General features: G+C 43.6%; 1 protein-coding gene across 1 annotated transcript; it reads left to right on the top strand.

Moving 5' to 3' along the window:
- The first annotated feature begins 49,519 nt into the window (after positions 1 to 49,519).
- On the top strand, positions 49,520 to 126,416 carry LOC126284312 (uncharacterized). Its single transcript, XM_049983146.1, has 4 exons — positions 49,520 to 49,586; positions 94,466 to 94,760; positions 118,362 to 118,623; positions 122,613 to 126,416. Exons 1-4 carry the CDS (start codon positions 49,563 to 49,565, stop codon positions 124,723 to 124,725), a joined length of 2,694 nt encoding a protein of 897 aa, XP_049839103.1. The 5' UTR covers positions 49,520 to 49,562; the 3' UTR covers positions 124,726 to 126,416.
- Positions 126,417 to 144,179: the final 17,763 nt, after the last annotated feature.

Raw genomic sequence — 144,179 nt, 5'->3', positions numbered from 1 at the left:
AAACCTCAAAGACTTTATTTCTTTTCCATGGATTTTATGTCCAAATGTTTGTTTTGTTTCCTTTAGTGCTTGCTCAATATACAGATTGAATAACGTCGCGGATACGACTAGAATTCATAAATCTTAGCAGTAATCCACGAGATTTCAAATCGCAACTGAAGAGTTTCCCCATGGGTGACTCTTTCTATTCTGTTGAGGAGTTCCTTGAAAAATTAATATGATTCGAGTTGTATTGTTGATTGCGTTTAATTAAACTTATGGCTTGACTTTTTTCGGGTTCATAAACATTGTGTTTTTCTCTGTTATTACTTTTATGTTGTAATTTCGTGTACTGACACGTTCCATGACCTTGCGGATTTACTCCTCAATTTGGTCCTACGGAACATGACGTGTAAATAAAATGGTTCAAATGGCTGTGAGCACTATGGGACTTAACGTATGAGGTTATCAGTCCCCTTGAACTTAGAACTACTTAAACCTAACAAACCTAGGACATCACAAATATCCATGCCCGAGGCACGATTCGAACCTGCGACCGTAGCGGTCGCGCGGTTCCAGACTGTAGCGCCTAGAACCGCTTGGCCATTCCAGCCAGCCGTGTAAATAAATAAATAGCAGCAACATCACTGGCGAGAGGAGTTGCGACGCATCTGTGATATGGAACAGGCGTGTGTGTTATGATGCAAATGCCATACGGAAATTGAGCTGGAAATGGTGTCATAATACGTGACAAGGCAAATTATACGAAAGCGAGCACTTTCGTGGGCGCAGTACATTACAACTAATAAAGAATACTGTCTGGCTGAAATTTATTCAAGCTGCTCGCTAATTAAGAAGGGACCCCTGGCAATATTAAATTTCAGAATAACCATTATATTGCACCACATGCAAGCCATCGCAATGTAAGATCTAGCTAGTATTTTGTAGTTGTGTAAGAAGCATGACAACCTAACAGTTATTTTAGTCAAAGTACGAACTTTATGAGTGAAACTTTATCTACCCGAGTCGTTAACCATCAGTAGTGTCCTATCCTCCTCAGCATAACTTCTCAGAAAATCATGACTGAAAGGAATAGAAGAAAACAGATTAATTTAAATTTAAAGTTGATTTTGAATCAAGTAAATATTGTAATACAAAATAGTAGTAACTGAAGTTGTTCACACAGTGTTTCGCTACTACAACAGACAAGCAACGCAATCTAAAATTGATTTAAATCCAATTCCTATTTCTATTACAAAAATACGCTGACTGCCTTGTAGTGGAAGTAATTTCAATGATTTTATGATGTGTTCCGTAAATTATATTATGTGTATACGTCTACGTAATTTTATTATTGACAAATAGTTGTTGCCATGAACGAAAGTTTTACGATGTCATTCGGCAAGTAACCAGTAAAGAACGGTAGCTAACTTTGGTAATGATTATACAACTATCCAAACAGGCAGCATTACCATGAGTTACGTGATACAATAGAGAACGATATTTTTTCTCTGCAGCGGAGTGTGCATTGATATGAAACTTCCTGACAGATTAAAACCGTGTGCCGGTCCGAGACTCGAATTGAAGCCGTGAGAAAGGCAAAGCCCGAGAAAGGCCAAGGTCCGGAGTTCGAGTCTCGGTCCGGTAGACAGTTTTAACCTGTCAGGAAGTTTCATATCAGCGCATACTCTTCTGCAGAGTGAAAATCTCATTGAGTAAACATCCCCCAGGCTGTGGGTAAGCCATGTCTCCGCAATATTCTTTCTTCCAGGAGTGCTAGTTCTCCAAGGTTCGCAGAAGAGTTTGTGTGAAGTTTGGAAGGTAGGAGACGAGATACTGGCAGAACTGAAGCTGTGAGAGCGGCTCGTGAGTCGTGCTTGGGTAGCTCAGTTGGTAGAGAACTTTTCCGCGAAAGGTAAAGGTCCCGATTTCACGTCTCGGTCTGGGACACAGTTTTAATCTGTCGGGAAGTTTAATACAACACAGTTTCTATAAAGTGTTGCTAGTCATTGCATACAACTCGTCTTCATAATTATAATTAACACCATTGCATCTCAAATTAACAGCTTTAGTGTTCATGTAACACGTGTTTGCTACATTCGATCTCGCGCGACTGCATTTCAGAGTCATTACAGTCATCTACCAAATTTAACTATTGTTCGTTTTGTAACCGGCGACCGCTTTTATTCTGTAATCAGAAATCATTCAAACAATTTTGGTGTACGAATTTACGGCTACCTAGACCGAAACGTTACCTTATTATCATTTTATTTCTATTGTTTTTGTTTTTACGTTCCGATCGTCGTACCCAATGCGTACATGCGATAACGCTCAGGTTGTAACCATCTACATGCTATGAAGAAACACTGATCCTCGGATTCTATGCCTCATTTCCATTACCTACGGGACATAGGCACACGTGTCACAAAGGTATATCAAATATCGAAAAGTATAAGTATGCTATGAGCACCTGTTAATTTGCCTGGAAAAAATGGCTCTGAACACTATGGCACTTAACATCTAAGGTCATCAGTCCCCTAGAACTTGGGACTATTTATACCTAACTAACGTGAGGACATCATACACATCCAGGCCAGAGGCAGGATTCAAACCTGCGACCGTGGCGGTCACGCGGTTCCAGACTGTAGCGCCTAGAACCGCACGGCCCCATTGGCCGCTGCTGGAAAAGTTTGTGAACCAAGAGTCCGCCACCCATAATTTCTGCTATACTGTGATGAGCCAAAACATGATGAGCACCTGCTTAATAGCTTGTTTGTCCGTCTTTGGAACGAAATACATAACTGATTCTGCGTATCACGGACCCGACAGATTGTTGGTAGATTTATGGAGGTACATGTTATTAGATGTCTATGCACAGGTCATGTAATTCGAGCAAATCTGATCTGCGTACGCTGTGATGGCACCCAATTGCGACCAAGATGGGTTCCGTACGATTTATATCAGGCGAATTTGGTCGCCGACACATTAACGTGAGCTCATTATAATGCTCCTCAAATCTTTGTAGCGTGGTTCTGGCTGCGAGACGGACAATTATACTGCTGAAAGACGACATCGCTGTCGGGGGAGACATCAAACGTAGAGGTATGAAGATGGTTCGCAGCTGTCAGCGTGTCTTAGATTACTACCATGTCCCATGCAAGCTCAGGAGAATGTCTCCCGTAGCATAATACAGCTCTCACCAGCCTGCGTCCGTGGCGCGCTGCACGTTTCGAACCGCCGTTCACCCCGAAGACAGCTTGTAACACCATATCTCTAATATTCTACTGATTTATTTTGCTTTTCTTTTATTTAATGTTACATCGTTGCGCTTCTGTAAATGGTGTTTGATTGAATCGATAACACAAAATTGTATACTCCTTTCTTTATGAAAACTTTGATGTCATGGTTTGATTCTATGCAATGTAGCATATCTGTTCAAAAATGGCTCTGAGTACTATGGGACTTAACATCTGTGGTCATCAGTCCCCTAGAACTTAGAACTACTTAAACCTAACTAACCTAAGGACATCACACACATCCATGCCCGAGGCCGGATTCGAACCTGCGACCGTAGCAGTCGCGCGGTTCCGGACTGAGCGCCTAGAACCGCTAGACCACCGCGGCCGGCATAGTATATCTGTAATATAAATTCTTTGTCCTCATTGGAGGGATACAAAACGTACTGTATATATTTGGAATTTGTTTAAATAATTGTGTTTAGAACTATCTATATGTGCAAATGATATGTTTTGTTTAATATGTTTAGTTACTGTTATATAAACTGCTGACCTTCATTTAGGATTCTTAATTAGTTTGTATGTAAAAGTTGTTGTGGTTTCCCGTCGGGAACGGGACTGTGTAGCGCGCGCAAATTGTGGTTAGCTAGGTAGAAATGGTGGAACCAAGAGTCAGTGTGGATCGAGCTACAAAATTGTGCACTGCCCATGTAAAAGTTGTATATTGTGCTGATTCCGAGATAGGCTTTTCCTACCGCTTGCCAATGCCTCGGATGGATGGATAAATAGCTGGAACTATTCTGGAGTTGGTATCTATCATCGCCACCAAGAAGGGACAGAGTCCAGCAATCCTGCCTGCAAATCCACCTACCAATATGCAGCTGCCACCATATTGGGCAATCATTATAATGAAGCATTATAGTAATGTACAGTGAAGGATCAGCTCATTGGATGTTTTAGTGTGCACAAATATAAGGTATCTTATAACTGAATTCATGTACCTACCTTGATTTTTCCCTATCACAACACCTCTCAGGTACCTCTCCATTTGAACTATGATTACCGAGTGTCGTAGTTTGTGGAGAAAACGAAAGTCTCAAAGCCAAATAGTTAATTAAATAACGTAGCTTGATCTTTGGTAAGAAGGGAACATTCAGATTTACTGTGGAATTAATGAAATTGTGGTAGGTAGTAAATGTAGTTTTGTGGAGTTTCAAAGTCCCCTATTTAATCGTTTACTTGAAAGTAGAAGACTGTGGTAATAAAGACAATTTTCTGTTTCTTTTAAAGATTAAAAGTTCTTAAAACTGAGGCTTATAAAGTTTTGCTTATTTAGTGATCATAGTGCTGCCTGTAGTAAATTTGAAAAGTTGAGTCAGTTTCTTGCAAAGTTGTCAGCATTGTGTCTCACTGTAGTAAAAGTGAAAAACTGCAATAGTGGAATGTTACATACTCAGGCTTGCTAAGTACTTGTTTCTTTTGTGTAATGAAAGTGCGTATTAATGTTGTAACAGGATCGACAGTTTGTCTATTGTGCTCATACTGCATAACCATTAATACAAAGACAACTATTCATGAAAACAATAATTTCTTTATTCAAAAGACAGTGGAAAGTAACCTGTTAGTGAATTCCAATAAACTTTCATTTTAAATAGTAAAGTATTTAACTGAGAGAGACTTAACCTGGGACCAGCTCATAATTTTGCAGTGAACTACATTTATAATTTGATGTCAACTAGGAAAGTGTTTGAAAAATAATACTTAACCTATGTCCAATTTGTGATTCTGCAGTGAATATTGATAGTAATGTTATCAAACTTACTCGGTTTGAATAATCCCTGAAAGTAATAGTGTGTTTCGTCATCTGTTATTGTTATATTTATGCAAATAGTCTGTCCTCTTCTGTCAGCTTCCAATCTTAACCGTGAACATATTCAGGTGTCAGAGTTCGTTGCACTCGTGTGTGGCAAAGTATAGTTTGTATCTGTCCGTTAAAGTTACTCATACCTATTTTCTTGAACAAGAATGTCAATCATTAGTATAGTTTGTGTCTGTCCGTTAAAGTTACTCATACCTATTTTCTTGAACAAGAATGTCAATCATTACCTTGCCTAATTAGGCTGGCGACCGTTTTCTTGTTATTTGAACAGTGTTGATAAGTAAAAAATTTTTTTTACTGTTCCAATATTTACGTAATTCTGACTTTCATTTCCGAGAAGCCACCTCCGTTAGGTACAACACGGTCAACATAACAAAATTCCTCTCAGAGGGTAACACTGCTCTGTTGCTTTAACAAGATAGTTTTTATTTCACGACCTGCCTACAGCTTTAAGGTTATGGTATACCAGTAGCAGAAGGTAGCGTTATACGTGTTTTTTTTCGTGACAGGACTATTTGTTCTGCTGGGGCACTGTACGTAATAAACGAAATTTGGTATTTGATTACATAAGCTACGTAAATGCTATTGCATTGTTATAAGCTTTTGTGGAGACGAACATCGGCATAGTGTAGCAAAAATACGATTCACCCAAACAGCCTACACGTTTCCATTGATCGACAGTCGAAGCACGATGATTCCGTTTTCACTGCAATCGTAACTGATGATGTCGTTAGGTCAACGTGTAAATACGTATGCATGGTGTGCTGCGAAGCTCTATGTTCGACAATGTATGTGGAACGGTGTACTCCGAAGCACTTGGGCGTGCACGAGCCCTCTGCTCTTTCGGCAGAGATGTCATAGGCCACCATCTATCCTACTTTACAGAGCAGAGAAGTCTCCGAAGCCCACGCTCTGTGAAGAGTAGTGGACGTCCAGCCATTTAGTGTTTAGTGGTAGCGTCACTCTCCTCCTACATCTTTCTGAAGATGCTCACGACAGCAGACGTGAACTCGATCAGTTCGTCGTACTAGTTCACGGGCTCTGCTCAATAACAACCTTCTCTTCATCAAACTTTCTCATTTCAGTGGATTTCCCCACTTGCAGCCCATACTTCGGATAGGGTGATCCCCTGTCCGTGTCTCTAGGCACACATACGTTTGTTACATCATCAAGTGCCCACAACGCCACTAGGTGGCGTGCAATGTCGCTGTGGGCAGTGGTTTAATGTTTTGGTGGTGGTGGTTCGTGTTTAACGTGCCGTCGACAACGATGTCATTAGAGACGGAGCGGAAGTTGGTTAGGGTAGGATTCGGAAGGAAATCGGCCGCGCCCTATCAAAGGAACCATCCCGGCATTCGCCTGAAACGATTTAGGGAAATCACGGAAAACCTAAATCAGGATGGCTGGAGACGGGATTGAACCGTCGTCCTCCCGAATGTGAGTCCAGTGTGCTAACCACTGTGCCACCTCGCCAGGTTTTGATGTTTTGACTTCTCAGCGTACATTGATACCGAAGCGAATATGGTGCCTTGCTTCCGTGATTTATCGTGAATCGGGTTCTGAAAGCACATGGTTAGTGTGGTAATTTATTGTACCATAATGTGTAAATCGGACATTCATATCAGGCGTGCGAACTGCGCAAAGTGTAGCGAGATCCGTTGTCTTGTTGCCAACGATTCATTGTCTGTAGGTCGCTGAAACGGCTTGCTGGATATTTTGTAAGGTGTAACGTGGTGTCGAGAATGCCATGCGACGCACATAACACGAGTCTGAAGGTTAAGGGCGTTGGCTAAACCATTGTGGCACAGCTTGTCTGCCGGCCGGTGTGGCCGAACGGTTGTAGGCGCTTCAGTCTCGAACCCTGCGACCGCTACGTTCGCAGGTTGAAATCCTGCCTCGGCCATACTTGTGTGTGATGTCCTTAGGTTAGTTAGGTTTAAGTAGTTCCAAGTACTAGGGGACTGATGACCTCAGAAGTTAAGTGCCATAGTGCTCAGAGTGATTTGAACAACTTGTCTACCTTTCCCCGCGTGATATAATGAGACACTATATCACAGTTCACATTATTCAAATTGTACGAATATACTAATCTTGTTCTGGTGCTATCGCAACCGATAACGGTACGTACTGAATAGCTAGATGTAGGAGGCAATATAAGTGCTATGTCTGACAATAGGAATGCAGAAGACTTAGTTTAAAAACAAACATAATCAATAATAAATATTGAGACACCTTCACCACTTAATACTGGGCTTTCTCAGAAAATGGCCCTTTAACAGGAAGTCAAATGAAAGCGAGGCATATGGATAAAAAGTAAGTGAACTGTTTATTATTTCAAAAGGAATCGCCGCAACTGTTAATGCGTTTATCGCACTGTGAGACAATACGGCCAATTCGTTCATCGAAAAATATTTGTGGTTGTCTACTGAACCATGGTAGTATCCAAGTGTGCGTATCTTCCTCCGAAGCAAATACAGAAATATGGAAATCGCATGGATAGAGATAGAGTCTGTATGGAGATGTGTAAGGAGTTACCAGTGAAACTTACATAGGGCATTCAGAACAATATCGGGAACATGTAGGCAAGCTTTATCCTACAGCAGAATGCTGCAGTTTCCACTACGCTGCTCAAGTCTCGCACGGTAGCCCTTACACATCCTCCATGTAGTCCGGATCCCTCCTCGTGCCACTTCCATATTTTTGGAGCCCTGGAGGAAGACATTCGTGGCCGTCGACTTGCTACGGACGAAGACGTGAACGCCTGGGTACGATCGTGCTTACGTAGACAATCGCAATCGTTTTTCCAGGAAGGTAATGACTGTCTCCTCACACAGTGGGATAAACGTATTAAAAATATGGCGATAACTTTTGAAACAATAAAATCAGTTTACCTACATTTTTCCAACAGTCTCGTATTCATTTGACAGACGCCTATAAACAGTGTTTGTTTCTGGACACATTAGTTCAAAAATTATCACGTCGCGCAGTCAAAGTATGTTCTTTTTATTGCGCAACTAAGAGGTCTTTTATGTGTGAGGTATTGCTACATCAATTGATTACAGTCACTGAAGAAAATTATCAATAACATCACTCACCTTGTATTTGCAATCCAACGACGATCTCGCACTGGCTTTGGCTCGTAATTAAAAATGTTGTCTAGGTAGTATGATTATCGCTGTCTGTGCGAAAGGCACTCGGATGTTAATTACGCCGTCTTGAAGAACTTACGAAGACAATCTTTCAGGATTAATTTGATGATTTATGTTTTTCATTGCAATGCACTTCATTTTTTTTTTTAAACAATGGTCACTTGAAAATAATTCTTGACACTCACTTTTCACAAAAAATCACATTTATTGAACTTCTTGTACTTTTGCATGTTCAAAACATTACTTCATCATAGAGTTTCGCAGCCGTTACTGCTCTTAATAAAACTCACAATATTTTTCAAAAAGGGATTTGAGCACTATGCGACTTACCTTCTGACGTCATCCGTCGCCCAGAACTTAGAACTAATTAAACCTAACTAACCTAAGGACATCACACACATCCATTTCCAAGGTAGGATTCGAACCTGCGACCGTAGCGGTCGCTCGGTTCCAGACTGTAGCGCCTACAACCGCACGGCACAACACTTTTCATTGTCCACAACTCAGACTCACCTTTTCATTTCCAACACAAAGTCAAGACTGTTCATATTCAACACAAAAACTTGACTACCCTGTACGCTTCCGCGCCAAAAGTCACAAACCAGCATCAAAGATAACAATAAGTACAAAAATATTAACTCTAGATATTTTATCGATTTCAGCATCTCAAAATATCGACGTACATACATATAAAAATAAAACAAATTTTAATAGAGTGAAAAACATGAGACATTGCGTCGAAAAATATTCATTAATCTACGGTATCGAAAAATAGGGTTGGCGGGTGATAATGGGTCGCAAATAAAGAACCATTACGAGAAAGATGACGCAGTAGTTAGCGCACTAAAATGGCATTCAGGAGACGGCTCAAATCCCGATATCGATTATAGGGTTGGCGGGTGGTAATGGTTTCACAAATAAAGAACCATTACAAGTCCTATCACCGAGCAAGATGACGCAGTAGTTAGCGCACTAAAATGGAATTCAGGAGACGGTTCAAATCCCAGTCCAGCCACTCGGATTTAGGTTTTCCGTAATTTCCCTAAATCGCTTAAGGCAAATGCCGAGATGATTACTCTGACAGGGCACAGCCGAATTCCTTCCCCGTCCTTCCCTACTTCGCTCTTGTGCTCCGTCCCTAATGAACTTGTTGTCGCCGGGCCATTAAAAGCTTAATCTTCCTCCCTTCGAGTACTATTTCTTGAAAATATATTAGAGAGATTTCATTATTTTTATTTTTTATTTTATATTTTTTTGAGGACGCTGTATACAATACAGTGTTGATAATGTCTGATGAAGTGGAAACTGAGAAGACCGGAAAACTGCATGAAAACCATCTTACTGTGCGTGACTGGAACAAAGGCTCCTTGATGATTTTGGTTTTTCGTGACATATATGAGAGTTGGCGCATTATCAGCTGTAGTGAAATAGGAGGGTTGTGTCACTCGAAAGACACCAGAGACCTCAGCAATGTGATTACGCCGCCCCCCACGTGAGGAGCGCTCCTGGTGGGGACTGCACGCGACCTTGGAGTGGCTCGTCACTCGGCTGGCGCATCCATCACGGTCGCCACAAGCGACAGGGCGGGCGGCCGGCGCCGCAGGTTTCTTTGGACCTGCAGTCCCCCGTCGAAGGCGACGGCGGTATGAAACATTCATGGCGGATCAGGGCTGAGCCTTTCCTCGGAAAACCTCCCGACCCCTCTAGGCGCCAGAATCAGCGGGGAGGGCAAGGGAGGCAAAGGACAAGCGAAGACAAAGCATTCCTGTCGGGGCTGCGAGTCCCAGGACGAAGAAAGGAGGAATTCCTCCACCGGGACGTGAGCTGCCTGTCTGAACGCTGTAACGGTCGCGCTGTCCCGTTACAATGGTAGGCAAGACGGGTCTCCTTATTTAGCTACATCCTGCGCCATGGGCTAAAAATAAGTTTCCTTCCATTCCTTGGCGACCCTTATATCGAAATACATGCGATTCACTTCGTATCTGCACCAAATATATCTTTCTGCAGTATTGAGCCCATCGTTTCTGTGAAATTTTCAAACTTTACAGTTAGTCAGTGGCTATATTCCTACTTCATTCAAGTACCTAGAGAAATATTGAATCACAATTTATTTTAATAGCACTTTGGTGAAATGAAGTTTCTTAGATGGAGTCCAAAGCAATGATCAATGGCTGCTATAATATTTATTTTGTGGGGAGTTACTTAACCAGTCGTAGAACACACTACATCACCCTCATTATCTTCGTCGTCGCACCATTATTATCATCATCTTCTCATAGTTCTTATCGCACCATTACCACCAACACCACCACCACCACTACCACCACCATCTTTATCACCACTATCACTGTTATTTAGCTTGCTGGTCGTAGTAGCAATGAAAGAAAATCATTGAAGGAGAAATAAAAGTACAAAATGAACGGATACCGTTGCAGAAGTTCTCCCAAGCAACATGGCATTTAAAATCAAGACACTGAAGAAGCCGTAGCACCTCAAATATCAAAAGCTTCCCTTCCGTAAGAGCATCATTTAACTATCAACTATTAAACGAAAGTAGTCATATAATTTTAATTCAGATGCAAGAAAATTTTGTGACAAAATTTTACATCTCTGCTCACATTTGATTAAGTGAACATAGTCATAATATTGATCAACTTCATGATTGTTGTTATCTTCGTTAATACCATCTCATATTCTCATAATTATTGTTATTATAATCTTTTCATCTACCCTGCATTGTTCATAAAGACTTTGCCTACTCTGGAAAACATGAAGAAAAATGTTAAGGATAAACGAAGTACACATGATAGTGATAGAAATTTGCAGAAAGGGTACAATCGACGTATTACCCAACAAAACTGGGACGAGAGCGTAGCAAAAGAAGTAATAGATACTAGTGAGTGTCTAGAAAACAAGGTTACACATGGTATTATCAACAAAGAAGATGTTTCAAAGCATTTTAGAACTGGTAGTGTAAGTTTTCCTCTGCTAAAGGCGTCCAGTGCTATGTATTTGACATTGTACTTCGGGATAAATTCCTGAAGCCAGGCATCTACCACACACCGCTGGATACGTCTGATATGAGGAAGAGCAGTGGCATCTGAAAATCTGAAATGTTAAATTGTATAAGGACACAGAAAAACCACACTTACACAGATAGAAAGACCTGAAGAGATTCTAATAAGAAAACAGGAAGAAGGCAGTCTGTGCAGAAAAACGATATGCAAAGAGAGGTCGAGTTTGTGAGATATACGTAAGCTTTAAAATGGAATAACACGTTAGGCAGAAATTTATACAGTCTAAGACTGGCGTATACTGGATGCATAACTGAGAATGTTCTATGACGATGATACACAGGGACGTCAAAGTCAGCAAGGGGTAGCATAAAGAAGGAATGGGAATAATGTCATACCAGCTATCACCCCACAGTATCAAGCAAAACAAAACAAAAAAACTTTAAGTAGAGTAAAAGTTATACTTTCTTATTAAAAATGATGGAAATGCAGATAGCTTTTCGTCGTCAGACTGAAATTAGACAATCTTATGCGATACTTCAGCTTTTCTGGCAGTGACATCACGGATGTCCCAAACCTATAGTGCTAAAGGATCCTAAAATATCTATTATGAAACGAGGATTTAAGGGTCAGAAGTGAATATATCCGGTTTTACGATGTCTTGAATGCCCAATGTGTGCTACGCTCATTTTCTAAAATGCTTATGTTTCATCGAAAACAACTACCTGACACTTTGATGTTGCTTGTGATAGCTTAAGAAATAATACACAATAATACGTGTATCCAACATGTTCATCCTAATTTAGAGATCACCCACGAACTTGCAGATATTTATTTTATGTGTAACAGCTGATCGCTGTACACCCTTTGTCTTATTGTTCAACATGGATCGTAAGTTTCACTTGCTCTCTTAGGAGTTTTGACTGGGTCCAGACTGGAGGGATACTGAGACAGTGTGGCAATATACACAGTGGCAGTGAAGTTATTTCTTCTTGGGTGTTTCTGTACTTCCTTTTCAGCTTTGCTGCCTAATTGGCAAATCAAAGAAAAACATAACTAAAAAAATCAGAAATTACGAAATAACCCTTTAAATTGAAGAAAGATTACAGATGGTAGGACAGATTAAGCGAGAGTGGCATTCCTGCCACAAAATCTTAGCATGAAGAAATTGGCCACCTACATGGATGGTGCTTTTCATCTCGTAGGCGTAGAAGTCGTCTTTTTTATATTTCTCGTTGTATATAGTAAGGGACTGTGGAGTGCTTACAAACACGAACATAGCAACAGAGAAAATTTTTGTAACAGGCGTGATCATTAATGGAACAAATCTATTACCGTGAATAGAAATGTACGAAAATTTCGGACGTTCATGCCAGTGAATGCGGCTTGACCTCAGCGACAAAGAGTTGTTTATGCGGTTCTACTTAAGCTGTGTATTGCATTATACTCAAGAATATTATCAGTCAGTAGCTGTTAACTTGCCTGAGAAATCCACATTTCGATTTATGTTTAGCCAAGAAGTGCTTATACCCTTTCTTGATTTATGTACTTGCCAAACACAGTACTCTGAACCACATAGAACTTTCTTCGATTTCATTCCACTGATTCCCATTACCCTTCCAACGTGTCTATTTCTCTGTCAGCTATCTTTTGCTGTCAATCCATTCACTTTATTTTAAGATATATACCTATAAAGATAGTAAAGACTGAAAAACAGAGTTTTTCTGTATTTCTTTGTGATGCATTAGTAATATTATTATTGCTATTATACTAGGGTGCTTATATTTTCACATCAAAATAATTAATGTGTCTGTCATCAAAATATCCACGGGTGTACTGCCGGTCTATAGTGTCCAACGGGCGTTGGACACTATAGACCGGCAGTACACCCGTAGATATTTTGATTATCAAATACCCTGGGAGAAACTCAAGAATCACAATGTGTCTGTCATCGTATTAATTCACCTTGCAGTCGGCAATGTACTAATTTTGTTTCATTTATTTCGCACTCACACTCACGAGATGACTGAATATTTGTCAAGATTAATTTTACTGGTTTGGTTATTGTACTTTTCACTATTTATAAGAACAAAATGCTACGTTTTATCAATTATTACGATCTCACCATTCAATATACTACAAAGTGATTACTTGTGATGATATTTCTCTTGGTGATTGAAGAACACTAATATCCCAGAGTATGAATACTGTTTATCTCAGACATGACTAGGATTATGATAATAATGTACGATTTGCATTGAAGTTGTACTGAGAATTTTATCTGTTATGCATCAACAACGATTTTTTTTTTCGCTTTTAATTTTGGCTATGTGATTATTAATTATTGAAGTATATGCTTTTGAAACAGTATTAAAATATTGAAATTTTTGTCAATGCTTAGAGCTGTTTAATTTCGGGAAATCAGTAATATTACCATCGCGTAACGATATGCATTCTCTGGAAATATTCTTGTTTACAGACAATGCGTAATACACGAAACTCGATGACTAATATTTTGTGGGTAATGAACTGGGTGACTAGTATTTCGTGGATAATGAAATATGACATCTTGCGTGTTGTTCTTTTCACTCAGCACAATTTATAAACGTTTTGCATAATGTATTAGTGATCTGAATTAATCTGATGGCAAAATGGAATCTTACATTATACTATCAAAGAAATCTGGTGAATAATTTGAAATAAGGTTTGTTAATATGGCTATTTGTATGTGAATACATAAAATCAATAGAAGTGGACGATCTAGATGAGGAGGAGGAAATGCAGAACCAAAAGGAAATTTCACAGACTGGGCATACATGATAGTGATGACATTACAGTGATTACAAAACCGAGTCAAATTTAAAAGGAACTTAAAGTGTATCTACACCTGTGTGACATCCTTTGCACACTAGATGTATGCAGCCATTGGATAAAGGGGAAGGAGGTACATGCAGATGTGGAAAGTCATGCAGGCCCCTCAATTGTGTGCGTGGGCTACTGTGCACAGATGTAGGGGTCGCTCCATACCATACATAGAGACATGTGCCTCTACTTGCGAGTGGGGCGAGCACAACCGCATGGTATGAATGCACCGTTAGAATGACATTGAGCTCTCTAGATATCCATGACATACCATTGTGCTCCAGAGTTCTCTCATCAGTACCAGCAGTAATCTGGTGATAAATATGATGGCTCCATGCCCTTTCCTGCCAGTGAGTGCAAGTGCTGAGTCTCTCCAAAACGATTGAAGAATGATACCTCTTCCCAGGGTGCTGGCATACTTGCTGACAATTATCTTCTGGGTTTGTTAATAATAACGTTTCACTGCCGAATGCAATGACATTCATCATGTCACCCAGTTACAGCGTAAGTCCAAATTCAGCCATTTTCATTGTGGTGTTCATGGGAACCTACGCATGGAACGATAATTCCCTAGTACAGCTGCTTCCAATCACTTACTGGTGGCGCTGGATGGCATAAAATGTAGCAGGACTCTATTATTACCTCTGAAATTGCAGGCATAGATGTGACAGTGTTATGTTGTGGTCGATGCACAATATGGCAAAACTCCCTCGTGTTTATCTGGCCAGAACGTTGAGAACGAGCATCCCTGCCCTCATTTTCTAATGAATTTCAACATCAGACCACTGCCACATCGAAATGCCTCACAAATCTGGATACTGCACGGTTCGACCTACCTGAGTTGGTCCTTCCCTCCGGCCCACATTGAGGATGGATAACATGAAACTCCCACAACAGGCTGTGCTCTCAAACTGTAAGGTCCAAATGGTTCAAATGGCTCTGAGCACTACAGAACTCAACATCTGAAGTCATCAGTCCCCTAGAACTTAGAACTAATTAAACCTAACTAACCTAAGGACATCACACACGTCCATGCCTGACGCAGGATTCGAACCTGCGACCGTAGCGGTCTCACGGTTCCAGACTGAAGCGCCTAGAACCACTCGGTCACACCGGCCGGCTGTGTAAGGCCCAAAGAGAAGTTTTGGAGGTGGCGCCTTCGAGACAAATAGATTCTACCTGACTGTGGACACCTGCTGACTAAAAGCACCTCTTACAGTGAGAGCTGTGTTCAGACACGGCGTTATCGAGGATCTACATAAGGCTAACAAAAATGTGTCTGATGTAGTCCATTTTTTATCCAAGACAATGTCATACAAAACAATTTCCCCTTAAGCGATGAAATGAAATCAATTTTCATGGCATATTTTTCTTTCTCTTCTGAAAAACCTCTCATGTAGTCACTGTATTTCTTCTGCTTGTCTTCTGCTCCTTTATTTTCAGTTTTCTTCTCTTATATATATATATATATATGATGATATGGGCTTCAGTCCAAAGACTGATTTGATGCAGCTCTCCGTGCTACTCTATCCTGTGCAAGCTTCTTCATCCCCCAGTACCTACTGCACCCTAAATCCTTCAGAATCTGCTTACTGTATTCATCTCATGGTCTCCCTCTACGATTTTTACCCTCCACGCTGCCCTCCAATACTAAATTCGTGATCCCTTGATGCCTCAGAACATGTCCTACCACCGGATCCCTTCTTCTACTCAAGTTGTGCCACAAACTCCTCTTCTCCCCAATTCTATTCAATACCTCCTCATTAGTTATGTAATCTACCCATCTAATCCTCAGCATTCTTTTGTAGCACCACATTTCGCAAGTTTCTATTCTGATCTAGTCCAAACTATTTATCGTCCATGTTTCACATAAATACAAAGCTACACTCCATACAAATAATTTCAGAAACGACTTCCTGACACTTAAATATATACTCGATGTTAACAAATTTATCGTCTTCAGAAACGCTTTCCTTGCCATTGCCAGTCTACATTTTATATCATCATCAGTTATTTTGCTCCCAAAATAGCGCAACTCATCTACTACTTTTAGTGTCTCATTTCCTTATCTAATTCTCTCAGCATCACCTCATTTCATTCGACTGCATTCCATTGTCCTCTTTTTGCTTTTGTTGATGTTCATCTTATATCCTACTTTCAATACACTGTCCATCCGTTAAACTGCTCTTCGAGGTTCTTTGCTGTTTCTGACAAAATTACAGTTTTATCGGCAAATCTCCAAGTTTTTATTCCTTCACCACGGATTTTAATTCCTACCATAAATGTGGTTTTTGAGGTCTGAGGCCATTTCGTCTGTCTCATATATGTTGCTCACCAGATGGTAGAGTTTTGTCAGGACTGGCTCTCCTAAGGCTATCAGCAGTTCTAATGGAATGTTGTCTACTCCCAGGGCTTTGTTTCGACTCAGATCTTTGAGTGTTCTGTCAAACACGTCGCGCATTTCATCTTCATCTACATCCTCTTCCATTCCCATAATATTTACCTCCAGTACATCGCCCTTGTATAGACCCTCTATGTACTCTTTCCACCATTCTGCTTTCCCTATTTTGCTTAGAACTGAATGTCCATCGGAGCTCTTGATATTCAAAGAAGTAGTTCTCTTTTCTCCAAAGGTCTCTTTAATTTTCCTGTAGGCAGTATCTATCTTAACCCCAGTGATATATGCCTCTACATCCTTACATTTGCCCTCTAGCCATCCCTGCTTACCCATTTTGCACTTCCTTTCAGTCTCATTTTTGAGACGTCTGTATTCCTTTTTGCCTGTTTCATTTACTGCATTTTTATATTTTCTCTTTTCATCAATTAAATTCAATATCTCTTGTGTTACCTAAGGATGTCTACTAGCACTCGTCTTTTTACCTACTTGATTCTCTGCTGCCTTCACTATTTCATATCTCAAAACTACCTATGCTTCTTCAACTGTATTGCTTCCCCACGTTCTTGTCAATTGTCTCCCTAATGCTCAATCTGAATCTCTTCAAATCCTATGGTTCTTTCCATTTAACAGGGTCCCATATCCTTAAATTCCTACCTTTTTGCTGTTTCTTCAGTTTTAGTCTACAGTTTATAACCAATAAATTGTGGTCAGAGTGCATATCTGCCCTTGGAAATGTCTTACAATATAAAATCTGGTTTCTAAATCTCTGTCTTAGCATTATATAATCTATCTGAAAACCTCACAGTGTCTCCAGGCCTCTTACACGTATACAACCTTCTTTCATGATTCTTAAACCAAGTGTAAGCTATAATTAACTTGAGCTCCGTGCAAAATTCTACTGGGCGGCTTTCTCTTTCATTCCTTCCCCCCCCCCCCCCCCCCCCCCACTCCATATCCACCTACTACATTTCTTTATCTTCCTTTTCCTACTATCGAATACCGGTCTCCCACAACTATTACATTTTCGTCTCCACTCAATATCTGAATGATTTCTTTTATCTCATCATACATTTCTTCAATCTCTTCGTTATCTGCGGAGGTAGTCGGCATATAAACTTCTACTACTGTGATAGGCGTCGACCTGGTATCTATCTTGGCTACAATAATGCGTTCACTATGCCGTTCGTAGTAGCTTAACGGCGATCCTGTTTTTATTCATTATTAAACCTACTCCTGCATTAGTGCTATTTGATTTTGTATTTATAACCCTATATTGACTTGCCCAAAAGTCTTTTTCCTCCTGCCACCGAAATTCACTAATTCCCACTATATCTAACTTCAACCTATTAATTACCCTTTTCAAATTTTCTAACATTCTCACCCCTCAATAAGAAGAACACAAATTTTGTTTCTCCTGACAACGATGTCCTCCTGAGTAGTCCCCGCCCGGAGATCCGAATGGGCGAATGTTTTACCTCTGGAGTGGGAATATTTTACCCAAGAGGATGCCATCATCATTTAACCGTCCAGTAAAGCTGCATGCGCTAGGGAAAAATTACCGCTGTAGTTTCCCCTTGCTTTCAGCCGTTTGCAGTGCCAGGACAGCAAGCCTGTTTTAGTTAATGTTATATGGCCAAATCAGCGAATCATACAGATTTGCCCCTGCAACTACTGAAATGGCTGCTGCCCCTCTTCAGGAACCACACGTTTGTCTGGCCTCTCAACAGATACCCCTCCCTTGTGGTTGCACCTAATGTACGGCTGCCTGTGTCACTGAGGCACTCAAGCCCATCCACCAACAACAAGGTCCATGGTATTATTTATTTATTTATTTATTTATTTTATCTATGCATTTATTTTACCTGGCAAGATTAGGGCCTTCAGATCGTCTCTTACACCTAACCAGGCAGACTCAGATTGAGGGAATTTCAGTCTGTACAGAACATTATGGACATACCACGTGTAATACAGTACTAATGTTAAAGAAAAAATAGAGATTATAACAGCAGTACAAGGATAATTATAATAAAAGAAAAATAATTACAACAATCAAGAATAATAATAATAATAGTAATGACTATGTACATGAAAGTAAACATAGTTTTCGTTTATGAATGTCAGTCCTATTGTTAGTTGGGAATTTACACGTTATGTTCTTGCAGCTTGTGAGCTATTCACATCGAGCAGATGTGTGTGTGTGTGTGTGTCTGAGAAAGAGAAGAAAAGGACCCAGAAGACATGGTCTGACGTCATTGGAACTTCGTACACATTCACGCCATCAGTGAGTATAGAAATGTTTAAGAGTTTCAATTCTATGTGAAAAGTAGAATGGCTATGAGAACGCAATATTTGTAGATTCGTGGATAGTGAACGTGAGTTTAATGTAGTCTGTACATGTAGAAGCTACTGAAGATGTGAGAAAAGAAGTTGATAAATCCGTTTGTACTCTTTTTGTGTTTATGGTGTAAGGTACACCCATAGGTGTATTTTTTAACGTTAATATTCGTACACTGTAATGGCTAGACGACCCCAGTGTGGTAACATACGAAAGTAATTATTTCCTGGTAGTACAACAACAAACACTTTACTTCCAACACAGAAAAATGTGAATCGTAAGGAAGTATCCATGGGAATGAAAATTCCAAGAATCTTGAGGAATTCTGAAATGTAACTCCCGAATAAGGATTCGTAAAAGGAATTAGATGTCACTGACATTACTAGGATGTACAGTGTGATGAGTAATGCTTGAACTGTAGGAAGTCTGTTCACGCACCTGTCACTAAAGGCAACTGCTTGACACAATCACAAAGTCTAAGTTCTGACAGCGTGTACCATCTAACGAGCACAATGTCCGTTTAGGCCTTGGTCACTATGGGTAGTGACTCTAGTAGTGACTGCTGACCGTCCGTTGCAGTGCTGCTGACGGTAGTCCATGGTTTTTACTACAGGTGCTGTGAGGAGCAGATCCTGTTGTGGGTCCACGAGCAGAAATGCTTTGATAGCGGCCGGGCAGGGTGTTTAGTACATGTTGTGTAGTCAGCGCGTACACAACTTTCCTACTAGAGCGCGCCCCGCTAAGCACAACAGCGCAGGCGCAGCGCTCGTCCGTCTCCGCACTACGAGATGGCTCTGCCATAGAGACGAACCAAATTCTGCTGCCGCCGATCCGCGTATTAATATGTAACGCAGCCAATGAGATTGCTGCTAACGTAGAACCCTTTCTCCTCGCGGATCACACTCGCGTAGTGATACATGAACGCGCGAGGTATTATAACGAGTGTACAGACCTCCGATTAGTGAGTCTGCGTTAGTCTGTACCAGTCTGTACCAGTCTGCATTTGTCTGCACAAGTCTATAGTCAAGTTTCAGTCTACGCCTATTAAGATTACCATATTCCTGTACAAAGCCATGAAGATAAATGTATAGACACCTTTGTCAAGTATCAGAGATATATGCGAGAATAAGATTAACGTACCGATACCAAAGGAACTTCAGATTGTCAGTTGTAAATAGCATCCAGAACCAAGTTAAGTAATTTTTATGCTTGTCATTATTTTAGTAAATGTGCGTGAAAATTAATCAAGTTCTATTTTAAGTTGGTCACCATCAATCTGCTACTCTAAGTGTGCAAGTGGCAATTCTATCGTCTGACCTAATGGCAGAAGATATACACGCCACAATATGACCACGAGACATAAGGCTGACACTCGCCTACTTCATTAGAGCGATAAGTCAAATAATCTGATGGTGTGTATACCGAAGGTCTTACAGTACGCACACCACAGTTCACTCCTGGCAGATGGATATCTTTTCTGCATGTAGTAAGCACAAGATCTGCATCGATAGGGGAGTATGTTGACACAGACTTTGCTCGTTTTTTTGAACTCAGTTGTAGGCTAACACTTTGACTTGGGGGGAGGGATGAACGGTGATTGCGTATTTACTTACATTTAGCGCATGATGGCCAGTGTTGTGATTGATAAGGTGTGCCTTCCAGCCCGTGTTGATCTGTAGCACGGCAACCCGAAATATCGGCTACGGTGCCGAGTACTTACAGTCGCAGGCGATCCCCTGGGGTTGCACCATGCTTCCTGTCTATGGGCAAGATGGTAGAGCCATCTCGATGTCGGATGAAGGTACAGAGTTCCTTCTGTCGTCCCCCAAACGTAGAGATTAAGGGGCCATCTTTACGACGTAGATCCAGGTGTCGATAAGGGCGTTCTAATGGATGAGTCACTCTGAGGTCTTTGTAGATGATGTCCACGGGTGTATGTACATTTTACAGCTGCATTACGATTTCAGGAGTAGTGGCTGTGATTTCTTGAAGAGACTGCTGGTGATGACGTGGTCAGCCAGGATCTGGCTATGAAGCTATGGCTGGCTTGGACTGAAATCGTTCACAGCGAATTTGGAAAGAGAAAAAGAGTAGAATAGTGGCCAGGAAGACCAAACCTCGTCTTGAAAAATGGTTACGAGTCTTTCAAATGGTTCAGATGGCTCTAAGCAGTATGGGACTTAACATTTGAGGTCATCAGTCCACTAGACATACAGCTACTTAAACCTAACTAATCTAAGTACACCACACAGATCCATGCCAGAGGAAGGAGTCGAACCTGCCACTGTACCAGCAGCGCGGTTCCGGACTGAAGCGCCTAGAACCACACGGTCACAGATCCGGCTACGAGTCTTTCCTGAGATGGGCAAGCATTTGTGATGAAATTTCCTATGAGGGAGCAGCTGAAGCGCCAGGAAGTCCTGCTAGTGACCCTTGTATGTTGTCCCGCGAGTAGCAGTAGCAACCATGCACATGAAGTGAGACATTCCCATTGTCGACCACGTATCCATCACAGTGAGCTGTAAGGGTGAGCAGACCGTGCAGGTGTGTCCCACGAAGTGGACCATTGTGTAGCATGCTTCACCTTGTTGATTATTCTCCCTGAAAATAGTGTATATACACGGGACACATTCACTAGTAAAATATTGCGTAATCTGGGATAATGTGCTCTGGAGCCTCAGGAAGAAGATCGAGGGACATTCCGCGGATTTTTGTTTTGGAATGTCTGTAATACGGTCATGCAGCTGATAGGACAGGTGCTTCAATATGTGTGCCTGAAATGTTCTGATTCGAACGCAATGCCCACGGTATCTGTGGTGGGCTGAAGGAACAAGGGTAAGCAGAGCTGCGGAAGTAGCAGAATGGTTCAGCACCACTATTGAAGGTTCTTCCTCCTCATCCTCATTACCGTGAATCGCTATCATCAACATCAGTATGAGGTTTGACCTACATGGGATCAAATAGACTCTTGCGATTCATTGTAGTGTGGGGACAAGACTTCCATATGCCACCTTTAGCATGTCTGGGTATACCCACTTCATGGTAGTTGATTGGAAGCGCATATGAAAGTGTACTTCTGACACTCATATAGCAGACATACTCTATGGGTGACAAAATCAGCAGACAGGGCAGGCCACTGTAGGATCTGTACATTAGTCAAGACGTTTGTTAAGAAAAGTTGTTAGATAAAAGTCGGAAGTCCTCACCTAGGATTTGTATGGGACAGCACTATTCTCTGAATCTGCATGGTTTCAAGCGTCTAGTCCAGGTGTATGAGTGACAAACTGCCAAAATTTAAACACAACAGCATTTAAAACTAACTTAAGGGATACAGCTAAAAAGACTTGAAATAATAAACAAAATTCGATGTGTCAGATGCAGATGAGAGATGTTTGCCTCGTTCTGACGAATCACCGTGAGCAAAAGCCTCATGCTGAGAAGTCAGATTTAAATGACTCTCCAACAATTATAGAAAGACAATTATAGACAATTGTAGTAAGACCAATTACCGCGGACACTAGTCTAACGTGTGGTGCTCCAAACTGTTATGAGTATCAGTTGTTTATCGCCAGAAATGTCTAGATAAATGAGATGTGGTTTTGGTTTTGAGTGTGGACTGATGTATTTACGGAAAACGTAGAAAACATTTTTTTCCCCGTAAACCAGAGTTTCGTTCTCAATCCAGTCTCCAAAGAGTTTCACACGTTTGGTGCATTGTTGGAGTAGGTTGGCTGGGATAAGTTAGAGAAATATTATTACGGTGAGGATTAGCAGATTGGGACATTGTTTCAGCAGATGATTTGATTAGCTCTGACAGTGGCTGGAGTGGTCGTTACATTCTTGGGTTAGGTAACTGATGAAATATGAGGTATTTTGGCCAACTTCACACTTGGGGTTGGTATCTAGAAAGCTCTACAAGATATCTGCGGTAGTAAATGACAACACAGTGGGTAATGATGTTATCAGTAGTTGATGGGGATCCTGAAAATGTACGAACAAGGAATGTATACTGAAAGTATCATTGATGAGATTGTTCTAAATTAATTATTCAGCAAACCTTCATCTGACTGTGTCTGTGAACTTGTTCCTTGCACTCCTCCATTTTACCAGAAATGCAACATGTATTTGACCCAGCAACAAAATTTAAGAGAATAATGCCGGTTTGTGCAATGGCATTAAGAAGGTACTGGAAAATTAACTTTTTGCCGTGATGTTCACTTGGTTCTTTCGTTGGTGGGTAACTTTACTACTCATTTTCATATTCAGTACAAGCGAAGGATGTGCATTATGATTCAGGCTGCTAGATTTAAACACAACGTTGACCTCAATATATGTATTGTTAAAATTTTAAGTCATACACAAAACCTACATTTCCAAAATTTTTGTAGCACGAAACAATCTTAGAAAAATTTTTACCAAACGCTTACTGTGTCAAACCTTGCACATACAAATCCTAACTCTGAATATTATCTAACAAAACCAATTTGAAATTATTATATACCTTCTCTCATTTATGTGCTAAGCTTTGGCCTGGGGCAGCGAGCGCGACCTACCTTACAGCTGTCACCACACGTCTGCTTCCTCTGGGCACCTATCTGAGTCCCCTCGGTTTTTTACTGCACGCGCCCGGCTCTCTTAACCATCAAAGAGCCTGCTACTCAAAGATATTACACTCGTTCCACCTTGCAGTTGGCAGCTACCGACTATTTTCTGGAGCTACCCTGATCAGACCTTAGCACATACCTTTCAAAAGCGAGAGTTATTGCACGTCGGATTTGGGATTCAAGAGTGGAGTTCCAATTCAAAGTCCTCAGCTATATTGTTAGGGACTACCGTCTAGTTCCTAGCAGGAGGTGGGGTCTGCATTTGTCGGTTGTTTTGGGGTTGTATATGAGGCGAGGGAACAAAGCGGAACAGATATGTATTTCGATCATAGATTACGTAACGGAGTTGCATGACACTGTACAGTGGGAATCAGGAAATCAAGAATTGATCATTACAATTGATGTTGTATGAGTTAGGTAGTTTTGACATCAGGCTTATACTTTTTAGTGCAAACGATAGGGCCTTAAATTTGAGAAATATTTGATCTGCTCCAGTCAGGAAAAGAAATATATTGGTTAGAAGTTTGACGTTTAGTCACAGTGATACCGTATATATCTACATCTGCATCAATACTCCTCAAGCCACCGTACAGTGCGTGGCGGCGGGTTCCCTGTACCACTACCAGTCATTTCCTTTCCTGTTCCACTCGCAAAGAGAGTGAGCGAAAAACAACTGTCTATATACCTCCGAAAGAGCCGTAAATTCTCGTATCTCATCTTCGCGGTCCATACGCGAAATGTTGTTGACGGCAGTAGAATCGTTCGGCAGTCAGCTTCAAACGTTGGTTCTCTAAATTTTCTCAATAGTGTTTCTCAAAAAGAACTTCGCCTTCCCTCCAGGGATCCCCAACTGAGTTCCCGAAACATGTCTATAACACTTACTTGTAGTTCGAGCCTACCGGTAACAAATCTAGAAGCCCGTCTCTAAAAGGGTTCTGAGCACTATGGGACTTAACATCTATGCTCATCAGTCCCCTAGAACTAAGAAATACTTAAACCTAACTAACCTAACGACATCACACAACACCCAGTCATCACGAAGCAAAGAAAATCCCTGACCCCGGCGGGAATCGAACCCGGGAACCCGGAAGCCCGCCTCTGAATCGCTTCGATGTCTCCCTTCAGTCAGACATCGTACGGCTCGAAAACACTAGAGCAGTACCCACGAATAGGTCATACCAGTGCCCTACATGCGATTTCCTTTAAAAGTGAACCAGTCTTTCTAAAATTTTCCCAAAAAAGCCAAGTCGACCATTCGCCTTCTCACACGCTCGTTCGATCTCATATCGCATTGCTAAGTTAAGCCCAGATATTTGAACGACACCACTGTGTCAAGCAGGGCACTAGCAATACTGTATCCGAACACTACAGGTTTGATCTTCCTACTCATCCGCATTAACTTACATTTTTTTCACATTTAGAGCTAGCTCCCATTTTGTCTAGCTCGTCTTGTATCTTCCTAAAGTTACTCAACTTGGAAATCTTAACGTACACCATAACATCATCAGCAGGTAAACAACCACCGATTGCTGCTAATTCTGTCCGCCAAATCATTTGTGTAAATAGAGAACAACAGCGGTCCTATCACACTTCCCTGAAGCACTCCTGATGATACCCTTGCCTCTGATAAACACTCGCCGTCGAGGACCACACATTGGGTTCGGTTATTTCAGAAGTCTTCGAGCCACTGACATATCTGTGTACTTATTCCATATGGTCGTACCTTCGTTAACAATCTGCAGTGGGTCACCGTGTCAAATGTTTTCCGAAAATCTAGAAATATGCAAACTGTCTATTGCCCTTCATCCATAGTTCACAGGGTATCACGTGAGAAAGGGCAAACTGAGTTTGAGCGATGCTTTCTAAAACCTTGCTGATTCCTACACATAATATTCTCAGTGTCAAGTAAGTTCATTATATTCGAAATGAGAATATTTTCAAGGATTCTGCAGCAAATCGAAATTAGGGATATTGGGCAGTAGCTTTGTGGGTCTTTTCTTTTACCCTTCGTATGTACTGAAGTCACCTGCACCTTCTTCCAGTCGCTTGGGACTTTGAGGTGGACGGGACATTCACGGCAAATTCAAGCTAGGTAAGGAGCCATTGGTGTAGAGTACTCTTTGTAAAATAGGACTGGGATTCCATCCGGGCCTGCTGGTTTATTTACTTTCAAATCTTTCAGTTGTTGTTTCTCTAAGCCAAGGATACTTATTACTGTGATGTCCATACGGGAGTCCGTCCAGTAGTTAAATGACAGTATGTTCTTACGATTCTTCTGTGTGAACGATTTCTGTAACGTGAAATTTAAAGCTTCGGTTTTCGTTTAGTTATCTTCAACTGCCGCACCACATTGGTCCACAAGGGACTGAATGGAAGTCTTATTCCCGCTTCGCAATTTTACATAATACCAGGATTTCCTCTGGTTCTCTTCCACGTCTTTTGCTAGAGTGTGATGGTGGTAGTTGTACGCTTAGCGCATAGATCTTTTCACAGACTCCCGAATCTCTACCAACTTTCTCTTGTTGCCATTTGTGCGTTCCATTTTGAACAGAGAGTGCGACATCCTCTGATTACTCAGTATCCTCCGAATTTCGTCCCTGAACCATGGTGGGTCTTTTCCATCCTTTATCCACTTACTAGGCACATAGCCCTCCAGCTGCGATTTACACTCTGTTTAAACTTTGCCCATAATTTCTGTATGTCTATCTTACTGGAATTAAGTGATGCCAGTTCACTGTCTACGTGACATTCTGGTAACTGCTTATTTTATCTGCTCTATCTAGCAGCAAAACTCTCCTAGTCTTCTTGACTCATTTATTAACTTTCGTAATCAGATTTTCTATAATGACATCATGTTTGCTAATCCCCGTTTCTATACTGACATTGTCGATATGGTCCGTCCCGTTTGTAACTACTGGGTCTAAGATATTTCCATTGCGTTGTGGGCTGCCGAGCTAGCTTCTCAAGGTAGTTCTCAGAAAACGTGATGAAAAGTATGTCGCATGACTGTCCGTCTGAACCCCTGCAGTGAATACTCGGTAGGTTAATGTAGCCCTCAACTAGTGTTGCATGATCTGAGAATTTAAGCGCTATTGCGCCTAGACTTTTTCTTAGTGACTCAAGAACTGTGACAGCAGAATCGGGTGACCGGTGAAAGCATCCAACAATTAAATTGGTTTCACATACATTTGTTGCATGCGGCCAGATAACTTCACTGTCACATTCACCTTCGACCTCTCTGGAGACGTTATTTTTGTCACCTGCAATGAAAACTCCCACTCCTATGGTCCCTAATCTGTCTTTCCGATAAACATTCCACGAGTCGCTAAATATCTCAAAGCTTTCCATTTCAGGTTTCAGCCAGCTCTCGGTCCCAAAAATAATTCGAGCACGAGAGCTTCCTTGTAGGCCAGTAAATTCGGGAACTTTATCACGAATACTTCGACAGTTTATTGATAAGCAGTCGAAGTGTCTTTATTCTGGACCGTGTTTGAATTCCCTTGCTGCAGTCAGAGGTGGCTGTCGGTACTCTGCTTCGTGCGACTATTTTTTAGAAGAGATTCTTGAAGTATTTCAGCTATCGTTGAACTGAGATTTCCTATGACTAGGTATCTTATCTGTAATGTGGCTGAACTGATGAGATGAAATCGATAGTTTCGTTGAGGTTTAGATGAGGCTGATGTGATTATGATATGTGCAGACGAGATTAGAGCGGTGATGTCAGGTGAATGCAAAATCACCGCTGCTGTGACAAATATTGATTTTGTATGATGCTGCTGTTTGTATGATGCTGCTGAATGCTAAAGTGATATTTGCAGTGATAATCGAGCCATCACATATAGTAGTTTATGGAATGCAGAAAAGCCGGCCGAAGTGGACGAGCGTTTCTAGGCGCTTCAGTCTGGAACCGCGCGACCACTACTGACGCAGGTTCGAATCCTGCCTTGGGCATGGATGTGTGTGATGTCCGTAGGTTAGTTAGGTTTAAGTAGTTCTAAGTTCTAGGGGACTGATGACCTAAGATCTTAAGTTCCATAGTGCTCAAAGCCATTTGGACCATTTTTGAATGTAGAAAAATAAGAGAGATCAGTTTTGTGGTTGTGGACTAAAGACTGGATAGCTCACTTTAATGGTGGAATATGTGGTAATGGTGGGGAGATCGATTGGGAATAAGGTATACAGGGTGAATGTGTATGTGAGGAAGAAGTAAGGAGATTTAAATCAGTATGAGTGATGCCATGGTAGAAAGGTCCATGGCTACTTCGGTGACCTGTGGTCAGTAGGCGACCGAAGAGGCATAACAAGTGAAACGGAAAAAGGTAAGTTGACGAGGACAACTAATGGCTGCTCAGACGAGTTGGTAACGCCAAACAGTAATAGGAAAGGCAGCCCACGCAATGACAGACGGCAGTCACTTCAAGCGATTACGATAACAGCTGTCAGCAAAAAAGATAAACTACGCCATGATGACGACGGTGATGGGCGATCGCATGTAATTCTCTCATGACAGGTGAAACATGGATCATCGACAAACGGGAAAACCTCATCTCCTCGGGACCAGTGATCCAAAAAGTGATCTCGGCTCACTATTCGCAAGTGTTGATGAGCGGTTCCAGTCCTTGGATGATCACATCTAGAGCAAGCGATATCTGAAGGGGCGAGGAAGGATGACTGGAGGAAAACAATATAAACTTGGCGTCTATCAGTTTTTAATTACAGCTCTCAATGTGTGTTATATTACAAAGATAATAAAAGACATCGACGTAATGTCTTTTAAAACACTTTGGACGATCTATACATTCAGTGGAATAACGTTATTCGCGTGCTACAATAATTCGTCCTCCAATACTTGGTTCTGTAGTTTCACCAGTATGTCAAAAGAGTGTAGGACTGTCAATATATTCTTGGGAGAGATCCCTACCGTTCTGAGTTTGTCCATACCGTACGCCTATTCAGGTGTACGTAGTAAGCGTTCCGTCAAGTTTGACCACTGCTGTTAACAGATACCTCAGACAAGAATAGCTTCAGCCGCACACGGCGTTTCAGGCAAGTTACATGCACGTCACGGCGGGAAGGACGCAGGACCCCTGCTCAGAGGCGTTCGGCGTACCTAACGCATGTCAACTTGCGCTGGTCCAAGGCCTTCTGCTGCAGGTGTATCAGCCGCGAACATGAGCCGCGTGGCCGAGAAGGTTGCCCAAAAGCCAGTCTACGTCTCTGCCCGTAGCACAAGTAGGAGCAACCGATCTCCAAATATAGGACCAGTTGCGGGGCGTGCCCCCGAGAACAATGAAACGGTCTGTTGCGTGAGAGGTAACTGAACAACGTAACCGTTACAAAAAAACATATTTGAAATTCAACAGATTTGTATGTAGTTCAGTGTATGCAAAACAATGCAACGCTTACGATTCGAAGAGTACTCGTATGTAACTGCAGCAGTCACGCAATTATTCTGATAGTGATGTCTGAGGTGTTGTTGCTATTGTTGTCCTCAGGCTGAGAAACTGAATGGAGTTCTTCACGCTACTCTTTTTCAAGTCTCTGCATATCTGCACACTACTTACTACGGAGAATGCTTCGTGTCCCTCTACAATTTTTCCTCGCACACAGATCCTTCGTTTCCAAATAAACCATTCCTCCATGTTTCACGATGCGTTCTCCGAGTCTGTTCCCCCTTTTGCTAAATTTCGTATCTCCTCGATTGGATTAAGTACTTCTTCATTAGATATTCGATTTACCCATACAATTTTCTGGCTTCACCTACAGCATCACATTTCAATAGTTCCTAGCACTTCAATTTGTACACCTAGGTACTGTGTCTCAACCAAATGAAGTAAAGGGAGATATGTTGCTAACTGCATTGTGTATGTTGAGAACTACATTTTCGATGAACTTTCCTTCCTCTGAGTTGCTAAAACACTGCGAATCTGGGAACCTCCTTCCCATGTACAGCTGATGCTACAAAATCTCTTCTTCACTAGCTCTCGCACGGTAGACAATCTATAACTGAGTTCCAATGTTTCGAAATTTTCGTTGTCTGCTGCGATAACGCCCACGGTAAATAAACCATTGTGGCACACAGTGTAATCCAACGAAAACAAATTCTCCATTATACATAAAATATCGTTCTCACGTGGATCATCAAGGACTGAGATACATTTAAGAATGGTGACGTAAATAGAACTGTACCCACCAAATATTCCTACACAAAAAATACGTGGCTTGCGAAAACAGACAAAGCCCTGATACTTGTCAGCCACGAAATAAATATCAGCTTTGATATTAAATATAAAAAAGTTGTTCTTCATTATTTGAGAGCCGCGAGACGCGACTCAATGAAAACATTTATATGCAAACGAGTGTGTTCGAATTTGTAGTTCCTTCTTTTGTTCTACTTCATTTGAAAACCGGAGAAATTTTAATACGAAGGCAGTATTCTAGAACCCAATAACGTACTGCCAGGTCAGTCCTTTTGGTATTATAAAAGTCGCTACATTTCAAAACTGCCTACTCAGCATCTCTGTAGCGAATGGCCAGTCATATACGTTTTCCTCTCTAACGGGAGATTCTGGCCCTGCTAAACGACATTTTCTTTCAATGTTACTTTAAATGACGAACCTACATTCATCTGTGACTGAAAATACTATTTGTAGTGCTATTCTGATCAGTAGTTTTAAAATTATAAATTGCCTTGGCACTTTTGATTGATATGATTCCCTTCTTGACCTATTTATAATGTCTAACATTTTCACTCAATAGCTATTTTACATTTTCTAAGTTTTTATCTGTCACAACATTTTCCACGCAACTACTTCAAATGCGCAGTTATTTATTCTCACTGCAAGGTGGCAGGTGCCTCGTTAACCTGTCTCCTGTAAAGTTACTTCCCTACGATGTCGGACTACGCTTTCTCATGCTGATGCAGGATGTCAGTGGATCAAAGTCATCCAAGAAAACTTTATTCGCCAATGAGCTGATATCATTAAATTTAATTAAGTGAAACGGATTTTTGGCGTTAAATAACCAACAGTGACCTATACGAGTTCATTAATGCTTGGCTGTATATGGTGCGCCACGTAAATTTCGTATTTGGAAATAATATTTGCACAACTGAAGAAAATGTGATTCTCTATAGGTGACATACTGTTCTGTAGTTTATACCACATTAAAATCTTTATTTTCGTTCAGCCAATTATCTATCACAACTCCACTGACACCAAAACACTTCTTTGAACTGAATGCATAACAGAGGCAAAATTACAGAGTTTAGCAAAAAATTGTTCGTTCTTGCCACTTCGAGTGTCAGGATTTCTAGGAGATATTCCCTTTCATATAGAACTCACGAGATCTTTTCATCATTATGAACCTTGTTTCTTAATAATAACCTATTCTCTCAATAGCGAACTCCGTAATCGGCGGAATAGATGAGATGGTTGCATGATACCCTGAGCACCAATGTCCCATAGCCACAATCCGTTAGAAAGTTAATTATGTAGACGAATGAATGCTTACGGCTACGACTTTGTGGATATATTTGGCTCAGCAAAGAAATTTTGTGAGGCTTTTAGGTGATAAACACCTCTCCAGAGAGAAAAGTTTGTTGAAGCAAGTCGAGTTAGTTTTAAAGGGACATTAATATCAACATCGTTTGTAAATGATGCTGTGTATAACGTCTGGAGTCCCACGAGACTGTTCGTGGATAATACTGTCGTATACCGGGAACTTCTCTGTCAGAACATTTCCGAACTGCAAAGGATGGAAATGTGGCGCAGTGACAGGCCATTGCCCCGCAACGTACCTCAATGTACCTCTTTCCCAGAGTATCACTCACAAAGACAGCATATCTCGCTCAAAGAGTTCTATAAGTATCGGCTTACTTCTTAATCTGAGGAAGGAATATTTGAGAAAGTCCTTGCTCTGCACTGAATTATAGCGAAGTGAATAATAGACTCACATAACACAGGGAAAGAAGACAGTGGAAGAGCTTGAAATGTTGTGTTATAAAACTATGTTGAAATTAAGTGGGCGTTTAAGGTGAGAGGAATTAATCGGAAGGAATTATGAGGAGGGCGATTTGTGTAAAAGACTGACAAGATGAAGGGATATGACGGTAAATGGTGTGTTAAGTTATTAGGGAATAATTTCCGTAATAATAGTGTGAACAGTGGAGGACTAAAACTGTAGAAGAAGACAGAGATTGGACTATATGCAACAACGCAGGATGTTAAATCTACTCTGAGAGGAAAAAGTTGGCCCTGGAGAGTAGATTATGGTGGCCGTATCAAAGTTGTCACAAGACTGATGTTCCAAATAATTAAATAAATCTATAATAACAATAATAATAATAAAGTTCTGAAAACTCCACCACTGTCGGTCCCAAGCTCGTGGCCTCATCTCGCAAGCGATGAGGAAGGAGGAGGGGGAGACTAACACCAAGTAAAAAGACCTGGGTCCATGTGGCTCCCGATGGTAGCCTAGCGTTACAGGTGAAGCCCGGTCAATCGTCTCAAAGGCGGAAGAGGAATCCTAACTCACAACGGCAGAGAGAGCGGAAGAACCTAACGGAGAAAACCATGATAAATAATCGTTTCGGACAAACAATCCCACCTTACCTTGGAATTTATTTTCTACCACATACAATATACAATTTCACTTGCAGAATGGAAAGTCTGCTAGAAGAAAGCACTACCCCAAGTGGTAACTCGAAAGAGGAATCCACCATTGCTTTAAGCATTAAGAATGAGTCGGAGCATCCTTGGTATCCTTCCAAACTCAAGTTCAAAAGGAAATTCCTTGCAGGCACCATCAACGTAAACTCATTACTAAAAATTGGTAAACAAAAATAACTTGAAATTCTCTTAGATAAGAATGAAATGGATATTTTAGCAGTTCAAGAAACAATATTTTTGGATGAAAATGTTACAGAAACCAAAAACCATAGAATTTTAAGAGTAAACCAGGAATAAAAATCTTGAAAGATATGCCAATACTTGGTTCCACTTTCTATGTTCATAAAAATTTAGTAGATAACATTACAGAATTCAAATCTAGTTCAGAAAGACTATCTCTTCTCACAGTTAAATGCTAAAATAAACAGTATACCTTTGTTAATAGCCATGCTCCAATCAATGATGACAATAAGAAAAATCCAAGTAAAGTAGAAGCATTCTGGGAACTTCCAGAAGACGAAATATCAAAAACTCCAAAATCAAATGTTGTTATACTAATGGGAGATTTTAATGCACAAATACGGAGGGAAAAATAAATCGAAAAATAGTAGGATATTATCCAGCTCATAAAAGAACAAACAAAAATAGCACAAGACTAATCAGTCTTTGTAGAACATTTCACTTGAAGGTGATGTCAACATTCTTCAGAAAATTACCAAAAAATGCAAAATCATCGATCTCTCCATATCCAATGCTGGGGAGTTCCAATCAGATCACGTGGCTATTTCTAAATGCAATATTAAAGAAATCATGAATGTAAAAGTAACAAGAAACAGGGAATTTGATTATGATCATTACCTGACTAGGATTAAACTGAAACTTCTCCCCAATAAAAATCTAAAGAGAAAGCAAAAATTAATTAAATACAATACAGACACGCTCAAAATTACCAAATAGTTAATAAAAAATTTCAGGAAAAAATTAAAGGAACTAAATAAGAGAAATGGGAAGAAATATCGAAAGAAATCAACAGGACGGCGCAAAATGTATTTGGGACAACAAAAATTAAGAAGAAAATCTGGTGGAATGAAATCTGTTTAGAAGCAGTTACAGAAAGAACAAAGTAGTGGAAGAAATGGAAATGCTCTGGGAAGCCTGAATACGTTGATGCATTTCGAATGAAAAGGAATGAAACAGCAAGAATAATAAAGAGTGCTCATTCTGCCAACGGCCTTGTCAAAGAAGGCGGAAGAGCGGATAGAGGTTCAGGGCACTCTCTTGGCCTAGGGGTGGGAAATCGCCCCTAAAGGCGGAAGAATCAGCAATGATCAACGACATGAGGATGCAGAAGGCAATGGAAACCACTGCATTAAAGACACGTAACGTGTATCCACAGGACATGTGGCCTGTAGTTGAAGAAGTGTCATGATGATCTCTCCATTGGCAAAAGATTCCGGAATAGTCCCCCATTCGGATCTCCGGGAGGGGACTGCCAAGGAGGAGGTTACCATGAGAAAGAGATTGAATAATCAACGAATGTCAGAAGCTTGAACGTGATAGGGAAACTAGAAAATCTGAAAAGAGAAATGCAAAGGCTCAATCTAGATATAGTAGGGGTCAGTGAAATGAAGTGGAAGGAAGAAAAGGATTTTTGGTCAGATGAGTATCGGGTAATATCAACAGCAGCAGAAAATGGTATAACAGGTGTAGGATTCGTTATGAATAGGAAGGTAGGGCAGAGGGTGTGTTACTGAGAACAGTTCAGTGACCGAGTTGTTCTAATCAGAATCGGCAGCAGACCAACACAGACAACGATAGTTCAGGTATACATGCCGACGTCGCAAGCTGAAGATGAACAGATAGAACAAGTGTATGAGAATATTGAAAGGGTAATGCAGTATGTGAAGGGGGACGAAAATCTCATAGTCATGGGCAACTGGAATGCAGTTGTAGGGGAAGGAGTAGAAGAAAAGGTTACAGGAGAATATGGGCTTGGGACAAGGAATGAAAGAGGAGAAAGTCTAATTGAGTTCTGTAACAAGTTTCAGCTAGTAATAGCGAATACCCTGTACAAGAATCACAAGAGGAGGAGGTATACTTGGAAAAGGCCGGGAGATACAGGAAGATTTCAATTAGATTACATCATGGTCAGACAGAGATTCCGAAATCAGATACTGGATTGTAAGGCGTACCCAGGAGCAGATGTAGACTCAATTCACAATATAGTAGTGATGAAGAGTAGACTGACGTTCAAGACATTAGTCAGGAAGAATCAATACGCTAAGAAGTGGGATACGGAAGTTCTAAGGAATGACGAGATACGTTTGAAGTTTTCTAACGCTGTAGATACAGCAATAACGAATAGCGCAGTAGGCAACACAGTTGAAGAGGAATGGACGTCTCTAAAAAGGGCCATCACAGAAGTTGGGAAGAAAAACATAGGTATAAAGAAGGTAGCTGCGAAGAAACCATGGGTAACAGACGAAATACTTCTGTTGATTGATGAAAGGAGGAAGTACAAACATGTTCCGGGAAAATCAGGAATACAGAAATACAAGTCGCTGAGGAATGAAATAAATAGGAAGTGCAGGGAAGCTAAGACGAAATGGCTGCAGGAAATATGTAAAGACATCGAAAAAGATATGATTGTCGGAAGGACAGACTCAGCACACAGGAAAGTCAAAACAACCTTTGGTGACATTAAAAGCAACGGTGGTAACATTAAGAGTGCAACGAGAATTCCACTCTTAAATACAGAGGAGAGAGCAGATAGGTGGAAAGAATACATTGAAAGCCTCTATGAGGGTGAAGATTTGTCTGATGTGATAGAAGAAGAAACAGGAGTCGGTTTAGAAGAGATAGGGGATCCAGTATTAGAATCGGAATTTAAAAGAGCATTGGAGGACTCACGGTCAAATAAGGCAGAAGGGATAGATAACATTCCATCATGCATCGAAGCTGCTTACAAGAATAATATACAGAAGAATGGAAAAGAAAATTGAGAATGCGCTAGGTGACGATCAGTTTGGCTTTAGGAAAAGTAAAGGCACGAGAGAGGCAATTCTGACGTTACGTCTAATAATGGAAGCAAGGCTAAAGAAAAATCAAGACACGTCATAGGATTTGTCGACCTGGAAAAAGCGTTCGACAATATAAAATGGTGCAAGCTGTTCAAGCTTCTGAAAAAAGTAGGGGTAAGCTATAGGGTGAGACGGGTGATATACAATACACACAACAACCAAGAAGGAATAATAAGAATGGACGATCAAGAACGAAGTGCTCGTATTAAGAAGAGAGTAAGACAAGGCTGTAGCCTTTCGCCCCTACTCTTAAATCTGTACATCGAGGAAGCAATGATGGAAATAAAAGAAAGGGTCAGGAGTGGAATTGAAATACAAGGTGAAAGGATATCAATGATACGATTCGCTGATGACATTGCTATCCTGAGTGAAAGTGAAGAAGAATTAAATGATCTGCTGAACGGAATGAACAGTCTAATGAGTACACAGTATGGTTTGAGAGTAAATCGGAGAAAGACGAAGGTAATGAGAAGTAGTAGAAATGAGAATAGCGAGAAACTTAACATCAGGATTGATGGTCACGAAGTCAAAGAACTTAAGGAATTCTGCTGCCTAGGCAGTAAAATAACCAATGACGGACGGAGCAAGGAGGACATCAAAAGCAGACTCACTATGGCAAAAAAGGCATTTCTGGCCAAGAGAAGTCTACTGATATCAAATACCAGCCTTAATTTGAGGAAGAAATTTCTGAGGATGTACGTCTGGAGTACAGTATTGTACGGTAGTCGAAACATTGACTGTGGGAAAACCGGAACAGAAGAGAATCGAAGCATTTGAGATGTGGTGCTATAGACGAATGTTGAAAATTAGGTGGACTGATAAGGTAAGGAAAGAGGAGGTTCTACGCAGAATCGGAGAGGAAAGGAATATATGGAAAACACTGATAAGGAGAAGGAACAGGATGATAGGACATCTGCTAAGACATGAGGGAATGACTTCCATGGTACTAGAGGGAGCTGTAGAGGGCAAAAACTGTAGAGGAAGACAGAGACTGCAATACGTCAAGCAAATAATTGAGGAAGTAGGTTGCAAGTGCTACTCTGAGATGAAGAGGTTAGCACAGGAAAGGAATTCGTGGCGGGTTGCATCAACCAAGTCAGTAGATGTACAAGACAACTTTCTAGAAAATAACTCCCGGAATTTCTATCCGATGTTTAAAACTCAGCTGACGGGCTATCTAGCTCCAAGTATTTGCTTCACAGATGAAAATTTTAAAGTTGGCCTAAACAACATGCAGAATTATGAAATACTACGAAAGTACTTTCAAAAATTATTGAACTGTGAAGAACCAAACTGTAAGCTAAAATTCCCAGATCTCCATGAAAATACAGAAGCAGATCCACCACCTACAGATGAAGAAATTAAGAAAGCAATAAGTTCCCTGAAAAACAAGAAAGCTAGTGAAGAAGACTCTTTTACAGCTGAACTTATTAAATATTCTCAACCAAAAATTATAATTAACCTTCAGCTCATGTTTGAAGAAATATGGAAAACTGAAAAATTACTAGAAGATTGGAAAGTGGCTCTCATCCATCACTTACACAATAAATGTAAATTACTACTGAGGTGTATCTTTGTTGCCAGTGGGTTATAAAATATTTTCAACTAAACAAGGTAGAAGCAAAACTTGACAGCCAATTGGGAGAGTATCAGAATGGATTTAGGAAGGGCAGATCTTGCTCAAAACAGATTTTCAACCTAATGTCCATAATTCGTCACATACTTACAAACTACAAACTCCAAAGATAAAGTTGTGACATTTATAGATTTTAAAAAGGCATTTGACTCAGTTGATAGGGAAACACTAGATAAAGCGATAAGAGAATTTGGCATCAAATCTAAATTAGCAAACCTTATCCTTGAAGCGCTCACAAACACCAAATCAAAAGTAAAGTTTCAGGGTGAAATATCGAAGGCATTCAACACAAATAAAGGTGTAAGGCAAGGTGACGGCCTGCCTCCACTCCTATTTAACTGCGTACTAGAGAAATTAGGAAGAGAATGGAAACAAAAACTAAAAGAAGAGACACTATTACCAATCAGACTGCAAACTAAAAACAAAGATATTGAAATTCACTGTTTAGCATTTGCGGATGATTTTGCCAGTCTTTCTGAAAACGTAACAAATACTCGAATACAAATCAATCTCTTAGAAGAAATAGCCAACAAAGCAGGTTTAAGAATATCTATAGAAAAAACAATTTATGAGAAATATAAAAAATCTTCCGGAATTCCTAGCAACAGATATTGACCAGATAAAGAAGGTAAATAAATTAAATAGCTGAGAGAAATTATCCAAGGAAAAAGAGCACATAAAATGGAGAGAGCTTATGGAATAACTAGACATGTCTACAACGAAAGATGTCTGTCTAAAAATTTGAAGATACAGCACTACAACACAGTAGTAAAACCAGAATGTCTTTATGCAAGTGAATGTTTAGCACTGAACTACAAATTACACAAATTTGAAGTCCTAGAAAGACCAATCATTCGAAAAATACTTGGACCACAAAAAAATATAGAGGTATGGATATTAAGAAGCAATGAAGAAGTTTATCGGAATATAGAAAACGTAAAAGAAACACTACGAAAGAGGCGACTGCTATTCATTGGACACTTATACAGTATGAACAGCAACATGTTAACCACACAGATTTTTAAATATCTTTCGGACAAGAAGTCAAAAATAGCCTGGATACAAGAAGTTAGGAAAGGTTTGGAAGAAACAACATAAGTGAAAAAGATGCGACAGGAAGAGAAAGTTTCAAGAGGAAAGGAGGATTCCAAGGCAAGAGGGAGAAGAAGATAGAGTCAAAATGGTCCGAGGAGAGAAAAAGGATACATCGTGAAAAGATGAAAGAATACTGGAGGAAAAAGAAAAAACAACAAAGAAGGAAGCATTGAAATTGGTGCGTGGTCCTTAGATGAGCCAAACGAAGAAGGAAAGAAGAAAGTTCTTAAATAGGCAGAACGATCCATCACTGTTCGAGTTCTATGTTGGCGGTAACTACACTCTTGGAAATTGAAATAAGAACACCGTGAATTCATTGTCCCAGGAAGGGGAAACTTTATTGACACATTCCTGGGGTCAGATACATCACATGATCACACTGACAGAACCACAGGCACATAGACACAGGCAACAGAGCATGCACAATGTCGGCACTAGTACAGTGTATATCCACCTTTCGCAGCAGTGCAGGCTGCTATTCTCCCATGGAGACGATCGTAGAGATGCTGGATGTAGTCCTGTGGAACGGCTTGCCATGCCATTTCCACCTGGCGCCTCAGCTGGACCAGCGTTCGTGCTGGACGTGCAGACCGCGTGAGACGACGCTTCATCCAGTCCCACACATGGTCAATGGGGGACAGATCCGGAGATCTTGCTGGCCAGGGTAGTTGATTTACACCTTCTAGAGCACGTTGGGTGGCACGGGATACATGCGGACGTGCATTGTCCTGTTGGAACAGCAAGTTCCCTTGTCGGTCTAGGAATGGTAGAACGATGGGTTCGATGACGGTTTGGATGTACCGTGCACTGTTCAGTGTCCCCTCGACGATCACCAGAGGTGTACAGCCAGTGTAGGAGATCGCTCCCCACACCATGATGCCGGGTGTTGGCCCTGTGTGCCTCGGTCGTATGCAGTCCTGATTGTGGCGCTCACCTGCACGGCGCCAAACACGCATACGACCATCATTGGCACCAAGGCAGAAGCGACTCTCATCGCTGAAGACGACACGTCTCTATTCGGCCCTCCATTCACGCCTGTCGCGACACCACTGGAGGCGGGCTGCACGATGTTGGGGCGTGAGCGGAAGACGGCCTAACGGTGTGCGGGACCGTAGCCCAGCTTCATGGAGACGGTTGCGAATGGTCCTCGCCGATACCCCAGGAGCAACAGTGTCCCTAATTTGCTGGGAAGTGGCGGTGCGGTCCCATACGGCACTGCATAGGATCCTACGGTCTCGGCGTGCATCCGTGCGTCGCTGCGGTCCGGTCCGGTCCCAGGTCGACGGGCACGTGCACCTTCCGCCGACCACTGGCGACAACATTTCTTAAGAACGAAATTCGATGTGATGCCAATCAGGCCATTACTCCGGCAAGTTCAAGCGGCCCGCTAGGCACGGTGTCACCAAAGATGTCCTTCGAACAAGACAGCGAAACAAAAATTGGACATGAGACAGTAGCAAGGATCTAACCCGAGCCAAAAGCTGAACAGTCTCGTGTGCTATGATCCACGCTAATCGTATCTGGCTGCACGCTTAAATTTGTGCGCGCAACTGCCTGATTTGCTGACTTCAATGATAATTAATTCGGAAACGGCGCAATGTATAGAATTTTTTCTTAACAATTACTTCTCAGTACAGTCTGCCCTGGATCAGCCTTACAAACTTTTCGGACTGTTTCTGACCACCCTGTGGATATCAGTCTGATACTCATAGGAAGTAGCGTAAGAAAATCTAATTCATCAATGAAAAGATTGATTTTCCAATCACTCATTCACTGAGTGTTGTGTACTGCCCATCAATATGGGACCCTTACGAGATAGGGTTAATCGAAGAGAAATATTTAAAAAAACATCCTGGCAGATTAAAACTGTGTGCCGGAGCGAGACTCGAAGTCGCGACCTTTGCCTTTCTGGAAACATCCCCCAGGCTGTGGTTAAGCCATGTCTTCGCAATATCCTTTCTTTCAGGAGTGCTAGTTCTGCAAGGTTCGCAGCAAAGCTTCTGTAAAGTTTGGAAGGTAGGAGACGAGATACTGGCAGAAGTAAAGCTGTGAGGACGGGTCGTGAGTCGTGCTTGGATAGTTCATTTGGTAGAACACTTGCCCGCGAAAGGCAAAGGTCCCGAGTTAGAGTCTCGGTCCGGCACACAGTCTTAATCTGCCAGGAACTTTCATATCAGCGCACACTCCGCTGCAGAGGGAAAATCTCATTGTAGAACGATTTAGCTCGAGAAAGAGAGTGGCACATATTGTTAAGGGTTCAATTAGTTACAGAGTTTCTGATCAGTCTCCAATGACAGACGCTACAAGACAGGCATTGTGCACGACGGAGATATACTATTGAAACTGTATAGCGTACGTTCCGAGGAATGTCGGGCAACAAATTAAATCCCTCCAGACCTAAGTCGCGACATTGCCACGACTGAAAAGTAAGAGGAAACGGAGTTCAAACGACCGATAAATTTTCATCCGAGCACCATTCGTGCAGTGAACGGACAGGGGAGCATGATAATGTTACAGGTACCTTCCAGCACACACTACTGGGTGACTTGTTTGGTGTAGATGTTGGTATAGTACTGAGAACCTTTTTAATACGTATTAAAATCCCGCAGTTTTTTCAGCGGAAGTGTGATAATCTAAGAGGGAAAACAGCTGCGCTCTCATTAAAACATATATTTCTCAATCACTCTCCATGAAAGAGTGTAAACAATAAATACAGTTATTCTTGAACATTCCGTGTATTTCAATGTTTATTTTTGCAGGTCCTCGTTCGGAGTTGGCGCTCTGGCGGCAGCTACAGCAGTTGCGGTTGAACGCAGTGTAGCAGGGGTAACGCCTGTGTGATTCCAGGGGACACGCCGGCGCATTATATAGGCTGCCGTGACGCGTCCGCCATTATAAGCAACGACGCAATCTGTTTTGCAAAACGGGTAATTACCACCGGAGATGGCTCTCCGTAGCGCCAGATACACTTTAAATAAGCGGATGACCTCGGTATAAAAATGGAGTGACCAAATGGTGGGAGAAGAAGACCTTTCTCATTTTATTCTTCCCCCACCAACTGTCCAGTATTCGTTCACGGCCTCACGCTCCATATCCTGCCACAGTTAGATTTTTGTTGCTCCTACGGCCTACGGCTCATCAAATTTTTGCTCTGGTTCTTTTTCAGTATTGTCTCGTGTTATTCTTTGTTCGTCTTCTTAACTGGTAAAAATTCTTTCGTCGAAATACGTAATGCGTACTTCATTCGACTCGTTGATGTGAATGAAAATGGGTATCCCCCACGTCTGAGGTGGGCAACTTTTTTACTCAATCTCATTAAATCCGAGCTTCGACTTCCTCATTTTCGTCCATTTCTCGACTGCTCGTTGTAATCCCAAAATCACACGGTGTGATGAAGCACTTTTCCCAACTGCTCCTCCGACTACGTAATTTTTTTCAGATTCTGTCAGCGTCCTCAGATCAGAGGTAACGTTTTTCAGGTGTTTCATTGTTGTACCGAAGTACTTATAATCATATATTTACCATAACTACGTTTTACTCCTGGAATGACATTAAACGTATTTATTTATTTATATATCATCACGATTTCGACTATTTTGTCATTTTCTATAAACAGCTGTAGCAACAAAAACTGCTAAAAGCACCCAATACAAATTTAAACAATGTTCCTCGCCTGGAAGGAAACCCAAGAACTTTATACACTTCTGGACATTAAAATTGCTACACCACGAATATGGTGTGCTACAGACGCGAAAGTTAACCGACAGGAAGAACATGCTGTGATACGCAAATGATTAGCCTTTCAGATCATTCACACAAGGTTGGCGCCGGTGGCGACACCTGCAACGTGCTGACATGGGCAAAGTTTCCAACCGATTTCTCATACACAAACGGCAGTTGACCGGCGTTACTGGCGAAACGTTGTTGTGATGCCTCGTGTAAGGAGGAGAAATGCGTACCATCACGTTTCCGACTTTGATAAAGGTCGGATTGTAGCCTATCGTAATTACGGTTTATCATTTCGCAACATTTCTGCTCGCGTTGTTCGAGATCCAATGATTGTTATCAGAATATGGAATCTGTGGGTTCAGGAGGGTAATATGGAACGCTGTGCAGGATCCCAACGGCATCGTATCACTAGCAGTCGAGATGACAGGCATCTTATCCGCATGGCTATAACGGATCGTGCAGCCATGTCTCGATCCCTGAGTCAACAGGGAGGACGATTGCAAGACAACAACCACCTGCACGAACAGTTCGACGACGTTTGCAGCAACATGGATTATCAGCCCGGAGATCATGGCTGCGGTTACCCTTGACGCTGAATCGCAGACAGGAACGCCTGCGATGGTGTACTGAACGACTAACCTGGGTGCACGAATGACAAAACGTCTTTTTTTTTCGGATGAATCCAGTTTCTGTTTACAGCATCATGAAGGTCGCATCCGTGTTTGGCGACATCGCGGTGAACGCACATTGGAAGCGTGTATTCGTCATCGCCATACTGGCGTATCACCTGGCGTGATGGTATGGGGTGAAATTGGTTACATGTCTCGGTCACCTCTTGTTCGCATTGACGGCACTTTGAGCTGTGGACGTTACATTTCAGATGTGTTACGACCCGTGGCTCTACCCTTCATTCGATCCCTGTGAAACCATACATTTCAGCAGGATAATGCACGGCGTATGATGCAGGTCCTGTACGGGCCTTCCTGGATACAGAAAATGTTCGACTGATGCCCTGGCCAGCACATTCTCCAGATCTCTCACTAATTGAAAGCGCCTGGTCAATGGCTCGTCGCAATACGCCAGTCACTACTCTTGATGAACTGTGGTATCGTGTTGAAGCTGCATGGGCACCTGTACCTATACGCGCCATCCAAGCTCTGTTTGACTCAATGCCCAGGCGTATACCAGAGGTGGTTGTTCCGGGTACTGATTTCTCAGGGTCTATGCACCCAAACTGCGTGAAAATGTAATCACATGTCAGTTCTAGTGTAATATATTTGTCCATTGAATATCCGTTTATCATCTGCATTTCTTCTTGGTGTAGCATTTTTAATGGCCAGCAGTGTATTAATTTAATATGCCTGGAAAGATCACGACTTCATTTCATGGAAGTTCTGATGCATACCTTGCTGGACAAGCAGTGCTAGAAGGAATACATTGACGATTACTGGGTTAGCTACAGCGTGTGGGATTGCTTACAGAACGGATATTCAGAAATTATATGAATTGCGAATGGAAGAAATGCAGACCTTTTTGAAATAAAATGGAGCTTACATGGAAGGCTACTTACAGTAATTGAAAATTTTTCAACATCTGTGTCATTCCTTGTTGTACCGTCTCGTGTTCCAGATTTTCTGGACGAACCAAGAACACAACGCAGTCAACTGCTCTCACACTCTCACTGTGTTATCTGATTTTGATGAAACTCATTCTGGCTCTAGAACACAGTTGTCCACAAATAGGACGCGACTGCTGGTAATTTATAACTGTGTGCAGACTCGTGTTCTTTTTATCGGACCTTGTATGATACGAAACTGTAAGCATATGGTGTAATAATTTGCTTCTAGAATGGTTGCCGATTAGATTTTATGCATAATATGTAGCGGACACTTGTATTCATCTTCTTGGAGTACTCTGAATGGCTATCATACACGGATGAGGTAAAACACGAAGGGCGTTCAGTAAACAATGCAACAAAACAAGTTGGTTTTATTCGGGAGTCCAATAACCATAGTGTTCTTCACTCTATGAATTTTATCCATAGTTGATGCTGTTGAACTCGGTGACTGTCCCTTTATAGTGTGTATAAAAATAACCGTTACCAGTCACAAAGTTTTCTACACCCTATTCCTCACTCTTTTGCCTACAAAAGTCTGTCTTTCAATGTAATACTACGCCATCTAACTAGGAGGTCCTGAGTGCCCGAATGGTACCATTCTACCAATCGATGTCGGGGCCAGCGTCTTGCTTCGTCAATAATCTCCCCGTCTCCTTGTACTGCTTCCCGTGGTGTGCGTCCTTTATTGAGTCAAGCAGATGGAAGTCGTAAGGTGAGAATCCGGGATGTAGGGTAAATGAGGAAGAACGGCCCAACGACGTTTTGTGAACACTACCGACAAAGATGTTTAGTTGTGCATCGAGGTATTTGGCTTTCATCCGTCGAATTCCTCCAGTGAGAGTGTCCGCACGTTCGAACATTGCAAGAGTCGCAGCTGTTTGCTGCCAGCCGGCAGCGGGAAATCGAACAGACTGGGTCGATCTTCTTGCTATGAATGACAGATGCCTCGACCAACGACTTACCCTTCTCTACGAGGTCTTCGTAGACATTCTGTAGGCGCCTATGAATATCTGAGATGCTCTGATTTTCTTCGAAAAGAAACTCATTGACAGCTCTCTTGCTGTAACTCACGTCGGTTATAGACGCCATTTTAAAGGCTAAGTATAGCGCCTCCAACTACTGGAATTTCATGAAGCTATAGTGGCTGTAGTGGGAGTTATTTGACAATCTCTCACAACAAATTCCGCATTTTTTTAAACCGAAAATGGCCGAGAAAAAAAAAAGGTTGCTCTACTTATTGAACGGCCTTCGTATTATAACCAACTTCTTAATAACAACTGACCCTTGACATAGACAAATGTAATGTATTGCGAATACATAGAAAGAAGGATCCTTTGTTGTATGATAATATGATAGCGCAACAAACACTGGTAGCAGTTACTTCTGTAAAATATCTGGGAGTATGCGTGCAGAACGATTTGAAGTGGAATGATCATGTAAAATTAATAGTTGGTAAGGCAGGTGCCAGGTTGAGATTCATTGGGAGAGTCCTTAGAAAATGCTGTCATTCAACGAAGGGGGTGGCTTACAAAACACTCATTGGACCTATACTTGAGTATTGCTCATCAGTGTGGGATCCGTGCCAGATCGGGTTGTCGGAGGAGGTAGAGAAGATCCAAAGAAGAGTGGCGCGTTTCGTTACACGGTTATTTGGTAAGTGTCATGCGTTACGGAGATGTTTAGCAAACTCAAGTGGCAGACTCTGCAAGACAGGCGCTCTGCATCACGGTGTAGCTTGCTGTCCAGGTTTCGAGAGGGCGCGTTTCTGGATGAGGTATCGAATATATTGCTTCCCCCTAATTATACCTCCCAAGGAGTTGTGGAATGTATAATTAGAGAGACTCGAGAGCGCACGGAGGCTTTCCGGCAGTCGTTCTTCCCGCGAACCATACGCGACTGGAACAGGAAAGGGAGGTAATGATAGTGGCACGTAAAGTGCCCTCCGCCACACACAGTTCGGTGGCTTGCGGAGTATAAATGTGGATGTAGATGTATCTGCTTAAAACTGTGTTGATTAACCTTTGGAATGGCATACAGCTGTGATGCTGTATGGTATGGATTCAACACCTTGGTAGGTTTCTTGACGTATGTGGCACCGGATGTCTACGCCTGTCCGCAGCTCTCAACCGATAGTGCCCCAGATGTGACTAAGTTCAGATCAGACAAATTTCGTGACCAAGACGTCAACGTCAGTTCTATGTGCTCTTCAGACCACTTTACCACGATTCCTTCATTGTGATAAGGAGAGTTACTCTGGTGGAAGATACCATCGCTGTCTGGGATGTCATCAAGTATGAAATGGTCCACAATAACGTTAACGTCTTTGATTACTACCGTACGTTCCGCGGAAACCCAGGTGAACGTTTTCCGTAGCGTAATACAGCCCCACCTACCAGCTTCCGTCACGCGCTGCACATTTCCAGCAATCGATAGCATGGATGACAGAGCACTGGGACATGGCCGTCGGCCTTGTGTAACACGAAACATGATTCACCCGAAGAGGCATCACATTTCCACGGAAAAACTGTCCAATATCCATTATTCCTTGTCCAATGCAATCGTAATTGACGGTGTCACTGGATCAACATAGAAACAAATAGGGATTAACAATGTACGCTGAACCACTTGCGGCCAGTACCGTCGATAGAATGATTCCTCACTCGTCTCCACTCCACCTATACACTTTCCTTACCGCATCACTGGCCGCAGCTCCATCAGAGACCGTACAATCTCGCGGTCAGCGGTGACCACAGTATTTTGGCTCATAATTGTAGGCTATGTGATCGACGCAACGATGCAGCACGTCTTACTGAGCGATGTGACACAGTGATAAGGCTCTGGACTCGATTTTTCGAGAACCAGGGTGGTATTTTCGTCTAACCATCCTCCGCTAGATTCCACTTGCTTTGTCTAATTCGCTTAAGGCAAATGGTGGGGTAGTTCCTATGAAAAGCACACGGATGATTTCCTTTTCCAGCGTTTCTCTGCCTGTATTGAAATCATAAGCAATATATTTCCTCCTCCTCCTGAAGTTTTGGATACCGACAGGACGATTCAGCTAAGCAGAGTGTAAGAAGTGTGTGCGCGAGGGCGTGTGCATGCGCTCCAGTATATCCCAGACGCGTGCATCAATTTCATCCGAACTTAGAAGATATATCACTCAACTTAAGAAAAATATACTTTTGGGTTAACATACTTCTTGTATCTTGAGCAGTTGGATGTTGGTGACACGGAGTGATCTGCCAAGTAATGGAAAACAATCTTGTCAACGCCGGCCGGAGTGGCCGAGCGGTTCTATGTGCTGCAGTCTGGAACCGCGCGACCGCTACGGTCGCAGGTTCGAATCCTGCCTCTGGCATGGCTGTGTGTGATGTCCTTAGGTTAGTTAGGTTTAATTAGTTCTACGTTCTAGGGGACTGATGACCTTAGAAGTTAATTCCCATAGTACTCAGAGCCAATCTTGTCAAATCCACAGTTGTAGTGGTAGCCATTATTCAGGAACGGTTGGAGGAATTTCTCCGAATCGTTGGGTATGTATGACTTGGTACAAGCAGACGACTGCCACGGCTCACGACACCTTTAGCGTAGCTACTTGCTTGAAAGGGAGGAGGAGGAGGAGGAGGAGGAGGAGGAGCAGGAAGAGGAGGGGAGGAGAAGGAGGAAAAGGAGGAGGATGAGGGGAGGAGAAGGAAGAGAATGGGGGAGGATAGTGGTGTGAAACCACAATGCTTAAAAACTCGTATTAATTTCAATCAAGGTAGGTGCAAAAATTATGTTTTTGTAAGAAAATACTATGGAGTTAGGGCATCCCTATCACACTTAGATATGAGGGTTGAGGTTGGGGTTGGAGGTGGGTGAGATGCAAGTATAGCTCTGGAGCATACATTTCCACCTAACTTGCTACGCATACGGCTTGCTAGACGGGAAAAAGTCGATGTGGGTGTAAGGCACTCCAAGTAAGGCTAGACTTGAGGTGAGACTATTCAGAGCGACCTTAAGTAGAATGACCATATGAAACAGATAGTGGGAAAAGCAGACACCAGACTCAGATTCATCGGAAGAGTCTTATGGAAACGTAACTCATCCACGAAAGAAGTGGCTTATAAGGCGCTTGTTCGCCCGATTCTTGAGTATTGTTCATCTGTCTGGGATCCCTATCAGGTAGGACTGACAGAGGAAATATAGAAGATCCAACGAAGAGCGGCGCGTTCCGTCACGGCATCGCTTAGCTGGCGAGAGAGCGCTACGGAGATACTAAACAAATCTGAGTCTGACTCTGTTATTACAAGAGAGGTGTGGTGCATCACGGAGAGATATAGTACTGAAATTTCACGACATCACTTCTCATGAGACGTCGGACAAGATATTACTTCCCCCCCACATACACCTCGCACAGTGACGACGAGGAGAAAATTCGAGATATTAGAGCTGGTACAGAGGCTAACTGACAATCATTCTTCACACGCACTATTCGCGAGTAGTACAGGGTTGCAGGAATCAAAAATGGTTCAAAGGGCTCTGAGCACTATGGGACTCAACTGCTGTGGTCATTAGTCCCCTAGAACTTAGAACTACTTAAACGTAACTAACCTAAGGACATCACACACATCCATGCTCGAGGCAGGATTCGAACCTGCGACCGTAGCAGTCGGACTGTTCCGGACTGTGCGCCTAGAACCGCGAGACCACCGCGGCCGGCTGCGTTTCAGTCGTCCAGTGCCTTTTTTGTATGATAGCTATATGAGAAATAATAATTTTAAAATGGGAAACAGTACTAAAATGCTTTGAGTGTCTATAGACACACTATGAGTTAATACTGACTATGAAATACTGAAGATAATACTCGCAGTACTTCTACTACTACTTCTGCCACTAATAATGGTAATGATTTTAATAACAATAATGATAATAACTGTAGCGGATACGAAATGAAATAATGGTTGTAGAGAACAGATGTTTTCTGATATAGCGAGTTATGGAGGAAGGAAATTTGAAGAAACTCTACCCGCTAAGAGCACTGGAAAATGAGGAACATCCGTCTGGAAAGAAATACGTACAGGGGTAAAAGGTGGGTACTGGGAAAATGATAAAAATTAATTTTGCTTCAGTAGACATGTAATCAACTGTCGCCTGAAGCTGGAGAAGTTATTCAGTCGTCTAATGCGGGAGGTGATTTCAGCGCCGGGTTTCTGCCATGTTGCTCAGATTGATGTAAGTTGATCACTGGGCGAAGTGAGGTAATCAGCCAGTTATTAACAGTAGCAATGTCAAAAAATGGTTCAAATGGTTCTGAGCACTGTGGGACTTAACTTCTATGGTCATGAGTCCCATAGAACTTAGCACTACTTAAACCTAACTACCCTAAGGACATCACACACATCCGTGTCCGAGGCAGGATTCGAACCTGCGAAGCGCCTAGACTGAAGCGCCTAGAACCGCTCGGCTACTCCGGCCGGCTAGTAGCAATAACAACAAGAGTTTGTTTCTTGAACTATGACACTTAATTATGGTGTGCATTAAAAGTTTAATGGACACAGGAAACGTGAAGTTAAGACACTAATGAAAGTGATAATGAATGGAGTCTGCGAGAAATTGTTTCCAGAGAAAGGGAACGTTCGACGGAGATGACTTAATACATCCGGGACCAGCTAAACTGGCCATGGGTAGAGAAGTAAGGAGTAACAGAGTCGTAGGAATTTGGGGAAAAGGTAACTGAGTAGCCGGCTTTAATTGGTATGCCGGGATGATCAGAGTGGTCCAGAGTGGAAAGAGATGGGAGTTAGCGTCAGAAGAGTGGAATGTGTAGCAGTATTTGTAAAAGTAAAATTTCGTAGTCGGGTGCACCACACACGATGCTGCGATGGGGTCGTGAATCTCTTCAGACATATCGAACGGGCCGTGTCGGAAAGTCAAAGGGCAGCCCCAGCGCCCAGGAAGTTCATCCGGAGCACTTAACGGTGCACAGTTTGCCACCGCCTCATTCCGAAGTGAAGAGTTACGCTGCCGGCCGGGGAATGCGATCCGGCGCTTACGCAAGGTGAGGCCGGACCGGGGTCCCCGCGCTGCCAGCTGCCCCCAGAGGTCGCGCGGGCTGCGCCGCCGCGGCCAGCGTCCTTGGCAGTGAATCCGCCGACCGCGGCACCCCGCGCGAGCCGGCCCCTCTCCCTGTGGGAAGCATCCCCCACCACGCACCGCGGCGCGCATATATATGTCGACGGCGGCCGGCGCCGGACACTCGGTTACTCGGCGGAAGCCCCTCAGGACCGGCCGGCGCCTACCATGACAGCCGCCCTCGTAACTCTCGTGAGTACCCAGCGTCTACAAACAAATACAAGGCTTTCTTTTTTCCTTAGCGGATAGGACTGGAAAAGCGCACGTCATCAGTACACTGTCAGATTTGAAGCAGGCCATCACAGCCTCTTCATCTGTGCAAAATACATATCAATCTCTCTCTTATCCTACATTTTTTACCCGCTCTGGCTCACTATACAACTGTGAGGGTTTTTTCGATGTCTTGAAACAAGTCATATCATCCAGTCCCGCACTTTACTTAGTGTTTTGTAAATGTTTCTTGACTGGTTTTATCTGACCACTATATTTTCCATATCAACATCACATTTCAAATGCTCCGAATGCCTTCCTTTCTACATCTCCTATAGACCGTGGTTCACTTCTGGACAGTGCAATGCCACAATAAAATATTCTTAGAAACTCCTTGTTAAATTAAGGTCGATATTTAATACTATATACTAGACCAATACAGCTCTCATAACTGACAAGTACCAATGAAGCTTTTATCAGCACAATCAATATTTGCCTCAGCATATCGTACTCAGGAGCTAGTGGAGCTGACCGTGTTGATTGTGATGATGTGGTTCTAATTCATACTCACATCTTCTACAAATTTATAGTTTTGCCGATACTCTATTGCAGCCAAAACACGAATACTAATACTATTACTCATCAGTTATTGCCTAATGGTATTTAATGGGATTTTCAAAAGTATTTGCTCGTGCAGTTTACAACATTCTCCTAAACATTACCAATTATCAAGCGGTAAGATATCATTTTGCTAAACAGTTTCCATCCTGACTAACTAAAAGAATGCTGAGTGTCAAAATAGGAAAACAATGGAATACATTAGTGGAAACGGAATTTTCAGTGTTTGAAATAATTACTATAGGCGCAGCACAAGGATCACTATTCGGTCCACTCTTTTTCTTGGTATATAAAAATGATCTCCCATTGTATGCCAAAGGAGTTGAAACAGTTCACTTTGATGATCTTGCAGCTACTTTAACCAACCCTAACTGGAATGTGTCAATACTTGAAAACAGAATCAAAATTTTATGAGCACTTTTAACTCATTCTGTGCAAGTGTCCCTGAAATTTGATAAAACACAATAGATGAAATTACGTTTTACACTACTCTTGATCATTCCGTTAGAATTAAAGCTCGAAGTCAAATCAACAAATGAAACAGGATAACGCAAATTCTTGATGTGTCATAAGAACTTGAACTAGATCATAATTTGAAATGTTTAAGTTCTATGACTTTAATAGTAGTAGCATACTTTCTGGATTAATATTTCATAAAGTTCTCTAACGTATCCCATTTTCACTTCCTAATATCTCGTGGTATTCTATTCCTGGGCAACACTCCATTAAGAAAGATACAAGAAAGGTTCGCAGGAGAGCTTCTGTAAAGTTTGGAAGGTAGGTGACGAGGTACTGGCAGAAGTAAAGCTGTGAGTACCGGGCGGGAGTCGTGCTTCGGTAACTCAGATGGTAGAGCACTTGCCAGCGAAAGGCAGAGGTCCCGAGTTCGAGTCTCGGTCGGGCACACAGTTTTAATCTGCCAGGAAGTTTAATATCAGCGCACACTCCGCTGCAGAGTGAAAATCTCATTCAAGAAAGAAACAGTTTGCTACAAAGAAGCGTGTAGTAAGGATGCTATGTAGTGTTCATTCTAGGGCTTGTAGACAACGCTTCAAATAGTTGGACGTATGGCCAACAGCTTCACTTTACACTTACTTCCTACAGAGTTTGTTATCGACAATCAGTCACATTTCGCAAAACACCAGTGATAGTCATAAACGTAACACTAGAGGGAGAAATGAGTTACATTATCGTTCAACCGTCTTCATGTATTCACCAACAAAAATTTTGAACTATAGATTCAGACCCATACTGGAATGGTATCTGCTGAACAACTTCTTCTAGACTTTACAATTTCTGAGTATGTAATACTTATGTGTGTGTGTGTGTGTGTGTGTGTGTGTGTGTGTGTGTGTGTGTATGTGTATGTGTGTGTGTGTGTGTGTGTGTGTGTGTGTAAATCTCAGAGCACCCTAACAGGCGTAAACCTGTATTTTCCTGGTGCTTCTGTATTTGATACTTTTTCATACGATACTGTTCACCGGAACGCCTAACAACACGTTGTGATTTGTTCATGCCAAAAACTTATTCCCATTTCTGTCCCGTGATTATCATTAATTATACGTCGCTTCAGATTTGAAGAAAATGTTCAAATGTGTGTGAAATCTTATGGGACTTAACTGCTAAGGTCATCAGTCCCTAAGCTTACACACTACTTTAAATTATCCTAAGAACAAACATACACATCCATGCCCGAGGGAGGACCCGAACCTCCGCCGGGACCAGCCGCACAGTCCATGACTGCAGCGCTTCAGATTTGACTGAAGGCGCTTCCCTGGTGACATTGTGCTGTGAATCTCTTTCTGTACTGTAGAAGAATAAAGGAAGATTCGGGATTAACGTCTCTTCGGTGACGAAATCATTAGAATTTGACGTAAGGTCGGAATGTATTGGATACAGGAAGAAATGGGCCGTGTAATTTGTAAAAGGAAGCATCTGGAAATCCCCTTGATGTGGTACACCAGGTGATGTCCAAGAAACTTAGCAATGCATTTGCCTTTGTGATGCCTTACAGATTAGTTCAAAGTCTCTTCTTACAATAATGAGCCAAACTAGACCACCTGTTTAATAGCATGTTTGTCCACCTATGGAACGAAATACACGTCAGGTATACGACAGTTTGTTGGTAGGTTTGTGGAAGTATATGACATAACATGTCTACGCACAGGACATGCATTTCGAGTAAATAATAGGCCACTGACTTGCGTACGCGGTGATGGTGTCCGATTGCGACCAAAAGATGGGTTCCATAGACGAATTTAGTCGCCGATACATCAATGTGAGATCACTACGATGTTCTTAAAACCACTGCAGTACGGTTCTGACTACGAGACATGATGAATTGAAGTGGTGAATAGTGACAACGCCATCGGGGAAGACATGAAGCATGATGGGATGCAGGTGGTTTTTAGCAGTCAGCATGTCTTCGTTTTCGATCACAATTCCCATCCAAGTGCAGGAGAACGTCTCCCCTAACATAATACAGCTCCCACCAGCCTGCGTCCGCGGCGCGCTGCACGTTCGGAGCCACCGCTACCCTCGATGACGGCCTTTGTAGAGACGACCACCGACCTAGTGTAGCAAAAATGTTATTCACCCAAAGCGCCGACCCGTTTCCATTGATCAACGGTCGAATCCGATAGTCCCGTGCCCGCTGCAATCGTACTTCACTATGACATTGGGTCATTGTGTGAACATATCGGGGTGATGTGCTGCGAAACTCCATGTTCAACAGTGTGCGATGATCGGTCTGTCCAAAACACTCGTGCGTGCACCAACATAGAGCTCTTTAGGCAGAGAGCCACAGATCACAAACTATCCCACTTTACAGAGCAGACAAGCCTCCGAACCCCACGTTGTGTGAAGTATCGTGGACGTCCAACCATTTAGCCCCTAGTGGTAGTTTCACGGTCCTTCAACCTCTTTCCGAGATGCTCACGGCAGTTGCACGTTAACATTCAACCAGCTTCGCCGTTTTCGAAACAGTCGTTATAGGCTCTGCATAATATTAATCTGCCCTTTGTCAAAGTCGCTTAGCTCAATGGATTTCCTCACTTCGCTAGGGTGATTCACGATCCATGTCTGCGCGTCTTAGATTACTAATCACAACGTCATCAGTCGGTATCCAAAGTCGCGGTGGGCAGTGGTCATAAGGTTTTGGGTGATCAGAGTATTAGTACTTGGAATTGTCGTTAGCAATTTTTTAAAAGCATATATTTCCGTGATTTTCGATCGCATATTGTTCTGACCTGGTGCATGAATGCTATTTGTGCAACCAGAGACTGTTTACATGAAGCTTTAGAAGGGAAGGACGATACTGAAAGTATGTTCCAAACCGGGAGTCAAACCTGTATTTTCGATTTAATGCAAGCGGTCACCTTAACCGCGTTGCCTATCCTTGCCCGACTCACAGCCAGATCCAAACTTCCATCTGTCGTTGTTCCTGTGTCACAACCCGTATTCGTACGTATATTATTAATTGTCACCGGCCGAAGTGGCCGAGCGGTTATAGGCTCTACAGTCTGGAACCACGCGACCACAACGGTCGCAGGTTCGAATCGTGCCTCGGGCATGGACGTGTGTGATGTCCTTAGGTTAGTTAGGTTCAAGTAGTTCTACGTTCTAGGGGACTGAAGACCTCAGAAGTTAAGTCCCATAGTGCTCAGCGGCATTTGAACCATTGTTAATTGTCGTGTAGCGGAGGACATTTTAATTGAGAGTCTTTGCCTGGTAACGGGGGATAAACACAATACCGCAGTGCCTGTGTTGTTAAGCAAAACGACGCACTGTTCCTTCGGACATACATACACAGGGTGTAAGTAGGCTGTTTAGGTTTTCTTATTGGTAACGCCGCCGCCACGTAGCGCTCTGTATAAAAATCACTGGCTGTGCCGGGTGCAGTCTGTGGCTGGTTTGAATTGTTGTCTGCCATTGTAGTGTTGGGCAGCGGCAGATGAATGCTAACAGCGCGTAGCGTTGCGCAGTTGGAGGTGAGCCGCCAGCAGTGGTGGACGTAGGGAGAGAGATGGCGGAGTTTTGAAATTTGTAAGAATTGGTGTCATGAACTGATATATATATTATGACTATTAAGGTAAATACATTGTTTGTTCTCTATTAAAAACTTTCATTTGCTAACTGTGCCTATCAGTAGTTAGTGACTTCCGTAGTTTGAATCTTTTAGTTAGCTGGCAGTAGTGGCCCTCGCGGTATTGCAGTAGCTTGAGTAACGAAGATTTTTGTGAGGTAAGTGATTTGTGAAACGTATAGGTTAATGTTAGTCAGGGCCATTCTTTTGTAGGGATTATTGAAAGTCAGATTGCGTTGCGCTAAAAAAATATTGTGTGTCAGTTTAAGCACAGTCTTGTATAAATTTTTATAAGGGGACGTTTCAAGGGACAGGAATGTTGTCTCAGAGAGAAATTTTTGCACCGGAAAGGAAGCTACAATGCTTTCAAAAAATGGCTCCAATCACTATGAGACTTAACATCTGAGGTCATCACTCCCCTAGAACTTAGAACTACTTAAACCTAACTAACCTAAGGACATCACACACATCCATGCCCGAGGCAGGATTCGAACCTGCGACCTGCGATCGTATCATTGAAAGAGCAAAGGAATCTGTTGTTCAAGGAGGAAATTTTTTTCTCTTTTTTTCGTGTCCCATGCAAGTAAATTTAATTTCGGTACCATTTTATCTCTTTCATTTCAATCTCGATGTATTTATGATGATTTACGTGATATTAACCAGCAGCTGTTGATAGTTCACGCCTTGTTTTTAAATTCTGTGACTGTTACATACGTTTCTGTTCGCCCCGATAGCTGAGTGGTCAGCACGGCGGTCTGTCACGCCAAAGGCCCCGGGTACGATTCCCGGCTGGGTCGGAGATTTCCTCCACTCTTGGACTGGGTGTTGTGTCGTCCTCATTATCATTTCATCATCATCAGTGGACGACCACAGGGAACCACCACTGGAATCACTTCCCTAGACGCTCATCCGGTAAATCTCTCTGACGAGGCTTCCCCCATGACAAGATCTGCCGTCAGGCAGAACAAGTTAAAACATACATTTCTCTGGTACTCACTGATCTGTGTTCAAAATGGTGATTATTACAGGTACACTATATAATTAAAAGAACCCTATGTCAATGCGGAAGCAGTAAAGGAAACATTAAAAAGGAAGTCACTGTACTGATGAACGCAATGTGCACCGTGCAGCAGGACAAGGAAAGGCTAATACTGCAAACTGTGTGGTAAGCATGTGACGCTCTTCCCTGAAGATTCTAGCGAGGAAGCAAACTGTAACAGTTTGCGATTTGCTGTCTACTGTCTCTATACGTAAGGCGTTCTCCGCCAAACGAAATTTTTCCTGTGGTTTGCATAAGTGACACGTCGTGTCACTTAGCACGAACAACATTAAGCCATCGTGAAATACTCTCAGCGGAACGACCGCTGTTAAGGGCGACAATTATTGAAGAAAGTAGGCAGCAAATGACCACTTTCAGACACTTAACTACATTACAGGGATGCGAATGACGGGTGAAAGGGCGCAAGAAGCCATTCGCGATATATATGTTCGACACGAAAAACAGTGCGGTTGCGAAAAAGCGTCGAAACCAATGCAGACCTAAAGAATATACTATGTTCAGTCAGCTATGATGTTCTTTCCTCTAATTTGGTAAGATAACAAGGCTACTATTGTGTTGCTGAGGTGCATAAGTCAAGAAACGACTATGGAATTACTTAAACGCTCAAAATTTGCGTAAACTAACTGGTTGCAATTCCTTTAAGGTAGTAGCGTATCTTACATTGGCTTAGTTCTAGATTTCATTCATATGTAGAGAATGGCGGAAGGACGTAAAAGTGAAATTGGATAGCTGGTGTATATTTTCGTTACTCTGTATCTGGCTTATTACGAGATCATGATGGAAGAACTAGAGTTATCGGCCGGAGTGGCCGAGCGGTTCTAGGCGCTAAAGTCTACTACTTAAACCTAACTAACCTAAGGACTTCACACACATCCATTCCCGAGGCAGGACCGTAGCGGTCGCGCAGTTCCAGACTGTAGCGCCTAGAACCGCTCGGCCACTCTGGCCGGCACTGCAGTGAGACGCACCATAATAAGTTGACTGGAGAATAAAAGTTTTCAGTGGTTTGGACATGTTAAAAGAATGAGCAATGACAAGTGGCGCAAGAAAGTGTTAATGAGGGCCTCAAGAAGAACTAGCAGGGAAAGGTCAATTTTGTTATGGAAATTATATATTAATCGAGCAATGGATAAGAAATGTTTAACAGCTTGCAATATCTCCATCTATATCTACATCGATATTTCGCAAGCCATCTGACGGTGTGTGGCGGGAGGTACTTCTGGTAGCAGTAACTGATCCCTCCTTGGAATTGGAATAAATGAGATTACTGGAAGGAGAAACCGACTAATCTCTAATGGGAAACGTCTATCCAGTTGCCTACCCACAAGTTCCGCCGATCCCTGTTTTACTTTCCTTATAGTCTACAGGCTAGGTAGGTGAAGTGAGAAAACGTGTAGGAGCAATAGGAATGGGTTTACCTGAAGGTCGTAGTGGACGATAAAATCTCTGGAAGGGTGATTGTCCAAAACTGGTTGCCAAATGGTTGATGATGGCGATTGAGGGGGTGGTGGTGGTGGTGGTAATGATAACCTAACAGTTTTAACGACTTCGTAGCTTTTTTTAAAATTTCATCTTTAAATACCATCCGTTCAGCCATCCTTCAACAACAATAGCTCGAGTATTATGTGGATTATTTCTCAATATAATTAAGAGTTACGCATAGTACCGGCACGTTTACAAGCCACGCTAATGCTCGATGTGGTACTGGAACAAAATGGTTCAAATGGCTCTGAACACTACGGGACTTAGCATCTGTGGTCATCAGTCCACTAGAAGTTAGAACTACTTAAACCTAACTAACCTAAGGACACCACACACATCCATGCCCGAGGCAGGATTCGAATATACGACCGTAGCGGTCGCGCTGTTCCACACTGAAGCGCCTAGAACTGCTCGGGCACAGCGGCCGGCGGTACTGGAATCTGTGACATCACCTTTACTGAGCAACAATACTACGTCTGAATCAAGGTGGTCGATCGTCGAGTCAGTATTCTTAGTGATCTTTTATAGAACAGTAACGTGACCATAAACTGTCCTCAATTAGACATTAAGAAGCTTCTAAGAGACAGTAACGTAACCAGAAAAGGAACTCATTTAGACGTCACACACACTAGTTACCAGTACTGCTGTTATTACGAAATACTAGCACCAGCGACGTCTCCAGCTCATATCTGGGTGAGCGTCTATTACACGTTACACAACTGCCCTCACTGCAGGAAGCATACACGTAGAAAGCGCTGAGCAGGTCCTTGCCTCAGTCAGGAATGAGGAAGTGGAGCGAGCGTTTTTGTTATTTTCATTACCCGGAGGAGGCAGCTTCTTCATCTTGAAGGACAGTTCGCGCACAGCGCCACGTGTTGCACATCGGTTCACAAATGTAAAGCAACACGGTCGTTTGCCCGGAGGTTTGTTTCCACTGGGCATAGCTTTACCAGGCTTGGTCACATTTCGGAAGAGACAAGATTAGAGCGTACTTTGCTAAACTCTAAACCTGCTTTGAATACTATGGTAAACTTATTTTTTTTTTTTTTGACAATGAGAGAAGGCACTCCTCAGAATTTAGTGAAGACGTTGTACATTGCTTTGATGAATCTCACGGATTCCAACGTGCAAAGTATTCGAACTACCGTGGAAGACGTCCTTTCTTATTTGATATGGGATTTGAGAAAGCATCTTAATGCACTTGCAAATCACATATTCTGCAGCCCCGGATTAATCTGGAGAAGAGCTCAAGTGTGCAATGGTTCACATTTATTTTGCGGTCTACACCAGCCGAAACTCCTTCTGGCGTCGTTTTAAAATGAATTCAGTTTACACAAACGAGACGTACTGAATCGCACTGTCTTCTTAGGCAATTACAAGGTGTGGTTATAAAGTAATGATAACGGGACTTAAGCTGTGACAGAGTAAGTACGCTTGCGCCAAAGATGAACGACCAATAGATGAGAAGCATGAAGCCTCGAACTCTGCGTCCTGGCGTCTGCAGACAAATGAGTGCGGTCGTGGCCTTCGGGTTGTGAGAGAACTATTATTTTCTTGTACCGAAAAAAAATCTTAAACTTAATTACAGAGAAGCGAATTGTCATGAAGTTTCACATGACGTTGAAGACGATTCATGCCCGGCACGCACTTCTACATCAAAGACCCACGAAAATATCTAAAAAGTAAGTATTCTGATTCGATCTGACGGTCTGTTGAATATTCGATAGATTATTAAGAGTGTAGGAATTGACAAGGAACGCGTAAGGTAAATTTAACATAATGAATTTAAGATGCCAAATGTGTGCGTGGAACAAGTGCCGAAAATTCTCACGATCTTAGAAAAAGAAGGACGTATAATGTTATTACTGACACTATGAACGCCGGCCGCAGTGACCGTGCGGTTCTAGGCGCTGCAGTCTGGAACAGCGCGACGGGTACGGTCGCAGGTTCGAATCCTGCTCGTGCATGGATGTGTGCGATGTCCTTAGGTTAGTTAGGTTTAACTATTTCTACGTTCTAGGGGACTGCTGTACTCAGAAGTTAAGTCCCACATTGCTCAGAGCGATTTGAACCATTTGACACTATGAATACCAGTGAAAATGATCTTCATTTCTTGGAGGCAGTGATGACACATGATAAATCTTCGTTTTTCACTTACGATCCAGAAACGAAGCTCCAATCTACGCATTAGAAAAGCCCATCTTCAGTAAAAGTGGGAAAAGCTCCAATGAGCTAACCTAGATTAAAAGCAATGATGATTTTTTTCGATTTTCATGGAATTGTGTACCTTCACTGGGTTCCTGAAGATGACGCTATTATTATTTGGAGGTTCTTGTTCAAAATAAAAAAAGTACCGAAAAGTCTAAGAATAAGTCATGGGTTCTGCATCAAGACAGCCCACCGGCTAATTTCACACTGTCTGTTAAGATGTTTCTAGCAAATAGAGCTTCCCAGTACTAAACCTCGCACCTTATTCGTCTGACCTAGCACCATATGACTTATCTGTTCCCCAAAATCAAATCTGCACTAAAAGGAACAAAATTTACATCCGTTGAAGGAGCGAAAGAAAAGGTGGCAAACGTCGTCAAGGATCTCACATAGGAAGACTAATGTGTGTGAAATCTTATTGGATTTAACTGCTAAGGTCATCAGTCCCTAAGCATACACACTACTTAACTTAAATTATCCTAAGGACAAACACACACACCCACGCCCGAGGGAGGGCACGAACCTCCGCCGCACAGTCCATGACTGCAGCGCCCTAAGCCGCTCGGCTAATCCCGCGCGGCATAGGAAGACTACCGGCACTATTTTCATCAATGAAAAACTCTTATGGGGCTTTGTAAGGATAGATGAGGGTTAGTGTATTGAGGGTGACTGTAAGTAAATAAGTATGTTTTTGAAATGAAAATGTTTAACACCAGCAGGCAGGTGGTTCGAAATCTGGTGAAGGAAGGGGCTTAGTCAGCATTTTCGCCGGCAAGGGGAGTATTGGTGAAGAAGTACAGCTATTGAACTCTGAACTATGCTCCAGTACCGTGGTTTAAATTACGAACCAGCCCACGGTAGCCAACGAAGTGATAGAACATGTCACGGCGGGTAGTGATCCGTCCATCGGATGGAGGCTTTAAGCTCAGCGGCGCAGTTCCTTTTGTTCCCTTACGTCAAACAAGAAATGCATGGACAGTGATATTGGTCATCCCTGTAGACCAAGTTTTGAGGTATAAACATCAGAATAGAAAGAAGTGTTACGCGAACTGGTTGGAAAGCACAAATGTATAAATTGAAAAGCTGTGTAGGTCGGGAAAAAATAAGAATAATTGTACAGTTTTCTGTGGTAAAAAACTAGAAAAACGGCGCTGGTAAGTGTTTCCGCTGAAGGATCCTGGACAGTGTACGCCTGGACGCAGAGCGCCGCTGTGACGGAGAGCGGCTGTCAGCTTTCGCTAGGCGCGCGCCAGCGCCCCAGCGTCAGGCACGGGCCACTTTCCGCTTAATCGGCCGGAGGCAGTCGCTGCTGCATCTGAGGCTGTGTGCGTGGCCACTTTCACGCGGCGGCATCTCCGTTCCGGGCCGGCGCAGCAACGCTGCACCCGCTCTGAGGCTGGCCATGACATACTGCTCACCAGCGCGAGGCGAAGCGCCACTCAGAAATCGATTCTAAAGTCTGATGACCGACAGACCACTGTAAAGGGGTACGATGTGAGTCTGGTGAAGATGGACAAAGTAATGGCTCTGAGCACTATGGGACTTAACTTCTGGGATCATCAGTCCTCTAGAACATAGAACTGCTAAGGACATCACACACACCCATGCCCTATGCAGGATTCGAACCTGCGATCGTAGCGGTCGCGTGGTTCCGGACTGTAGCGCCTAGAACCGCTCGGCCACCCAGGTCGGCTTCTCGATTTCATTTTACATATGCACGCTCAAGTAAAGTACCGTATGAAAGAGCTCACATCACCAGCAAAGCAGCGGTCTACAAGAGCTGCTAAACGCATCGTAGTTCATGGTGGACTTCCTGAACATCTATTGTGAAGAAAGGAAAACAGTTAAACAATTCATTAGATCACTGTGTTCCATTTACAGTCACTTGCATTTGTCCTGCTCCACACTGTCTTCATTAGTTTTCTTGGAAACTATTAGAAACAGGACATAAGTTTGCATGACGAGCTTTTTCATTATCACTAATAATATCAATCCCTCAAAGATGTACCTTTTCTCCTGAGTCATGACAAGGAACCCTGTCATAAAACTGCATCGGTGAGGTAATGGTTTGCGGGCAGGTAACCTTTGGAATGCGTTATAATATCAGTTTCGGATCACGAGGAAGAATGGTTTGCCATTCCTCCACAGACATTCAGGCACCTAGTGAAAGTGTCCCCGGCAATATTCAAGCACTCATAAAGGTGAAGGATGGGCACACCCCCTCTTAATGTCCACTAATACAGTGACAGTATGCTTTTATCAGTTGCGTATCTCTGGAACTTAATATCAAGCCCTCAACTGCAGAATCCTAATATTCAGTTCCAGAGATCCTGTGTGCGATCATCAATTAACAATACTGAAACAATAACTTGATGTCCGCGCTCATTTGTCTATAGGCCCAAATCACAATGCCAGTACGAATTCGGCAGCAGAAGAAGATATTATATTCCGCAGATATTTATTACCCATGCTGTCTCTCGTGTTTTCGTCGGGTGAATGATTAATGGTGTACTTGCTGGTAGTCATCCGACTTGTTTTTTTTTCCATCTGAACTCAGATGAACAGCCGCAAGTATACCGTAATTCATTCCCTATGTCGCTTATGGGGAGTGCAGTGGTTGCCAGTCACCTGCAGTAATTTACTTAGCAAGCTGCCATCTTCGGTAAAAAGTTCTGTAGGATACTCTAGAGAGGGCCATAGTTTTATCAGTTGTGGCGCACACTCGCCGTGAAAGGAAAGTGGCAGGTGCGCAACACTTCACGTTAAACGCAGCATCGGCTACGAATTTGGCTCTTGTCTACCGCCTCCGACACCCAACGCAGAACAGGCTCGGCGGAATGCAGCACAGCAAGAAAAAGTCGCTCCCAACAGAGTCACATTAAATTAAGAGCTCCTCTGGAGAGTTTCACTTCCCTTTGAGGGAACCATCAGTTTTGCATACAACTGTTCTTCTAAATTTGTTGGTTTTTGGTTTGACTGGTTTGGATGAGCTTTAGGCCCAGCTGCCCGTATGTCAACTGTGAGACGTTTTTCCAACTTCCTTTTGTCCTCGGGTAGTGAAGGCGAATGTCAAGGTGGAATGTCATGTACGGGAGTGTGTTGGGGAAGGGGGAAGACTAACTGTTCATTGTCGTCTATCTAATAAATGCACGTACTTCATAGGATGACACGTTGTTACAGCTTTGTCGTGCAGAAATTATGAATTCTAACAATTGTCATGAAGTTTTATACAGAATGGGGCAAATAAAAGTAGCCCAGACATTTTGAAACAATTTTTAGCGGCATTAGCGAAGAAGTAGGAGGCCTACAGTTTGTTCGAACATGATGGAACAACTGCCCATACAGTCGGCTGAACCTGGGAAAACACTTACACAATCTTCAAGCCTAAGAGAGTTGATAGAGGTCAGTCTGATCGCGGCCCTACCTAGCCGCTCAGGTCATCTGATCCGTCAGCGTACGATTAGTTTGCTTGGGGAGCCCCCAACTCTAAGGTGTATCGTAACAGCACTCATAATTTTTAAGAATTGCACCACAACATTTCGGATGGGACTACAGCAATTCCAGCCAGCCGCTGTGGCTGAGCGGTTCTAGGCGCTTCAGTCTGGAACCGCGTGACTGCTACGGTCGATTGTTCAAATCCTGCCTCGGTCATGGATGTGTGTGATGTCCTTAGGTTAGTTAGGTTTAAGTAGTTCTAAGCTCTAGGGGACTGATGACCTCAGATCTTAAGTCCCATAGTGCTCAGAGCCATTTGAACTATTTTGCAGCAATTCCAGCAGCCCAGCTTCGATTCACCTCCAGTAACTTGCTAATCAGGTCCCAAAAGTGCCGAGAGATGAATGGTGGTCACTTTCAACAGCTGCTAGTCAGGTCTCTTTCCTATTCTCTGTGTGTTTCTTTGTACTCTGGGACTCTGTTCTCCGGGTCACTTAAATTTGCCCACAATGCAGTAACGCTGGAGAGTTCAGAATTTCTTATTTTCCGGTCAAAGAGCGTTCGAGTCCTGCCGACATATCTTGCAAATGATGTGTAGCCGTAGAGGCAGTGTCGATTTTAGACGTAGCAGTATCTCCTACCGGTTTCGATAATCTGCTTCCCGCTCAGTTATCACTCCCCTCCATTTACTCCTTTTAATTTCATGTCTTCGTCTTTCCTCACTGTTCCTTTTTTCAAAAAGAGATTTTAGTAGTAATCAACCAATTGCTTGAAACTTCCTGGCATATTAAAACTGTATGCCGGACCGAGACTCGAACTCGGGACCTTTGCCTTTCGCGGTCAAGTGCTTGATATTTTGAGCAGACTGTGAAACACGCTAGGATAATCGAAACAGTTAATGCGACCGCTCGCTTTAAGCGGGAATTGCGCGTTCGAGTCCTGCTACGGCTTAGTTTTCACTTGTCGCCACTCAGTTATTTCAATGGTATCATGCGGCCGACGCCGGTATTTCTCTTCCATCACGTACATATACGGCCTCGGAGTCATCAATGTGTGGTGACTGTTCTTCTAGTCACGCCTTAAAGAGCAGATTGCATACATGTAATTGCTGAGAGGCGTGAGTCGTACACAGTTCAGTGTTGACGCATTCTTTTCCAGCCTGAAATGAGAAACTGTTAGCTGTTAAAATAAAATCCTTTATGTAGTAAAAACAGTTTTGAGTAGTCGGATAAGTGCAAAGGTACCAAAGTGACGGAAGTGTGAAAATTTAAATTGCACCGAAGTTACGCTGATCGGTTAAGTAATAAAATTTAATTGCAATTCTGTTACCCCTAAAAAGCAATTGTACCACCTATGTTGTTCCTCGATACGTCAGAAGTCCCGTGAATGATTTGTAACACGGAAACTGCACATCTGCCGTGTGCTACGAACTGTGGCCCGCGTAAGAGGCTCACCGCAGTCCAGCGCCCAAACCGAATTACCTTGGACAACGCAGGCCATTGTGCGGGATCCTGAGTGCGCTGACAGCTCAGCGCCAAACGCCAGAGGAGCGGCTATCCCGAGAACGTCGACCCACTCTGTGGTTGCCGAGCGACCTTGCTTTCTCCGCGACATGCGGAAATCAACGTGATACGCCGCTCCCAAAGAGTCGACACCAGCGACTCCCAAACCGCAATTGAGAGAGTGGCCTCTCAAAGCTCAGAACAGCAATCTTTTGTTCCCCTTCTGATTGCAACGCGTGCCTTGTGTACCGTATACATGCAGGGTGGTTGTAATTAAAGTACAGCTACTCACAGATGTCCGGTATGAGCCGCCACCACCGTACGGCAGTCAAACTAGGAAGATATTTTAATGCGTTAATGCAGCAAAAAAAAAAAGTTTCAATTTATGTCACTAGCTGCAAGTATGTCGCTGTGAGAGTAAGAAAGACGCATAGAGGTGTTTCCACGTGTAGTGGATTAGGAAATCGATAAGGGCAGAATAGGTCAAACAAGAGAGAAAGGGATAATGTTGATTTATTATTAATTTTTACTTATTTTGTTCGATACAGTGCCCCACGGCCGTTTGATGAACAAAGTAAGAGTATATGGACTATCAGACTAATTGCGTGATTGGATTCAAGAATCCCTAGATAACAGAACGCAGCATGTCATTCTCAATGGACAGAAGTCTTCCGAAGTAAGAGTGATTTCAGGTGTACCGCAGGAGAGTGTCGTAGGTCCGTTGCTATTCACAATAGACATAAATAACCTTGTGGATAACATCGGAAGTTCACTGAGGCTTTCTGTGGATGATGCTGTGGTATATCGAGAGGTTGTAACAATGGGAAATCGTACTGAAATACAGGAGGATGTGCAACGAATTGACGCATGGTGCAGGGAATGGCAATGGAGTCTCAATGCAGACACGTGTAATGTGCTCCTAATACACAGAAAGAAAGATCCTCTATCATTTAGCTACAATATAGCAGGTCAGCAACTGGAAGCAGTTAATTCCATAAATTATCTGGGAGTACGCATTAGGAGTGATTTAAAATGGAATTATCATATAAAGTTGATCGTCGGTAAAGCTGATGCCTGACTGAGAATATTTGGAAGAATCCTAAGGAAATGCAATCCGAAAACATAGGAAGTGGGTTACAGTGCACTTGTTCGCCCACTGCTTGAATATTGCTCACCAGTGTCGGATCCGTACCAGATAGGGTTGATAGAAGAGATAGAGAAGATCCAACGGAGAGCAGCGCGCTTTGTTACAGGGTCATTTAGTAATCGCGGAAGCGTTACGGAGATGATAGATAAACTCCAGTGGAAGACTCTGCAGGAGAGACGCTCAGTAGCTCGGTACGGGCTTTTGTAGAATTTTCGAGAACATACCTTCACCGAGGAGTCAAGCAGTATATTGCTCCCTCCCACGTATACCTCGCTAAGAGACCATGAGGATAAGGTCAGAGAGATTAGAGCCCACACAGAAGCATACCGACAATCTTTCTTTTCACGAACAGTACGAGACTGGAATAGAAGGCAGAACCGATAGAGCTACTCAAAGTACCTTCCGCCACACCGTCAGGTGGCTTGCGGAGTATGGATGTAGATGTATAATCGCCCCTTACACAATTTATTCGTGTATAAGATACTGTACAGTGTCAGATTTGCACCACGTGCCCAAGATTAGATTTATTTACTTATTAATTGCAGAAAAAGAGTGGGCGCGCCCACGTGTTGTGAAGGTTGTTTCGACTGCACTACAGAAGTTTCGCTGGGTAGCCTTTTACACTTCCTCTACTCCTCTACACAGTTCGTACCTCTTCCCATGTGATCTCCATATTTTTGGAACACTAAAGAAGTACATTCGTGGTGGTCGATTTGCTTCGGACAAAGAAGTGCACGCTTGGGTACAATCACGGTTCTGTAGGCAACAGTACTTTCGCAGGAACGCATTGAACGCCTTGACTGACAGTGAGATAAATACATTTACAGTTTTGCGATCACTTTTGAACTACTGAGCAGTTTACTCACTTTTTTTCCTTGTCTCTCGTTTTAATTTCGGTGCCCCTATTGTATGAGGCATCTCACCAGTGTCCTGTTACAGGTTCAGTTTATCAGACAGGATCAACGACACTACATAGTTGTTCACTGACGATACTGTCGTACAGAGGAAATGTAAGAAAACTTGCAGAAAATATTCACTTGTAATAAACGACAGTTCCGTTCAAAAGTGCATAAACTGAAGATAATGCATATAGCAAAGGGAAAAGAACCTATAGTATTCGATTACAGGATTAGTGGCGATTATGCACTTAAAAACGCATAAGTTGTGTTAATATTAAGAAGAGATACGAAGCGGAATGCTCGCGTAATTAGAGAATGTGAATGGAAGACTCAGACATATTGGAAGGCTTCTGAGGAAGTGCACTGCTTCTGTAAAGGAAATAGTTTGCAAGACGCTTGTGCGACCAGTTGTAGAGTATTTATTCGTCGTTCATAATTATTATCAGGAAGGAAGGCAACAGACATCTAATGTTGTGAGTAGGCTGTTTAGGTTTTTTTATTTGTAACACCACCTCTGTATGAAAATCACTGGCTGTGCCGTGTGCAGTCTGTGGCTGGTTTGAACTGTTGTCTGCCATTGTAGTGTTGGGCAGCGGCAGCTGGATGCTAACAGCGCGTAGCGTTGCGCAGTTGGAGGTGAGCCGCCAGCGGTGGTAGACGTGGGGAGAGAGATGGCGGAGTTTTGAGATTTGTAAGAATTGGTGTCATGAACTTACTATTAAGGTAAATACATTGTTTGTTCTCTATTAAAATCTTTCATTTGCTAACTGTGCCTATCAGTAGTTAGTGACTTTCGTAGTTTGAATCTTTTAGTTAGCTGGTAGTAGTGGCGCTCGCTGTATTGCAGTAGTTCTAGTAACGAAGATTTTTGTGAGGTAAGTGATTTGTGAAACATATAGGTTAATGTTAGTCAGGGCCATTCTCTTGTAGGGATTACTGAAAGTCAGATTGCGTTGCCCTAAAAACTATTGTGTGTCAGTTTAAGCACAGTCGTGTATAATTTTTCTAAGGGGACGTTTCAATGTGAGTATTCAGACACGTGTTCTGCGGTCATATCAGATGTTTATAGACGATGCAAAGCTGTAACAGAAATTTTGGGGCACTTTCATGAGAATCCTTGGAGGAATCGTTATGTCCATACCTGCAACACTACAATAAGAAATTACCTCTGTTACGCATAATTAACACTGTTTCTGTCACAGAAAAGGTTTCAATAAGCATCAGAAAATTTTTTAGTCCTTTGTCCAGTAACATAAAGTGCCTAACAGATAGCAGAGTTTTTGATCTGCCATTCCGGGATTCGGGAGGCGCGCCGGTCGTGGGTCAAATAAGCCAGAGGATTGACGACGAGGACCCGTGTGGCTGGCCGACTGGGCGTGGTTTTCAGGTGAATATCGGGCTGGTATACACGGTCCACCTCAATTATTCGCAAAAAATTCGAAAACGTTCTCGCACTTCCACGTGGGATAAAACAAGACACAGACAGATGCAGTTCACAAATTGAAAGCGGAAGGAGGAGACAGGAGGATGGCAACAGGAAAGGTGTGAGGCCACCCTCCGCTACTAACATTGTCAAATTCAGAATAATATGCCAGTCCCGTGAATACATAGGGTGAGGCCACAAAAAAAAAGAACAACTTTTATCTCCAAATCGCTAGCCCGTAAAAAAAAAGTAATTTTAAAGCTGGTTGTAACACATTCGTCAAAGTTAAAACTAATCATGTGTACATATAGGGCACATTGACTCATTCTAAATAATTTCGATAAAAATAAATCATCCAGATCTTCTATGTAACATGCAACTAACTACGTTGGAAAAAAGACAGCATAGTTCTTAGGAAACACAGTTGGGTGAATTTAGAGAACCACTATTTAAAGTAAAACTGTGTAATTATTATGTTGAGATCACAGTGTTTTTTACGTTCCGCCAGGAGAATAGGACAATAGAGATTGGAGTGCGTAGGACAGCAATAAACAGTTATTTTCTCTCGATGAATACACAAACTGAATAGCACAGAAAATCAGCAAATATTGCTACGTAGTGGCTGTATTAGCTATTCATATTTGCTCTTAGATCTATTTTAAGTACAGTAAACAATAGCTAAACTGCTCAGAGCTAAAGATGTCGTATTAGTTGTGACAACTACAAAAGCTACTGCAGCCTCTAAGGTAATGAACATAAACGGTACTTGGTTTGCACCGCAATATCGACCTCTGTTGCATTATATTAACCCATTGTAACTATGTAAATCCAAACAAAGCCAAAAGACAAAGTGCTCTCAACAGTGTCATTAATTTGATAGTAAAAATGTACAGCTCCAGCACATTGCTAACCTGTTACGACGCAGGTCACAGGGGCCAGTAAAGCATTAGGTACGTGAACTGTTTCAGAACCGTAATATTTCAGATATCCACGTTTTTCCTTTTGTAATACATTTGGTACGTGAAAAGCTAGCTTTTAACGGTTCTGCGTTCTCTGTACTTCCCCAGCAGGAAGCCCCCATTGGAGAGAACTTGACTTTCTCTCTGGACGCGGTATCTGCAGTGCTGATACATCTCCGGATGGAGGAATTCAGGACCGTGGAAGCCAATCTTAATTGCAAAGGATACTTACTGGCGATAAAACAACACTGCTCTCTCCTGCGGAACGGAAGTATTTCCTGCACGGTCTGTAATTGTCCTCCAATTCTATGCACGTGGAACGTACGCACGCATTTCACAAAAGTTTCGACTCAGACATGAGTATAAAATTTATCAACAACTATACGACGGGAAAGGAAAGTGCTACACAGTGAAGCACTGGTCCAGTATTTCGCAAACTTCTTTGACGTGTTCAATACATAACAATTATTAAATGATTAAACTTTCATTTCAGTCAGAACTAATAATCATCATCAGCATCTGTATGACACGTGACCGCCACGGGCACGTATACATTCCTGTATTGTTGCATCGCGGAAGCAAACAGCATCGACTTCCATTTTGAGGTCCTCAGCTCGTGGTCTTGCGGTCACGTTTTCGCTTGCCGAGCACAAGGTCCCGAGTTAGATTCGCGGCGGGATCAAGGATTTTCACCTGCCTTGAGATGAATGTGTGTTTGTGTTGCCCTCATAATTCATCATCATTTATGGAAGTGACGATATTAGACTGAGCAAAGTTTGGGAATTTCTAGGGGCGCTGATAACCCCACAGTGTGCGCCCCAAAAACCAACCATCATCATCCATTTTGAGGAATTTCTTGCGATGTCTGGAACACATGCGGTGTAAGACAATGAATATTGCTGACAGGATTCCGATATGACAGTCTGGTGTTTCAGTCACATTCCAGAGATGCTGTATCAGAGACATATTAGGTGACCTGACAGGTTAGACAAGGACCTGTACTTTCTTTATGCCTCTTGTGGATTGAGGTATTGCAGTATTCTGCTGGAATTTGCAATGCAAAGTGTTGAGAAAAGTCATGATATAGTGATATGTGTATAAACAGATGGCGGTAGTACCGTGTACATAAGATATTAAAGTGTATTGCGTTGGTGCAGCTGTCATTTTTATTCATATGATTCGTGTGAAAAGGTTTCCGATATGTTAATGGCCGAACGATGGGAATCAACGGGAATTGGTGGTTAGAGCTAGAGGTCAGGAACGTTGCGTTTCGGAAATTGTTAGAGAATTGAATATTCTGAGGTCCACAGTGTTAAGACTGTGCCGAGAATCCAAAATTTCAGGCATTACCACTCACCACAGACAACGCAGCAGCTGACGGCTTTCACTTAATGACCGAGAGTGGCGGCGTTTGCCTATATGTCAGTGTTAAAAGACAAGCAACACTGTTTGAAACAACCACAGAAATCAATGTGGTATTGTATTGTATTGTATTGTATGTTAACCGGGGACCTAGAAACGACGGAGAGGTTCCGTCCCCGCCGTAGTCGCAGAGATGCACAACCCCACGACGACTAACGCAGTCCACCTCACCCCTCCACCGTCCCACAGGGTTATTGTGTGATTCGGCCCCCGGTGCACTCCGCAGGAAACGTCTCACACCAGACGAGTGTAACCCCTATGTTTGTGTGGTAGAGTAATGGTGGGGTACGCGTACGTGGAGAACTTGTTTGCGCAGCAATCGCCGACATAGTGTGACTGAGGCGGAATAAGGGGAACCAGCCCGCATTCACCGAGGCAGATGGAAAACCGCCTAAAAACCATCCTCAGACTGGCCGGTTGACCGGACGGATTCGTGCCGAGGACCAGGCGCTCCTTCCCGCCCGGTAAGGCGTGCGTTAGACCGCACGGCCAACCGGGCGGGCCGAAACCAATGTTAGTCTTACAACGAACGTTTCTGCTTGGACAGTACGACGGAATTTGGCGTTAATGGGCTGTGGCGGCAGACGACCGACGCGAATGCCTTTGCTAACAGCACGTCATAGAGTGAAGCACCCCTGCTGGGCTCGTGATCATATAGGACCCTGGACGGCTGAAAAAGTGTGGTCTAGGTGAGTCCCAATTTCAGCTGGTAAGGGCTGATGGTAGGGTTCGAGTGTGGCGCAGAGCCCATGAAGTCATGGATTTAAATGGTCAACAAAGCACCGTGTAAGCTGCTGGTGACCCCATAATGATGTGTGCTGCGTTTACAGGGAATGGACTGCGCCCTCTGGTCCAATTGAACCGATCATTAACTGGACCGTGTTCCCAAACAACGATGGAATTTTTTTGGATGACAATGCACAGTGTCACCGGGCCACAATTGTTTGCGATTAGTATGACGAACATTCTGGGCATCTAGATTGAATGATTTGCCCAACCAGACAAGAATTCCATAGAACATTTACGGGACATAATCGAGAGATCAGTTCGAGGACGAAATACTGTAGCGGCAACACATTCGCAGCTGTGGACGGGTATAGAGGCTGTATGGATCAATTTCCGCAGGGGACTTCCGACGATTTGTTCAGTCCATGACACGTGCAGTTGCTGCGCTACGGCGACCAAAGGACATCAGACAAGATATTAGGAAGTATCGATGGATTTTGTCACCTCACAGTATGGTACCCCGGTCTTGAGGGTGCGACTTTATGGTTCACATATTTACCACGTAAGGGCGAACATTTAACCTGCTTTCAGTAATTACCAAAACAGTACCGCTGTCACGTCCAATAGCTGCCCACTTGTTTTTCTTAGGTGTTGGAGAGGTATGGCTCTCGAAAATCACGTCCTGCTGTGACCTTTCGCAGACACATTGGCGTGGCTCATTGCGGGGTATAAAGAGTGGCATCAGTGTTCCAGTTAACTTTGATTTTACAACGTACGAGTATCAGTTGTCGGTGGTGTGATGTCCGTGCGGTAAACGACGCGTAGCAACCTGAAAGCCTGCCTGGCTTCTATAAATACTTTCCCCATGGTTCATGGTGGCACAAACCCGCCCGGACAGCCGAGACCGCTATGACACACTCTTGCTGGTCACCAGAAGTCGAGCCAGCCCGGGATGGAACACAGCTCGCTGTTTAAAGACAACGACTGGTATGACTGCCGGTATGGGTGTGGTTTCTAGGCTGTCGTCCACATGTCTCGCCTCACATGCACCCCAGAACACGAGACCTACACTAGATAAACACAGATGGCACACAAATTCCTCCGAGGTTAGAGTTACGGCGTCAGGAAGGGCTTCCGGCCACCTAAAGCCTATAGCAGTGCCAAAACCGGTGTATGACAATGCAAACCGAGTGTAAAAACGGGCAAACGCAAAAAGGGAAATAAGACAGTTCATGTTGACACCCTGCGTGTAATCAGCGCCTAGATTTCAATTATTGACATATACTTGTATGTAATAACCAATACAACAATTCTACGCTCTCGCGGTGTAGTTCTTCTAAAAGGACCGTGCCTACTCTTCTGGCCACACTGTTGTCTTGTTTGTGACTGCACGTACCAAAACGCAAAGCGACTTACAAATCCTGGCAACTTTTGCCCTTAGTCGGAGCTTCCATAGTCCGCTGCATACATATTAATTTCTGCGCACTTTGAGACTAGTAGAGTACTGTTCTGTCTTCCTTAATCCTCAGAAGACCGTAATGTGCTACACAGCTGTCTGCCTTTTGCTGTCCAGTTGGAATCTGACGTCGTGTTGGACGACTACTCCCTATCGAAATCCTCAGTGCTCATCATCTACATCAATAATTTTTGAAAACATTATTGGAATGTGATTAAATAATTTGAAGTAATAGTCAGTCTTGATCGAAACTGTAATTCAAAAATTCAAAATCACTTGCCAATGGTAACCTGTTTCGATGAAATCTAGATCATTGTAAGACCGTGTATCGTTAGGTGGTGAGCAGTAACGACTAGCGTAGTACTGAGAACTGTTGGACGACACCTGCGGAACATTTACGGAGCACTGACATTTGGAACAGTGACTGACAGTTGACAGTCGACGTGTGACATACCAATAGGTGCGAAGGCCCTTTGGTGTTCGATTACACAATGGGCGACAAATCACTAGTAACAGTAACAATACCAAAATAATTTTCTGGAGAGACCTGTGCTGCTACTTATAGGAAAACAGATGCCATGGTGATATTCGTAAACGTGAACATCAGTCAGGGGTTAGGCGTTAACCAGCCGGAGTGACCGTGCGGTTGTAGTCTGGAGCCGAGCGACCGCTACGGCCGCAGGTTCGAATCCTGCCTCGGGCATAGATGTGTGTGATCTTCTTAGGTTAGTTAGGTTTAATTATTTCTAAGTTCTAGGCGACTGATTACCTCAGAAGTTAAGTCTTATAGTGCTCAGAGCCATTTGATTAGGCGTTAGGCGTGTTCCGACTTACCTAGTACTGCCTACAAGGTAGTACGAGGAACGGTCTACGATCGTGTAACATGTGATCGGTATCTCGACAATCCTTCCAGGCATAAGCGTCAGTATATGAGTCCAGGGTGATATTTAGTAGACGAATTGTCAGGAACTGTAATTCGCCTACACCAAAAAGAGGGTTAAGAAAGAACTGTTTGCAGTTTCTTGAGTAGTTATCGATAATCTGGAAGCCATTACCACGTTGGGTTAATGGAGATGGAGAAACTACAAAGAAGAACGGCTAATTAGTTACATATCTGATTTAGCAGCACCTGTGTTGTTCGGAAGTATGATACAATGTTTCTACAGACACGCATACATGCATTGATGGCATATTTGTTTGTTAAGGCAGGCAGCGTTACGGAGACGCTCATGGAAACCCAGCGCCACATGCTACAACAGAGGCGAGAGTAAAAGTAGAAGTATGGGAACAGAGTCTCGGTCGATGGGATGTCGTAAGTTTGTGCTCCGCTCGAGCCATGTTCGTTAATAGGCCAATACGTATAATTGTTCTGGGTTTTTCAATATGAGCTTAACTGTGAATAATAAATGAGTCTCCATCACATACCCTTATTCGTTGCTTTCCGAATGGTTCCGCGCCATTGGTATCGTACAGTTCTTCTAAATCCTTCATTTTCCGGTAACAGTTACCTTTTACATTTTTGTCTGCGGACACTAACAGATGTTGTAGTTCAACGAGAGGGTTACTGCTGAAATTTCGACAGCACACGTACCGTTACGTAGGAGGCAACGAGTTACTTCAAGCATCATTCGCCAACTGAAGATGAAAAGGGGATGATACCATAATTTGTCCGAACCACACATCGAGCTTCCGGAGAGTAGATGTAGTGGCGCACGTAGACTACGGTTTTTGATGGCTACCGGTCTACGGACTGACATTTTCCAAATGCTCGTTCAATAGTACACCGAAATTTACGATGGACTGACGTCACAAGTCACCACTTATATCACAGAAATATTCCAGAACAGATCAGAAATTAAGCTGCACAATTTCTATTAGTAAACAACTGGGCTTTCGAATCACTGTGCAGTGAAATTTTTGTCCTCCATTCGACGTGTCCTTTTCATACCTAAGCGCAGCAAATGTTTTCTCAGACAGAAAACAGCAATTGTATGGATAGGTGTTGCTCGTGGTGTTTCATTGAGACTTGGTACTAGAGAGTGTTGTAGAGGAGCGTATGAGGTTCGACCTACCTGCATCCTACCGATATCACACTGGTGTTCTGCCTGGGAGTGGATGCGGCTAACCGGTAATCGAGCCAGCGAACACAGAGTGCGGAGAAACCGTTCGGTGGAGGAAAGCGTCGCTCGGTAGTGACCCGTGGGGAGGATAGCTCTCGCCACATTAATTGCCGACGCCGGCGGACAGACGGTCTCGCCGGCACGCGGCGGACATCCAGGACGAAAGCAGCTCTGGCGCTGTCGCAGGCGCAGGCGTTGTCTCGTCTGGCCTGGACGCAGGTGAGGTCAGCGGCTCACGGTCGGCGCAGCAGGGGGAATCAGGACGCGACGAGAGGACCCCGTCTGTAATGGGGGCAGCAAGCAACCCGAGCCGGGGGACACGGGATGGTGGACGCGCGGGGGGGGGGGGGGGTCCCCTTCTGGGGAGAGACTTCCATTTTCTTCCGCCCGTCGCGGCTTCGCTTTCATCGCTGCTCCAGCTGCAGCCCAAATACAGACACACACACACACACATGGGAACTCGGGTATACGCTCTGGGTGAAAAGAAAGAGAGAGATGAGTACAGGGGGGAGAAATACACACGACAGGCACGGGGACGACAGGTTCTCCTGCTTATTAGAAAGTGAGCGTTCGGAGTTTCACTGGGGAATATCGTACTCCCTTCGGGTAGGTCACAGCTGCTTAGACCATCGTGCTGATTGGGGCTATAAACGTAGATGGCACTGGGAAGAGAAGTCTCGTGTCTTATTACATACTTTTTTTTCATCTGGTTGGCTCCTGTAAACAACAACTGTCAGGACAAAATAAGGACGGCAAACAATATAATTACATTAATATATTATCACCAGGAGTGTTAGCTCTACAACAAACCAAGTGAACACATACACTGAAGTGTACTACATGTTCTTTACTGACCCTATTCCAAACAGTCAGTTTAACACTGTTCTAGAGACAATATACACAAACATAGCGCTACTGTAGGAGAAATATGAGCATGGTGAAGTAACATACCCACTTCGTCTTCAACTCTCCAAGCCTACATGAGAAATGAATATCACCAAGTCTCAGCCAGAAGAGCACTTTAGGAAGTCTGCCTGGGAACTGACCTTTATCAAACACATAGGTAGGCTTACCGGATGTCAGGTATAGTTACGAGCAGACGGTACATTCTGCTAGGCTCGCTTCCCCCTCCCCCCTCCCCTCCTCCTACCGCAACTGCCTAGCTTTGCTGTTACGTTTTGGTATTTACTAGTGTTAAATTCTTGTTTCGTTGTCTCAGTCAGTTCTGTGTCAGTCTCAACTAACAATTTATCTAGAATAAGCGTGCAAAATGGCTAAGCATGGATGGATAGAGGACAAATGTAAGGATGTAGAGGATTATCTCACTAGGGGTAAGATAGATACGCCTACAGGAAAATTACAGAGACCTTTGGAGGAAGGATAACCACTTGTATGAATATCGAGAACTCAGATGGAAACCCAGTTCATAGCAAAGAAAAGAAAGGAGAAAAGTGGATTGTGTATACAGAGGGTCTGTACAAGGGCGATGAACTAGAGCACAATATTATGGAAATGCAAGAGGATGTAAATGAAGAAGAATTGGGAGATACGATACTGCGTAACGAGTTTGACAGAGCACTGAAAGACCTGAGTCGAAACAAGGCCACCAGAGTAGACAACATTCCATTCGAACTACTGACAGCCTTGGGAGAGCCAGTCCTGATGAAACTCTACCATCTGGTAAGCAAGATGTATGAGACAGGCGAAATACGCTCAGACTTCAAGAAGAATATAATATTTCCAATCCCAAAGAAAGAAGGTGTTGACAGATGTGAAAATTACCGGACTATCAGTTTAATAAGTCACAGCTGCAAAATATAAACGCGAATTATTTACAGACGAATGGAAAAACTGGTAGAAGCCGATCTCGGGGAAGATCATTTTGGATTCTGTAAAAATATTGCAACACGTGTGACAATACTAACCTTACGACTTATCTTAGAAGAAAGATTTAGGAATGGTAAACCTACGTTCCTGGCATTTGTAGACTTAGAGAAAGCTTTTGACAATGTTGACTGGAATACTCTCTTTCAAATTCTGAAGATAGCAGAGGTAAAACACAGGGAGTGAAAGGCTATTTACAATTTGTACAGAAACCAGATGTCAGTTATAAGAGCCGAGGGTCATGAAAGGGAAGAAGTGGTTGGGAAGGGAGTGAGACAGGGTTGTAGTCTCTCCCCGACGTTATTCAATCTGTATATTGAGCAAGCAGTGAAGGAAACGAAAGAAAAATTCGGAGTAGGTATTAAAATGCATGCAGAAGAAATAAAAACTCTGATGTTGGCTGATGACATTGTAATTCTGTCGGAGACAGGTGCTGGGAGATGAAGCTTGCACAGGATAGAGTAGCCTGGTGAGCTGCATCAAATCAGTCTCAGTACTGAAGACCACGACAGCAACAAGCGTTCATTTTAATTTTTGTTGTACAACCCTAATTTCCTCCAGGAGGATAGTTTGCTGTTTCTGCACCAATGTGTAGCAGTAGCTTGAACTGCCTGTCACCCGTCCCGCTCGTCACAGAAAACTCAAAGCAATGTATCAAAGTGCTCAACATATTTTATTTACTTTTTAATACCTGTGGAGAGCGACTGTATCGTTACAGGGTGCTGAGTTATTTTTGTAAAGTCTGTGAGTAATGCAGACTGGTCCCTCGTTAAGCTGCTTGATACAGATAATTTCGCAAAAGGAGAAAGGCTGTTCTGTGAACATACTTGCTACCTCAGTACAAACAGGAACATGAAGTCAATAATTACAAATGAAGCATGTATGGTGATCATTAACTTTTACAAATAGGCACTATACTGGAGTTTATTTCGTACCAGCTAGGTTATTGCAAAAGTAAATTGCAGTCGAGGAACACAAAATTTGATGTGTTAAACATTGATCCCCTCCTATAGTAATTGTCATTCTAAAACACACTTAAATGAACCACGAGGCTGATTTCTCACGTTGTGGTTGGAATGAGAGTCACCGACAATGAACAGCAGACAATACGCGATTTATAAAGTGCTGAGATCTCGAGAGAGTGAGCTAGCATCTGTGTGAGGGGGGAGAAGAAAGACGGGATCCTTGGTAGTTACCTGATGTAGCGGTGAACGTAAGCTGCTCCAACAAACGGCAGGAGGCTTCACTGCAAGCAACGTCACGGTGAACGGTGACTTAGCAAAGCTTCAGGGGCTATTACGTATGTATAATATGAATATGGACAGCCACTAAATCTCTACCAGATTACAGGCCACATGGTGGTTTAAGACGAAGCCGCATTCGCATAATATATTTCGAAACTCAATTACATGTGAGACACTAAATACCCGGATAAGATTGAGTTCGAAAATGAGAATTATGCACCGTCAGACGCTGCGGTAGACTGAGCTCTTACAGCTCGCCGAAGTGGGACTAATTTATGGTGAAAACCTTTTTGGTAGGTCCTAGAAAGCAACCTGCTTGAGTAGTCAGTGGAACAACAGCAGAAGAGTTTTTCATTTTTTCCCCCAACGTCTGATTCCCAATTACATTAAGTAAGATCTTTACATGCTTGAAAACCACTACACCTATGGCACACGATGATAGCACCGGTTTTCTATTCTTAGCTTTTATAAATACGATCAACGAAAATTAATGTTTTGTCCGAATCTCTTCACAAATTTGGACTTCCGACGCTAGCCTACCGTATGAAGCTGAGTAGGAACGCACCATGTCTCGAAGGAAGCGCAACACATCAGTACACAGGCCAGCATCTACAGCCTTAAGGTTAAGGCGAGAGCGTGAAATGTGTAGGCACGCCGGGATCTAACCTCCAGGTCGGTCCTGCTGGATGAAACAGCGCCTTTCTCCACAAGACACGGCTCACGCGGCGGAAGGCACATGCTCCGCTGTTTCCGTCTTTCACTCCCATACAGTAGTTAAGTGCAACGTGATGATCGTGAATGTTCCTTTGGATATGGCAACATTTTTGCTTCTGTGGGAACCTTTGATGGAAAGCCGACGTTATTCGTGCGAAATCTCTTCGAATAAATTCAGATAACCGATGTTCATAGTATGCTGTTCGATAATTCTGCTGTCATCGTCCTGTAACTCGCTTTCGGGTTACGAGAGTAAGGCAAGACAGGTTAGGACTCTGACAGAGGCATATAGACAGTCAACTTGGCCTCGCCCAATGCGCAAATGCAATAGGACATAAAATTGCTAATATTATAAGTACAAAGTACTTTCCGCTGTACACTGTGCTGTTCGTGACCATCGGTCGCGGCAGTCGCTCTTTTCAATTCTGAGCATACAGTGATGAAAACGAGCGTTTGGCGTTATTGGCCGGGAGGCCCCTTGCGGGCCACCTTGGTGCAGGTCTTATTACATTCGACGCCACATCGGGCGACCTGCGCGCCGTATGGGTAAGAAATGATGATGAAGACAACCAACACAACATCCAGTCCCTGAGCAGAGAAAATCTCCTACCCAGCCGGGAATCGAACCCGGGCCCGTAGGACGGCAATCCGTCACGCTGACCAGGCAGCTATCGGGGCGGACGGCGTACAGTGAGCACATAAAGATGCCTACAAGAAGATAACGGCTCCCGTTAAGCATGAGGGTCCGGTGAGAGATTTCGCCTAATGTGGTGCAGCCCGTAACACAATCGTCGTGCGTTTCGCTCTTCACATTCTCGGCCGCACTCTGCAGGGGCAATGAAGACGCTCCTGCTGCGTTTTCGATGGGAAGTGTTTGCTCACCAACAATTTTCTCGTCCTGAGTTTCATCTCTGCTCACATGAAACACTGGCTATGAAGATAACCTTTCTGGCAGAGACAACGAACTGTGAGCGAGCGTAAGGAATTGACGGAAAACATTGACGGCTGCGTTCGATGACGAGCGTATTGGAAAGTTACCACAACGCTACGACAAAAGTCTAAATCGAAGCGGGAAGGTGTAGCTAACTACCGCAGATAAAACAGTTTTGATTTTCATTGCGATTTCCATTTCACGACCGATCGGAACTTACCTTCCATATACGTCTCGAATATACACTGAAGAGCCAAAGAAATTAGTACACCAGCATAATATGTTGTAGGTCCCTTGCGAGCACACAGAATTGCCACAACGCGTCGACGAATGTTCCAAGTCGTGTTGGAGGGAGCTGACACCATAAATCCTGCATGGCTGTCGATAAATCCCGAAGAGTAAGGGGGGAGGGGGTGGAGATCTCTTCTGAGTAGCACACTGAAGGCATCCCAGAAATCCTGAATAATGTTCATGTCTGAGGAGTTTGGTAGCCTGCGAAATTGTTTACACTCAGAAGAGCCACTCTGTAGCTATTCTGGACGTGTGCGGTATCGCATTGTCCTGCTGCACTGCTGAAGTCCGTCGGAATACACAATGGACATGAATGGATGCAAGTGATCACACAGGATGCTTACGTACGTGTCACATGTCGGAGTCATATGTAGATGTATCTGGGGTCCTACAACACTCCAAATGCAAACGCCCCACACCATTAAAGAGTCTCTACCAGCTTTAACAGTCGCCTGCTGACATGGAGGGTCCATCGATTCATGAGGTTGTCTCCATACCCGTACACGTCCTTCCGCTCGATACAATTTCAAACGAGACTCGTCCGACCAGGCAACGTCTTTCCAGTCATCAACAGTCCAATGTCGGAGTTGACAGGATCAGGGGTGGTGTAAAGCTTTGTGTCGTGCAATCATCAAAGGCACACGAGAGAGCCTTCGGCTCCGAAAGTTCGTATCGGCGGTTTTCGTTCATTGGTTCGCACGCTGACACTTGTCGATGGCCCAGCACTGAAATCTGCAGCTTTTTGCGGAAAGGTTGCATTTCTGTCACGTTTAACAATGCTCTTCAGTCGTCGTTGGTCCCGTTCTTGCAGGATCTTTTCCGGGCCATAGTGATGCCGGAGTTTTGACGTTTTACCGGATTCCTGATATTCACGGTACACTCGTGAAATGGTCGAATGGGGAACTCCCCATTTCATCACCACCTCGGAGATGCTGTGTGCCGCCGCTCATGCGCAGACAGTAACACCATGTCCACACTCACTTAAATCTTGAGAACCTGCCATCCTATCTTGATAACATGGCATTGTAGCAGCAGGAACCGAACTAAAATCTGCGGTAGGCGTTGCCGACCGCAGCGCTGTATTCTGCCTGCTTACATATCTCCGCGATTGAATACACATGCCTATACCAGTTTCGTTTCTTTGGGGCTTCAGTATATATATATATATATATATATATATATATATATATATATATATATATATATATAAAAGTGCTGATATTGTGATCATTCGTACGTTAGAATGATGTACCCACTTCAGTGTGGTAGTTGTTTTTCCTCTGCCTCTAAACGTCTTCCCGCAGGTGCGTCACATATTTTACAGCCTGTTTTTTTTTTTAATCGTCTTAATTGTTGCTCCACCAAGAGGACAGCGCCTGTCAGGTCGTAACCGCATCACTGAGTGGACAACGCCTGACAGCCTGTCAGCAGAAACTAATCGTTTTGCATCAAAGCGTCCACACATCGAACTCTGATCTACTGATAGGAGAACATAAGCATTAAGTACTGCTCGTGTAGTTACTATTCTGCAAATGAAATACATATTGATGAAGTTTTGTTTAGTACACCACCCTCAACCACCAATAAAGATATCTGCACTTATATCCCTAACACCCTACATGTATGTGTATGGGCGTGGTTGTCTATCAGGTACAGCAGCAGACTTCTGCCTTGGCAGTTCCAGGTTCAATCTTGGGTAGGGGCAGGAACCTCTCCTCGTTCCTGTCTTTGCAGAAGGGTTCCAGGTCCATTCATACAAGTCTAAAACTGGTATCGGGGGTGTCTCTCGGGAACGAAAGGCTGTCGGAGCGATGGGCGCGTTGCCCTCCCCCTCCTAGTGCCACGTGGATAAAGGCTAAACTGTAAGTTCTGTCAAGCCTATACTCCGTCACGGGCTTGTGCTGTGCTATACTATACACATACAGGGGCCACGATTTCCGTCCCTCGAAGCAGTGAAAGAAATAGCGGCAGGTGCCGTCAAGGAGCTCTCAGCGGAAGAATTCTAGCCCTTTTTCCATCAATGGAAAATTCACATAAGATTTTGTAGGGATAGACATCGGGAGTACCTTGACTCTGACAGTGATTTAGAGCAATAGGCATGTAGTTCTATGGGCACACCTCGTCTAGTTAAAAGTAAAAAATACACTCCTGGAAATGGAAAAAAGAACACATTGACACCGGTGTGTCAGACCCACCATACTTGCTCCGGACACTGCGAGAGGGCTGTACAAGCAATGATCACACGCACGGCACAGGGGACACACCAGGAACCGCGGTGTTGGCCGTCGAATAGCGCTAGCTGCGCAGCATTTGTGCACCGCCGCCGTCAGTGTCAGCCAGTTTGCCGTGGCATCCGGAGCTCCATCGCAGTCTTTGACACTGGTAGCATGCCGCGACAGCGTGGACGCGAACCGTATGTGCAGTTGACGGACTTTGAGCGAGGGCGTATAGTGGGCATGCGGGAGGCCGGGTGGACGTACCGCCGAATTGCTCAACACGTTAGGCGTGAGGTCTCCACAGTACATCGATGTTGTCGCCAGTGGTCGGCGGAAGGTGCACGTGCCCGTCGACCTGGGACCGGACCGGACCGCAGCGACGCACGGATGCACGCCGAGACCGTAGGATCCTACGCAGTGCCGTAGGGGACCGCACCGCCACTTCCCAGCAAATTAGGGACACTGTTGCTCCTGGGGTATCGGCGAGGACCATTCGCAACCGTCTCCATGAAGCTGGGCTACGGTCCCGCACACCGTTACGCCGGCTTCCGCTCACGCCCCAACATCATGCAGCCCGTCTCCAGTGGTGTCGCGACAGGCGTGAATGGAGGGACGAATGGAGACGTGTCGTCTTCAGCGATGAGAGTCGCTTCTGCCTTGGTGCCAATGATGGTCGTATGGTTGTTTGCGCCGTGCAGTTGAGCGCCACAATCAGGACTGCATACGACCGAGGCACACAGGGCCAACACCCGGCATCATGGTGTGGGGAGCGATCTCCTACACTGGACGTACACCTCTGGTGATCGTCGAGGGGACACTGAACAGTGCACGGTACATCCAAACCGTCATCAAACCCATCGTTCTACCATTCCTAGACCGGCAAGGGAACTTGCTGTTCCAACAGGACAATGCACGTCCGCATGTATCCCGTGCCGCCCAACGTGCTCTAGAAGGTGTAAGTCAACTACCCTGGCCTGCAAGATCTCCGGATCTGTCCCCCATTGAGCATGTTTGGGACTGGATGAAGCGTCGTCTCACGCGGTCTGCACGTCCAGCACGAACGCTGGTCCAACTGAGGCGCCACGGGAAATGGCATGGCAAGCCGTTCCACAAGACTACATCCAGCATCTCTACGATCGTCTCCATGGGAGAATAGCAGCCTGCATTGCTGTGAAAGGTGGATATACACTGTACTAGTGCCGACATTGTGCATGCTCTGTTGCCTGTGTCTATGTGCCTGTGGTTCTGTCAGTGTGATCATGTGATGTATCTGACCCCAGGAATGTGTCAATAAAGTTTCCCCTTCCTGGGACAATGAATTCACGGTGTTCTTATTTCAATTTCCAGGAGTGTATATAAATAGTGATAAAATGAAATATCTCAATCCGGTTAACATAATTCGTGAACATTTACACTTTTCAGGTACTTAAGAGTGAAAGAAACAAACTGAAATTCCGTAAGTATGCAGGCTCTAGTAATAAGAAAGTCAAATAGCAAACTTATGGCTTAGGTGGAACAACAGTGGAATGGGAACTCCTAACAGCTGCTTGGGGATGTTTTTAGTCACGCCGCAGAGCCTCGACCCAGGCGCTCTTCTTGCAGCTTTTCTTTGTCAGCAGTGACAGTGGCAGTGAAATAGCCACTGCGAGCTGCTGCTAAACGAGCTTCTTTGCTAACACCTGCCTTCCCTTCTAAGCCTCCTCAGCCGAGACGAACGCCAAGGAGCATGTTGTGCTTCCGGCTTTCGGTTTACTTATAGATAATTTGAGCCAGCATGAATCGTTGGATGTTCTCATGTCGTTATAAACTGTGCTTACTTTAATGATAGAAACATTATCTGAGGAGCGTTTGTTAATCCGAATAATTTACTTTTGGACGCAGCACACAGGCACTCGACGTAAGGCACTCGCTTCTGTAAACTTTCCTTTCGAATCAAAAACCAAGTCTCGTCGTACTGGAAATTTATAAACAGTTTTATTTCTTAAGAAAGATTGGCAGTATCATTCTGCTCTACATGTAACTTCATGCCCGACGTAACTAAAACGCTCAGCGATAGTAGGTCAACTCTACAATGGACATCTGTCAAAAAATGGTTCAAATGGCTCGCAGCACTATGGGACTTAACACCTGAGGTCATCAGTCCTCTAGACTTAGAACTACTTAAACCTAACTAACTTAAGGACATCACTCACATCCATGCCCGAGGCAGGATTCGAATCTGCGATCGCAGCAGCAGCGCGGTTCCGGACTGAACCGCTGGGCCACAGCGGCATGCTGGACATCTGTCTACGCTTGATTTTTCTTGATTCAGTTGATGTATTACATTTAGCAAAAACTTTTTCTGGTTACTACACAGCGGGGTCGATTCTGAAAAGAGAACTATGTTCTCTTCAGAAAACCTCATACGATTAGGATAAAAATCATATGAACAAAAAATATCGTAAACTGGGTTTTTCGAACTCACGAAGTGGGAAATTAGAATTTCAAGTGGAACATCGACTTGAATAAGGGATGGGTCTGAGGAAGGAGTTTATAAACCTTTTTCGTAATAAATATTCGTATGCTGCATTGACGTCGGTGATGACACCTTGAACGGCAATACATCATTATCTGTGATGTTTTCATAGTGTTGGTTTTCCTATGAGGTTACGTGATGTCGTCGATGTATGAACAGCCAGTAAAAACTAAAGAGAAACTTATTGTTAGGCTCTTAACAACCTGTCCCTTGTGCAAAAAAAAAAAAAAAAAAAAAAAAAAAAAAAAAAAAAAAAAAAAAAAAACACCTGGGCCCGTGGGAGAGGTGTGAGAAACAATACGCGCCAATGTAATGCATATACTTCGACTGATTATCATTACTTTGAACACTTGCTACGATATTAGGATGGTTCCTTATCTCGGGGCATTAATTTCACTATATTTTGTACAACTTTAATTCCACGTGGTGAGACAGTTCGCCATATTCTGAGGTAGTGAACCTGAGCTCCGAACTGTCAGTCGGATGTTACTGTCAAACTGAGTGTATGCGCAGTACAATGGTGGCTGTGTATTCTGTGAGGATCAGAATTCTCACAGTTAATATTTGGACACAACGAACAATCGTAATTAATTCATTCATTTATTTTTCACGTTTCGTGGATTAGGTGGATAAGGAAAAACATCGGAGGTATGGAACGAGTTTATTTATCCGTTAACAAAAGGTAAGAAAATTATAAAAATTTCTTATATACACTGTAATATCCGTAGGGTGTCAGTTTACTGTCTAATACTGTTTGCACTAACACTTTCTAAATTTTACTTGATAAATTACAAGGACAACACGCTCGTCGTAAAAAATTGTTGACTGGTTAGTTAAATTAAATAGTTGTTGTTTATACGGTAATGGAAGCTTAATATTATCTAACAGCATTTATATATAAACTTTCCTGCTACCAGTCACGATTTTCTTTTTTTCATAGTTTACACGACGCGTTTCGGGAAATGATTCCCATTTTCAAGTGTGTTTTCTCTGTGTACTACGCCACTTTTACGTATTGTCTTAGATGTGTTAAGTTTTGCTTTGTTTTGTTGACCTTATTGAAATACATAAAAACGCGCAATTTAGTTAACTATCGATTTTTATATGTAGCTAGTGGTGAAATTGGAAGAACTTGTACATTCGGCTGACTTTCAAGAAACAATTTATAATGGACAAAATCTAACTGAATTGATCTTCTTAAAGAAAATTGCTGCTTTCTACATCAGCAAGAACAAACACATACCTGTCTGGTGGACACGTAGCTTCAGAATTAACACTAATACCTGTCATGTAGCTAATAGGAAAGTCTAGTGCTTTAATCTAGATTATCAGATAATGCACAGAAGATATGGCTGATGGGACACATTTCTAATTTTGTTTTGACTTGGTTGTGGTACCCAACTTGTTACACTCTGTCACGAACAGACGAATATGCTTCAGGCGTTTCAGCTACGGCGCATGGTTACAGTTCTTTTGCCATCCAAAGTAAACAGCGCACTGTCTTAAGTAACGTACGTAAATCCAACGTACAGGTCTATTTTTTCCTGTAGAAAGATTACACTTGCAACCAATAGCATCTTAAAATTGATAATATTTGCCAAGGTGGCAGGGAGTAACAGCAAGTGGTAAGAATTTATTGTGCAGTATACAACTCTTTTGAATATTACAATTTACTGACGACAGGTTTCAGATGACAAGGAAAGATTACCAAGTTCCAAACAGTGACGACAGCTTTATCACTATTTGCAACTAGAAAATGGATGCTTGCCATGGTCGAATATAAATGCTAGTATTCAAATGTGACTCAATATTACGTACAATGAAACATTAGTTCGTGACTTACATCTACCATTGTACGTCTTGCTACATTAACCTGATTTGAATTTATAGCCGAATAAACCATTTCGTCTTACTTATGAAAGTGTGAAAAGGCGGTTCTTTGGAGTAGGTACTGGTATTCATTCTTCCAGAAGAGCATCGATGTATTCATTTCACCTTTATGATCGTCGTGAAATCTTCTAAATAATCAGAAAATAATTTGAAAATTATTGATTTATCAATACAAGGATGAGGGCAGTGTTTTACGGTTTAGTTTTCTCTTTATATTTTGTAAAACGCTATTTTATTGTGACCAGTCACTCGCGTTGTTAGTGAGTGACACGTGACTGACTCAGTGTTCATGTGCAAATTAAAAAACAAAAAATCTGGGGTTCGATACCCCGCATGTCCTAAGGTTTTATCCTTTCACTTACTGCTTCTTTCAAATCTATCACTGATTCATGTGTGTGAACAGTTTCGAATTGCAGCGTGCTTTCGAATCAACATGAAAGTGCAGCTTCCCAAACAGCTGGCTGGGTACGTCTGTTGCAAAGTCGGAGGAAGGCAAAGTTGTACCCTTGCCGAAGCACAGTGCCAGTAAAGCCTTCGGTGTTCAAACTAACCGTCGGGCTTATATTAACATTTTAGTACGAGCTACGAAACGGGATGAGTATTTCCTCACGCTACGCTGGAATTGAAGGTGGAATCAGCCATGGCTCGTGAAGAAGCCCACAGAGAAAGAGTGGGTAGTTGGGTCAGGACGGCCGATCCGTAGTGAAAGCTAAATGAGAGTCGGGAACGGTACTGTCAGCCGCCAAGCTGGCAGCCAGGCAGGTGGTAGCGCTGTAGAGAGACGTCCCAGCCGCAGCCGCAACCGGTCGCGCAACAATGCCCTGTGACGCCACAGTGTGCGGAGGGCAGTGGGGCAAGGTCAGGCGGGCTACGGGCTGATACGAGTAGCTGGGACTGTGACGCGACCTCCAGGTCGTTTGTTAGTCGCGGACAACTGCAGGCTCCACTAGCGGCTGTGACAACACTATGTGCATTCTGCAAGTTCACTCTAAATCCTAGACGACCCACAACCGTACTGCACACCTGGCACGTGGGTCTCGACTCTGAGGTAAGCCGGTTCGAATTCTGGTGGTGCAAAATTTTCACTGTTTGTGACGTGTCGTGCATTAAATTCGAAACCATTTTGCAGTTTCTCGTGAGGTGAGGGCCTGTGACACTGTTAATAGTGAACTGTCGGATGGGGACAGGGAGCCTCTTGGTGCAGTTCGCGACGCGTATGCTATGTGCCGGTATCGGGGTTTCATGCTCACCTTTCCCTTCATCCATAACAATACGAATCCAACACTAGATTGTATCAGCACTCATCAGTGTTACCTATACGACACAGACACACGTTTGACACTTTATAACTTGCTAGAGAAGCCAATGGAAGATCATGTACATCACTACATTGCCTAGAACGGCGATGCAGCTACATTTTCTCACGTATGCTCTTTCCCTTAGTATGTGACTACTCTGACTTAGTTATGTTAGACAGTGAAGCAAAATCTATATGCAAAAGACCTTCCGGTATTGTTTTGTGACAGAGAAAAAACCTGTTCAGTTAAAACAATTTTGTATCATCATCAACAAATGCCTTTGTGGGATAAATGTACTGGGAGACAAGTGTAGGGATTCAGGCATCTTACTGCTCCTTTCTGTTGAACGAACATCTTATTTACTTCTGATGCAAATATAATATCTTAAGAAAACGGGGACTGAATAAATGCAAGTAAACGAGCAGGTCAACATATTGAGAAATATTAATGTGCGCTAAACAGGGTGAAATGAGCTTCTTGATTAGTTTATTTATGCAGTGACTCTTAACTTGAATCCAGTTTCATCAGAAGTTATCTTACGACCATTAACGTCTCGTTCTGGCACCAGCAGGTGATTATTTGGTCGTATGAAATTTCATAATATAAGACCAAATCCACATTTACAGCTGTACTCTGAAGGTAACCGTTCGGTGTTCGACGAAATGAACAAAATGTACCAGTTATAAAACCCCTATCACCAACCCTGATGAAGTCTCCTCTTCGTATTTCATTTGTGAATGGTACCCGGGAAGTAAAGTAGTCCGTATTCCGCAGCATGAACCAGAGTCTAATTTTAGAGTCGTGGGTACTAAGTGAAATGAAGGGAGAAGCAGACTGTATGTAGCTTAATTTTGGAACGCGATCTCTCGGAATTCTGTGAGAATGGTTTTCTGTGATAACAGCGCTTTTCATAGTGTTTCACAAAGCGCTGTGGAAATCGGTGGGGAATTGTACTGCTATATTTCTCTTTTCTAAGTTCTAGGGGACTGATTACCTCAGATATTAAGTCCCATAGTGCTCAGAGCCATTTGAACCATTTGAACCTACTGCAGAATCGTGCGCGATCACAAGAGATTTGCCAGAAGTATTCGTGATATTAGTTCTTTACATGAGTGACGAGAATCCTGCCAATACAATACTCTCTGAACTAGAAGCTGGGTTCAAATCGCTTGTTCTTACGGCGAGATACCCACATGTTTCCCAGTCCTCTCCCAGTACGGTGTACTTACACTGAAATCTGTGCCCCCACAGAATGTGTGATGGACGCTATTTAGGGTATACCATTACTGTTATGTAGAAGAAGTGACGAGGAACTGAAATTAACTCACTGTTCTAAAAGGTTGGGGCCGATCGCCTGGAACATAGTGTCCGCCGCGATTGCAGCCTAGTGCGAAGCGTGTAGACACTGTTTAGATGCTGGAGTTCGGGGCGACGTCAGCTCGATGCAACGTACAGTGCTGAGCGTTAAAGTTACACCATGAAAACTGTTTGTAGCAAAGGTCAGACTGGCCGAAGTATACTAAATATTGGGATATACGAATTATTAACGTCTCAACACAACCGCATAAACCAAGTAAGAGTAACACCATCTACATTGCGTATACAGGGTGTCTCGGACTATGGCCAATATTCTGGGATATGACAGGAATTATCTTTCGTGAAGTAAGCATAGGCTCTAAAATGTATACCTTAAGATACATGAGAACTTATTCAGTTCAAGAGATTTGTTTCACAGTATCGAAGATGTAGAAGTGTTGATAGCTGTTAAGGTATGCAGTTTAGAGTTCATTTTTACTAGACTTTTTATCTAAGAATCGTCGTTCTCACCATATCAATGAATACTGACCATTCCTCCAGGAACACAATGATGCGGGTTTCTCATTGAGAAATCGCGTCCGATTGATGGATGTTTTGGGAAGAGCGTGTTGTGCCTCGTGTAAGATGTACGAAAGAGTATATTAGCACTTCTCGGAATTCGACAGCAGCAGGATCGTGGGCTATAGTGAGTGCAGTGCATTGCTTAGCAATAATGGTTTTTGTGTTTAACGGGATCCCCCGAGTTCCATTTGAGTATGGAATCGACGGGTTCGGGAAGGCCATTAACGTCAAGTAGGACACAGCACCCCTTGGGGTAGAGCACCGCTGATAGCCTCGGCCTTAAGCGCCCGTGTAAGTTGCTCCTCCTGCTATTAGCGCACTAGATGGCAGACATATTGTCTGCTAACCCGTGCATGATCGTACAGCAAACCACGTAACTCGAGTTCGAATTCAACAACATATCACAAGTCTAGCTATTGCTTGTGCTCACCCGGCCTGCCTCTACGCAGAGGATGTGTGTTTTCAGCTCGTTTTCCACATCTCTCACCCACTGAGAACGTGTGGTGATGTTCAGGCGCGAGTCTGGCAAACCACCAGTCGCCAGGCGCTGCGACTGATGGCCACTGATTTAGAATCAAAGCAGCATGAAGTGATGTACCGGTATCGGTCATCCAAGGTCATATCCTCCCAATGCGGGTAAGACGTTGTTGCAGTTGTGGGTACTGAATTTCGCATCCTTTACCTCAAAAATACACGCAAATTTATCATATATTTCTCCTACTATAGGGCAAAAGTAGGTTAAAACCGTGTACCTTAATGTTTAATTCTGATGAATTATTTTCAGTGATTAGTGAGTGTCCCAAATACGGTTAATCACACGTCTTATATATTGAATAACATTATACTAGTCCGGTTGCAGCTTGTAATAAACCACCTCAACACAAAAATAAAATACCCAGTGTCGCACCACCCATGTGGAAAATAGGTTAACCATTTATATGACTGAAAAAACTAGAACACAAGAAAAATATTTTGTTCTCATGCAAAAAATATATTAAAACATATAAATCATTGAAAATACCACCACGGGATACCATAAATATGTTTTTAATACCAAAACTGGTTTTTGGTAAAGAACAAATTTTCAAAATTTGATAGCAATGTAGACAAAGTTCGCAGTAACTGGTCCTCGTAAAAAAAATAAAAAATAAAGAAAAACGTTATTAAGAGTCCAGACGCGACAAGGTACAATCTGGCTCTATCCCTCCTCCGACAATGAAATTGAATACAGATTTTTCAAAACATGATTGCTCCATCTCTGCCCTCCTCAGATGATGAAGTCGAAAAATCTTGTTTTTCTTCTATTTGTGTAAGCCCGTCTAGTCTTTCGAACTGATTTTTTTCTGCTTCTGTGTCTTCTTTACTGCTTGGCCCTTTGGTTCTTCCCCCTAAAAAGTTTTCGTTCTTTACTTTTATTTTCTTCATTATCTTTCCTGCTTTTTCTTCAGGTACGAAATAACGTTTCATTGGAGTGGAGGTCAGTATTACCGTTTTTCGTGGTTGCTTGTATTGTCCATCAAGCCAGCCTTTGGAGAAGGCACTGGAAGCTTTGGTGACACAGAATGACAGAGGCGTACCGTAAGTTCCAGCAGCCGCAGTTAGTTCGCCGGATGCCATTTCCGTAGTCCCAGAAACAGCTACCAACTCATCCTGTGGTTCTCGAAATTTTTCGGTAGTACAAATTGAGAAAGTTCCGTAGTCCCAGAAACAGCTACCAACTCATCCTGTGGTTCTCGAAATTTTTCGGTAGTACAAATTGAAAAGATTGCCTTGGCCTACCTTAACTTAAGGGACATACTCTGGAAATGTCTCACTAACCTCTAGTGAGGCTTTGCCTTGTGGTTTTAATTATTTAATTTTTCCTCTCTGTCTGCTCTACCCATTTTGGTCCCAGAGTGCAAAACTGAACAAAACGTGGCGTCGGAAAATTAGTATTCACATCACGTTCATCCCATGAACATTGAATCACACTGAAAAATGTGCTTCATCGAATTAACTACTTACCTGTTCCGTAGCAGATAATGTTTCACTTCAAAACTCTGCTCCCAGAACGTCATCATCGGAGAAGCTTTCAGCGTTAACATTAAAAAGTCTGCCGGCCGGTGTGGCTGTGCGCTTCAGTCTGGAACCGCGTGACCGCTACGGTCGCAGGTTTGAATCCTGCCTCGGGCATGGATGTGTGTGATGACCTTAGGTTAGATAGATTTAAGTAGTTCTAAGTTCTAGGGGACTGATGACCACAGATGTTAAGTGCCATAGTGCTCAGAGCCATTTGAACCATTAAAAAGTCTACAAGGAAAAAAAAAACAGGCATTTAGTAGTGAAGATTACGTACAACTTCCCGAAAAGGCCGCTGCTACAGTCCGATTAGAATGACTTGACAGCTGACGTCCGTCACTTGCCGCCACATTGTCGTCACATCCGCTCCCGGCTACAGCTGGTTGTAGGCGACATACAAACACGGCGGATCTGTTCACAAATGCTGCTCACGTGTAACGCGGAGCAATGTTGGAAGCGGCTAACGCGACGTATGACAGAATCGGAAGATGCTCAGTCGATAGGAGATTTTAAATGACCAATGAGTGAACTGCAGCAGACGGCGGATTTCGTAGCCGTTAATTTAAACACGTGTTCTAACCTTACCACAGCCTCGTGATGCGCAAGGTCACCGAGAAAACTGTGATCAACAATCTGCGGCAGACCTAAACTCACAATTGTTTGGTTCAAGCATTTATGGCTAATCTTTACGAGCAAACCCAAGATAGAAAAATTTCACCATGTGTTTGTTTGCATAGCCATCTTCCACAGCAGCATTTCATTTTTAGCGGCAAAAGAAAACTGTAATTATCCCTGTCAATGGTTTCCTGAAACTACCCTCACAATGGTGACGTGGGATGCCGCGTTAAAAGCTGATGAGCAGTTCCGGTTTGCAATTTGTTGCATATTATACGCGACACAAGCAGTTTCCAAACGAAAAAAAAGATTGGAAAGTAAGAGCAAAGAGAAACGTCTATACGTTTATGAAAATGACGCAGCGAAGTATTAGAAATAAAGAAATCGTATTTAAGTAAGTTAACTTAAGAGAAATTATAATCAAAGTTTTCTTACAAGATTTAGAAAAATATAAAATTTAGCTGCGTTGGACGAGATTCTAACTTTGGACCTACTCAAGTCACGTTCGTACAGAGATCACTACGCTACTCCATTTCAGTGCAAATGCTCTTGTATTTATGAGAGTGGTGCCTGCGTCGCCACGACTAATTGACAGCCTTCAAAAATTCGGCTTCATGCTATGTCGTGTGAAGCTTCTCTAATATAAGCCGATCTCTTTGATTATAATAGCTGTATAAACGACGCTGAATAGCGTCTTGCGTGGAAGGATCTAGTAGTGGTGTGTATTTTGTTAGCATCGCTGTGCGTACTTACACACACACACACACACACACACACACACACACACACACACACACACACACACAATATATATATATATGTGTGTGTGTGTGTGTGTGTTTGATGTGGTTTCAATGTGTGATGAAATAGGAAATGAAACGGACAGACCTAGGTTCCGGGAGCCAAACACATCAAGAAAGAAAGAAAGAATAAGGAATTGGAAGTGAAGTAATTGTTGTGGTAGTTTGGCAACAGTGAACGGTTCCGCGTGAAGTTGAGCAACCTGATTGGAGGGAACCAGCTACAAATCGCGAAATGTCAACTTTATCACACCAATACCAGCAATAATCACAGATGTGGTTCTACTCAGTTGTCCACTACTGTATACGCACAATGCTATTTTAATGACTAGTGGTGCAGAACCCAATTGTTTTTCTCAATACATCGGCGGTAAAGACGACATTTCTGTTTCTTTTTTCGATTATCGTAATGGGTCTGCTTGGACTCTTATCGCTAGCTCTGGAACTCTTTGGTTGTTCTCGTTCTTGATCGTAGTGTGAGATTCCAATTTTGGTACACCTCCCACTTTCATTGAAACATCCCCCCTATCATCTCTGCTCCTCGCCTCCCCCTCCCTACCTCTGTCCTTTTCCTGGGCTCCTTCTTCTCTTCCCCCCCCCTTCCATCCTCTTTTTCTCTATTCCCCACCTACCCTCTCTCTGACTCCCCTGTCCCCCATGAGTCCATTTGCAATCTCGTTCTCTGCCTTGCCCCCTCCCCCCCCCCCCCCTTATGAGTCCTCTCACTCCTTCGGCTCCTTCCTCCACCCCCTTTTGCTTTTTCCTCTCCTCCCTCCCTCCCTCCCCCCATCAGCCCTAGGTGGTGATGTGTCATCTCCTTACTAACATTTAGTGCAGTGTTTTAAATGAGCTGTAAGTGTTGTGCGTCTTTTCAGAAGTGCAGCAAATAAAAACCATACTGTCGCTGGGGGCGATTTTTTTTTAATCTCTTGCGAAGAGAAGCCAGTCTGTCGCCGTGCATTTTCTTTATTGTCTGACTACTATTGTACCTGTCTGCTTACCCTGTTTTTAATTAGCATGACCAACTCTTATTTTACATTTTAACTACCACAATTTTGCACCATTTCACATTTTAAAAGTCACTATTTTTATCGCCTGCATTTATTATTTATTATCTTATTATTATGTTTTTAACACTTCTGTAGGCTGAAGAGCGGCGTACTAAGCTGCTGTCAGCCTTCCCCCCCGCCCCCCCTCCCCCAGAAGGTATGAAATTCGGACTGAGAGGGAGCTCTGCTGCAGTGTAGTGCATCCTCAGGGACGGAAATTGATTTTGTATCTGCGAACCACACACCCCTCTCCATGAACCATGGACATTGCCGTTGGTGGGGTGGCTTGCGTGCCTAAACGATACAGATAGCCGTACCGTAGGTGCAACCACAACGGAGGGGTATGTGTTGAGAGGCCAGACAAAGGTGTGGTTCCTGTAGGCGGGCAGTAGCTTTTTCAGTATTTGTGGGGCAACAGGCTGGATGATTGACTGATCTGGCCTTGTAACACTAACCAAAATGGCCTTACTGTTCTGGTACTGCGAACTGCTGAAAGCAAGAGGAAACTACGGCCGTAATTTTTCCCGAGGGCATGCAGCTTTACTGTATGAAGATTAGATGGGTAGATCACATAACTAATGAGGAAGTATTGAATAAAGTTGTGGAGGAGCTTGCTGGACAACTTGACTAGAAGAAGGGATCGGGTGGTAGGACATGTTCTGAGACGTCGAGGGATCACCAATTTAGTATTAGAGGGCAGCGTGGAGGGTTAAAATCGTAGAGGGAGACCAAGAGGTGAATAAACTCAGCAGATTCAGAAGGATGTAGGCTGCAGTAGGTACTGGGAGATGAAGAAGCTTGCACAGGATAGAGTAGCATGGAGAGCTGCATCAAACCAGTCTCAGGACTGAAGACCACAACAACAGGTACTAAAACTACCGTCATCATTTGCCACGCGCACTGAGGCAGCTGTTAACGGCTTGCGGTCTCGCTGCAGGTGCCGGCGTTGGCGCTGATGGCCGTAGCGGCGGCGTCCCCCGGCTACCACCACGTGCCGGGCATCCCGGCGAGCCGGCGCGCCGAGTACTACCTGCAGAAGGCGGCCGGCGGCTACCTGTTCGGCTACGACACGGGCGACGCGGCGGCGCACAGCCACGCCGTCGAGGCGGACGCCGGCAACGAGGTGCGCGGCCGCTACCAGTACACCGACGCCGCCTCCGGCCGCCGACTCGGCGTCTCCTACACTGCCGGCCGGCGCGGGTTCCGCCCCACCAGCGTAGACCTCGCCGCAGGTCAGTAGCTTGCGCCGTGCAGTCGCAGCACATGGCGCAACACTATTAAATGGTCACTTTTTCGATACCCCGCAATTACCCCCACTGCGTGGCCGAGCGGTTCTAGGCGCTACAGTCTGGAGATTCGCGACCGCTACGGTCGCAGGTTAAAATACTACCTCGGGCATGGATGTGTGTGAAGTCCTTAGGTTAGTTAGGTTTAAGTAGTTCTATGTTCTAGGGGACTGATGACCTCAGCAGTTAAGTCCCATAGTGCTCAGAGCCATTTGAACCATTTTTCTCCATTGCAACGTGGAAGTTTGAAATTTTTCCTCAAAGGTGCCTAGAGACGTCTTCTATAACGAAACTTTCCTGCAGATTAAAACTGTGTGCCGGACCGAGACTCGAACTCGGGACCTTTGCCTTTCGCGGGCAAGTGCTCTACCAACTGAGCTACCCAAGCACTACTCACTCCCCGTCCCCACAGCTTTAATTATACCAGTACCTCGTCTCCTGCCAACCTTGTAGAACCAGCACTCCTGAAAGAAAGGATATTGCGGAGACATGGCTTAGCCACAGCTTGGGGGACGTGTCCAGAATGAGATTTTCACTCTGCAGCGCAGTGTGTGCTTATGTGATATGAAAGTAGGAGCCGAGGTACTGGTAGAAGTAAAGCTCTGGCGACGGGGCCTGAGCCATGCTTGGGTTGCTCAGATGGTAGCCGGCACGGTAACTCAGCGTGTTCGGTCAGAGGGTTACGTGCCCTCTGTAATAAAGAAACTGAGTTATTCGATCATCAACGAACTTTAACGGATGTCTTACGAAGTCCACCCCGAACAGACTCAACGAACAAATCCGAACAAAATGAGATTTAAAAAAAAAGAGAGAGAGAGAGAGAGAGAGAGAGAGAGAGAGAGAGAGAGAGAGAGAGAGAGAGAGAGATGTGGGAGAGCGATTGCCCGCGAAACGCAAAGTTCCCGAGTTCGAGTCTCGGTCCGGCACACAGTTTCAACCTGCCAGGAAGCTTCATATCAACGCACACTCCGCTACAGAGTGAAAATCTCATTCTGGAAACATTTTCTATAACACTGATCAAGGGTATGCCACGTCACATCGCCCTCGGTGAAGCTTCAAACAAGTTGTCGACACATGTGAGAAATGAATAAAAACACTAGAGCTCTCAGGTTCATGTGAGTTGTAAGGTACGTTAATGATGTCACATTAGCAACAAATGTCTCCAAAATTATGCTTAACATCTCCGTGGACATGTCAGATTATCGGAAGGTCTCATGTTATGAAGGTTTCCTTGAGACATTTGAATCTCAACTCTATATACCAAAAAGACGGAGAAGAAATGAATTAAAATTTGAGTAACAGCCGTGACTTACTTCCAGGGCTCCTTTCTTACTAGGCAGGTGTGCTAACCATTACACCACCACAGCAGAATAGGTGACACAGATGCATGGACTACCCTAGGCCACTGCCCTCCCCTACACCAATTCATGTTAGGGTTGACACAGGACTAGGGCAGGCCAGGCAGCTGTAATAGGTACACTGCTGGGTTGATATGGCCTAGTAAGCAAGAAGACCTGGGTGCAAATCCAGAACCTGGCACAAATTTTAAATCGTTTATTCAGCTTACAAATCGTGGACCTGCCACAAAATTTAAATCGTTTCTTCAGCGTTTAACGTAGATGGGAACGTCGCCATACTCCCTCTTACCCATGTTCCATACATTCGTATGACGCGCCCTGCTATGAAATCACGACGCTTTCATGAGAGATCGAGGAAAATATTTCAGACAAACCTGTTGGAATTGCGACCGGAACGGTCGCGGGGTTGAAGTTATTGAAGCTACGGAAAGAGCGGCGGGACCCGCGGAGCGGGGTTGCAAACAACAACACAACGGGAGAGGACGGACACGACCAACGACGGACAGAACGAACAGCAAGATCCACACAACGGAGTAACAAGGAAACCTACAACCACTGAACAAGAAACAAAGTAAGCTGTCTAACGCGAGGCGATGGGTCCAAAGACGTACGCAAGATAACACTGACCAGCTGAGTGAGAGGCAGTCGCTTAAGTACGCTATCGGGGACGGCGCTATTGGCCGCTGCAACCACGTGCTCCGCTGTGGCGCCCTCACTCTTAAAACCGGGCTAGGAGGCGCGCGCCGCCACAGCTTACGGCGCGATGGTGGAGAGATCTCTAGGGATCCTCGATGTCCATGACCTCTGGCGGGGATTCACATTCCGCGGCGCATGGTACCAGAAAACCGGTGCTCAGAATCGACACGCAAAGGCCTCAGAAGTTGTCAATGAATTTACGCTCTCCCTTTGGCCGTTGATTCCCACACATTTCGCTGTCTAAAACAACCATTCATAGTGCGATGAGAAATTTTGAAACGTCCCCTTAGAACAATTTATACACGACTGTGCTTAAGCTGACACACAATATTTTTAGCGCAACGCAATCTGACTTCCAAAAATCCCTACGAAAGAATGGCCCTGACTAACATTAACCTATACGTTTCACAAATCACTTACCTCACAAAAATCTTCGTTACTCAAGCTACTGCGATACAGCGAGCGCCACTACTGCCAGCTAAATAAAAGATTCAAACTACTGAAGGCACTAACTACTGATAGGCATAGTTAGCAAATGAAAGATTTTAATACAGAACAAACAATGTATTTACCTTAATAGTCATAATATATATATATCATTTCGTGACACCAATTCTTACAAATTTCAAAACTCCGCCATCTCTCTCCCCACGTCCACCACTGCTGACGGCTCACCTCCAACTGCGCAACGCTACGCGCTGTTAGCATGCAGCTGCCCAGCACTACAATGGCGAGTATTACAACAATGCCAACCAGCCACTGACTGCACACAGCACAGCCAGTGTTTTTTTTTATACAGAGCGCTACGTGGCGTTACCAATAAGAAAACCTAAACAGCCTACTTACAATTTGATGACGTTCTTGCCAATCTTTGACATTACCGGCACCCCACAGATGATTCAATACTTCTAGGGACATCGTGAGCCTTCATCCACACAGAACATGATGTCATCGCTTCGCAGCGTAGGGCGACCGCAACTTATACTCTGGTGTTTAGATTGGAATCACTAGAGACCGTTCGAAACCCACTGGACGAAATTTGAACGTACTCAGAAGCAGCAAAGAATGTTTATCCTTCTTCAGCCTGAAGGCGACGTCGCAGGATGCCCCACCTCTGCACCGTTTCAGAGGCAGCTTTGAGACAAATTTCAGACTTTTGTGCCGCATTTGGAGACGAGTAAGGGGGTTCGAAAAACTGAAATATTAATTGTGCTGCCCAGTGTATATACAGGTGCGGGCTCATTCCATCGCAGTCCTCTGTATAGGCTGCATACACAAGAGTGTCAGTGTCATTTTCTCGCCACTTGAGAGCCACGCATATTACGGCGGTGAAGCTGCGAACTGTGCTCGCAGCGATCTCACATCGCCGCCAAGCAGTTGACTTTGTGGGAGAATAGGGCTGTGAGCAGGCGTTCACAACCCTAGAAACAGTTGCTATCATGCCTCCACAGTTGCATAGGTTTGGATGGGAAATTCTTTGTTGAAGAGGTGAGGAAATACCTTGAAATATATGACACGTCTTCCAATGAGTACGTCGATAATATTAAGAATAGACCGGCATGGTTTCAAGTTCGTGAAAAAATTTGTAAGGATTTTACAGCGAATACAGTGAGTCACAGAAAACCGCGTAAGTCAGGAGAGAAAAGGAAATGACCCAACAGTAATGGGTCAGAAGCCTAAAAAATAGCTTCCCGAAACGTCCGAAACAGACAGAATATCCATTACATGCTCGTACAAGCATGGGTTACTAAAAGTTTTTCCAATACTTGATAGTTGTGAATGCCCACTTTGTTTTATGTTGGGTAAATTTTGACGTTATCAAAGTTGTGAGAGTTCCTTGTTGTTGTAAACCTTAAATTACTTGTGTGACGCAAGTACTTCTTCAATGTAAAGACACATAATTTTAATGGGTGACATTTTTCTATATTACATCAATACATTATTCAGAGATATAAAACAAATCTAATTATGACATTGCATATTTCATGTTAATTAAACGACTTATCAATATTACCCCAACGTGTATTATATATTTTATACTAACTGCTATTGAAATCGTACAAACCTCAAACCTGACGCACATCAACAGTGGAGCTGATGAGCTGATAATGGTGGTGGTGGTGGTGGGGGGGGGGGGGGGGGAGAGTAACTGGAAGACCGGTAAGAGAAAGACACAGTAACACACAACGACCCCCAGAACCGAATTCTGGATGCTCGCCTGTCTCTTATCGCCCAGTCGCTAACTGTTGAAGTGACTGCTTGGAAGAGTAGTAATTCTATGTATCTTTTCCCGTTACGGAACAAATTTTCATTGCTCTTGAGATGTAACATTTCAAATTTACCATACCTGACCAGTTTCCACTGATGTAATTTCATGTCACTGCATGTTTGTAGATACTGTCCCTACAGATTTATTAATTTTATTTCATTGAATCTAATTAATTTTAATTTGACACTGACGTGATCATTTGTTAAGAACCAGCCGGACAATTATGTACCTTCGAATACTGTGTTGACCACCATCAACAGAAGCAACATCCATTGCTAGCATGGAATACGGTCCCATTCTGCGACTACACAACTTATTCACCCAGTCGATGGTCAGTCTTTCCTAAATCTCTTTCTTTTGGATAGTTACTGGTGTATTTGATGGGCCAAACCAGTCTCTGGCATTGCAAAAACGTGACGATGCCGTTTCGATTTGTTCTCGTCGCGCGGTGTAGCAGCACAGTCTTGGGCGCCTTGTCACGGTTCGCGCTGCAGTCGCGTGCCCATACCTGTCATAGATAACGCTTGAGCCTATGGGGAGCTGTGGGAGTGACAGAGCAGGCAGCATCTCAGAAAATTCCTGGATCTGATGATCAAATAATGTGTTCCGCTGCCTTTGGTGTGCCTGAAGTAATTTATGGGCTCTCCAAAGCGCCGGATGTCGGCTATTATAAAGAACATAGGCAACATTAAACGATGTTAACATAACTTCTCCTGCGGATGTCCGTCGCTGTAATAGGTAACTGTAGAATTCGCAGACGGAATACACGACTACAAATAGGCGTAGGTTTATGAACCAATAGCGAGTAGCACAGGTAAAAGAAGAGACTGACAGGCAGTACGTTTACACACGACACATCTCAATGCACCCCTATACATATCTGGGCAATCATCTGGAAGTTACGATATCATACACGTGATTTTTACGTAAGGAACTACTTCCGATTAAGACGAAAGAGAACCGAATTTCGGAAATCATTTTTCGATTATGTGTTTAAAAGTTAAGGTCTGAAGCGGATTTGCTAGGCAGTTTAAGTATGGCGTCTCGAAAACATCTCTTCCTGATTTAGTTAGCACAATTGGCATTTCTCTTCACTTAAATATCAGCGACAGGCATCATCGTGCTTAGTCCAATATTTCTCCTTCTCTTTCACTGTTCGACAGGTCACTCTGCCAATATTAGCCGAATATTTTGTAAATCGAGTGTGGAAGTGGAAAACCGGCAGCTAGAAACGGGTTCCCAGAACCGATTTTGGAGTGTTTACATGACCATTATTGTGAAATCGTCTAACGAAATCCGGTTTTGGGAGCCCCATGTAAACGTAGTGAGTGTTTCAGTGCGGAGCGCCTGTTGTGAGCGCCGTAGCGGAACTGCAATCCGGAAGCAGCCCGGCGCCGAGGAGTGGACTAGAAAGCGAGCACCGCTCTCCGGACGTTCAAAAAGGAAGAGTGCGGAGTGGGGGGCCGAAGGAGGGGGAGGAAAACCGAGGCAGGTGGATAACCCGCCAGCGGCGACGCCCACATACTGTGTTCGCTGGCGCCTCCTAACAACACTGACGCAGCACTTCTTTAGACACCTGCAGTCCAAGCGAGCGCTCGTTTCGCGGCTCAACACGCTACTCATTAGGAGCGACATCGTAATAATTAACCGGTAGAAAAAGACAAGGTAGAAGGGTTTTATTACGTATGCTGCCTGAGTACTGGGACATATAAACGATCTGACCAACAGTGTGAGCAGCAAAATGCCATTGTCTGCTGGTGGCGTTCTAATGTACGCCATTGAAATTGCTACACGAAGAAGAAATTCAGATGATAAATGAGTATTCATTGCACAAATATATTGTACTAGAACTAACATGTGATTACATTTTCACGCAATTTGGGTGCATAGATAGTGAGAAATCAGTACCCAGAACAACCACCTCTGGCAGTAATAACGACCCTTGATACGTCTGGGCATTGAGTCAAACAGAGCTTGGATGGCGTGTACAGGTGCAGCTGCCCATGCAGCTTCAACACCATACCACAGTTCATCAAGAGTAGTGACTGGCGTATTGTGACGAGCCAGTTGCTCGGCCACCATTGACCAGACGTTTTCAGTTGGTGAGGGATCTGGAGAATGTGCTGGCCAGGGCATCAGTCGAACATTTTCTGTATCCAGAAACGCCCGTACAGGACCTGCAACATGCGGTCGTGCATTATCCTGCTGAAATGTGATCTTTCGCAGGGATCGAATGAAGGGTAGAGCCACGGGTCGTAACACATGTGAAATGTAACGTCCACTGTTCGAAGTGCTGTCAATGCGAAAAAGAGGTGACGAGACGTATAACCAATGGCACCCCATACCATCACACCGGCGATGACGAATACATGCTTCCAACGTGCGTTCACCGCGATGTCGCCAAACACGGATGCGACCATCAAGATGCTGTAAACAGAACCTGGATTCATCCGAAAAAATTGCCATTTGTGGACCCAGGTTCGTCGCTGAGTATAACCATCGCAGGCATTCCTGTCTCTGATGCAGCGTCAAGGGTAACCGCAGCCATGGTCTCCGAGCTGATAGCCCATGCTGCTGCAATCGTCGTCGAACTGTTCGTGCAGATGGTTGTTGTCTTGCAAAGGTCCCCATCTGCTGACTCAGGGATCGAAACGTGGTTGCACGATCCGACTGCTAGTAATACGAGGCCGTTGAGATTCAGCATGGCGTTCCGTATTACCCTCCTGCACTCACCGATTTTATTTTCTGCTAACAGTCTTTGTATCTCGACCAACGGGAGGAGCAATTTCGCGATACGGTAAACCGCAATCGCGATAGGGTACAATCCGACCTTTATCCAAGTCGGAAACGTGATGGTACGCATTTCTCCTCCTTACAGAGGCTTCACAACAACGTTTCACAAGGTAACGCCGGTCAACTGCTGTTTGTGTAAGAGAAGTCGGATGGAAACTTTCGTCATGTCAGTGCATTGTAGGTGTCGCCACCGGTGCCAACCTTGTGCGAATGCTCTGAAAATCTAATCGTTTGCATATCACAGCATCTTCTTCCTGCCCGTTAAATTTCGCGTCTGTATCACGTCATCTTCGTAGTGTAGCAATTTTATTGGCCAGTAGTGTATAAAGCAGACAGCGGTTGGCGAACCGCCACATTTGCAACGATGCTCAGTGTTTGGGATTCCTGCTAACTCGAGTTAAACGAAGACACACACGCAATACATAGGAGTGCTGCTATATTTGATACCGGTATTTTCAGTCAACACGCGAGCAGCACGGAAGTGCTCTGTGAACTCAAGTGGAAATCCCTGGAGGAACAAGTCATTCTTCTGCCAAACACAATGGAACAAGTTTAAAGAACCGGCATTTGCGAAAGAATGTAAAACTATCCTACTAACACTAACAAACACCTCACGTGACGACTGCGAAGAGAAGATAAGAGAAACCAGGGATTGTGAGGAAGCATGAAGATGTTTCCTTCTCCCTCTATTAGCGAATGAGTAGCAGTGGCACAAGAAACCTTCCGCTACGCACTATATGGTCGCTTGCAGGGTATGTATCTACGTGTAGATGTGTATGTACTTCATGAACGTTCTGGATATCGCGGCCACCAGCGTTGCCTCAGTGGTGACGCCGGTCCCTGTCGGATCATTCAAGTTGAGCGCTGTTGGGGTGGGATAGCACTTAGATGGGTCAGTGTCCGGGTCTGCCGAGTGCTGTCGGTAGGCGAGGTGCACTCAGCCCTTGGGAGGCCGGTCGAGGAGCCACTTGGGTGAGAAGTAGCGGCATCGGTGACGAAGACTGCCAACTGCTGGCAGAGCGATGTGCTGATCACGTGCCCCTCCATATGCGCATCCGGTGACGCCTAAGGTCTGACGATGACAAGGAGGCCGGTCGGTACCATTAGGCCGCAGGGTCTGTTCGGTTGGAGTTTTTTCTTTTCAAGACATCGCAGTAAGGAACTTGACAAACATTGCGGAAGGGTTTCTACTTAAAACTGCACAATCAACTGAGGCATTGAAACAAGTATTATTTTAAGGAACGGGGTATTTTTAATGACATTCGAAAGCCCTTCAAAAGTCTGTTACAGTGATATAATGCTTGTCAATATATGTGTTGAAATAGTCTGAAAAATGTGTCGATATTGAGCTGCCGGAACTCTATATTATAGTTTAAACTTCTCTGATCTTCATGCTGCATGTAATAATGGAGACAGATCGCTTGGGCCGCGCGGAGTAGACGCGAGGTCTGAGCCGTCATGTCACGGTCAGCGCAGCCCCTCCTGCCGTAGGTTCGAGCCCTCCCTCGTGCATGGGTGTGTGTGTGTTGTTCTTAGCGCTAGTTAGTTTAAGTTAGATTAAGTAGTGTGTAAGTCTATGGACCGATGACCTAGCCAGTTTTGTCCCGTAGAAATTCACACACATTTGAACGTTTAGACCGCTTGACACCATACTTTTTCCGTTACTCGGTTGGTAAGTTAATGGTATTAAGCATGGAACGAAATTACGCGCACTCTCCGTTGTATCATTAACCATAAACTTCATTACATCTTAAACCGTTTACCGGTTAAAAGGGGTACCCTCTGAATATATTGTCATTTCCTATAACCTATCTGATGTCTACCCATAACCTCTTACAGATCTTTCCACCCCATTATGAGCTCTAGAATGGAATACTTCGTCTATATGGAAATTAGTTTTATTTTTAGTTCTCTGGTTGTGATCTTTAAGATCTTAGTATAACCTTATTATTAGCTACAAATAGCTTTAGGAAAAAAGTTTTGCAGTAAGTGTAAGAATTTCAAGTTCTACATCTACATCTACACCCATATTCCGCAAGCCACCTGTCGGTGTGTGGCGGAGAGTACTTTGAATACCTCTATCGGTTCTCCCTTCTATTCCAGTCTCGTATTGTTCGTGGAGAGAAAGATTGTCTGTATGCCTCTGTGTGGGCTCTAATCTCTCTGATTTTATCCTCATGGTCTCTTCGCGAGATATTCGTAGGAGGGAGTAATATACTGCTTGACTCCTCGGTGAAGGTATGTTCACGAAACTTCAACAAAAGCCCGTACCGAACAACTGAGCGTCTCTCCTACAGTCTTCCACTGATCTATCATATCCGTAACTCTTTCACGATTACCAAATTATCCTGTAACGAAGTGCGCTGCTCTCGTTGGATCTTCTCTATCTCCTCTATCAACCATATCTGGTACGGATCCGACACTGGTGAGCATTATTCAAGCAGTGGGTGAACTCTTCTAATTAATCTCAGTCTGGCATCTGCTTTAACGACGACTAATTTTATATGGTCATTCCATTTTAAATCACTCCTAATGCCTACTCCCTGATAGTTTATAGAATTAACTGCTTACAGTTGCTGAGCTGCTATATTGTAGCTAAATGATAAAGGATCTTTGTTTCTATGTATTCGCAGCACATTACACTTGTCTACATTGAGATTCAATTGCCATTACCTGCACCATGCGTCAATTCGCTGCAGATCCTCCTGTATTTCAGTGCAAGTTTCAATTGTTACAACCTCTCGATATACCACAGCATCATCCGCAAAAAGCCTCAGTGAACTTCCGATGTTATCCACAAGGTCATTTATGTATATTGTGAATAGCAACGGTCCCACGACACTCTCCTGCTGCACACCTGAAATCACTCTTACTTCGGAAGACTTCTCTCCGTTGAGAATGACATGCTGCGTTCTGTTATCTAGGAACTCTTCAATTAAAACCCACAATTGGTCTGATAGTCCATATGCTCTTACTTTGTTCATTAAACGATTCTGGGGAAGTGTATCGAACGCGTTGCGGAAGTGAAGAAAAACTGCATCTACTTCGGAAGCCGTGTCCACGTCTGTTAATCACTTACCAGAAACTCGTTCAAATTATCTCTCGCTATGCGGTGCTTAGGCTTAGTTAAAAATAACTGGCTCTGAGCACTATGGGACTTAACATCTATGGTCATCAGTCCCCTAGAACTTAGACCTACTTAAACCTAACTAACCTAAGGACATCACACACAGCCATGCCCGAGGCAGGATTCGAACCTGCGACCGTAGCAGTCGCGCGGCTCCGGACTGAAGCACCTAGAATCGCTAGACCACCGCGGCCGGCTTAAAAATAACTCCAGTCACTTCATAAGAGTAGATGAAACAAGGAACCATTATTACAGTGCACCGACGAAGGAAAAGTGTAAACAGTGGATGACAATACTGAAAGAGCAGCAATGAGCACATAACCGCTTTGTCGATAGGGAAATTTATAGCCAATGTACGCTCTTTCTGTACGTTAAAATAAGTTAGTTCTATAACCTGCAAAGGTCACCACACAAATATTGACTATATAGGGAACCATTTCCGAAAACAGGAAAAAAAAAGAAAACTATGGATAAACGAGGCGTTCTTGGTACTTACCTCTGCGTGAAAGAGGAATAGTAATTTATTATGATTCTAGTGAAGACTACTTTTTCATTCAATAAATAACGCGATAACAATACCCATATGTAATAATCACATGAGGCGTGCAGTATTCACTTGTAATATTAGACTATCCGTACAATATTCGGTTAGCATCCTCTTACTACTACTTAAGGTCTGCCGCCACGTTAGTCAGTCGGACACAATAAATTACCATTGTTTATTCATCCAGAACATACGCGAAACGAGAACACAATGTTTTACGTAATGGATCTTGCAGCACCGGAATGAAAAGACTCATTACTTGGGTTTTATTTCGAGGCGGTATGTGCTGGGCGTTTTCTAAAAAAATGGTTCAAATGGCTCTGAGCATTATGGGACTCAACTGTTGTGGTCATTAGTCCCCTAGAACTTAGAACTACTTAAACCTAACTAACCTAGGGACATCACACACATCCATGCCCGAGGCAGGATTCGAACCTGCGAGCGTAGCAGTCGCACGGTTCCGGACTGCGCGCCTAGAACCGCGAGACCACCGCGGCCGGCGGCGTTGTCTACATTCTGTGTGAAGTTGTAAATGAATTTTAGAAAGAACCAATTTTCACACTATGTATCAAAATGCTTCGTAGCATAGGTAGTTCTGTAAGACATAACATAGTCACTTAAGGAGACACGTGATCCGAAACTGTTGGCAGGAAAATTATTTGTCTTCATCATTTCACAAGTAAGTAGTCATACAGGGTGAGGCTAGTAAAAGTGTCGGAGAAGTAGATACGATTGGTCGTGAATAGCACTACTAACGGAAAACGAAAACACCTATAGTTACTTCCAACTGGATGGCGCGACTGCCCATACAACTGGCCGAAACTTGGAGCACAAAGTCTGCCCGCCTGACAGAGTTTTTCAGCAGAGGTCAGTACTTTCGCGGGACTAGCTGGCCACCCAGGCCATGTAATCTGTCAGTGTGCGATTGCTTTTGTGGAGAGTCCTCAGATTTAAGGTGTATCGCAGCAACCAGTCTTCAGGAACTGTGCTGAACATTTAGGAAGAGACTGGAGCCATTCCAGCAGTCCAGCTTTCCTCCGCCTTCAGCAACTTGCTAATCAGGGCCCTAATGTGCAAAGAGATGAACGTCGGTCACGTTCAACATCTGCTGTAGTTAGGTTAGTACTGTACTTCCTTCTCTCTGCTGTGTTTCTTTGTACTCTGGAACGCAGTACCCCAGGCCACTTTTACATGCCCCACCCTTATAAACGGTTTCAGTTGTTGAACAGCCATCTTCAGGTCTACGAAAAGTAGAGAGAAACTGTTACCACTAAGCGAAATGCCACTGGTGCAAACTGAAGGTATAACAAATTAATTTTCTTAAACAGGATAATGTACCTTAGCTAGTAATGCAACTGGTATCGTAAAACAGTGATACTGAAACAGATAAAACAGAAAAACATCAACGGGAACGGTGATATCTAAGGACATGTAGTACAATTATTGCGTCTGACTAAGTTCCAAATATCCCTTGTATTGGCGTTGGGTTGTTGTGGGTGAGGAGACCAGAAAGCGAAGCCATCGGTCTCATCGAATTAGGGAAGGACGGGGAAGGAAGTCATCCGTGCCCTTTCAAAGGAACCATCCCGGCATTTGCCTGGCGCGATTTAGGGAAATCACGGAAAACCTAAATCAGGATGGCCGGACGCGGGATTGAACCGTCGTCCTCCCGAATAATATATCCCTTGTATTAATGGAAAAGATGACAGAGTGCAACCTGTCACTACCTGTCAGCAGGTAATGGTCTTTTCTATGAGTCTTGTTTCCCATATTATGGCAATTTGTATGGACCGTGTCCGAAGTTGTTTGAAATTATTAAATTATATCGTTAACCAACAGGATATCAATGCTGCCTCTCTGTTCAGTTTTTGTACTGTGAAACTGACTTGTTGGAATTAAATGCAGAGGCTCTGTAGTGGAACTGTCAGCGTGTCTGAACACCTGTGGTTGATCTCTAGTACTGTCCGTAATGTCGCGCTGAGTGGCCGCGCGGTTAGAGGCGCCGTGTGACGAATTGCGCGGCCCTCCCGCTGGAGGTTCGAGTCCTCCCTCGGGCGTGTGTGTGTGTGTGTGTGTTGTCCTTATCGTAAGTTAGTTTAAGCAGTGTGGAAGTCTAGGGACCGATGACGTCAGCAGTTTGGTCATTTAGGAATTCACACACATTTCAATCATCCATGATTTTTATCTGGTGGAAAGACTGGAACAGAAATTAACGAGCCTGGTGAGGCCATTAGAGGAGCTACTTGGATGAGAAGTAGCTGACGGCAGGCATAGGACGACAGGGTGGTTGGTCAGCATCGCGTGGTTCTCTCAGCTTGATGGTGGAGTTATGTTTTCCTTACTTCAGAACAGTTCCTAAGCAATTCCCAGCTTACCCTATGGTGAGGTTCAGCTGAAGTGGTGGCTTTCGACCCACAGAAATTGGGCTCGTTTCTCTGCTTCCAACGGATGGAAACAAGACAGTAAGGTCTATCACACAAGATTTCACAGTCGTGACGAGGTTTGTCGTGAATTCGTGCTGCGGAATCTGTTTAAGAGGAGAGCAATTTCACGCTACTGATTGCCTTGGGGAGGACCGGGCGGTGACAGCGAAAGTGGACAGGTTCACGCACGAATGGTCCGCATACCGCCGCCGCGCTGGACGTAATCTGCCGGTGGCTTTCACTGCCGGCGGACCTCACTCGGTCCGTGCGCCGTGTGTGTCCGCGGGCACTCTGCGACCGCTTCGCGCCTCTAAACTGGTCTTGGGTCGCTTTCCTCGTAGCGGCGAGCATCTCCAGCCAGCTCGTCACCGGCAGCGGCGGCGTCAGCGTACGGTACCTGGCGCCGGCCACACGTAACGCGCCCAACTGGTTCTGCTGACCAGTCCGCCAGCAGTAGGTCCTGCTCCGGAAGTTACGCGAGGAACAGCCAACTGGTAAACAGGTGCCCAAGGCAAGACACTCGCCTCTCTCATTTCATTCACCGTGTTTATCTCGAAAGTAACGACCCATTGCCCTCATGCTTCTCCCACAGACTGATGTAAGACTTCTGTCCGAGATCGAATGCTTTAGTCGACGTTTTGTCAAAGTGTTGTGTGAGTGCTATTTAAGGTGGGGTAGGGCGTCAAACGGGCCTACTTAGAGCAGGAGAGTCACCACAGGACATTTAGATTTCTACTGCCTATACTTTTACAAATAAATTCATAAAACTTTGTCACCATAACCAGGAAGGATTGAGGACTCACACTCATCGCGGTGGACGTTCAAAAACGTAGCAAAATACCTTTTTTTGAGTGTGAAATTTAATCATCTTTTTCACTTATTACTGGTTGCATTTGTTGGTGTAGGTACACTTTGCTTCCTAAGTAAGAGAGATTCTTCGATGATTTTTCCAAAGCATACAAACAGTAGTTACAGGTATATGAAACTAAAGTTTTCCAAATGTATTAAAAACTGTGGAAGAAATTGAGGTAATTAACTGAAAAACTTGAATTTTTTTCTAAACATGAAGTTTAAAATGTAACAGTCCATTCATTTCTTCATACATTAGATAACTTCTAGAGTTTCATACACCTGTAACTATGGTTTGTATGCTGTGCAAAAGTCATCGAAGAATCTCTCTTGCTTAGGAAGAAAAGTGTACCTATAGCAACAAATGCAGCCAGTAGTATGTGAAAAAATGAAATTTCACATGTCAAAAAAGTGTTATGTTACGTTTTTGAGCTTCCACTGCTATGAGTATCGATCCTGAATCCTTCCTGGTGCAGGCTTGAGTGGCCGAGAGGTTCTAGGCGCTTCAGTTTGGAACCGCGCGACCTCTGCGGTCGCAGGTTCGAATCCTGCGTCGGGCATGGATCTGTGTGCTGTCCTTAGGTTAGTTACTTTTAAGTAGTTCTGAGTTCTAGGGGACTGATGACCTCTGATGTTAAGTCCCATAGTGCTAAGAGCCATTTGAGCCATTTGTCCTTCCTGGTCATGCTGTTAAAGTTTTATGAATTTATTTGTAAAAGTATAGACAGTGGAAATTAAAATGTCCTGTGGTGCATCTCCTGCTCCAAGTCGGCCCGTTTGACGTCCTACCACCCTTAACATAAGGGGACATAGACAACCAACACGTTTTCACAATCGAATAAAACTGGACCTGATAAAGGAAAGAAATTGCATTCATAGTAATTGAAATCCTACAGCTTTGTCACATAAGAAACATTCATCGAATAAAAAAAAAATCCTTTAGTTGGTGTGGTTCTTTACGAATGCTGCGGGGATAGACGCGCGGTCTTCGACGCAGTGTCACAGAACGCGTGGCTAATCCCGGAGGAGGTTCGAGTCCTCCCTTGGGCATGGGTGTCTGTGTTGTCCTTAGTGTAAGTTAGTTAAATTATGTTAACTAGTGTGTATGCTTAGGAACCGATGACCTCAGCAGTTTGATCCCATAAGATCTTACCACAAATTTCAATTTTTTTAAGTTCCTGTAAGAATACTGTGGGTGAAATCTGCTGTTGAGATTCTTCATTGACCGCTGCAGCATCTCAGCTGGGATACTGTGAATTGCATCCAGAATTCTCTGTTTTAACTCATCCAGGGTTCTTGGTCGAGTCGTGTAGACTTTGCTCTTGATGTAGCCCCACAAGAAAAAAATCACAAACGGATAAATCTGGCTATATAGGGGGCCGAATCATGAGATCACACGGTTGTAAAACAATTCTCGCACATATGCCACTGATTGCCGTGCAGTGTGTGATTTCGCTCCGCCCTGTTCAAACCAGACTTCTTGAACGTTTGGAATGGTGTAAGGAAAGTTCATAACATCTCCACGTAACGATCGTCATTGACCGTTATTGTGTTTCCCTGTTCATTTGCGAAAAGATACGGTGCGGTAATCCCAAGTGATGAAACACCACAGCATCGTGTCACTTTACTAGCGTGTAAAGGACGCAAAAAAATGGTTCAAATGACTCTGAGCACTATGGTACTTAACTTTTGAGGTCATCAGTCCCCTATAACTTAGAACTACTTAAACCTAACTAACCTAAGAACATCACACACAACCATGCCCGAGGCAGGTTTCGAACCTGCGACCGTAGCGGTCGCGCGGTTCCAGACTGTAGCGCCTAGAACCGCTCGGCCACTCCGGCAGGACGTAAAGGACTCACATGAACGTCATTAGGATTTGCGCTTGCCCAGTAACGGTAGTTCTGTTCATTCACATAACTTGTGAGATGAAAATATGCCTCATCTGACATCCATAACCTGTTTAGAAATTCATCTTTATTGTTTATTTCTGTTATCATTTGTTGACAGAATCCTAATCGCAACCGGTAATCGTTCCCCTTCAACTGTTGCACCATCTGCAGTTTGCACGGATGAAATTTTAAATCAAGATGAAGAATTCTGCGAACACTTACCCGGGACATTCGTATCGCTTACGAATTGAACGCCGTGGGCTCCATACGACAGACTCGCGTACAATATCAATGTTCGCTGGAGAACGCACACTTCTTTGGCGTCCTGTTCAAAGTTATTAATCCAACACTTCATCGCGTGTTTGGACGGAACGGCATCATGACGCCCTAAATTATACAAACGTCTAAAATCTTTCTACGCCGCTACCAAACTATCATTGTTTTATAAAACATTTTTATGGCTACCGCACGCTGTTGTCCGTTCCACTGATCAGTGTTTACTGAAATGGACCTCCCGTCGGAGGTTTGAGTCCTCTCTGTGGCATGGGTGGTGCCGGCCGCGGTGGTCTCGCGGTTCTAGGCGCGCAGTCCGGAACCGTGCGACTGCTACCGTCGCAGGTTCGAATCCTGCCTCGGGCATGGATGTGTGTGATGTCCTTAGGCTAGTTAGGTGTAAGTAGTTCTAAGTTCTAGGGGACTAATGACAACAGCAGTTGAGTCTCATAGTGCTCAGAGCCATTTGAACCATCTGGCATGGGAGTGTGTGTTGTTCTTAGCATAAGTTAGTTTCAGTAGTGTGTAAATCAGGGGACCGATGACCTCGGCAGTTTGGACCCTTAGGAATTCACACATATTTGTAACGAATGAATGAGAGAAATTAGCTATATATGAAACCGAAACCTTCCAAAATGCTGGTGTTCTTTGTATATTTGGTACATCGGTAGAGACGTCAGTCTTATGTTTAGCAACTTTCACAGCTATTTTTTCCGGAAAAAATCGCTGCTAAAGTTGACGTATCTTCCCTTCAAGGAGCAACTTAATGCAAATGTTCAGCAATCACATAAAATTTAACACATATGTTCTAAGATCTTGGTAGTTAAAATATACAGTTGTCGTGTATAAATTGAAATGTACATCGCTTTGTAGTAACGTGGTCGAAACAATTCTTCATTAAGTTTCTGAAATAGTATGTCCGTGTATATTACCAAAGATAACTTTTTTTTCAGCCACTTTAAGTGTTAATACCAAAGTATCCATAAGAATCGAGTCGAGATCGTAGTAGGAGCACATAACATTTTTTCTTTCACCGTACTATCATCAACGCAAAATTTATGCTGAAAGACTGGTACCAGATTCTCGTTTCACACTGCGAGCGCGCCTTCCGGCACATTCCGGTTGCAGCTGGCTCCTGATCCGTAGGTGTGTACTAAGCACGCGAGAGAGCTTCTCTGCTTTCGTAGAGGACCGGTTCCTTTACTGCTTCTGAGATCGTCGAGGAATGAGATTCGCCACTCCTAAGCTGACAGATCGTGATAGTAAATTATTTTCATGCACCCGTTTCATCTAATGCATTCGGGGTGTACGACACCGTTGATCACGAATTCAGCCGGTTTCTGACATCGTCACCTGCTCCCAGTATGAGACTTTCGTATTGGGTTAGTTTCTTCTCAGATGGAGTCTTACTGGCGGTCGAAAGCGTAAAGTAAATGTAATCCGTCTGGCAGTCTGTCGTGCAAGGAGTAAACCTGTCGAGCGAGAATATTAATGGGATTACATTTCATTAACTGCTGGCATCGATATACAACTGAAAGACATTGCTTCATGTTACTTCAGAAGTGACCAGTTCTGCGTGCAGAAACACGATGTGCGCGAACGTGTGTGGAGGCTCTGGGTGGAACAAAAGTCGTCAGATCGCACTCGCCTACGACATGCTATAATTTTGACAGCAGATATTAAATTTCTGACGTTTCTAGGCACGTGACTTGACCGCATCTTCGAGGTCTACGTGACGCTATGTTTCAACAAGATAACGCCACATCGTATGTTTAATCCGTCTGGTAGTCTATCGTGCAAGGTGTAAACCTGTTGAGCGAGAATATTAATGGGATTACATTTCATTAACTGGCATCCATATACAACTGAAAGACATCACTTTTACGTTATTTCAGAATTGCCCGGTTCTGAGTGCAGAAACACGATGTGCGCGAACGTGTGTCAAGGCTCTGGATGGAACAAAAGTCGTCAGATCACACTCGCCTACGACATACGTATAATTTTGACAGCAGACATTACATTTCTGACGTTCCTCGTCACATGGCCTGACCGCATCTTCGAGGTCTACGTGACGCTATCTTTCAACAAGACAACGCCACATCGTATGTTACCAGTACGGTGGACGATCTCGGTACAGAGGCTGTTTGAGTTCTGGCCTAGCCAGTACGTTCTCCAAAGCTTTTATCCATTGAAAACATTTTGTCATCATTTGCCAAGAGGTTGGCACTCCACCACACGTAGTTCATGAACTCTGGCATACGGATGATACAACATGAAACAATGTACACCGTCCTGTCTTTAAAGCTCGTTCCTACTTTATTTTATCTAGAACATTTAAAGCAGCTTGTAAATAATCCGTAATGGAAACAATAGTTACGTAGTAGTGCAGATTTTTGCTTTATAACTATTTATTAATTTCACTCTCTCGTTCTACTTAGCTTCGATAGTTACTCATTTGGGTGTTACCACCGATTTGCCCATTCCCAGGGACGTGGGCACGGGGAGACGAATCTTAATTCTCCTCTACGAAACATTCAATCTAAACTCTTCATTTACGTATGTCATTACTGGAGAATCCTAACTCAAAAACTGAAAAAAAAGAAATATAACATGGTAACTAATTATGATAATAGAAGTATGTACATATTGTGCACAACCGTCTCGAAAGTACCTTAAGTGTTTCTCTACCATAAATGCAACTACATTTAACTATCTGCAGTGATGGTGTGACATGGAAGTACTCGAGTCAACACAACTCCAGATTTATCTATTGTACTTAAAGAACCTCAATTTGTTTCTATTACTGCAGCGTGAGACACACAGTAACTTACCTGAAAATACAAGGTTGCTCTAAAACGATACCGAATTTGTGTGACTAGGGAAGGCTCCAGTCCACACAAAATCTTTTCCGCTCTATTCTAAAAGTCTGATTCATAATAATGACTAAACAAACTACATATTTCCGTACAGTGAAAAATCAGACTATGTATTCCCAAACTGAGGCACACTTAAATCTGGTAGATATATCTGTAAGTTTAAACTGCGCAGATCACGATATTCCCCTTCAGACTCTTTAAATAAGTCTTCTTCACATATGATCCATCAACAGTGGAGTCCGCGTCCTCAACAGTGCCAGGCGGAGTAAACGCGCACGCTTTCTAAGCGAAACTCGTAAGAATCCTTTCAGGCACAGCAGCACCTGTGGTTGCTTTTGCGGCTACCACCTGCACTTCTTTCGTTTGGCTCCATTTATGTGTGATTCTTTCTTGATGAGACTACTGTACCCACTAACCCACCAAGTCTTTCATCTCCTAAGTTTTGTGTGCCATGATTCTGATACCATTTGAAGTGTTGTTATTCTGTTTGCTACGTTATGTACTATACTGCACAAATTTATGTCTTTGTTATATCCTCTACTCTTCTATCAGTGTTGTTGTTTGTTCTGTCTGTGTGATAACTGTGTCATAATTGTGCTTCGGGCTGTCTACATTGCCACAGGGGCATAAGTCTGTGGTTCGCCTCTCATTTCAGTTTGACTCGTTGCGCAGCCGGTGTAGAACCATTGTTGCTGCCAGAGGTGGCAACACTGTATACTAAATTTCGCATCCTGTACACCCTAAACAGTGTACAGATTTTCTCACGTGTTCTTCCCACTACGCTGTATATGGGTAACAAGAAACATTTGATGATTAGGGTTTCATGCTTTAATCTGCAAAAACGGAACCGTTACAGAATTGATTTGTTGTCCGTCTGTATTTCTGTCTGTCTGTCTGCCTTACCGACTGGTAAGAACGCTTTTTATCAGGAACGGGTAGACACACGAAGATCAAATTCACGACACATTCTAAGACCTCTGGTCTCTTGGAATTGTAAGAATTTTAAGTTGCTACGTCAGTGCAGTCAAAGAATATGGATATTCAAGTAACATGTTTTAATATTCGAAACTCACTCATCAAAACCTATAGGGTGCCTCCCGTTAATACATAATCACGAAATTTAGTAATAAACGGGGTTTCACAGTGTAAGTAAACTAAAATATCCGAAATACGTTAATTAGTAACCATATAACACGAAAAAGAACTTCTTGGTAATTTTTTGACAGTCTGTCTATCTGTTCGTTTGTGAAGACATTTCCTTTCTCTCGAATCGATTGGCTTATCAAGTTAAAATTAATTTCACGTAATAAGGTCTATGGTCCCTTGGTTATATAAAACATTTAAGGTTTTAAGTGTATGCCATGAACAGATTCGTCCAATTGTGTCACACATTCTTAAACTGGCAAAATCACTCATCCAAATCAATAGGGTGTTTTTCCTTGACCTAGAATCATGAATTCGGCAAGAAGTAAGGTTTCACAGTACAAGTAAAGTAAGAAATATGAAACTTGTCAAACTAACCACGTCACAAAAAAAAAAATATATTTTGCCCTCTGAACGTACTCTCCATTCATAATAGGTCAAAAACTAACATTATGGCAAGCAAACATAAAAAGTAAGTTTTAGCCCTATTTCACTAAGTAAATAAAAATGTTTTATGAAATCGTCTCAAATCAAAAATGTTCAAATGTGTGTGAAATCTTATGGGACTTAACTGCTAAGATCATTAGTCCCTAAGCTTACCCACTACGTAACCTAAATTACTCTAATTACAAACACATACACCCATGCCCGAGAGAGGATTCGAACCTCCGCCGGGATCAGTCGCTCAGTCCATGATTGCAGCGCCTTAGACCGCTTTTTCTTTAATCTGATTTTGTTAGGTTTAGTTTGTTGCATCTTCTCGGGGCGGACGTCGCAAGACACCCGTTTCAGATCGTCGTTTATCCATGAACATAGTTTTTTAATTACAGAGGGCTCCTAACCTTCTGACCGAACAAGCTGAGCTACCGTGCCTGCAGACCACTCGGCTAATCCCACGCGGCGAAATCGTCTCTCTCTACATTATATATACTCAGATCCCCTGCCTTCATCTTTTACTATGTCCGGGATAGTCTCAAGATCTGCCTTAGCGATTTTGATACAGTCGTGGAATTCCTGGAAAAAGTATCATGTCAGTATTGGTATCGGTAGCAGGCAAAATGCTTGAGATTCTCGATTCCCTGGATGAATAGAATTAAGTTCGTTCGGAAAGCTCAATTTGGGAGCCCTACTTGGACTCGGACAGTTTTATCCGTCGTTTCGGGTGTTGTAATAAAAGTGTTGTAATAACAGTAAGCAGTGCATTTTTTTCCTTTGCAAGCGCGCTGTTCGAAATACCCTTCGTACATCAGGTTAGCTTCGATTAGGAGCGTGGGTGCAATCAGCAACTGTGATATGACTTTGAAATGATAGAGCACAGCAGTCAGTCGTCTTTTTCTTGCACTTTTCATTCGGCAAAACTAGATTTCGGCTAGTGCCTAGCTATTATACCATTTTATGGTATCAATGCATGTCCTATACTTCAGTCCCTTGTTGCTCGGGCTTCTGTGACAGAAGCCCGAACAATGACATATTAGAATATGCATTGGTTCTATTAAATGGTACACTGATAATGGCTAGGCACCAGCCGAAATCTAGATTTGCCGAATAAAACCTGGAAGAAAAGGACGACAGATTGCTGTGCTCTATCATTTGAAAGCCTTACGTGCTTTTTAAAAAAAAATCTTTATAGAAAGCCATAATAATTATACAGTATTAACCCAATTCCTTATCTCATTAGTGGGTCATAATAATTATACAACTGGTACTTGTATTACAACTAGTTACAATTTTCAGGTGAGCTACAGTTAGTGTTACATACAATGGGCATTTAATGTCTAGTACCTAGGGCTTATATCTATTTCTTATAACTAATTCCTATCGCCTGCAGCGTCGCATGTGTGCCAGTGAAAGATATAAACCTACTTCGATAGCCTTCCTCATCGAGCTAAACCCGAAGAGCGTGCCCCTGGCGCTGGGCAGGCCACAACGTTTATTCGCTGCAGTTACCTAGCTTAATTTTCCTAAAACTAAGTCCTACAAACTAACTTATCCTTCGTCATTTCCGGTGCATGTCCTTATCGGTAGCACTGACCCCCACTCCACCTAATCCTCCACGTGGCGGATTCCAACTCTGATGGAAAGTCGGCCAGTCCACGCACAGGCGGAATGGGAATAGGGCTCTGGACGCAATCAGTGCTGGTTGTCTTAGTTATTCAGTTCATGTCCCTCAAGTATTCTGTTAAAACTTTTAGTGATACCTCCTTGGACAATGTATTAAGTATTTGGAAAGTGTCCTCACGTCTAAGCAGTTGATATGTGTCGTGGTTTGGAAGTCTGTCTCGAAATGTAGTCACAACATCATTGAAGAGGGGGCACTCGTGAACTACATGGTCGGGAGTACCCTGGGACACGCCACAGTCACACGCGGGTGTAGCCCTCTCCCCAAATCGACATAAGTATGTCGGGTAGGGTCCATCGCTAGTGAGAAAATGGATCAGTCCTCGCGTTGGCTCAAAATATTTCATGTCCAAGCGCTCCCTCACAACTGGTATGAACTGGAAAGTTCTACGTGCAGTTTCTTCTACCTCCCAAGACTCCTGCCAAAGTTTCCTCCCCTCTTTTCCTGTCCTCCACCCTTACACCCATGATGTCTACAATTTTCTCATAATTTCCCTTTTTTGCCCAGTACCAAGCAGCTTGTTCCCTTATTTTGATGTCCAGAGGGCAGAGCCCCATTATGACTAATAGCCCGCCCCCCCCCTGGAGATGTTCTGTAGGCCCCCACAGATCTCAATGTCATACTTTTCTGGACCCTTCTCACTGTCATGGCGGGCGCAACCCTCGTGAGCCCGTGCGCCCAGACTCCCGACCCCTAACCCACTATTGAGGTTAGGATACTATTATGGGAAAGTTTAATAAGGTGTGGTGGGAGATGGAATCTTTTGTTACCTATCGAAATGAGGTTGTTTAATATCTGGAGAGCTCTCTAGATTACGGTGTCAATGTGTTTCCCGAAGTTCCACCTCTCATCAAAGATGACTCCTAGGTAGCGTGTGTCACGTCGCCGGAGAACTGGTGAGCCGTTAATTCTGACAGTGGGATTTCTAATTAGATACTCTTTTAACAGCAGGTACGTGGATTTGCTGGGTAAGATTGTCATTTCGGTCATGTGGCACCAATGTTGGAGTTTCTCTATGGCTGTCCCAATTTTCGGTTCTACGTCCTCCTGGCTACGACCGCCGACCAACAGGAGCCCTACGTGCTTGTATTTAATAGGTGTTTTTTATCCAGTACATTTGGACTGCTTTCGAAGTGTGTGAGACGCCTTGTATACCACGCAAGCGAATGCGGCTGTGTTTTTCAGGCAATGCAGTGTCGGGAGCGGCCACGGGCGGCGCCGCAGTCGCCACGCCGCGGCTGGACACGGCCGGCCCAGGCGACGCCGCCCACGTGGACGCCGACTACGACGCCAACGCGGACGCCTCGTACAGCTTCTCCATCGACACGGACTCGTACAAGCGCACCGAGGCGGCCGACCGGCGAGGCAACGTGCGTGGCCACTACTCCTACTCCAGCCCCAGGGGCGGCAGCCACGGCCTCAGCTACGTCGCGGGGGAGGGCACCGGGTGAGCGACCCGTCTTCTCTCTCTGTTGATCCACTGAGACAGCGGCTGGTCAAATATTTACCTGGGAAACTCGCCGGACAGACATACGTTTTGGGAAGTTATTTTATTTTAGTTTGACAACCTGTTTCCGCGTCTCAATAATGCCACCTTCAGGCCCTATAAGCATTTCATGTATAGACAATTAGATGTATCGATACTAGTTGTCAGGTGTTGGAAGGAAACACTCGACTAACGAATTCACGGTATTCAGTTACTGTTGGTACCAGTATGCTAGTTTCGTTACATCCGGTTGTCTATACAAGACGTGCATATGGGGCCTGAAGATAGCATTATTGAGATGACGAAACCGGTTGTCAAAGTAAAATGAAATCACTTCTCGAAACGTACTGTTGTTTGGCGATATTCCTTGGTAAACGTCTCCTCTCTGTCTCACTATACAACACTTTCTTTCACTTCTTTGGATCAAATGTCTGAGCACAACGAAAAGAACACTCCCTAGAAATTACACAGTGGATCGCTGTCAGAATTTTCATAGTCAAGCTCAGAGTCGGAAATTGTCAAATGCGCTGCTAAATTGTCTAGCATGAGGTGTAGTTTTGCAGCAAAAAAAATTGAAGCACTTTAAAGTAATCAGCGCAATTAATCAAAACTTAATGATCCGAGGAAAAATTGAAATATTTCACGAACAGATCCTGCTGGTTATGCAAATGAAGTGTGATAAAGTTCCTCTCTTCAAGACCTAACTATTTTGCGCGTAAACAGGCCCATATTAAAATCTGTTCCACTTGTAATTCAGGCTGTCTTAACAAAACTTGGTCAAAGTTGAAAAAAAGGGGCATATGTTTGATTTCTCTAAAAGCAAGAAATAAAAATCAGAAAGGAATGAGCTTTTTGATGTAACACGTTTTCAAAACGGACTAAAGATATAAAATAATGTCCCCTAGCCCCATAGAGATTCCTAATCCCATACAGAAACGGGAGAAATCGCAGTATCGAGAGCGAGTTGTGCGATTTGAACGAAAGTTGGTACGCGTGTTTATCTGGAAGATGATGTCTATTCAGATTTCGCGCCAGTCCTGGAAGAGTGGCGCTTATGGCGCCACTATGAGAATTCATAACAAGTTTGCCTTTGCCGGCCGCGGTGGTCTCGCGGTTTTAGGCGCGCAGTCCGGAACCGTGCGACTGCTACGGTCGCAGGTTCGAATCCTGCCTCGGGCATGGATGTGTGTGATGTCCTTAGGTTAGTTAGGTTTAATTAGTTCTAAGTTCTAGGCGACTGATGACCTTAGAAGTTGAGTCGCATAGTGCTCAGAGCCAGCCAAGTTTGCCTTAAATACTCGTCGTAATGGTCTTGAGAATTACTTGCCGTTGAGATTGGAGGAGGTGAGCTGATGTTGGTCAACAATGCCTTTAAGGCGACAAAAATGCCGTCATTAACATCTCACTACAGATTTTGAACAAGCGCTCGTAGTACGGTTACGAGAAGCTGTGTGTTCCTTTTGCGATTCTGCAGACAGACTTGGTAGGATGTAGCCACTGTGCATGATTACTGACAGCAGTGGACACGAGAATGCACGTTCGCCAGAAGACTGTGTTCCGGACGGCCACGTGGCACTGCCGAGAGGGAAGACGATCTTGTTCGGCCTGGGATTGGGGCACATCGAACGGCATCTGCAGCAAAAATATGAGTAGCAGTTGGCACCACGTGGCACAAGGAACGGTTACAAATCGGTTACTGCAAGAACAGCTGCGGCCAGACGCCCCGTGGCATGCATTCCACTGACCCCAACCCACCGCCATTTGCAACTATAGTGGTGCCAAGCGAGAAGTCATTGGAGGGCAGGGAGGAGTTCTGTTCTATTTTCAGATGAAAGCAGGTATTGCTTCGATGCCAAAGTGTTGGTTGGAAGGAGACCGGTTACGGCTTGCAACCAACCTGTCTGTGTGCTACCCACACTGGACGTACAACTGGAGTCATGGTCTTGGAGTTATGGCCTGAGATGCGATTTCGTATGACAGCAGGAGTACTCTAGTGATTATCCTGCTAACCCTGACTATAATTTGTAAGTCAGTTTGGTGATTCGACCTGTTGTGCTGCCATTCATGAACAGTATTCCAGAGGATGTTTTCAGCAGGTTAAAGCTCGCTGTTGTAACCAAACTTGCTCTAAAGAGTGCCGACATGTTGCCATTGCCTGCTCAATCAACAGCTCTGTCTCTGATCGAACACGCTTCGGACTTCATCGGGCGACAACTCCAGCGTCAGCCACGTACACTACTGACGGTCTCTGTACTGTCCGGCCAAGTGTAACCGGCATGAAACTCGGTCCAACGAACTGACGACCGGCACCTGTATAACTCAATGAAACACGTTTGCATGCTTGCATACAAGCTTCTGGTGGCTACACAAGTTATTAATGTGTCAGCGTTTCACATTTGGAATCGCTTATTTCGCGCTTACATTAACCTGTGATATTGCACGTTTATCTCTCAAATATATTACCTATACAAATATATTTCTAAAATTTCATTACTCTACATTACTTATTTTTTCATGTTGCGATTTTTTCCGTGAATGTAGTTCTGAAAATTGGTGCCTGTAAATTGTTAAGGACTACGACAGTCAAAAATCAGACTATGTGTTCCCAAACTAATGCAACATTTAAATCTGCTAGAAATATATGTAAGTTTAAACTGCGCAGATCACGATATTCCCCTTCAGACTCTTTAGATAAGTCTTCTTCACATCTGAGTCCATCAACAGTGGAGTCCGCGTCCTCAACAGTACCAGGCGGAGTAAACGCGCACGCTTTCTAAGCGAATCTCGTAAGAATCCATTCAGGCACAGCAGCACCTGTGGTTGCTTTTGCGGCTACCACCTGCACTTCTTTCGTTTGGCTCCATTTATGTGTGATTCTTTCTTGATGAGACTACTCTACCCACTAACCCACCTAGTCTTTTATCTCCTAAGTTTTGTGTGCGATAATTCTGATACCATTTGAAGTGTTGTTATTTTGTTTGCTACGTTATGTACTATACTGCACAAATTTATGTCTTTATTATATCCTCTACTCTTCTATCAGTGCTGTTGTTTGTTCTGCCTGTGTGATAACTGTGTCATAAATGGCCTTCGTGCTGTCTACATTGCCACAGGGGCATAAGTCTGTGGTTCGCCTCTCATTTCAGTTCGAGTAGTTGCGGAGCCGGTGCAGTACCATTGTTGCTGCCAGAGGTGGCGACACTGTATAGTAAATTTCGCATCCTGTATATCCCAAAGAGTCTAACAATTTTCTCACTTGTTCTTCCCACTATACAATAGACGGATAACAAGTAAAATTTGGTTATTAGAGTTTCATGTCTTAATCTGTAAAAACGGTCCACTTACAGAATTTCTTTGTTGTCCGTGTGTCTGTGTGTCTTTCTGTCTGTCTGTCTCTCCGACTAGTAAGAACGCTTTTTCTCAAGAACGGGCAGATGTGTTGTTGTTGTTGTTGTGGTCTTCAGTCCTGGGACTGGTTTGATGCAGCTCTCCACGCTACTCTAACCTGTGCAAGCTTCTTCATCTCCCAGTACCTACTGCAGCCTACTAGAATGTTAATTGAATTAAAATTCGCTTCAGCTGTAGATGAGGTGTCTTTTAAGGTACGACCAGTTTAGGAGGCTTAAAGCTTCATCAGGAGCCATTAAATTATTTGTTAAGTCATAAGTTTATGACAAGTGGGACGGACAGTCACAAGGAATCAAACATACGCATTACTTAATAAATTATTGGGTGGTACCTGGTGATCGAGCTACAAGCTTCTGATATTAGTTGTGCGGTAAAGGATACAGTGTTTACAACTGAAGCTGAATTCAATTAGTATGATCCTCAGTTGCGCATGTTCTCCAAATCAATTTTTGAGTACAACTGAGAATAAAAAAGTGGTAATTTCCGAAACTTGTTCCGTGCTCCAATTTGCCTACGTTAAATTTCGCTGTTTTCTGGCTTAGATTCGTGGTGACGTCGGGAGCGGCCAAGTCGGATGAGGCGGAGAGCGGCAGCCCAGCAGCCTCCGGCGTCGTCGGCTCGCCAGCAGGTACCGGCGGCTACAGCTTCAGCTACAGCGCAGCCGACCACAGCCGGCAAGAAGCGGCCGACGCCGCCAACAAGGTGCGCGGCAGCTACGCGTTCCGCGCCAAGGGGGAAGCCGCCACGCGCAGGGTCGACTACGAGGCGGGCGCCGAGACGGGCTTCGTAGCCCGGGGCAGCCACCTGCCCGTGGCGCCCACGCTGGCCACCATAGCGGGCTACCCCGTCCCGCTGGTCGCCGCGGCGCCCGCCGTCCCAGTGGTCGCTTACTCGGCTCCAGTAGCGCCGGCCCCGTACAGCGGGCCGCCGGCAGACGTGAAGAGCGCAGTCCATCCCGACGGCTCCTACTCGTTCTCCTTCAGCACCGACGAGCAGAGCAGGCAGGAGGCGGCCGACGCCGAGAACAACGTCCGCGGCAGCTATTCCTTCAGGAGCAAGGACGACGGCGTCACCAGGAAGGTGGAATACAGCGCCGGCGCCGCCACAGGTTTCGTGGCGTCCGGCGATCACCTGCCAGTAGCTCCGCCGCTGCCTTCCGCTGCGGCTCCTGCTGTCGTTTCCGCGTACTCTGGCAACGGAGCAGAGGTTGCTGAAGTGGAGGAGCCGGGCGACGCCTCGTACGAGTTCTCCTACGACGCCGGCACGCACTCGAGGCAGGAGTCCTCCGACACAGCGGGCAACGTACGCGGTCGCTTCTCTTTCGTGGCTAGTGACGGTGTCTCGCGGCAAGTGGACTACGAAGCTGGTGCCGAGAAGGGTTTCATCGCCAAGGGAGCGCACCTTCCGGTGCCACCGCCTGTCGGCGACGCCGCGACGACGTACTGCGCCAGCTGCTCGCCGGCGGCACCTTCCGGCTACTCGTTCAGCTACTCTACTGACGACCAGAGCAGGGACGAGCAGGGTGACGCGGCTGGGAACGTCGTGGGAAGCTACGCGTTTACGGCGAAGGACGACGGAAAGGCCCGCGACTACAGCGCTGGGTTCGTGGCACATGGGGCTCACCTACAGCCAGTCGCCAACGTCTCACCTGCGTCGTCGCCAGGTAGCGAAGCGTACTCCGCTCACGGTGGTGGCGGCACCGCTTCTGACGGGTCGTACTCGTTCTCGTACAGCACGGGTGACCACAGCAGGCAGGAGTCGGCAGACGCCCGCAACAACGTCCGCGGGAGCTACTCCTTTGTCGCCAAGGACGACAGCAAGAGCCGGACAGTGGAATACGAGGCCGGGGCGACGACGGGCTTCGTCGCGAGGGGTTCGCACCTCCCGGGAAGTGGAGGCTCGCTGGCGTATTCTGGATCCGGCGTCCCGTCGGCCGAAGAGGCGGCAGCACCGGCGGCGGCGGCGCCGTATTCGTCGCAGAGCGGCGCCGGCGCAGGAGGCTACAGCTTCTCGTACAGCACCCCGGACCAGAGCAGGGAGGAGACGGGCGACGCCCACAACAACGTGAGGGGCAGGTTCTCGTTCGTGGCCAAGGACGACGGCCAGCGGCGCAGCGTCGAGTACGAGGCGGGCGCCGGGAAGGGCTTCGTCGCCAAAGGCGCGCACCTGCCGCAGCCTCTGGCGCCGGTGCCGGGGGCCGGTCTGCCGGTCGAAACCGCTCCGGAGGCGGCCGACGCTCGCGCGTCTGCTTCTGGAGAGGCCGGGGGCGACGCCAGCTACTCGTACAGCTACGAGACGGACAGCAGCAGCAAGACGGAGAGCGCCGACGCCAGGGGCAACGTCCGCGGCAGCTACTCGTACAGGACGCCCGGCGGCGCGAAGCGCACCTTCCGGTACAAGTCGCACGGCGCCGAGGGCTTCGTCGTGACCGGCGTCGAAGACAGCGGCGCCGCCGACGTCACTGCTGCGCACGCGCAGGCCGCTGCTGCCACTGTGCAACCGCAGACGTCTGCCGCGGTGGCGCTGGCCCAGTCGCCCGTGTCCAGGATAGTCGCCGACGCCGGCTCGGGTCCGAGGTTGGTGGTGCGCAAGTACCTACCGCCAGAGAACTCGCACAAGTTCGGCTACATTATAGACACGCAGAAGCGCCGGTGAAAGGTCAACAGTCTCACTAAATTAAGGCACTAACTAACTCTGTTCTGCAATTACGCAAGTTTTCAGGCTATTGCGGTGTGATCGAATGAAATTTCTTCTGAAACCAAATCTTTCGTTCCAGTTTGGGTTGGACAGTCTTAACAGTAAATGCAGAGAGAGACTGCATGTCTACCGTTCTTTGCAGCAATGTACTGCCGTACGGTGAATCGAACCGAAAACCCGCTGCTACCCCATACTCAGCTCCGCTCAAGATGACCTGTGCATATAGGTATGAAATTTACGATTGTGTCAGGGAAATTCGTTCGACCACTTCATACTAACCTGGAATACTTAAATAATTGTAACACTACAATTTATAACCCTATTCTTTCATTTACTTCCACCTGATCACCTCAGGGACCAATGTGAGATCAAGTTTGTGTCAGTGGACGTTTGATAACACTAACAAACGAGATAAAGTGGCATGAAGTGTTGTTCTTTTGTCGCTGTCTTTATTTTCTTCTGGGTTCTGCAAAAAATACTCATCACTTCGCTCGTATCAATTACGCATGCGCTGGCTGTGTCGTAATTACTGTGTATATTTGTCCAGGTGCTCTCTACTGTTTCTTCTCCTACACTTCCCATTCTGTACAGCTCGGGCTCTCGAGAAAGAGACTGGAAAAGTAACTCGCTCACTTAATCCTTTTGTTACTTTTTTGCCAGATCTTTTTATTTTCCCCTTATAAAAGCTACATATCTTTCTAAGAAATAGACCTTTGATTCTAAACTATGTAACGCTAACATTAACAATGCGGTATCTCCGAAATATAGTGAAATTATCTTACGGTCCTTTCGTAGACTTGGTGGATACTGTGTGGTCACAGGGCCTGATGTAACATAATGCCTGTACAGCCTATGGACGTTTATCAGGTAAAGTGTTTTTATTGAAGAAGGATCAGTGTGCCGTAAATTCTTGTGGATAATCTCTCGAGATCACCATTATTTACTTACAGCAGCTAGGCTATAGTAACACTGAGTTTGAATGGTTTTACATTGAAACTTAGGTGTTTGAATTAGTGTTTTGTAGATGTCCGTTTCGAAGGAGTTGCATAGTCATTTATTTTTACAGAACCTTAGATTAGAGACTTAGTTCTTTGCACAGCATTTAAGATTTACGAGATCCATAATGTGTAACAGAAAGTTTTGAAGTGGTAATGTGTGACGGATTGTGTGAATCTTGTTTTTCTATTGAGACTGATTCTGTTGTAGTATGACGACCTAGCAATGTTTTTCGGACTACCGTCTGACTACGAGAAACACTTACTGACGACACTAGCAAAGTACACGGACTTGTGACGACATTTATGTCTTAATAATGTGTTCATGTAACAACAAAACGGCGCGTCGGATCAAACACGATTCGGTCGCCGAAAAAATATAGAAGAAACAAAGAGTGAAGTTCTTTTATAAATATAGCTGTGAATTTTTGTTACATTTTATTAAAAAAACTTGGAGCAAATGCACAAAAATATAAAAAAGTAAGACGTTCCCCTCATGTAAAGTATCGATTGTACAAGGCGTTACATTCTCATGAAATATGTTGTGTGTTATGTACAAATCTGTGATAATGCAGCAATACTCATTAGATTAGGAATATTTCATGGTGTTATTTGTAACGCAAATGTTCAATAAAACATTAACATAAAACTGTATTTGTGTTTTCTGTCTCCATCACCAACCTTCCACAACGTTTCCTCATAAAGCTTCATTTAATGTGTACCGTACGCCTTATGTTGGTCTGTCTACGAAGCCAGTTCTTTGATACTCCTTAAAATCTCTCCCCAATCGTCTACTACCATCTCTACACCAACACACAACCAAAAATGAGGAAAGTAAACAAGCCCTCGGATTCCAGTATCTGATACAACGGAAATGATTAAGAAAAAAACAGCATTCAATTTCTACAACAAGAATTTGGACGTGACACTTCCATAAAAGTTTTTTATGTACCTCAGTCCCTATAATTTAAAATGCTCTACTCGCAAACTTTGTGACTACCTTGAAACAATAAAATTATATTTTACAAGGGTTCGGTGCCAGAAGCTGTATGCAGTGCGTTTCGTTGTAGTTAACTGTTAACTTCGTATGTGACGGCCACGTCCTGATGCTACGAACTACTTTGCTAGCTAGATCACTTACATTACATCGTACGTTGTTCATAATAACACTTTGTCATCTGCAAAGAGAAAAATTTTGAACAATCTTTCATTTTCAGTAGTAGATCTTTCAAATGCAAAAGAGAAGAAACGGATGCACGACAGAGCTCAGTGACACCCTGTACTATACATTATGCCACCAGATTCAAATTCCTTCCTTGTGATAGTCAGATTCAAATCTCTTCACTGTTTTTTTGTCAACAAAGAACAGTCTTCTGTTTCCTTCTTTTGGTTCAAATGGCTCTGAGCACTATGGGACTTAAATTCTAAGGTCACCAATCCCCTAGATCTTAGAACTACTTAAACCTAACTAACCTAAGCACATCACACACATCCATGACCGAGTCAGGATTCGAACATGCGACCGTAGCGGTCGCGCGGTTCCAGACTGTAGCGCCCGTAACCGCTTGGCCACCCCCGGCCGTCGTTTCCTTCTTTCCAGATATGAATTGAACTATTGTTGAGCAGTTTACTGACCCCACTATGTTTCAACTTACGCAAAACATTCTGCACCAACTTTTAATGCTGTGTAGCCTTTACTAGCTCCGTGTACATCCATCACCTCCATTGATTATACTACCCACAGAGTAAATAACTTAGCAATGAACCTGTTACTGTACTTTTAGCCTCTACGATGGTCAGTGGCCGTCGCGGAATCAGCGGCGCTGCGCACACCATTTGCACCGGGCTCAGTACTTAACAGTCGGCAGAAGGAAGCGTAAATACTGGTGACTGAAGACAACAGCTTGTAAGTAACGTTATTCAACTATCCATGGAGTCATAAAGAGATGGATACAGAGGGAAGAGGTGGACAAATATACAAAAAGACCAAAAACACTACACACTACCCTGCTGATACCGCGAGGAAATCTATTGCCATTATAAAGCAGCTTCCAATCGTCTGTCAATGGATAAATACACGTCCTGCATGGGTTTCAAGAGAATCTAGGACCATACACCATGAGAAATAATGGCAAGGTCAGATAACATGACGGAGGTGGACAGCGATCACTCATCCTATCTCCAAAGTAGACCACAGAGGCTCAGTAATACTGAGCTCTGGTGACCACGTTTTCTTAGGCAGATGAGGCAGTTGATCCTCGTGTTCACGAAACCAGTTCTGGAAGACGCAAACTTTGTCAGCAGGGGCGTTGTTGTCTTCGAACTCATCCTCATCATTAGGAAACAGACATGGAATGGACCTGATCGACCTTATGGGCCTTATGGGGCACATGGAGTACCATGATATGGTTGCACAAGTCATCACCGAATCTCCGAGATGTTTCCTCTTGGGCCAGAAGTTGGATTTAGTGTGAAAGAAGACTCATCAGACAATTAACATTCTCCCATTTCTTCGGCACCACGTTTTCCTGTTACAGTCATCCGCATAATTTCTGAGTGATTTTGGAATTCTAGTTCGCCCAGAAATTCCCTGCTTATGCAACTCCCTTCTTGTTGCTTTGGTGCTGACAGGGTTTGCGCCTGTGACATTCAGTCTTGCAGCTTCCGTCCCTTTATTCCTCGTCACAATCCTATTCAATGAACGTCCGTCGCGATCACCCCGTTGCGACAGTGGATAACGTTTCTCTGTTTTCCCTGTATGCGGTATAAATCTTCGGTATGGTGTCTCCTGAAACATAAAATACTTCGGCTCCCTTTGTTACAGAAGCACCCAGCATACAAGTATCGACAACTTGCCCACGTTCGGATGCACTGAGTTTCGACACTAACCACTCACACAGACATACAACGCTACTGGCCACGTCTGATACTTGCAACGTAACGAGGACGTTGCACGGGTGCCACTCCTAGAGAATCTGAAGGCTTGCCTCGCATCTGCATTTACATTCAAGCATGCATTTCTCACTGTGTTTCCATATTTTTGTCCACGTCTTTCACATTCGAGGGAATATATTGAGGTTGGCATTTCCCTTTCGTAGTACTAAACCGGTAATTGGTGCGATACGTAGCTGGACTGCGACGATTATAGGTTTCACCCCTGATGATGTATAGGGATTACAATTTTATACCTTGTAAAATGCGGTAATCACAAAAATAAATTCGAAAACCATGTGTTACATAATCCTAGATAACACAAATGGGAGGTACATTTTAAGATCTCTTTGGTAATGGTGATCAAAGAAACAGTCAGGTGCAGTATTGGGTTTACACACTATGCGATTTTAAAACTTACCTTTTGAAACCCCAGCAGATCCAAACTGTGCTGGAAAACTGTGGTGAAGTGTTTGTAGTCCGACAAGAGTAGTCGAGCACGAATGCTCGCATTAACCTTCAGGTCGGAGTTAGACCCCTGCAAGCCGATCTTGCGAAATGTGTCCCGTCATATACGAAATAATGTTATGGGGCACCGCTCTCTTTTCACGTATGACGAGCCGCCATGAACAGGGGCATTAGGCGGTCAGACGGGTCATCTGAGGGCAAAGTGTGACCAGCTACATGTAACTAATCAGTTACAGTGAATCAGCACAGTAGGAGGTTCTCAGATGAAACCTGCCACTACATCTTACGCGAAGGCCCTGTCATACTGGTAAATCCAGTCAGTGCATACACCTGTTCAAGCTAAACCAAGTCCGATAAAATATTTTGCTCATATGAAACAACAAAAAGAAATAGTAGTCCCATCCCATACAGTGACGCCTCATATAGAAAAAAGGCTGTTTTTACAGTCTGACACTGAAGATAATACACTCCTGGAAATAGGAAATAAGAACACCGTGAATTCATTGTCCCAGGAAGGGGAAACTTTATTGACACATTCCTGGGGTCAGATACATCACATGATCACACTGACAGAACCACAGGCACATCGACACAGGCAACAGAGCATGCACAATGTCGGCACTAGTACAGCGTATATCCACATTTCGCAGCAATGCAGGCTGCTATTCTCCCATGGAGACGATCGTAGAGATGCTGGATGTAGTCCTGTGGAACGGCTTGCCATGCCATTTCCACCTGGCGCCTCAGTTGGACCAGCGTTCGTGCTGGACGTGCAGACCGCGTGAGACGACGCTTCATCCAGTCCCAAACATGCTCAATGGGGGACAGATCCGGAGATCTTGCTGGCCAGGGTAGTTGACTTACACCTTCTAGAGCACTTTGGGTGGCACGGGATACATGCGGACGTGCATTGTCCTGTTGGAACAGCAAATACCCTTGCCGGTCTAGGAATGGTAGAACGATGGGTTCGATGACGGTTTGGACGTAGCGTGCACTATTCAGTGTCCCCTCGACGATCACCAGAGGTGTACGGCCAGTGTAGGAGATCGCTCCCCACACCATATGATGCCGGGTGTTGGCCCTTTGTGCCTCGGTCGTATGCAGTCCTGATTGTGGCGCTCACCTGCACGGCGCCAAACACGCATACGAACATCATTGGCACCAAGGCAGAAGCGACTCTCATCGCTGAAGACGATACGTCTCCATTCGTCCCTCCATTCACGCCTGTCGCGACACCACTGGAGGCGGGCTGCACGATGTTGGGGCGTGAGCGGAAGACGGCCTAACGGTGTGCGGGACCGTAGCCCAGCTTCATGGAGACGGTTGCGAATGGTCCTCGCCGATACCCCAGGAGCAACAGTGTCCCTAATTTGCTGGGAAGTGGCGGTGCGGTCCCCTACGGCACTGCGTAGGATCCTACGGTCTTGGCGTGCATCCGTGCGTCGCTGCGGTCCGGTACCAGGTCGACGGGGACGTGCACCTTCCGCCGACCACTGGCGATGTACTGTGGAGACCTGACGCCCCACGTGTTGAGCAATTCGGCGGTACGTCCACCCGGCCTCCCGCATGCCCACTATACGCCCTCGCTCAAAGTCCGTCAACTGCACATACGGTTCACGTCCACGCTGTCGCGGCATGCTACCAGTGTTAAAGACTGCGATGGAGCTCCGTATGCCACGGCAAACTGGCTGATACTGACGGCGGCGGTGCACAAATGCTGCGCAGCTAGCGCCATTCGACGGCCAACACCGCGGTTCCTGGTGTGTCCGCTGTGCCGTGCGTGTGATCATTGCTTGTACAGCCCTCTCGCAGTGTCCGGAACAAGTATGGTGGGTCTGACACACCGGTGTCAATGTGTTCTTTTTTCCATTTCAAGGAGTGTATATCCTTACTGCAATCGCCTTAACCAATGCAAACTAAAATAGAAAATGACGGTAATGACGCAGACATTACGCTGAGTCTCACATCTGAACAGCCAACACCGATAAAGATCATTAATGAAATTTTGGCACTTTTAACTAAGAAGAAAAAAGTGCTGCCTCTACATATACCATATACTATATACATATAGCTCATTAAAAATCTAGTCAACAAGACAATGTCAGTACGGAAAGCGAAAGGAAATAGTTAAGCCCGCGAAAATGTCACAAAAAATGTCAGTGTCACGACCGGAAACAAAGCCTAAATGTAGCCGTATCATCTCAGCCACTCAGGAGTGGCAAAAGGTTAATACTGAAGCAAGGAATGAACAAGTAACGATACTGAAAGACTGAGTATGATCATGTCCTGTTGTTGTCTCATAATTATACACTGAAGCGGCAGAGAAACTAGTATAGGGATGCGTATTCGAATACAGATATGTGGCAACAGGCCGAACAAGGCGCTCCGGTCGGCAACGCCTATATAAAACAAGTGTCTGCTGCAGTTGTTAAATCGGTTTTGCTGCTACAATGGCAGGCTATTAAGTCACAATGGCAGGTTATCAAGGTTGAAGTGAGTTTGAAAGTGGTGTTATAGTCGGGACCGACCAATAGGACGCAGCATCTCCGAGGTAGCGATGAAGATTTTCCTGTACAACCATTTTGCGAGTGCAGCGTGAAATTAAGGAACTCGCAAAACATCAAAATATTCGACATCGCTGCGGCTGGAAAAATATCCTGCAAGAGCGGGACCAACGACGACTGAAGAGAATCCGACGAACTTTGGCAATTTCTGCATGACAAAGTTGTCTGAGTTTAAACACGTCCACTGGCTACCGAACTCCCAGAAATGTACATTATTGAGCATGTTTATGGATGCCTTGCAACGTGCTGTTCAGCAGATTGAACAGCTACTTCACATACCAATTAGCGACATTATAGCACATAGCTTTTCTGATCTTTTCAGCTGTCTGGAGGTAAACCAAACGAAAGAAATTGGTATATTTTACATGTTTTCATTCAAAATGTCATCTGGAATAAGATCTTCCTTCCACAGAAATATGATATAAGAATAATATATCATGCTAACCCACGTTCATCTTGTAGACTCTATTTGAGGACTTGGCATTATGACTACGGTTTCTCAGTATAATCTTTTATTATTTCATAACGTTTTTTGCAAATAATCCACATCTGTTAAAAACGAAGAATGGTGTACAGTCGTGGCCGGCCGTGGTGGTCTCGCGGTTCTAGGCGCGCAGTCCGGAACCGTGCGAATTCTACAGTCGAAGGTTCGAATCCTGCCTCGGGCATGCATGTGTGTGTTGTCCTTAGGTTAATAAGGTTTAAGTCGTTCTAAGTTCTAGGGGACTGATGACCACAGCAGTTGAGTCCCATAGTGCTCAGAGCCATTTTTTGTACAGTCGTGGACAAAAAGAGCAAGACACCCCACCTTTTCATTTTGCTGAACCGCACATCTTTGAAGTCTGCTACACAACATAACAGGCAAGGCGACGAAGTGCTACTAACATACTATGCACAGGCGTGAAATTGAAAAACCATCCGAACTCTGTCAGACTGTTTTCAAACATGTGTAAGACTATATTAATACTGATTAGTGTGTTAAACACAACACGCGAATATAAATGGCTCAAATGGCTCTGAGCACTATGGGACTTAACTTCTGAGGTCATCAGTCCCCTAGAACGTAGAACTACTTAAACCTAACTAACCTAAGGACACACACATACATCCATGACCGAGGCAGGATTCGAACCTGCGACCGTAGCGGTCGCGCGAAGTAAATATAAGATATAAATGAAAGGATAAACACTAATTAATATTAACTGTACAAATAAAAATGAATTTCAGCTTATCGAGATAACATAACTCCTTTAGTAAGACTAAGTACACCCGATCGTTACGGATCAGCAAAATATTATGCGCATTCGGCCGCGAAACGGTCTGTGTCAACGTTCAGACGAGTCATGCTGGATTACTGTTCCTGACCTACCATCAAAGTAAGAAATTTAGCAATGCGTGAAGATTCATGACGGAATTCAATTACAAATAATTCAGTGCCACACTTAAGTCAATCCAATTATTGACAGAAGCAGAAAAAGTAGGCAGTAGCAAGTATGAAATTCTACAAGAGTTTCATATTGACTTCCACAGGACGCCGGAATAGAAAAAAGGTAGCAATATAAGGTATTGGGGGCGCGAGAATTTCTTAAAATTGCTTTACTGATAGTCTATCTGCCTCCATCGAGATTAGAATCGAAAACAAACCAAAGCTCCCTTGTAGTAGCAAACCCTTTCACTACGCTAGCAGAGAGCCCAGCCCAACAACCCTCTGTTATTACCGCAGGCATGAATAAGACGGCAATTTCGCAATGAAAATAGCAAAATGATCTACAGTTTCTGTTGCATAGAGTTTTCTGGACTAAAAAAAATTAATTTTCTACCTTTACGTCACGGCTTATATAAGAATCATTAGGGATGTATATCGAAGTAACAAAATACTGTTATTGAAACGTCCTCTTAGAAAAATTATACAAGACTGGTCTATGTGAAACGTCCTCTTTGAACAATTATACACGAATGTGCTTAAACTGACACACAATATTTTTAGCGCAACGCAGTCTGACTTTCAATAATCCCTACAAAAGAATGGCCCTGACTAACATTAACCTATACGTTACACAAATCACATACCTCACAAAAATCTTCGTTACTCAAACTACTGCAATACAGCGAGCGCCACTACCGCCAGCTAACTAAAAGATTCAAACTACGGAAGTCACTAACTACTGAGGCATAGTTAGCAAATGAAAGATTTTAATAGAGAACAAACAATGTATTTAACTTAATAGTCATAATATATATCACTTCATGACACCAATTCTTACAAATTTCAAAACTCCGCCATCTCTCTACCCACGTCCACCACTGCTGGCGGCTCACCTCCAACTGCGCAACGCTACGCGCTGTTAGCATCCAGCTGCCACTGCCCAACACTACAATGGCAGACAACAATGCAAACCAGCCACAGATTGCACATGGCACAGCTAGTGATTTTTATACAGAGCGCTACGTGGCGGCGGCGTTACCAATAAAAAAACCTAAACAGCCTACTTACATAGCCCTCATGCTCCCCACAAAAAAAATTTTTTTCATAATTACAATGACAAAGAAATGAAATGCACACACTTATCGATACAATGTTGGTCAAAAGCTAAAATTTTCCCACAGGCCATAAAGACAGTCCTGATCATTCATCAAAGTAAAATTGCAGTGTTTTTCTCAAAGTCTGAGTAGTAAAAGAAAATGCACATGGAAGTAGTGGATTTCTAAGCAGTCTTGAAGAAGTAGTGTTGTCCTTCCAACGAAAGACAGTGCTGACTCTTGACATGCAGACAGGTAATGGGCCACAACAGAGCAAACCCACAGCAGAGTCAGTCGAAGTTTTCAAGAATATTGGTAGGTAGGTCGTCACAGAGTAGACCCATTGTAGTCCTGGTAGATATTACGGTATTGGTGGGCCACCAGAAGTGCAGACTCACTGCAGTCCTTGTAGAAATAATGGTATCGGTGGGTCGTAAAAGGTGTAGACCCACTGTAGTCCTTGTAGAGATGGCCAGCAGCCATCTGTTTGACTGTGCAGGTGCACAATCACCATTGAAGAGTCTTGCGGATAACATAGCAAGTCCATAACCACCACTTGTGCACTCAGAAAAATTGTTATTGAAATGTTCTTACAACCAGCAATGCTGTTATCCAGTCCCTTACTGAATTATTAACACACGTGCAAACACTATCAGTCCCTACTTCTCACATATTGTCCATATACTATGACCAACAGAAACGTGTGCAGTGAAATGTAATTTACAAGTTACTTAATTTGATGAACTGGTGTCAATTACAATTTTATAACATAAGAATACAATAACAAAGGTACAAAATACATCATTAAAGAACATAACAATACAGATAACATTATCAGTAGTACAGGTTTTACAAAAGAATCGAAATAGCAAATACATCAGTGTTACAAAATTACGACATAAGTACATACATAGAAGATCAGAATAACTTTTGAAACATCAACTTCACACATGAGCATTAAAACAGAACAGAATAAATAATTTCTAAACATATTTACAAAGAAAACGACATATTATTAATGCAAATTATATTTGATGATAACAGTATTCCTCATCATAGTGAATGTAGCTGAATATTAGAAAATTCTACAACATAAGTCTTATCAGATGAACATATAAAGACAGGAATAACATAAATACACAAGGGTACACAAACACATAGTGGGATAACACAAGGAAAGGGCAGGGTTTGTTTTACTGCAATATTTTGCAAACAAAACTTTCTTTACTTCTCGGAGATCTCCATTCGTTCTTCATTATTTCCAAAAAGTCCTATCTATACCTGCTTTCTGTACTTTTCTCATATAACCTCTCAGTGCATTTCTTCAAATTCATCGCAACTCATTCTCTTATATAGGCTACCCCCTCTTAAGCTAACTTAAATCTACTGAGCTCAGATGCTTAACTAAGGGACGAGGCAATGCAGCAGCACAAAACAATTAATACAAACAGCAATGACATAAAAATGCAAGTAAGCAAACCAAGCAGCAATAAGTGTAATAACTTATACCTAAACATGACAAAGCTCAAACAGAAAAAATATTACAGTAAAGACAACAATGCAGAAAAGGGAAATATCTATTCACATATTAATATCTATGTCATTAAAGTGGTGCACCACAAAAATTTATTGTAAAAAAAAATTACCATGTACTTGAAAAGAAAATACTGTATGCAATTTCTGTGAAGGGAAATGTCGTTTTGAGCTCCTTCGTTTTTTTTTAAGTACATCATAAAGTTATTATTTATTTACTGGATCTGTAGGCATAAAATATTTATATTAGTACATCCATTAAATTTTATAGTAACCAATGCTGGAGCGCAGCCATAAACTAGATATTAAACAAAATAGGCAAAGCAAGGCGTGAAACGTCATTCGCTAACCGTATGCCGTTTCATAGTGCAGTAAACAATCTTTCAACTAGCAAGACAATAGACATGAAACGTTTCTCATCATTTCATTTCAGTAAATATCATAAATTAAGAACTCTACAGTGTAATCATGTTTTCAAGTTAGAGGGTATCGTATTTGCGATGCTTTCTACAAAGGAATGCCAATAGCGAGGATTTTTTTACCTGTGCCTCTGAAAGGCACACACTAATGGCATTTTTCCAAGGCGACTGTCGCACAGCTGGGTGCCCACGACGCATTACGTGCAGGTGGTCACTTACCTTCCTTACTGAAAAAATTACGACAGCAGTTTCTGCTACAGTGACAGTCTCAGATAAAAATATTTTCACAGGTTGAGAATTTGCGTTACAAATCTGTAGAAGCAAAATCCTTTAAATATAATAGTGTTCAAAAAATTATCGTCAGCATTGTAATACATTCATGCATTTACATACATTTCATAAATCTTAAAGTACGATTCTTGGTTTCCAACAACCTTTTTCACAAACCAGAGTCCCTAACCACTACTCATTATTCCTTACCTTATTCGTCGACACTTCTTCAATATTTCATCATAACAGATGCATAGAATAATCAAATAACTCATATAGCATCAGCTTAAACATACCTCAGCAGCATAATTCACATCGTCGTCGTAATAATAACATCATAACACCACAGTCAAATTCTCAAAATCTCTGTAGCTTCCTCCAATAATTTCAAAACCTAAAAAAAAATTCTCTGCTCATGTCAAAAGTGTCATCTGCCTCAAACGTACTTTAAAAATCGTGATGCCATACCAAATATGTCATTCAAAGCTCTCATAGTATCACAATGGTTCCGAAAAAATATGAACAGTTCACAAAGTACAGACAAAATACAACTTCGTAAGTGTGAAGTTATTCAATGGTGTAATTACGTAAACATCTGTCACTGATGTAGTAAAGTAAATGTTTGTCTCTCTCAGTTAAATGATCAGATAGCTGTGTAATTTATGTGTTAGAGAAATATGGTACCGGTGTGTAAAGTTGTATAAACAAATACCATAATAGCTAGGGCTTGTTGTGCTTGCCAAACATATGGTACACAAAGTAATCGTGTACCCCCCTGAGGATTAATGTAACTATATCCTCAGATGTTACAGGTTACGGCAATGGAATGAAATGTATCACGGAAAACTTTTGTATCATTGTACTTCAAGTATCTTAAAAAATAAATGTTTTCAGTACAAAATTAATCACTCAACTACATGTACTGTAGCGCTAAACTGTGCGTCGTGTTGTAAGATAATCTCTGTGGAAGTGTCGTAGTTATCGTCCTCCGAAAGCTAAGTTCTACAGAAGTTAATGTACTTACCTCATGATAAACAAAAGTGAAATGCTTTGCGTATAGATATCGTAGTTACTACGCTTATTGCCGCGATGAAGCAAGTACTGTACTGTAATGTATTGTTGTGCTACAGAAAAGGCTGTCTCATTGTAGCTATACCACAAAGTTACTACTAAAACATGTTTTACTTTCCAGAATAATACAGAAAAACTGTGCAGATATAAAACAGATACAGTGCAAAAGCAACATTGTAAATTGTCACTCATTAGTAGCGTCGTGATAAAATCGTGTAGCTGTCACATAAACCAAATGCTAAGTCATCTTTAATCTCACAGAAAGTACTTTAAATAAAGAATGTCTTTTCAACTGAACCAAAATGTTGCATTAAAACCTCATTAACAGTATATGTTCTAAGTATGTAAGCCTTATAGTCGTTACGTAATCGTGCAACTAACAAGCAAGAATGTACAAATAACAACACTGTGTCGTCTGTTCACTATAACAATGCATTCGTAATTTCTGTTTAAAAATGTTCCCTTGGTTCTTGACTGGATATTTAACTTCAAACATGGTTGCATGTTAACAGATTCTAAGTCTGACAAATTGTACTAGTAGTGTGAAGTGAAATGTTTTATGGCAAAGACAAAGTTAAAAAGCAGATTATATTTCAATAAATGGTTTTACATGTGAATTGTGGTGTAAACCTTTACTCTTCCTCAGTATGCAGCAAATCAACTTGAAGTCAATCATCATGTGGTATACGGCAGTAAAGAACACTGGAATTTTGCTCAAGGTTAGCTTATGTTATTTTTCTCTGAGCCAGCCGGCGCACGCGGCTGCCTGCGGTGCGAGTCATTGTCTGTTACCTCTCTGTTGTCGCTCGTCGTTATTGGGATTTGGGGACCTAACTTCTACAAATTCACCTTGTCGAGAGGGCCCTGCTCTGTTTGAATCCCGCCAGTTCTGCTGCAATTCAGGTCTGTCGTTACGATCACATCGTCTGTCGTCATGTCGATAGATTCCATAGTTTCTTTCTTGTCGGTCACGTGGTGGAGAATTTCTCCCTGAATCGTAACTGCGCGCTGGACTGTTGCGTCTTAAGTTATTCTGTCTCCCTTGATAATAATTATTTTGGTTCCTATATTGTCTGTTTCTCTGATAGTCTCTGTTATAGTCATTACCGTGGAGAAGTGACCTTTCCCTGTAATTAATACTACTCTGCCAACGGTTGTCATACGGGTGGTGTCTGTTTTGGTCACAATTTGTATTGTGAGAATAGCCTTGTCGTGTCCAGTTATTATTTCTTTCATCGTGGAATTGCGACGGATGTGACCTGTAATTGTTGTGTTCCTGTTTTCGCGTTCCGCGATTGTCAGTGTCAATTTCTAATTCTTGTAAGAGTCCCTGAAAAGCTTCAATGTCGTCTTTGCAACGGCCTGCCAAAATAATATGCCGTAAATGTTCAGGCAATTTCATTAAGCAAATGCGGATGAGTTCTGACGGGCTGTATGGGTTTGACAGTTACTGATTCTTGTGCAACATGTCTTCAAAATATTTCACAAGACTGGAAAATTCAGATTGTTCGAAATTTTTCATCATTATGATGCCATGTTTTACTTGGTCTTGTGTGGCTTGAGACCAATATGCTGAGAGGAAGGCATGGTAAAATTCTCCTTCACTGTGATAATCGTGAATGACCGATCGCAGTCTTACAGCTGGTTCATTCTCCAAGTAGCCACACATAAATTCTAATCTGTGCTCTAATGACCAGTTGGGAGGAAAACAATGAGAGAATTGATGGAGCCACGCTTGTGGATGAATGTCGTTGCCAGAATTCTTAAATGTTTTGAATTTACTTGTAGCAATGAACAGCTTATAGTCAAAATCATCAGGTCGGCGAGTCGCATGTCGGTCATTGTTACGTCGTTTCGGCGGTTCCATCTCAAAATTCGGTGTACTTTGCCAATTTCTTTCACAATCTCCAAAGTGCCCTGTGTTATTATTTTGTGTCAGTTCCGTATTGCCGGCCGCGGTGGTCTCGCGGTTCTAGGCGCGCAGTCCGGAACCGTGCGACTGCTACGGTCGCAGGTTCGAATCCTGCCTCGGGCATGGATGTGTGTGATGTCCTTAGGTTAGTTAGGTTTAAGTAGTTCTAAGTTCTAGGGGACTAATGACCACAGCAGTTGAGTCCCATAGTGCTCAGAGCCATTTGAACCATTTTTTTAAGTTCCGTATTTTTATATCCCTCTTCCCGTATTGGTGTGCGAGAGTCCTCTGAAATACGTAATTCTTGTATTACCTGTGTCCGCTGATCTTGTACTTCCCGGATTTCTCTTTGGTGTTGCATATTAATTTGATTTTGATTGAATTTCCTAATTTGTTCGAACTCTTCTGTGTCATTAAGGACTACCGGTTTTGTGTCATTCAGATTATCATCTACCTTCGTAGATAAATTATTTAGCTGATCCGAAAGTTCAACTACTTTCTCTGATAATGAACTAATGTCCTCCATGTGTCTTTCTGAACCAATTTTCAGAGTATCTACTGTGTCCTTTAAGTTTTCTTGAGTTTTTGCAAGTTGCGTAACCGTATCGGTAGATGCAACTGAGTCTATTTTAGCTTGCAAGGTGTCGTGATTTTTACGAACAATTGTTTGCAGTTCTTTTATGGCTGCTTCGTGATTCTGTAATGCATTTTCATGCCGCGAAAAAATAGGTTGGAAATGCTCACAAATTTGTGTTTTTACGTCATTACAGACTTTTTGACATTTCGATTCGATTTTATGTAATTCAGTAGTTAAATCTTCACGTGTTTGTTCAAGCATACGTTCCACTGTGTCTAACTATTGAAGCTTTTGCTGTGTTTGTCTCTGATTTTGTTCCATTGTGTCTAACTTTTGAAGCTTTTGCTGTGTTTGTCTCTGATTTTGTTCCATTTGTTGCATTAATTGCAATAATAGTGTATTAGTGTCTGGAATCTGTTTTTCTACGCTTTTTGGCAGTGCATTTGCACCGGCAACATTTACATTTTGACAGGCAGAAAATGTGTTTTGACTCATTTGCGAAAACGGTGAGAACCCATAACCCAAGTCTACAGTATTTGCAATATTGTGTTCTGTCATTTCGGATTCCTGAGGCGAGCTGTTGCCGACTGATCGATCGATAATTGTTCCCTGTTCACTACTTGTTTCATTGTCTACACCATTATTTGCCGCCCGCTCCATTTCCCTATGCACAATTACCAAATTACTACTTCGAATGTCTGTTAATTCACTACACAGTGGTGCTGATAAGGGACGCTCGTCGTCACTATTATTTCTCAGTTTACTTTGGAGCCTAGTGTTACGTTTTTCACACGCTATTATTGTCACAATATTTCACACGATAACACATAAAAGCACAATTTGAAGAACAAAAATAAGAGAACACATTAACATAGCACTGAAAATAATATCTAGTTAATTGCAAGCGCAGCTGCGAAATACTTCGTGCAAAACTACATGCATGCCACAACTATTTTACTATACAACAATGAAAGACTACAACTACAAAGGAAATTCTCTCTATGATTACGCGCTAGCAATAAAAAAAATCTACATTAATTACACAAACTACAAGACAAAATCAGAAGACTCCAGTGAGGTATCCTCGGCTAAGGGTAGACATATGAAACGTCCCTTAGAAAAATTATACAAGACTGGTCTATGTGAAACGTCCTCTTTGAAAAATTATACACGAATGTGCTTAAACTGACACACAATATTTTTAGCGCAACGCAATCTGACTTTCAATAATCCCTACAAAAGAATGGCCCTGACTAACATTAACCTATACGTTACACAAATCACTTACCTCACAAAAATCTTCGTTACTCGAACTACTACAATACAGCGAGCGCCACTACCGCCAGCTAACTAAAAGATTCAAACTACGGAAGTCACTAACTACTGAGGCACAGTTAGCAAATGAAAGATTTTAATAGAGAGCAAACAATGTATTTAACTTAATAGTCATAATATATATATCACTTCATGACACCAATTCTTACAAATTTCAAAACTCCGCCATCTCTCTACCCACGTCCACCACTGCTGGCGGCTCACCTCCAACTGCGCAACGCTACGCGCTGTTAGCATCCAGCTGCCGCTGCCCAACACTACAATGGCAGACAACAATTCAAACCAGCCACAGACTGCACACGCACAGCCAGTGATTTTTATACAGAGCGCTACGTGGCGGCGGTGTTACCAATAAAAAAACCTAAACAGCCTACTTACATTATTAGCGAGTAAATTTGGTAGGGTAATTTTGCTCCACCCCAGGAAATAAACGGCGACTTAGCTGCCAAACGTATTCTACAATGTTCCGAATTCTCCATTAGACTCGCCACAGCCAGAAAACGTTCATTAGCCGAAGTGTCTATTAAGCTAGCTAGCAATGGGAATGCTCCCACTTCTAAAACGCGGTGGCATTAATACTGGGATCTTAATTGCCATGTGTATAGGCAAATGGATTTTATTTGCATTCCTGTAAATGTGATTTAGATCTAAAGCGTAGCTACGATGAATATGCTGATGTATCGACTGCAACTAGAACATTTCGAATAAAGGGTAGGGGGATTTATTTATGCGGCCCTAATCTTCAGTAACTATCGTAGCCATCTTCGTTGTTAAGATTTCGTCACCTAAATCGGTAAAAGTGGAGCGCTACAAGTCTCACTTTCTTGACCGTCTATCTGTCTAACCAACCCTTAAAACCCGTTTACCTCGAGAACGCGTGGACATAATTAGCGGAAATATACCACACTTCCTGCGGTATACGGTCCCTTAGTGGTGTAAAAAAGTGAGGTTTTATGTCAACGCAGTCCAAAGATACGCCGTTTATGTAAAGAAAATTTACGCGAAAGGTCAAAAAATGGCTCTAAGAACTATTTAAACCTAACTAACCTAAGGACATCACACACATCCATGCCCGAGGTAGAATTCCAACCTGTGACTGAAGCAGCCGCGCGGTCGGTGACTGAAGTCCCTAGAACCGCTCGGCCACAACACCCGTCGAAACCTTTTTCACCTCATGAATAGTGATAATATATACTGTCTATTGAGGATAAACTGTATTCGCCAGCAACTCAATGAGCTATTACGAAGCTACATTCAAATTTTGTTCGAAGTCGCATGGAATATCCACTTATAAACACACTAGGAACGTCGTACGCGAAATCCACTTCTGAAGACGCTGGCAGATACTGCAGTACCATAAAAATTAGTGAAGAATTTATTGTTATTGTTTCATGCACGACACTTTGTTTCAGTATTAATTTATTGCACCTAAGTGTTTGTGGCTGAAAATGATGAACAAAAAATAAATAAACATGAAACAACTTCGATGTTCAAATCAAATGTAACTCACATGTCCCAATTACAAAAATTTCGTTGTTACATCTACATGTCTACATCGACAGGATTTCTTTGCAGTCCAGACTTACGTGCCTGGCAGAGAGGGCTCATCAAACCACCTTCGGACTATTCTCCACCGTCCCACTCTTTAACAGCGTGTGATAAAAAGGACTACTTCCATCTTTTCTTACGAGCCCTGAATTACATTATTACTATGGTCACTTCTTCCTGTGTAAGTTCCCGAGGAAATAGTGTTTTGGCATTCGTAACAGATGTTGCTGATTGAAATTTCGTGAAAAGATCTCGAAGCTAAAACGCTTTTGTTTTCATGAATGTCATCCCAACTTGCTTATCAAATCTGGAACTCTCTCCCCCAAATTCGTGACATTAAAAATCTTGCTACCGTTCCTTGGATGTTTTTGGTGTGCACCGTCAATCACGTCTGTCAAGGATCCCATAATGCACAAGAATACTACAGCAGTGAACAAAGTTAATTATTGTTACTGGATGCATCTTTCGTGTTTAATGTAATTCCTCATTCAACACAGTACACTCCTCGTGCACCACACAAATTGTTACTGATGTTACCAAGTTGTAGTAGTCATCTAAACTTGCCGTTTTGAAACAAAGGAAAATATTATAGCGAAATATGGCAAGTAAGAAGCGAACTATCCAAATAAACAAACATTTCCGGTTCAAGTTGTTGCAGTAGGTCTGCTACACACTAACGTAAATTAGGAGTGAAGTCAATTAGTAGAACATTATCAGGAAAATCAGCCCATAAAATGCAAACTACCACTACAAGAACGAAAGTTTCCGAATAATGTCAATGGGTAGTCGAGGAAAGTGGACGCATTTTGCCTACTAAATCGCAACGCACGTCACTTACGAGTGGACCCGCCAAGTGTCATATCCCGATTTTGCTGAATCTTCGCTCAGTGAAACAGGGGACAAAATGAGCGAATAAGTGTCTCGGTTTATCTGCATACACTCGACCGCTTCTGAGAAAACAACGGTAAAAGTTTTCAGTGCTCTGTTGCTATAGTGTAGATACATTTTAGGATATAAGGATTCAGCCGGCCGCGGTGGTCTCTTGGTTCTAGGCGCGCAGTCCGGAACCGTGTGACTGCTACGGTCGCAGGTTCGTATCCTGCCTCGGGCGTAGATGTGTGTGATGTCCTTAGGTTGGTTAGGTTTAAGTAGTTCTAAGTTCTAGGGGACTAACAGCAGTTGAGTCCCATAGTGCTCAGAGCCATTTTTTTTGTAAGGATTCAATTGAAGCGGTGGCTCAGCGGCTACCGTCGCGAATTCAGAAATTTG

Source organism: Schistocerca gregaria, chromosome 8 (assembly GCF_023897955.1).
Source record: "Schistocerca gregaria isolate iqSchGreg1 chromosome 8, iqSchGreg1.2, whole genome shotgun sequence".
Lineage (NCBI taxonomy): Eukaryota > Metazoa > Arthropoda > Insecta > Orthoptera > Acrididae > Schistocerca > Schistocerca gregaria.
The sequence above is the reverse complement of the archived record's forward strand: the minus strand, read 5'-3'. Positions and strand labels throughout refer to the sequence as shown.

Excerpts from the sequence above, each read along its gene's own strand:
- LOC126284312 (XM_049983146.1), top strand. The coding sequence starts at position 49,563 with ATGACAGCCGCCCTCGTAACTCTC. Across the intron at positions 94,761-118,361 it reads CAGCGTAGACCTCGCCGCAG|GCAATGCAGTGTCGGGAGCG; the intron begins GTCAGTAGCTTG and ends TGTGTTTTTCAG. Across the intron at positions 118,624-122,612 it reads GTCGCGGGGGAGGGCACCGG|ATTCGTGGTGACGTCGGGAG; the intron begins GTGAGCGACCCG and ends TTTCTGGCTTAG.